General features: G+C 50.3%; 1 protein-coding gene across 8 annotated transcripts; it reads left to right on the top strand.

The window, feature by feature from the left end:
- The first annotated feature begins 28,574 nt into the window (after positions 1-28,574).
- Positions 28,575-125,478, top strand: GFRA2 (GDNF family receptor alpha 2). Of its 8 annotated transcripts, none has more exons than XM_047091384.1 (10): positions 28,575-29,156; positions 34,383-34,697; positions 40,287-40,370; positions 59,958-60,312; positions 98,430-98,539; positions 99,284-99,424; positions 101,770-101,942; positions 104,872-105,015; positions 111,435-111,488; positions 112,469-113,838. In XM_047091384.1, exons 1-10 carry the CDS (start codon positions 29,117-29,119, stop codon positions 112,589-112,591), a joined length of 1,539 nt encoding a protein of 512 aa, XP_046947340.1. In that variant the 5' UTR covers positions 28,575-29,116; the 3' UTR covers positions 112,592-113,838. The 8 variants fall into 8 exon arrangements, with proteins under 8 accessions (XP_046947340.1, XP_046947344.1, XP_046947339.1 ...); XM_047091383.1 differs by having other exon boundaries at positions 29,067-32,476; XM_047091389.1 differs by having other exon boundaries at positions 29,073-29,156; positions 34,424-34,697.
- The last annotated feature ends 16,457 nt before the right edge of the window (positions 125,479-141,935 follow it).

Below are 141,935 nucleotides of genomic sequence, written 5' to 3'. Positions count from 1 at the left end.
CAGTCAGCCACCGTCCCCAGGATCACTGCAAAAAGTGAGACCAATTTCTCCACTTTCCTTGTGTAGATGAGGATGCTGAGACCCGGAGAAGGAAGTGAAGTCATTGGCTGGATTAGTGGCAGACCCAGAAACACAACTGAAACCTTTCTGAACAGTTTTAGCAGTTGTTTGAAGCAGTGTATGTCCCACGGAAATAATTAGGTAACTTCCTTTCAATTCAGTTCAACAAGTATGACATGGTGACTATATAAGAGACTGTAGGGAACCCAAAATTGTACTGGACACTACTCATAGGAGACATCTATGTCTTTAAGGGGGTGGTAGTTCTTCCTTTATATGATCGATGCAGTTATTCTCCAACACAACTATATTACTTTCTTGTTTGAAGCTCTGTACACTTCTCCTTTGAACTCCTTTGCATGGTGAAGTGGGCCTTTTACTTTCCCTCCTAACCTTCCTCTGCAGCCTCTTTCCTGCCAATCTATGCTGCACACTCCATCCTCCAGTCAGACCAAATTCTCACCAGTCCCAGGCATGACTTACTGCACAAAGCTTCCTCTGCTGAATCTCCACTTGGTTTGGTTAGGATGGTGTTGAGCTGCAAGTATAGGATACTGGCATGAACTTAAGTCTGTAAGACCTTATATTTCTCACATGCCAAGAAGACAGGCAGTTGCCATATGTTTGGCTATTATTCAGTTATGCTGTCAGAATTCCAGGTACTTTCTCCCTTTCCACTCTGCCATCCTTAGCTCGTTGGCATTTTGTTGTCCTGCTCAACAGCTGATGGTCGCAAGATGGCTCTAGTGGCTTTAAGCATCACGTTTGCATTCAGGGCAAGAGGAAAGAAAGGGACAGGAGCAAATCCATTTGTTCTTTTGCTCAGGAAAGCAAATGCTGCTCCAGAACCTTCCCCAACAGATCTCCTTTCACTTCTTATTGGGCAGACTGGGTTACATGACCATTGCTGGATACCAGAGAGCCTGGAAAGCCAAGAATCTGGCAAGGGCAATAAGGAAATCATGACTGGCTTATGGGAATGGGTTGATGTCTCCACTCCCTCAACCCTCAAGTGGGGATGATTTTGAGGTGTGATTTACACTATTTCCCAGAGCTTCTCTGTGGGCTTGAGCTTCAGACTCAAGTAGTGGGGTAGCGGGCTTAGCAAAACATATCTTCTGGACCATTCCTCTTTACCTTGCTGGTGTTCTCCTGCACCTCTCAAGTTAGCCACATTGGTCCTTGACCCAGGGTCTGCTACCAGGATGATCCAAACTAAGACACGGTCTTAGTCATCTAGGGGTTTCCAGAGGTCAGCATAGTGCTGACTTTAGAGTAGACCCCCAGAAGTTCCGTGGAGTGAGTAACTGGATAGCCAGGGAGGAAAGCTTAAGCATAGTTAAGTCACAAGGCAAAATGTCTCATGCAGTGTTGTGGCAGACATTTAGTGTTCATCTATGTGCTTCTCTGTGTTTCCCGTCCTCTGTGCAGTTAGGTGGGAACTAGTTAACAAGGCCTGGCCGATGGCTGGGAGGGGGGATGATACATGTCGCTGTGTACAGCAGTCTAATTCTCTCTTTCCTGCTATGGTTACATGGAATTTGTGCATAGACAAAGCAGGCAGTGCACCATGATGTGAGCAGCCTAGATTTCTGAGTTCCCCCTTGACTCCTGACCCAGGTGGGCTTTGTATGAGTAGGAAGCAAACCATGTCAAGCCATGGAGATTTTTTGTTGTTGTTGTTATCACCGAGTAATCTAGCCTAACCTGCATGATTCATTCACCAACACTTACTTTTGAACTCCTATTTGGTTCCTGGTGCTGGGGAGAGAGGTAAGTGGAGAGGCCGAGTCCCTGTTCCCATGAGCTTGTTGTCTCGGTACTTAAGAGGTGGACAGTTCTGACAGTGTTTTGCCAGTTCATGCCTTCTCTCCTGGGGGTGGGGAGTGGCTGTATCTTGGCCCCCTACCCTCTCTTTACCACTTTACTCCAGACATCTTTGGTGGAGAAATTAGGCAGATTATAGGTTTGTGGTGCTACTGAGGCCAGAAGACACTAATATCTAATGCTTTCAAAAAAGTTTTGATTGCAACTCACAATGGAAAATATAGTTTACATTTCATTAGTATGCAATGCATGCATATGCATATGTACATGATATGCCAGGATCAATATCACTGGCAATATATTCTGATATTTTGTATTCTATTCAATTTTGTTAAAGAATACTCATTGTGGCCCACTGATTTCCATGACCCTCTATTGTGTCTGCAGTTTGAAAACAAAATGAGTCTATACAATAGAGACTTTAGGAAGCTAGAAGGTGGTGGCGGTAAACACTGTGGCCTTGGGATGGTCTGGGATGGTCTCCTGTAGGAAAAGGCCCTTGGGCAGGTCCTGGAGGATGGGCAGGAGCTGGATCAGTAAGGGAAAGTCATTGTGGAGAGAAGACTGAGCAAGACCTTGGAGGATAAACCTAGCTGTTTGGGGAATAGTGGTTAGCCCACCTGTAGGGGAGCGGGCATATGGGGGTAATGGGAACATGGAAAACAGGCAACAGTGGTACTCAAAATCACTGATACCTGGAATATCTCTGATACCTGGAGGAACATGGGCTTTGACCAATCAGAACATACACCAGCTGTACTCTTTCCTGCCCTGAGCAATAGTACAAAGGTAAGCCTGACCATCTTTCTGGAAGGTCTTCAGGACACGCAAAGAAAGGAGTTAGTTGTGAACAGGGGTGGAGGATGGTGGTGGATCTGGAAATGGCAGGTTTGGGTACCAGAGACCCTTATGGGATAGAAAAACATATCTGTATTATTTTTTTAATGGTTTTTTTTTTTTGAGAGAGAGAGAGAGAGAGAGAGACAGACAGAGCAGGAGTGGGGGAGGGGCAGAGAGAGAAGGAGACACAGATTCTGAAGTAGGCTCCAGGATCTGAGCTGTCAGCACAGGCCCTGACATCAGGCTCGAACTCAAGAACTGTGAGATCATGACTTAAGCTGAAGTCAGATGCTTAACTGACTGAGCCACCCAGGCACCCCAACATCTCTGTGTTATTATATTTTCAAATGTTTATTTATTCTTGAGAGTGAGAGCCAGTGGGGGAGGGGCAGAGAGGGAGGTAGAGACAGAAGATCCCAAGCAGGCTCCACTCTGACAGCAGAGAGCCTGATGTGGGACTCAAACTCATCAAACATGAGATCACAATCTGAGCCAAAGTCAGATGCTTAACTGACTGAGCCACCCAGGTGCCTGCAATCTTATTATCTCTTTATATGATTCCAAACCCCTCAGGATTCTGCACATCTCATTCCCCGGTGAGGATCCTGTCTGGCTGAAGCATGGGAGAGAACAGGACTCAGTGAAGGTCAGGGGCAGGTCACAAACAGGAACACCTGTGTATGCTGGGGCAGCCAAGGAGGCAGCCTGCTAAGATCCCTGTGCTCAGTGTTGCTGGTCTGAGGACTGAGGGATGCATTGGGGATCTGACTTTAGGTCCAGCCAACAAACTTCCTTTGCCATGAGTTTCAGGATCTAATAAAGGAAGTATAACAATGTCTTCCCTGCTGACCTCAGAATTATACCATGAGCACATGATGATGAGCAGTTAGAAATCACCTTGGAATGAAAAAGTGGTTTATGAGCATAAGCACTGCCTTGGGGGGTAGGGGGAGCACTTTCCTCCCAACTTGCCTAAGGAGGAAAATTTTTGTTTCAATAACACAAATGTAATAGAACTGTCCAAAGTACATGATTTCAGCAATGAAATTTGTGGGACTTAACTCGTGGTTCTCTTAGTTTTATAACAGTGTGAAATAATACATTTTTCATCAAGATTAGAAATAAAAACAATAATAAAAATCTAACATTTATTGTGTGTTGATTATGTGCCAGCCACTATACCAGGTACTTTGCATCTCACTTAATTCCCACAGCCAACCTGTACAATGCATACTATTATCATCTTCATTTTGCAAAGAAAAACGATGCAAAAGCTGGTATAACTCAATTGATGATGACATGGCAATTGTTCCCACCTCCCGGGGAGAGCCCAGAAAGATGCAGCACCCCTCCACCCGTAAGTGATCCATCATGCTAGGCCTAAGTCCACAAATGCAAGGTGTGCTCCTCTGCCCCAGCCCCAAGCTGTATGGGGCTGTCTTCCCCACAAACACAGCCACATTCTGCTCCCACCCCACACCCCTCTCCTCTGATTTCTCCTTGCCAAGCCTCTTAACTTCCCAAGAACTTGGGTAGGTGTATGGAGCAAGTGCTCTAGCAGCAGAATAATCCTGTCACTTTCTCTGAGGTCTGAGCGATCCTCCAGTTATTCCAGGACAGGGCCTGGAGAATGGGGAGGGGAGGGCAGCCATCTGGGAACTAGACTGGGAGTCTGTGTTCCTTCTCTCTCCCATACATATAGCTACCAAAACCCAAGGGAGGCTTACCGTTTCTACTAGGTCTTCCCTGAGATTCCATCAATTCCAGGGGCCTCCCCATTTTCATCTGCTTTTCCAGCTCTCTCCCACCCCAAGTGCCCTTGGGCAAGCTCCAGGCATACCTCCTCCATGAACCTTTCCTTTGTCTTTTGTACTCAGGTGCATCTTTCCTTCTTGGTAACCTGTTTGTTGACATTTGGCCACATGTGGTCTTTAGTGTTCATATTGTGAAGAACGTGTTGAGTTGAATACCATCAGTGGGGACCCATGGCTGGGACATTCCAGGAGGTATTTTTTAGGACTTCTCGCATTGGGAGAATGTGTTTACAAACTCACTTAGGCTTGATTCTGTCTGCCCTTGATAGATATTTATGAGAAAGGATGGTTTAATGACCTTGAATTCCTCATTTATTACTTTTTAACTGTGTGCCATTGGGCAAATCAGTCCATTTTCTCACCCCCAAAATTAGGATCATGTACCTCAAAAAGTGGTGGTGAAAATTAGAAATAATTTATGTAAAGCATATAGCACAGTGCCTGGTTTCAATAAATGGTCCTGGGGTAGTAGAATAAACCAGGAATTGGGAGAACTGAGTTTTCATCCTGGATCTATGACTATTCAACTGAACTTGAACAAGATATTTCTCTCTTTGGAGCCTTGGTTTCCTCATTTGTGGAACTGGCATATCTGGATGATGTTTGAGATCTCTTTCAGTTTTTTTCCTTTTGAAGTTTTTATTTAAATTCCAGGGAACATAGAGTGTCATATTAGTTTCAGTTGTACAATGTAATGCTTCAACACTTCCATATAGCACCTGGTGTTCATCACAAGTGCAGTCCTTACTCCCCATCACCTATTTCACTCATTCCTCCACCAACCTTCCCTCTGGTAACTGTCACTTTCTTCTCTAGAGTTAAGAGTCTATTTCTTGGTTTCTCTCTCCCTGTCCCTGTCCCTTTATTCATTTGTTTTGTTTCTTAAATTCCACATATGAGTGAAATCATATAGTATTTGTCTTTCTATGGCTAACTTATTTCATTCAGTCAGCAAAATACTCTTTAGCTCCATCTATATCATTGCAAATGGTGAGATTTCATACTTCTTATGGCTAAGTAATATTCCATTATATATATCACACATCATCCTTTTTTCCCCTCAGATCTAGAGTTAGGGTTTAGGTTAGGGCCAGTGTTGGGTTAGGGCCAGGGTGAGGCTATGTGTCTGGTAACCTGTAGTTCAAGGACCTCTCCAGAGCGTTAGGGTTAGGGTTAGGGTTAAGGTACTGGTTAGGATTAGGAGTTGGTGGTTAGGGTATGTGCAGGATTGCAGTTCACAATTGCTGTTCTTTCCTTTTTTTCTCCTCCAAGTTTTCACTTAAATTTCAGTTAGTTAACATACAGTACAATATTAGTTTCAAGAGTAGAATTTAGTGATTCATCACTTCCATACAACACCTGGTGCTCATCACAGTAAGTGCCCTCCTTAGTGCCCATCACCTATTTGACCCAGCCCTCTGCTTTCCTCTAGTAACTACCAATTTGTTGTCTAAAGAGTCTCTTTCTTGGTATGCCTCTCTTCCAGTTCTGATATTGTCTCTGACCCAGCATCTCCCCCCCTGCCCCCACCAACACCTAGATGAATGAGCCCAGGAAGACACAACTGGCTCCCAAGAGCTGCATTTTGAAGGAGCCTACTTTTCCAGAGGACCTGGTTGATCTCTCATTTGTGACTGGGGAAGCTTGGGCTCTTCACTGGGTGAGGCATGGCTTGGAGAAGAGAGAATGGGCAGGAAGGAAAGAGGGAGGGTGTCTGAGAGGAGGATGGTGTGACCTTGAAGTTGAAGTCCTGTCATCAGCCCAGAAATGACAGGTTAAGGAGGGGCTCTGGTGTGCTGCTCTTCTCAACGTTAATTACTATAATTATGAGAAGACTTGAGTCTAAGCCTTAGATTTCCTCCACGTAAAACTGTGTCTTTGTGGCATCCGCAGACAAGGACGTTAGCGAACTGGCAGTCAACGCTCCATCAACTCTCCACGCAGGGAGGGCCACCGCTGACAGATGGAGGTGTGTATGTGGCATGGGTCAGAGCCTGCTGAGCACCTTCCCGCGTGCCTGGCTCCCCTTTCCCTGTGATCACATGGCTACTCAGCTGGTCACAATTACAGAGATATGAAGACATCTATTACTTCCTGGGGAGGGGCCAGGTGGTGGAGAGAGGGGACAGAGCAATTCTGAATGAGGAAAAAGAAGAAAAGGAAAAAGAAGATGGCACGTCCTTGTTAGAGGGGATACAGGGTCCTCTCAGTGCAATCCTGGGGGGAATGCCGTGTGTGTGTGTGTGTGTGTGTGTGTGTGTGATGGGGAGTGAGAGGCAAGGAACATCTGGTGGGGCTTGGAGAAGCCTGGCTTCCACTTAAGGATCTTACTCATTCATCAGGCCCCGATAGCCTGGAACCTTTCCTGATTTTGGAAATGATTATTCAGTAATTTCAATGTTGATTCTTGGCAAAATTCCAAAACAGAGGACTGAAACTGATGATTTGTGAGTTCTTGGAAAAGGAAGGTGATTGCTAGAAGCCAGCATGAGTTCACTTAGAACACAGCAGATCAACCCACCTCCTTTCCCTCTTTTTGACAGCCGTTAGACTGACAATCAGTGTGGCAGGGTGCTTCTGCTCAGCACAGGGTGGAGGGTGGTAGGTGAGGGTTACCCTTTGCCCAAAGTTGTTCATGTGCACATGGGACTTAGGTACTGTGGGGTGGGTGGCCATGTAAGCTATCCCTCTCTTAAGTCTCTAATTTTATCCTGAACATACACAGGAGTGGAGGGGGGGGTCCCAACAGAGATGAGGGAAGGGGACCCCATGCCCACACTGCCACATTGGATGATTGCATCTAAGGCAAGCAGGCAGGCAAGAGCAGCAAGGGTCTCTGGGAGGACCTCACCAGTAGATAAGGGGAGTCAGGCCTGGGCCCAGGCCCCCAGGACAATCGGCACAAGGCAGGGGGATGTATGTGGGGTGGGGTGTGAGGGGAGGTGGCTCTGGATTCCATGGTGGCTCAGGGCTAACTTAGAACCCTGGGGGCCTGGGAATAGCTTTAGACCCAGGGCAAAACTTGGGTCCTAAGTAGATTTGGTGTCCTCTCTCTCACCTCAGAGAGCCATCATAGTCCCCGCAAGTCAGACAGATATCTATGGGAAGGCCAGGGAGCAGACCTAGCCTCTGAGTTTCTGCTTTCTTTGCAGGTAGCAGGTAGCCTCAAGGAGGGCTGAGTTTTAGACAAGTGTATACAACCTTGGGAATTCTTGGGAATCTTTGGGAATCAGATCCTTAGTTAAGTGGGTGGGGACTCAAAGCCATAGTAACTTAGGCATGAAAGGAAATGTGACCCCATTTTATACTTAGAGGCTGCTGAGACCTAGCTACTTGGGTTGGTCTATCCTTGAACACACAGTGTAAAACCACTCATTGCAGCCTTGTGAAGAAATGACAAAGAGTGAACTTCATTTGATAGTACATTTTGGTGGACCCATAGCTGCTAGGTAACTGTCCTGAAAGGGGATTGCTAACATCTCAAATCTCAGTCTAGAAGGGAGACTCCTAGTATTGTGCCACAGAACTCAGTCCTAAACTCTCTTCAGTTAAATGATGTCATTGATGATGTGGGTGAAGACACAGAGAGCAGGATTATTAAATTTTTAGATGACAGAAGGGATAATTGAGGTTCAGAGAAAGAGCTAAGGGTTTGAAAACATCCTGATAAGTTGAAATGATGGCTGAAACAAACAAGATGAAATTTAACAGGGACAAGTATTAAGCCCTATATTTAAGTAATAAAAATGAATTATGTAGGTACAGTATGGGGAAGCAGGATTTCAAATTAAAATCCTTCAACTGGGACTCATTGAACAGCAAACTGCCTGATGGAGGCAGCAGAGAGAAGCTGCTTTATGGAGCTCACTAGGGGAGTGGACCAAGCAGGTAGGGATGCAGCACCATGGGACAGGCAGGCCCGAAATGGGCAGGGGAGGAGTGATTTGTAGCACCCAGTCACCAGATATGTGGGTTGTCTGAATCCAAGTGAGGCTAGGCTCCCTGTGCCTTGAGTCACTTTTGTCCTAGGCTTCCCTCTCCTGGTCAGTCCCCTCCTCAGCTGGGGTCTGCCCAGTCTCTAAAGTGGGGTTTTAAAAAAAATTTTTTAATACTTATTTATTTTTGAGAGACAGAGTGAGACAAAGTAAGAGTGGGGGAGGGGCAGAGAGAGAGGGAGATACAGGATCGGAAGCAGGCTCCAGGCTCTGAGCTGTCAGCACAGAGCCCAACGTGGGGCTCAAACCCACAGACCATGAGATCATGACCTGAGCTGAAGTCGGATGCTCAACTGACTGAGCCACCCAGGCGCCCCTAAAGTGGTTTTGCATGTCCACTAGCTCAGTGAGGGGCAAAGACTGGAAATGACACACTTATAGAGATGGAAAACAGATTAGTGACAGCCTAAGGTTAGGGGGGAAGACAGGGGCCAGGAGGTATTTGTGGGGGAGGAGGAGGAGGTGGTGAACTTTGTGGTGACGGAACAGTTCTGTATCTTGATTGCAGTGCTAGTGACATGAATCTGCACCTGGGAGAGAAAATGGCACAGAACTATATACACACAGTTGTACCATTGTATCATGTCAATTTCCTGGTTTTGATGATGTAGTATAGTTGTGTAAATTGTAACCATTCAGGAGACTACGGAAAGGTCTAGGAGGTGGATCTGTACTATTTTTTTGCTACTTCCTGTGAATCTATCATTATTTTTAAAAAAGTTAAAGAAGCCTAAAACAAAACAAAAACTAAGCCAGACTCTGCTCTGAGTGACCAAGCATTGGGGTAGAGGAGCAGATCTCCATTCAGTCCTGCAGAAATGCACTGTTAATACAGCCTGTGGGGAGGGCGGGGAGGCTTTGCCTGCAGGAGTCCCTCGGGGTCACTAGCATTTGAAGAGCCCTTGGCACAGCCTATAACTTTGGGAATATAACGTTTCTGCAAGATGGAGACAAGAACGGCTCCCCAAACCCACAGGTGCTCCTGGTGGATGGAGGACTGGGGACACTCCACATTCCTGGGCCCCTGACAATGAGTTTGGTTAGTGGTTGCTAGAGAGAGATGATCTGGGACTTAATCCTGAGAGGGGCACTCAATTGTTGGTATTATCCAGCCTGGGAAAACCTGCCACAAGTTCTCTAAGGGCTGGAAAAGTAGAAAGTAAAGGTTTCCTGGCTTGAGAACTTAGAAGGGGTGGGAGCCCTGGGGAGGCCCGCCCCCAGCAGTGCTGGCTGAGGTGAGGACGAGGCTACAGCTATGGGGCCACCTCGAGGAAGGCCAACTCTGCCTTCGGCTCTGGGGGAGGTGTGAAGCAGAGAGTACACTGTCCTAGAGGACACTGCCGGAAAGGCACTGCACCGGGGGCCCTAGCAACTTCCAAGGAGATGGCTGCAAGTGTGTCCTCTGTCCTGGTTCTGCTAAGAGTTTGGGACTGTATTTCTCTCTGCATGCTGCTCCACCTCTCTCTTGGGGTCAGAAGAGGCTCCCACATTCCTGTCCCCAAAGCCAGTGGGATTTGAAAATGGATTTTCTGGAGAGGACAGAAGTGTCAAGTATTTCTACAAGGCTATCAAGAGGCAGCCTCCTTCCCTGATGTCCTCTGGAGGGGGGCCAGGTGGCTTTCCAGGTCCCTCTTCTCCCTTGGGAGTTGCTTGCTTGCTGGGGTTCCTCCCAGTCCCCAAGACTGGCACGCAGAGCATGCGCTGCACCTCAGGAGGTGTGCCTCACTAGGTGGGATATCTCAACTCATTCCCAGGGCTCCTTTCCAGGAACTGGGCCTTGGTCCTGTACCACCTCCTGTTTTTGCCAGAGTCCCTGAGAATCAGGCCTCTGTAGCCGATATTTCCATTGTCACTGTCCACTCTGTTGAGGCCTGTAGCCCACTCTGGGGATGGCATTCTTGGCACTGCTCCAGTTGTGCTGAGATTGGGTCTCTGAGTGACAGCTTCTTTGACGTCTCTATTTCCCCCAGTCCCGCTGGGATGTCCTGCTCCTGCTCCCTTGGGGCCCATTCCTTTTGCACCCTCAGCTTGTCAAAGAGCTGGCACCAAGTGGTTGTACATTTTGATCTGTATTCTGGCAGCAAATGCCCAGGAAGGACTCTGTCTGGGGAGGGGAGGGACTTGAAGAGACTAGGGACATTGGTATGGGTCAAAGGAGCAACTATAATTCTCCAGACCAATCATGGGAGCTGGAGAGAAGGGGAGGCTGTCTGTACCCACGCTAGAGACAGACACACCCAGTAAGGAAGCATGGAGAAGACTGCATGTTGAGGCTCATTTCCACTCTCTGAATCCAGAGTTATGGATGGCAACAGGGGTCTGTTTGGATATGGGGAGCTATGCTCATTGGCAAAGGGGGTTGTGTCATCTGCTATGTGCCTTTTGTATTTGGCTTTCGAGGGACATTGTAGGGCTTACAAATTCTCCTTTTTGAGCTGAGCTGGTGAGAGCCCATGGATTGCTAATTCTGTGCCGATTTCATACTACATATTAGATAGAGGATGATCATGGAGGATAAAAAATGTGGGATCCACTTATGCCCAGGACTTTAGGAGAAGAAGCATCTGTGGCTTAAGGCACCAGTCCCTATCACCTGGTGCAGGGTCTGCCCGACCCTGGCAGAATTATGTTGCTGGATGAGGAGGGGCATGCAGTTTGCATTTGCTGTTCCCCCACTACCCTTCCTGAGCCCTGAATCACACCTGAAGTTCTCTCCCATCCCTCACACCCAGAAGGCTGCCCAAGGGAGCCCATCTCAAGGATGCTGTTCATAGACCAAACAGGGATTGCAAATTCAAAAGCCATTAAACATCCTGATAGCAATAGAGACTCTGATGGCAGGGATTGATGCATTAGGGCATGGGGCAGGGCAGTCTGTGGGGGACTAGGGAATCTGCACCTCAATTGAAATCATTCCCATACAAATTGTTTAAAAATGGTGTCTGCCAAAGAAGATACATCTGCACATAGAATCTGGCAACTGCAGATCTTTCCCTTTTCCTGCTGCCCTCAGAAGGGGTCTCTCCTGGTCTAGTTCCTCGGGGTTCCTCCCACACCAATTGGGTGACTCCAAGGAAATGGCATGGAGTGTGAGTTAAGGTCCAGTTTATTAATCTGCTCCCTAAATGACTTTGGGCAAATACTTGACCTCTCTCTGTCTTGCTTTATTCATCTGTGCAATGGGTATAACAATATCCTTCTAGTCCACTTTGAAACATTGTTCTGAAAATGAAATGAAATAGTGTGTTTTTAAAATTCATACCTTATTTCATTCCACAGTGGATTTGAGGCAGCTTCTAAAAATACCTGTGATATAAAGGATAAAAATAAATAATATGTGAAATCATTTTGCGATTGTACTGTAAACACGTTCTCCTTATCGTTCCTGGGAGCAGTGCAAAAGTGATAATGGATATATTATTTCCCAGACTCATTTTCAATTTAACCTTGGCCTTCAGGGCCTTAACTGAAAAGCACGGCTGTGGAGTGGGGGGTAAGGGGTGGGAAATCTCAGAAGCCAGCCATCTGCTGGGCCCCAAGGTTGGTTTTGCTTGGGGATGCTTGGGGGTTGGTCAGTTCTGACTTTTTGGCCTCCTGCTGCTCTACATGGAGGCTTTCCTGGCAGCTCCATTATCATTAATGCCAAACTCCCTTGAGCATCCCCTCCGTGCCTGGCCCTGGCCTGAGTGTGCAGACACAGAGAAGAAAATGACTAAGTCCTGTCCTACAGGGGCTTGAAAGGAAGACCTGGGAGTGAAAGTCACACTGGGTTTAGCTTGATTGGGAAAGTTATTGATTCCTTCTTATTTCAATTCTTTGTCTGGACAAGGGACCCCATACCCCCCTCTTCCTCCTTCACAGCAATGCTGGAAGGATGGAATGGGAACGTGCTCTGATAGAAAAAAAAAATTTGCTATGCAAATGTAAAAAGTCATCATCTCTGTTCAGTGCTGCTTTGAAGTGATTTAGGAAACAATGGAGCTGTTAGGATGTTGGAGTGGACATGACCAGGAGGGTTTGCCTTGAACACTCCACCATAGAGTCTTTCAGGGACCTGTGCAGGACTGGGGGCCTAGACCACAGAGATGAGCCCTTCCCCACAGAAAATGGAATGCCTATCAGCTTTGGAGCATGTATCGAATATTTAGTATGTGCCCAGCACGGAGACAGGCATTATGAGTGAGAGTTGTTATGGGCTGAATTGTGTCATCTCTGGCCCCCTTGCCAAATTCCTATGTGAAGTTCTAACACCCAGGGTCTCAGAATGTGAGTATATTTGGAAATAAAGTCTTAAAGAGGTAATTAAGTTAAAATGAGGCCAGTAGGGTAGGCCCTAATCCAATTTTATAAGGGTATCTCACTAAAAAAAGGATATTTGGTCACACAAAAAGATACCAGAGACACTCACATGCAGACGGAAGACCATGTGAGGACACAGTGAGAAGACAGCTACCTGCAAACCAGGGAGGAGATCATGGCCAGAGCCAACCTTGCCAACGCCTTGCCCTTAGACTTCCTGCATCCAGACCTGTGAGACCATAGATTTCTGTTGTTTAAGCCACGGAGTCCATGGCATTTTGTTCTGGCAGCCTGAGCAGACTAATATAGATTTGCAAAGAAAAGTACAAAGTAGTCACTTCTTTAATGACTACTCATTGAGTCGAGCACTATGTGGGCAGCAGATGCGAGGATGAACAAGAAAGATGTGGGCTGCACTCTCAGGAAGCTTAAAGTCCAATAGGATATTGTAGCTGCCTTCAAGACGGGGAGAGAAGACCAGCACTCAGAGAAAATAGAATTGCATCTAATTATATGTGTGTATGTGAAGTTTAGTGGTGCTGACTTCCAGTGGTGGAATTGCAGAGAAAATAAAACTAAAAGGACATCATTAGGAAGGTTTTGTGGGGTGGGGGCTAAAAACGGTTCAGGGGATGAAAATCTGGGCTGCTCCTGACACTTGTGGGGAACTTCCAGCTCTAGCAAGTGGTGCCCTGCCAATGCTGCTTACCTGGAAGGCCACCCACCTTGGGGACTTCTCAGTGCTGAGGGCGCTGGCCAAGACAGGCTTGTCTCCTGGGCGCCACTGCTGCCACCCTCAGGCTGCAAGCTTCTGCTCTCGGGTGGCTGGGGCTTGGCTGGCCCTTGTGTGCTTGTTTGCTGCCATTTCTCCAGGCAGATGGGGACTGCTGGCTGTTTGTCAAGTTAGCAATTAACAAGTAATTCATTAGGCGCCTAATGAACAAATTATTAACCTGGCAAGCCATGTCCAGCTGCTGACTGGGAGTGGGGGAGAAATGACTATTAATAAGGTCTTGGAGTGGCAGTTGTGGTTTAGTGGTTAAGGCATGGGCTGGGCGACAGGAGATGTGGGTTCTGGACTTTTGGACCAATTGCTTTACCTCTCTAGGCCTTAGTTTGGCTGCTCACATGGTAGGAGTAATAAAGCCCTATTAGTGGGCAAATGAAATGTCAGAAACAGTCTGTATAAGTGCAGGGTATTCAGTTATATAAATTCTAAGGCCCTTCATTCTAACTTCCTCTGATTCCACCTCCCCAAGCCAGTGTAAGGATACCAGGACCATCCCTATAACCCCTGTAATTGCTAAGTGTCACTCACAACTTACTGTGTGCCTGGAGACCTAGTATATGCAAGGACAATACAGGGCAGGGAGCATGTGTATAATGTGTCCCTGCTCTCGTGCACTTGCCATTTGTGGACCTATCAGACATTCACACACAGCAACTAACTAGAGTATGAAGCAATTTGTGATAGGGCCAAGAGCCACAGAATTTCAGAGGGAAAAAAAAGAAGTGTAACCCCAGGTGAGCAGGAGCCTTGCAGGAGGGCAGGGACTTGAAGAACAACTTCATTGTGTTTTTCTGATTATAAAAATAACATGCGCTCATTCCCCCAAATCTCCAAATAGAGAAAATTGGAAAGAAGAAGATAAAGATAATCCGTAATCTCATCAGCCAGAGATAACTGCTGTTGACATTTTTGTGTGTATCTGGGAAGGATTTTGACAGGCAGAGATGGGGAAAGGATATCCTAGATGGACGCAATGTCTTGAGTGAAAGCTCTGGGCTGGAGGAGGGTAAGACCTGTGGTGGGGGCTTTGGGAGATGAATGTGCAGACCGGGCAGGCTGGAGCAGGGGTCCTGGAGCAGAATGGAATTGGTAGCCGGTGGCGGTGAGGGGAGTGGGGAGGGCTGAAGAGGGCAGGAGGGGCCAGACTGTCACGGCAGAGGGTGTGTGTGAGAGATAGCGCCTTGTGCATCGGACCAGAAGCCCCAGCCAGCAGGCCAGCCCTCTGCTCTTCAATCACACTCCTGATGCAATGGAACTTATCGATGTAGCTGTCCCACTTAGGAGAAATACTGCAAAAACCCCGGCAGGAAAAATAAACAAATATGAAGCTGTGGCGGAGCTGCCAGAGGGAGTGTGGGCCTAGAGGAAGAGGCAAAGAAGGCCTGTATTTAGTGTGACCGGCTGAGGCTGTTTCAGCTGTGTGGGCAAGTCTGCACAGGGGATAAGGGACCTGTTCTGCTTTGTCCCCCATCCAGCAAGGGTGACGTCCCTTCAGAGCCTTGTCTTATCCCTAGGAGACATCTAATCCACAGATACTTTTTGTCTCATAGCAGCAGAAAAGTTTATAGTTGGCAAAACTCTTTTCTATGAGATACTTAAAAGGGTTTTGTAGGAGGCAGAGTTTTTCTTTGGTTCACCATGACAAAGACATTGATGGCACCACACAGTCCATCTCTTTATCCACATCCCATGTGTCAGATGGGACCATGTAATTGGTTCTGGCCAATGGGCCATGGGTGAAAGTGACACGGATCACTCTGGCCAGCTGTCTCCACTCCAGCTCTCTCTGCTTCTGCCTTAGTGACTCAGGAGGGGTTTTGTTCCAGGAGGAGCAGCCACAAAATGATAGCGTGTCAGTCTGGATCCCTGAGTGACTGTGTGGAGCAGAACTCCCTGCAAACTTAAGCTGAGATTGTCGTATGAAGAAGAAAGAAACATTTATAACACACCCCATGGAGACTTCACAGTTTGTTTTTTGCTGTAGCATAGCCTAGCTTAACAACCCATTTTGGTTGACTGAGGCTTGACATCTTACATTAACAGTAAAATGAATACCTTGCTCTGGACAGCTTTCCACAGTTTATTGTAGGGCAAATTCACATCTATCATTTCGATCCTAGGAGCAATTACATATTCGGGAATTGCCCCTGGCAAGAGCTCAGGAAGCATTCATTCTTAATGTGATGACTTCCTTAAATCTCCACTGCTACACACATCCAATGTTTAATCAATCCCTCTCCCCACTATGCTCTAATTCTACCACTGGTTAGCTTCTAAGTGTGTTACACTTATTTGAATTTTTTAAAATGTTTTATTTATTTTTAAGACAGAGAGAGACAGAGGGTGAGCAAGGGAGGGTCAGAGAGAGAGCGAAACACAGAACCTGAGACAGGCTCCAGGCTCTGAGCTGCCGGCACAGAGCCCGATGCGGGGCTCCAACTCACAAACCGTGAGATCATGACCTGAGCCGACGTCTGACGCTTAACCGACTGAGCCACCCAGACGCCCCGTGTTACACTTATTTGTTCTTCCATCTGCCTCCCCACAACCAGGTTGGAAGCTCCTCGACACTGTCTTATTGAAGACAGTGTTTGTGGATATTGCACATCAGTGTCTACTGCAGCAGTCACTTCAGTGATGGCAGAACGAGCCACCAGTTGTGTATGGGCAGAGTAGGCCTACCATCACTGTTTTCTTAAGGGGCAGCTAAGTTAGGGGGCTGGCTCAAGGTCACACAACTAGTAAGTAGCACAGCCAGGAATGGGCCCCATCTTTATGACTAACAATCACAGCCTGTCGACTGTGCAGGCAGTTTTGAGGACCAGAGGAGATACTGCCAGGGTGCTTTGTGAGGCATTCCCATGATGCTTGCATTTCCTGTTTCTAAAGGCCAGTAAGGAGTCCAGTGTGGTGGTGTTAGAAGCTGGAGAGGGGCCTGGTTGGACTAAGGAGGGAGGTTGAGAGGACTGGGGCAGGGGCTCCCTGGGGGAGGAGGCCTTGTCTGCCATACCCTCAGCAGCAGGATGGTGCCTGCAGTTTCGTGGATGCTCAATCCAGTGCCCCCTTGAACAAATGGGAAGGAATGAGCAGGCAAAGGGCGGCAGGAAAGGAAGCTGCAACCTGAATTTTGAAGGTACAGATCTGTAAGGGGGTGTGTAGGATGGGGAACAGGCACGGGCTCCCTTCCTACCCTCCTGCTATCTGCGTGCATCCCCTGGGGTCCACGTGGTGTCTGTCTCCTGCCCCTGTGGAAATGCTGGGGTTGGGTTGGCAAGCAGGTGATATTACGTGTGGCGGGCTCATTGTTGCACCTGTACAGTCCATTTAAGCACTCCCAGAACACTCATTAGCAAACACAACATCGGTCATGGGGCCTCCCCTATTCCTAGCTCCTCATGGGGCTGGGGGTGTAGAGGCAAGGCCTTTCTCATGCTCTGGTGGCCTGAATCTCATCCAAAGAGTAGATGGATGGAGCACACTGGAGTGGTGGTCCAGCAGGGGCTGCGAGCAGCACCTCGGGAAGAAATGCCTGCTCCCTCAGGGCTGATGGCAGGTGGAAGCTCTTGTGTAGCAGGGATTGGTTCTAATTAGTCATCAGATTCCAACAGGGGCTGGGTGTTTTTCTTGGCATAGTAGGTCTCTTCCAACAGACCTGTTCCTGTTCTCCTTTGGGGAGTGGAAAGGTCTTTGTCTTTTGAAAAGCTCTTTCACACCCTCATTGGACACTCCTGGTGTGGCTGGGTACCTCAGGGTCAGCCATAGTGTGATTTGAAGGGTGAAGGGAGTGGCTTCCCAGACACCTCCCAGAACTCCAGATCTTAGGACCAGAGGGCATTCAGAATTCATCAAGCAGCACTTGCAAATGGATTAGATGAACTTGCATGCCCACTGCAAGTGACTGGTTCCGGCTGCCTGGAGCGCTGCATTGAGAAGTCTTAGCTGGGATCAATTAACAGTATCTACCTTGGTTAGCAGAGGGGAGGGGTGCATGAAGGCAGATTTGCCTTCTCAGATCTCATTTGAATGAATCCCTTTCCCCTGGTGCCTGATTTCCGCTATTAGAGAACCATTACATCCCGTTGAGACTTTGTCTCTCTGTTCATATTTCTTTAAAATGCATGTGTGTCAAAGAGGAATACCTAGAAGGTATTGAAGAATTCAATGATTGATTGATTGATCAGAATTGATTGCAAAAAAAAAAAAAAAGACCATTCTCAGTTTTGCTAGTTCTGGAAAATGCAATGCACTGACAACCTTAAAATACATGGATTACCACTTGGCTTAGGATCTGTTTATCAGACTGCCTCTGAAGTGGCAGTTGCCTGAAAGAAAATGGGAGAGCAGGTCAGTTTGGTGGAAGGCAAGGCTGGAAACTGGAGGACCCCCTCTCCCACAGGGTATGCCTTGCAGTGGGGACACCAGGGGTCAGAGGTATTGAAGTGTTGACCACCTGGGGGAGGGTGCAGATCAGCTCTACTCTTTTCAGTTCAGAAACCCTTTCTTGGGAGAGACCGGTGTTCCTGGCACTCTTGCCTATTCTCTGTGGGCTATGTCTTCATCACCCACTCTGGTGGGGGAGTCAGGTTTGGGGAGAACTGAGGTTGTAGCTGCCCCATTTCTTTAGAGTAAAAATTATTGGGGTTGCTGGGCTGAAGAGCAGGGGGTGGGGGATTACATGCTAACAAGAGCCAGGCAGTTCATTGTGTCGATCGGGAATTCTAATGAACTGTTAATGTACCAAGTCATTATAGACTTAGACTTTAAAGTGAAGAGTATAAACCAATCTAGCTTGAATTAAAAGAACTTAAGTGGCAAAAAAAAATCCTTCGGTCAGATTTATCAGTTTTTCCTAAGGAAAACCGAATGGGAGGAAAGAGAAGCATTATAAATGGGTCAGATAGATCCTAGTGAGTCCCGTAACAGTCCAGTAAAAGAAGTGTTTTGACCCAGGTTGGTGATCCTGTGCCTGAGCCTCTGTGCTGAGCTTAGGTCAGGAAAGAGGCATCATTCATTCATTCATTCATTGATTCCAGAAGCACACACTGGGCACTGATTATGTGCCAGCCTCTGGGAATATGGGGATAAAGAAGATGTAGGTCCTGTCTGCATAGAGGTTTGAGTGGGGTGAGGAGTATAGACAAGAAATCAACAGGCATTTTTGATAGAGCATGAGTGCTCAGCTTTGGAGATCTTGGTTTTCATGTCTGAGGAAAGGGGATGTTCCTCTTTACCATGGAGCTCCAAGTCACTGGAGCAGCCAGAGCTATGCCAAACAGTTCACTGGGTGTGGGCTGCTCACTCCTGAAGCAGATGGGGAGGCCCCAAAGCTCTCCATGGGGTAGGGGCTGCCCCCCAAAATACTGACTGCTTCTTACACCAGCAGAGTGTCTCAGACATTTCAGAGTCACTGTCACATGCAGCGTCTCACTGGATCTTCCTTCTCTTCTGAGAGGTCTCTTCCCTGAGGATGTTAAGGTCACAAGCATAGCTGGAGTAGAGCTGGGGCTGGAAACCAAGTACACTTGGCTGGCTCATTCCATGGGGTGAAAGGGGTGGAAGATGAACTGGGGAGTTGGGATGGAGCAGAGACAAGGAGAGGACAGAGATTCTAACACAGACTTCTCAACTTATGTACAACTAAATGATGGTACAACTTACAAATACTCGACTTTATAATGGTGTGAAAATGATATGCATTCAGTGGAACCCATACTTTGAATTTGGATCTTTACCTGGTCTAGCGACATATGGTACAATCTTCTCTCATGATGCTGGCCAGTGACAGTGAGTGCAGGTCCCAGTCTGCCATGGGATCATGAGGGTCAACAACTGATGCACTGACAACCATTCTGTTTTCATCTACAGCACAGTGTTTAACCAGTTACATGAACTATTCAACACTTTATTACAAAATAGAATGGTTTTGCCCAAATGAAAATGTTCTGAGCACGTTTAAGGTAGGCAGGGACAAGCTAGGACATTCAGTAGGTTAAGGTGCATTAAATGCATTTTCTACTTATGGTATGTTCATCTTACGATGGGTTTATTGGATGTAATCCTATCGTAAGACAAGTAAGGGTTGTAGTACAAAGTCTGTCCTTCCTTCCTTCCTCTTGTTCTTTCAACTAGGAAACCCAACTATGTGCACTGTGCTATGTCCAAATGGTACTGGACTCTTTTTCTTTTTTTAAGTTTATTTATATATTTTGAGAGGGAGAGAGAGAGAGAGAGGCAAAGAGAGAGGTAGAGAATCTCAAGCAGGCTCCACGCTGTCAATGCAGAGCTCAACTTGGGGCTCCATCCCAGGAGTAAATGTGAGGAATCGATATCCAGAGTCTGACACTTAACCGACTGAGCCACCCAGGCACCCCCAAATAATACTGGACTCTTAAAGGTGGACCTCTAAGCCTAGTCTGGGCCTCCTTCCACAGTGCCACACTTCCCAGTTGGGGTGTTGCCCCAGGAGCCAGGTTGCAAGAATATGGAGAAATGGGACCACCCCAGGCCTGGGAAGATAGAAGAATCCTGAAGCTCCCCCTCCTGTCAGCAATGCAGACTCCCTAGTGTGGGGCCAGTGGATCTGGGGAGGCCCAGGCAGTGAAAGAACTCAGCCAAGGCAGAACAAAGGAGATAGAAGTTTATTGAATACACTGCAAGACAGCAGCAGGCAGGATGGTAAAGGAGAGACTCTGCCAGGAGGCAGTGGTGGGAGGCTGCAGTTAAGCAGGGAGTGAGGAGGTATGGGAACGTATGGAATGTTCCTTTTTTGGTACCTATGCCTGGTTGTTAAGTAGCCCATTGTTCAGCTAGGGCCTTTGGCTATTTTGAGATGGGTCACCTAAGGAGTCTGTTTGCACTCAGTCCTGGGGGTCACTGTGGGCCCCTTCTACCTTACTCAAGTTTCCACTGCTCAAGCCTACTGCTTAAAGGTGGCCTCCAAACCTGGTACAGTCAGTCCCTCCCCATCCAGGGAGCAGGGACCCACCCATTTTTGGAGTAGGGAGGCAGCAGGTGCCTGGACCCCTGGGAATGGCCTGCTTTGCAGATGTGATGACTTCCTCCATGTGATGACTTGGGCTGGGGAGCAAGAGGTGGGAACGGTACCCGATGGCTCTGCTCCCTTCTGCGGAAAGCAGACAGCACCAAGAACCCTGCTGTCAGGGAGGTTGATGGGCAGCTGGCTGTCCACGGGTGTGGGCAACCTGAGGGACTCTTGGGGGACTCCCATACAGGTTCCATCCTTGCGGACACGGGAGCTCTGGGGAGACAGATTCCACTTTGGCGTAAGGAAGAACGTCTCAACGATCCAAGCAGTTTGGGACTGTGGAATGGAAGGAGAAATGAGCACCCTGTCAAGGGAAATGTTTCTGTGAAACTGTCTTAGTTTTTACAGTTAAAAAGCATTTTATTTTTGTTTTATTTTACGGAAGTGTTTGAGGAAAGGTTACCTCATAAATAGGAAATTTGGAATCAGTTATATCTGGGTTCAAATCCTACGTTGGCAACTCACTAGTGACCGTGGATAAGTGACTTGGTACCTTGACTTTTAAATTTTTTTTTTTTTTTTATCTGAGAAATGCTCACCTCAGAGACTGTTTGGGGCCGAAGGGAAATGAATTTACAGAAAAAAGCTTTGTAAGCTGTTGAATGCTAGGCATCTGTTGGCTCTCTATTCTTGTTGTCCTGCAAATTTCCTTCAACCCTGACAGCCTGAGGGCTCAGGATGATTGAAATTCTACCATTAGCAATTCATTCTTTTGGGTTAAACATTACCCCTCCCCCTGGTTGCTGCTGGGGCTAGAGAGGATATCTGGAAAGTATAGTGCACGGGGACAGTGGAGTGAGGAGGAACGTTTTGGATGATGAGAAAGTTCCCAGGGTGAAGAGGGTCAGGGTGAGGAAGGGGGGCCATGAAGGTAAATGTGCCCATCTGTCCAAACTCTACATTAGGCCTAGGGGAGGCATGTCTGCTCAAAGAGGGACATTCTGGTCCCTGTTTTCTGTCCAGAGCCCCTTCTGAGCTGCCTTCCAGCCCCCTGGAGACTGCCCTGGGCCCTTCGAGTGACAGTCCATTTCAGACCTAGCTCCGGTGCTCCACCCACTTTGCCAGGCTTGGCTAAATAAAGACATAGTCCCTGTGGGGAGCTGCTGGGTCTGAGAGTTCTCCTGGGGGGCAGCAGGCAGCAGGAGCAGGCTCCCCACAGCTTAGCAGAAGCAATCACTGCCCCCTCCCTGGATTCTGCCTCTGACCTTGGGTAACCTGGCAGATCGCCAGTGCCTGAGAGCTGGGGTGGGTGTGCACGCTCAGACAGGCAGCTGGGATCTGCCAAGCACAGTGCTGGCATGGGGACAATGCTGGGGTGTGGCCTGGATGGTGCCAACATAGGCAGAGCAGTGCATTCAGGGCCAGCGGGGAGGAGGCTTGACAGTGAGCTGGGATATTTTAAGCTGATGGTAGCTCACCAGAAGGACCACTTACCAGCTCAGCTCTGGTCTCCATTGGGAAGTTGTGAAGCGGGCAGAGGAGAAGTGGGGTTTTGCAGTTTTATCAGGACATCTGTGACTTCTAGTGAAAGAGTTTAGAGAAACAGTCCTTCCCAGACCTGTTCTGGATGAATGAAAGACACTGCCAAAAACTGTTGGGTCCCTTCTCCCTCTCCTCCATGACCTCCTATGTAGGAGAAAGCAGCAGAGAGGCCCGGCACCCTGGCAGGATGAATGCTTGGTTTCTGTGTTAGAAGGGGAAAGCTCATTAGACCAGAGTGTGGGAGGACCTGCTTTCAAGTCCTGGCTCTGCCACTTGCTGGCTGCGTTGTGACCTTGGCCACATCATGGGACATGTTCAAGCTTGAGTTGGTTCACTTGGAAGAGAAGTTAATTCTGCCACGCCTTCCTCTCAGGGATGCTTATAAGAGCTTCAGGATCTTGGAGGAGAAAGCCTTGAAACTCAGAAGTGCTATATCCACATAAGGTGGTTCTGATAGCTCCCTGCCCAGTAACCATCTGCATTCCTGCATTCCTGCTTCAGCAGCAGCTTCCTCTCCCTCTGATGGGCTACCCCAGGGCCTGGGGACTCCTTGGCATGGGTGGGGCTGCAGAGATGTCTCTGAGGCCCTGGGGAGAGGCTAAGTAAAGCCAGATTCCCACCTCCTGCCAGTGCCTACCTCAAAAGAGAATGATGAAGCATGGAGAACATTGACCGAAATCAATTAGAGAAATCAATGCCCCGTAGTGCAGTATGCTTTTCTTCCCTCCTAATATGGTCCCACCCACCCTGCCTCAGCAGCCCTGTTCACTCTTTGGGATCAGATAGTTTAGTTAAATCCCTGCTGGTCTTCATTCCCAAACTAGTTCTCTCCTGTCAGGCTGGGCATCAAGGATCTGGAGTGGTCCTATGGGGATGCAATGCTGGTGAGGGGGTCAGCCTGCCATTAGGAGGGAGACAGGGGGCTGGAACAGGGCTAGGAAAGGCCCCGGATGAGCTGGGCACCATGCAGCTATGCCATGTTGGACAGGATGCTTTCTAGGCTCTTGACTTGAACTCCAAGGATGAGGTCAAACAAAGCCCGCAGCAAAGAAAAAAAAAGAAATTTCAGTTTTTAGTGTTTTCACACTGTTGCTGGTCAGGGCAGGGAGAAAGGGAGTATTTAAGATGCTCTGAATTGGGACATGAAAACTTACAGGCTGGAGAGCCATCACTTTGCTTATTTATTTAGGGCACATGGGTTACCAGAGAGAAACCCTAGATCCCAACTGCCAGAGTTCAAATCATGATTCTGCCACTTAAAATATGACCCTGGCCAGGTTAAATCACTTTTCTTGCCTCAGTTTTCTTATTTATAAATGGTGCTGTTAAGAGTACTTGCCCCACAGAGTTATTACAAGAATTAAAGAAATATCAACATGTACCTTGCCATAAAGTTTTAATTATTTTTTTCATGACAGAGACTGAGAAGTCAGGGCTGGTCACCTTGTCTGTCTTGACCGCTGAGTAGAAGGCAAATTCCCTCCTCCTGGGACTCCATGACGAATCTGTCACCAACAGCTTAAAACTTTACCTTTACGGTGCCTCTGACACCTTTTCCTGTCCCCGCCCACCTCCTCCAGTCCTTGCCTACCACTTCCTGTCCACGCCCACCACCACCTCCTGTTCCCCCCACCCCTCACTTCCTCCAGTTCTTGCCTACCACTTCCTGTCCATGCCCACCACCACCTCCCTTCCACGCCCACCTCCAGTCCTTGCCCATCACTACTTCCAGTTCACGCCCTCACCTCCTGGTCCACACCTGCCACTACTTCCAGTCCCTGGGTCTTCCCCTCCTGCCACACCCACCACCACCTCCTGTCCTTGCCAACCGCCTGCCTGCTTGGGTTTTGGGCCCTCATTACCTTAGGCGAGACTGTTAACAATTGCCTCCTAACTTCTCTTATCTCCATCTTTCACAGAATTGTCAGATCAATCTTCTGAAAATACCATTTTCATCACGTCACACACCCTCTAAGAGACCTTCAGTAGCTTGTAGGGGAGCAAGTCCAAAGCCTTCCCAGCTTGGTCCTCCACTATGCATCCCAATGGGACCTTCCAGATTTTCTCCCATCAGCTCCTCCCAACCTTTTCCCCTTGGTTCCTCCCCACTCTTGGCCAGCTCAAACCTTTACCACTGTGATTTTACCTTGGCTGCTCCTTCCCAGAATGCTGTCCCCTGTGTTCAGTCAAATTCTACCCATCCTCCAGGTCCAGCTTGAGTCCTACTTTCCCAGCAAGTCCTGAAATCCAGTGGCACTAACTCTTCTTTTCTCTTACTTGGCCCCAGTCAGTGTTCCCTTGGGTTGCTTACTCTTCATGGGTACATGACCTAACTCTATGTGTAAATGCTTCCATGGCAGGAACAGTCCAACACTGTGTTGGGGATAGAAAAGGGGTCCAATAAGTTGGTGCTGCTTGATTGATTGCAGGAGACTGGTGGGCTGCTGTTCCATGTTTGTTCCTGACATGTCTTAGCTGACATTTTTTTTTTATCCCTGGTTGGCTTTTATTTCTGGGGCAAGGGAACACCCAGCCTTCTTCCCTCCACTGAAGGAAAGTAAGGGATGAGATTCTGTGGGGGCAGTACAGGTCTGGTCAGCTGAGCTCTGTGGCTACTGCATGTGCACATGCCTGTGTGTGTAAGCGTGTGTGTGTACTGTGGTGGGGCTGCAAGCTCCTGCCCCAGTCCTTCTTCCCTCTCTGCTTCTATTGCTCTTGTCCTCCAGAGAATCCACTCCACAAGATGAGTAGGTCAAGAGAGATGAGGCAAAGGAAGAAACAAAAGGCCTAAGTGTTCTCCTTCCTTCCCCTCTGCACATTATAACTTCTGGATCTTTGATGGTGGAGGGGCAGGCAAGGTGGGTGGATGGGCATGAGAGTTACCTGCTGGTTAGCTCAGGGCAGCTGGGGTGGGCTCTGGAAAGCAGTCTGAAGGATACAGTACCTGGGGGTGTGAGGAAGTACATCAGTGAAGCCCAGGTGCTTTTGTTCACACATGCTCACTCTCCTTTCTCCCATGACTCCCTCTTGCAAGATCTCCTATCCATCATCCTCTACAAAGTAGTCTCTATTTCCCTTGAATAACTATAGCTTTTTATCTTCCCTTCTTATTCTGCACTAAGTTTTATGCCTTGTCATAGGTACCCAATTCTTTTTTCTGGATCCCAGAGGAAAGGGGTGACATTTTATGAACAACTGCCTATGAACCAGGCATCTGACTAGCTACTCTGTGTACAGTATCTCATCAAATTTCCTTAAGATTTTTTTTATCCTCATTTTATAAAGATTTTATAGATTAAATTGCCTATGGCAATTTGTGTTTCCTCTGCAGATCCTGGTGGGGTGGGAGGCTTACATATAGCATGTGCTCAGGAAATAATGGTGTGGCACCTGGACTCCGCCATATCTAAGGGCAACGTAGGTTGAGGGCTGGGGTCAGCAGAGGGTGGGCTGTATTGGGAGAGGCTTGTATAGACAGGGAGGAAGAGAGGGCCCAACGCCAGAGGGCCCCACAGCCACAACAAGCTCAATGTTGGTCTGGCTGGTATTGTCTAGTGTCCTTGTTAAGGCCAGTGATGCCTAGTCCCTGAAGGGCCTCAGCCACTCACCTCTTGCTACCAGATTCCCCTCCTGCCAAGAAGGCAAGTCAATGGGAGCCATGCCTGGTGTCCATTGCTGCTTTCTCAGCTCCCTTCACCAGAAAGGGGGTCAGGCAAAGCTCCCACATGTGTTTCAGAAAGTTGTCCTTCCATATATGTTTATTTATTTTTGAGAGAGAGAGAGAGAGAGAGAGAGAGAGAGAGAGAAAACGAATGGTGGAAGGGAGGAGAGAGAGGGAGACACAGAATAAGAAGGCTTCAGGCTCTGAGCTGTCAGCACAGCTGTCACAACCCAGGAGTTGTGAGATCATGACCTGAGCTGAAGTCCTAAGCATAACTGCCTGAGCCTCCCAGGCACCCCCAGGGAGCTGTCCTTATGTCTAGCCAGGGTTAAAAGACAGTTAAAGTTTTAGAGGAGAAAGAGCGATGTGTTGATTTGGGAGCCGGGAGTAGAGTTAGCCCTTGGAAGAGGGAAAAGCTGCATGGGATACCAGAGCGTGTGGGGATGGTGGAGGGAATTTGGGCTACCAGAAGTCCCTGAAGTGGGGGAGGGGAGGGAGAAAGTTTATTTGCGGGAGCCTCCTAACCTCTGGCCTCCAGTCTCCCCAGACTCCCCAGCAGCTTAAGCCCTATGGGCTTGTTACCCTTTCATCTATACTTTTCCGAAGCTGCTTCCTTAAGTCCCCGAATTCTGGAAACGAGGCAGGGAGGTCTTGTCAGTTGTGGTCTTTTCCTAGAACAGAGAGGCCCAGAGGAAGGGCAGGGAGGTCTGCCCTGAGGAGGCTTTCCCCAGCTCTTACCCTAAGCATTCTTGGACCCCGTCTCCCACTCCTTGTGTTCGGCCGCACCTCCATAGGGCATCATTCAGTGGAGGGCAGGGGGAGGGGCTAGGGCTCCGGCCGACGCCCCAATATCAGCAAAAGGAGAGAGGTATTCGAAGAAGACCCGCGCGCTGTGCTTCCAAGGCTGGGGGATCCGTGTTCCCGCCTAAATCCGCAAGATGGAAGTTGCTCCCTCTAGCTCTTCCACTAGCGAAGGCTGATGGTTTTGTGAGTGACCCTTCCTTTCGAGCCCAGGTCGATTTCTAGCGTTTACTCTTTTCTACAGACTTGTTCATTTAAACATGCATGGTAAAAGACACCACCAAATACACCTTAGATCCGGTTTTGAGTAGCGCCGAAAGTTTAAGGCACTGGGTGTACCCCACCCCAGTACCCGGGGTGCGCGCCGAATGTAGGAATGTGTGCACCAAAGCCGAGGGACGCAGGCAGCTCGAACGTAGCTGAGGATGTGTCAGGAGGAAGAGTGAAACTGGGGTGCCTGGCGTGCGTGGGCGTGTCCCCCGCCCCGCCGCCTCGCCCCCTCTTGCCGGAACGTGCCAGCAACCTCACCTCTCCTTCAGCCCTTTCCCAGCCAGACGCTTCCTTTTTGGTGCCTCTGGGCGTTTACTGTAAATTCCGTGACTAAAACACGCCGGTGAGCCCGGCCCATCGACAGATGGATCAATCGCCCCCTTCTCGGCTGGGGGAGGGGACCCCTCCCGGTGCCTCCGAAGCGAGGAGCTGCGGGTTGCCTCAGGAGAGCTCTCGGAGCCCAGCCCGTCGCCGAGCGCGGGCCGCCAAGCTTGGCACGGAGCCCTGGGCCGGGTCGGTCTCCGGAGCGCCCCCCGGGGTGGGGTTCCAGCCCCGGACCCATCCCTCTCGTGCGGTTCGGGCAAGTCCGCTGTTCTAGGAGGCGGTCAGGGCGCTCAGGCACCACGGCCTTCCTCCCGCACCAGGGGAGGAGAGACCATTGGGGAAGGGGAGTCTCGAAGGGCTGCAACGCCGGGGCATGCGGGGCGCCGGGGGTGTGTAGGGAAAGTTCTCGAGCCCCGCGTGGAGAGCACAGGTGTATGCGTGTTCGGGGCTGGACCTGGGCAGGCAGGCTGCGCGGGGACGCTGGGGGCTGGCGCTTGAGGGGGTCTTTCTTTTCTCTAGCACCTTCGGGGAGACACTCTGCTTGGACTCCCGGGTCCAAGGACGCTTCCGCTTAAGGAGGGTGGAGCCCCTCCCCAGACCCTGTCCACCAGGCCTGGGGGGGTTTTCGAGCGCCCCTCCCCCACACCCCGGGATGGCTGGGATGTCCGGGACTCCCCACGCCCTCCGGCCTCAGCTGAGCCTCCCCAGGCCTCCAGGACCCGTGGACCGAGGCGGCGGGGGCACGGGCAGTGGGGGTTGGAGGGCGCAACCCGCCCGCCGCAGGGGGAGGTCTGGTGGGGCGGCGGGGGAGGGGGGAGGGTGCGGAGCCTTTGGTGGGCTTGAGCCGTAGCCCCGCAAGCGGGTCAGTTTCCGGCCAAGGCATCAGGTCAGTCCCGAGAAGGGCGGGCGCCAGAGCAGAGGGAGTCAGCGGCGGAGCTCTCCTCTCGTCCAGCGTTCCCCGGCGCCACCGCCACCGCCGTGTCGCCACCGCCGCTGCAGAGTGTCGCTTCTCCGCCGCGCTCCCGCTCCCCGCGCCGCCAGCCGCCTGGGAGCCCGAGCGCCGAGCCCCGGGCGGAGAAGAGGGGCGCGGGCGCGAGAGCCGCGGCGAGGGAGCCGCGAAGGGGGAAGGGGGGGCGGGCGGAGGGAGGAGCAGGGAGAGAGGGAGAAGGGGGAGGGAGGGAGGAGAGCGAGGGAGAGCTGGAGAGAGCGAGAGCAAAGAGCGAGAGCCAGGGAGAGGAGAGGGAGGGAGACGAGAGAAAGACACATGCACGCAGATACACACGGTCACTGGAATTCCATTAGAAAAAAGTGAGATGAGCAAGGGTTAGCGGGAGAAGATTTTTTTTTGTTTGAATCTTTTCTTCGTCTTGGTGCGAAAGAAGCGACTCCGGGCTCTCGTCCTCGAAGCTCCCACCGGATTGTTCCTTGGCGCTAACACCCGTCGGTGGATTTCTCTATTTGCATTTTATTCTGACCCCCACCCTTGCTGCTTCCTTCCAGCCCTTCACTCTCAAATCGCCTCTCCCCCACCTCCCCAGTCCGCTCCTGGGAAGCGCAGGGGAATTGGACCCGCGGAGACTCGCGCCTTCCCGGAGCAGCGGAGGGGAGGACAGAGCGACGACCGGGCTCTCGGCTTGTAAAGCAGATATATCCTCACATACGTGTATATTTCATTTTAGTGGGCAAGAAGGGCGTCGAGAGGCAGCCCACCGCCCTCCTTACCCCCCACCCCAGAGGCGAGAATCGCAGGACTCGGGATCTTCATCGGGTGGACTAGCTTGGGATCTCCGCATTGGATTTGGGGCTGATTATCACTGCTTGGCTATTATTATTGTTGTTGTTATTATTTTTTTTTTACCCAAGGGAGAAAGAAAAAAAAAACACAAAAAACTGTGGGATTTATTTAACATGATCTTGGCAAACGTCTTCTGCCTCCTCTTCTTTTTAGGTGAGTACCTGCGGGCGGGGACGGAGGAGGGCAGCTTGTCCGCGGGAGCCTGGGGGGCCGCGCGGGGCCGCGCGTTCGGGCGCCGGCAAGAAGCCGGGAACGCGGCGGGCGAGCGGGGCGCGGGCTGGAGACCGGCGGGGAGAGCGCGCCGCGGAGCGAGCCGGGCCCCAGCGCGGCCGAACCGAGCGGGGCCGGGCGGCGAGGATGCGGGCGGAGGGACGCGAACCGCTGCTGGCTGGTTACGAAGGGGCTTGGGAAGGAGACGTGGAACACACTAACCATCCCCGCACATACGCACGCACACACAGGCACACTCGCTTACTCGCACACAATGCTACTAGCATTCATTTCTCCCAAAATAATGGATTCAAATTGCGGCAACTTGAGAAAAAAAGAATTGCAACTCTTGATTTGGAAGAGAGGAGGGTGGGTGGGGAGAGGCACAGTGTCGCGGAGAGAAAAATCATGCCAGTTCCATCTTTCTTGTCGGCTCCGGGATCGACTCGGGCGGACAGCATGGGTTTCTCCAGGAGCTCCTGCTTGGACGTGTGTGGGGGCAGCGATGGCAGCCATCCCCTCACCTGCCAATCAACCTCTGGAAAGTGCATCCCGCTTCCCGCACCCGGAAATCCTTTCCAGTGGCCCCGCTCCCTGGAACACTTTTCAAGTTTCTCCCCACCCTTTGCCCTTCCTGTAGCCCAGACCCAAGCCAGATACCTGGGCCGGAGTGGAGGGTTTGGAGCATCCATTCACTGCCTATCCTTCACCACCTCTGGCCGCGGGGGCACCCTGTAGTTTGTAGGAAGAGGAGGGAGGTCAAAGTTTGCTTCCTTGGATGAAGAAAGAGAGGGATGTTGGAAGAAAGAGATCTGAACAAAGACCAGTGCCCATTCTGTAAGCCCCCTCCTCCAAGGGCAGGGAGGAGGGGCTGCCTGGTGCCCCCGAACCTTGGGCAGTCTCTTTCCCACCCAGAATTCCCAACCTCTCACCCCCTTTTGTGCTATGTGAAATCTCAGTTGCTTGGGAAATAGGTTCAGAGAGAGCATTCTGGGAGTGGAGGTGAGGGAGAAGGCGTTTCTGAGGCCCTGGGCAGACCTGGAGTCCCAGGCAAGGCTGCTGCTCTGGAGAAGGTGCTCCAGAGAGGGAGCTGGGGAATGCATGTGTTGAGGGAGCACACATCTGCTTCAGTGTGGATGCTCTTCCCACCACCCTGGCCTGCGATTAGCCAGTGGTGAGCCAGGCTGCCAGGCTGGGTCCAGAGTGTACCCTTTGCCTCCTGGTGGAGGGGAGAGGGGAAGGCCTGAGGAGGTAGGTGCCTATCCTGGAAAGATTTGGATGGTCTAATAAGTGCTCTCTTGACTTGAACAGGGGATTTGAGTCAATATTGGTTGGGCGCTGGACCCTTTGTCCACCCCCATCCTTTGACCCTTCCCAGAAACTTCCTAGGGGGCTTGGCCCTGCTCTAGGGTATGGCCTTGGAGGTCCTGCCTTCCTAAGTCTGAGGCAGCTCCTCTCTTGGGTAGGAGAGGGTGTGGGAGGGAGCTGGAGAGGTACTCCAGGCCCATTGTGATCCTGCAGCCCTTCCTGGCTACCCACTGCAAGTGGACTCTCATTCCAGAGGGGTTTTTATAAAACCTGACCTTTTCTCCCACTGCTGGTCTGAAAATCCAGCTTTTTGGGATCAAGAATGAGCAGGGCCAAGAAGAAAAGAAAATTATATTTCAGGAAAAGCAATCAGATTGTGCGCTGCTGAGCTGTGTACACCCCAGAGGGGGCTTCTAATGTCCTGGGATAGAAAACAGCAATATGGGCCCCTTAGTCCTGTCTCAGCACAGAACACCATGTTGCAGGCAGGCTTTTTTCAGCTGAGAGGGCTAGAGGAGTTGACTTTGTTCTCATGATATAGGTGTGTGAGAGCATGCATGTGTGTGTGTGTGTGTGTGTGTGTGTGTGCGTTTGCGTGTGTCAGAGATGCACCCTGGACTCTGAGACCCTGGAGGCTGAGTGGTGAGAGGAGGAGTAAGAGCAGGAGGTAAGCAGCCCTTTTGGTCAAAGCCGTTGAGATGCCCCTTTCCAAAGCCAGGGCAGGGGAGGGGTTAACTGAGTGACCACAGGATATCGGAAGGCTGTGGGTTAGGCCCACCAAGGAGGAAGGGATACGTTGTTATTAAGGAAACTTCAGCCTCAGGGCCACTTTCCTGGCAAGGATCCTACTGTTGGGAGTTGGTTGGAAATTCCACTTGGGGGAGAGGTTTTGTGGAGCCTGAGACTGGGTAGGCAGTTTCAGGGTGTGAGAGGCATGGTGAAGCATGTTCCCAGGAGCACAGGTCTTCAGTGAGCACCCCCTAAGGTTCTGAGTGAGGTCTTGGGGTAGAGAGGCCTTTCTGGCCAGTCATCCTGACCTCCAGTGTTGACATGCCCAGGAGGGAGAATGAGCATTCTGGCTGTTGCCAAGATGTGCAGTACAGCTCCACGTAGTCTCTCGGTCCCCCTTGTCTCTAGAAGCTGTTCCACATGTCTTTTCTTGATGGATCTGAGTTTTTTCCCTGACCTAGAACTTGGAAGCATCTCCAGGGTACCCTCTGACCTTTACTCTTTTGGAATTCCTGGCCCAAGACTCTCAGTTGCTATTTCTTTCTCTTGCTGGGCTTGATTGGTTTTGGGGGTCGTGACGCCAACTAGAAGAGCCAGGGATAGGTGCAGTCAGAGTTTGGTGAGAGGATTCACTGGCTCTCTGCAGAGCATCTTCCTGCCCCAGTCACATGTGCCCGCTGGCAGGATGGGGGAAGCCCTTGCTTTTGGCACAGGAGCCCAGGATTCTGTAAGGATTGTTCCGTGGGGCTCCGGACCCCACCTGCCGGGCATGCAGGGTAAGTGCCTTTATTGCCCCAGTCCCCTAGGCCAATGTCCTGACCTTTAAACCTGCCCACAATGCTCCTTTCTCAGTCTGTCTCCGACAGTGCATCCTCAGGCTCAGTCAAGATAGGAAGGGAGAAAGCTGCTGGGATGTTGGGGTGAAGTCAGTGGAAGTCCCAGGGCTGGGTTATTCTTGAGCAGGCAGGCTGGCTGGCTAGGTGGGGGCAGCAGGTGCAAGTGAGGCTGGGTCAGCTCAGCTGGTTGTGGGTGGCCCACATGCACTGAGTCTTGCTCAGGGACCTAGGAATTTGCTGAAGCCAGGAAATAAAGCTGCTGCCTCTGCTTGGGTGGAGGACACCTCCCCAGCCAGTGCCTGGGCAGATGCCCCCACTCCATGCTGGCTTCTTCTCCGGTCTTGTCTCAGCCTGGCCACAGCCTTCAGCTCTTCCTGTCCTGGGGCAGAGGTATGGTCAATGGGAGAGGTATTATCTTTTGCTCTGGCCTACCCCTTTCTCCTTTACTTCCTTTTCTTGTGGGTGAGTGTCCTCCCTTCCAGCAGCGGTTTCCTTTTCCCTCTGCAGCTGTAGGGAGTGACAGGCTCCTGGTGCAGTGCTCTGCCTCTAGGTGTCGCTCTCTCCCTGCGGTAGCACCCCCCCCCCCCCCCCCCCCCCCACTGTGAGCAGGGCCTTCTGGGGGAAGGAATGAGAAGTGGCTGTTCTGGATAGGGAATGGGGTAGGGTGTGTGTGGGGGATTCTGAGGAGGGGACTTCTGGCCTAGGATCTTACAGTGTTTTGGGCTGGATGGAATGGAGGAGGCCTCCCAGATCACTCCTGGGTCTTGGAAAAGGCAGTCTTGGCTCTGGTGCACAGAAGAGCTTTTTCTGGGGCAGAATCTGGAGTGAGGGGCTTGGAGAGGACAGGGAGACCAGGGAAATATCTGTGTCTAGAGGAAACCATTTTGGGAGCTTGATTTTGACAGGACCAAGTGAGCCCCTCCCTACCCTTCACTTCTGAATCTTTTTCCCTGAGCCCCTTCCTTCAGAGGCCTGTGGGTTTAGATGCTCTGAGGGTGATGGGTAAGAAAGGTGGCTGAATTCTGCTTGTTCACTTTTGGAGAGGTGAGGCTCCATGTGCAAGGCCAGGGTCTGAGGAGGGAAGCTCTTTCTCTTTTGTAATTGGCTTATTATTTGGCTTTTGGAATGAAAAAAAAAAAAAAAGGAGACACAGAGGGGGACAGGGTTTCAGGGGAGGGTGGAAAGAGAGGGAAGAAAGAGAAGAAAATAGTAGATGCTATAGAGAGAGAGCGAGCAAGAGCACAGAGCTATTCAAAGAGCAAAGGTGATGGAGAAATAGACCTTAGGAGGAAGTCAGAGAGAGAAGTGTGTGAGAGAGAGACATGGAAAAGGCCCGTCCGGACACACACACACACACACACACACACACACACACACACACAAAGAGGAAATCGAGTTGCTTGTCAGGCTTGCCTGCAGCACTTTCTGTCAGTGGGGCTGGGGTAAAGCTTGTCTACAGAAATCCTGTTTTCAGCTCTCTAGCCAGTGTGCAGTTGGACTGGAAGGTGTGGAGGGTTGGGCCAGGGAGGGGTAGCTGCTCCCTTCCAGGCATGCCTTGCCTCAGGCCACAGGCTCAGGCTCGTCTCTTGGGGTCTTCTCTTAGGGTCTGGGAACTTAGAATGGACAGGTTAGGAGTCTGAGGGATCTTTTCGGCCTGTGTGTGACCTTGAGTTGTTAGCTCCCTTCTTTAGGTCTCAGTCCCCCCACCCCCCAACCCCATGGTAAAATGTGGGGGCTGGACACTGTGTCTCTAAAGTCCTAACAGACTAGGAAGGTTAAATAATATTCTGCTGCTTTCCCGGCTTAGTCCAGCATGTTGGCTGGACCTCTGGCTGGAACTGAGGTTGATGGAGGTTTGGGCAGCAGGAAAGTGAGGGTCCCCCTCCGCATGCTCAAGCAGGTCCTGCAGCCCCCAGCTCTCTGCTGAGGCTGTGACCTTCTTCTCTGGCCTCCTGGTCTTTTACAGGGTCTGTGGTCTCTCCGAAGGATCTTCTGGCTTTCCCGTGCTCTGCTCCTGGGCCCAGGGCTGTGGGGTGACAGGGTGGAATCGGAAGGGAATCTGGTAGAACCAGGGCAGAATGACAGCTCGAATTCTCCTTCTGGTTTGAGGAGGGGTGTTGGTGTCTTGGAGTCCTATCACAGCTCTTCCTCTGACCGGCTCTGTGGTGGCCTTGGTGTGCTTTGGAGTAAAATGGGTGTGGAGTTTCCCAGAAGGGCGCAAGCCCCCAGGCCTGCATCTTGGGTCAGAGATTATGGCGGCCCTCATTCATGCTTGTCTTCCCTCCCCACCACCCAGACGAGACCCTCCGCTCTTTGGCCAGCCCTTCCTCCCTGCAGGGCCCCGAGCTCCACGGCTGGCGCCCCCCAGTGGACTGCGTCCGGGCCAATGAGCTGTGCGCCGCGGAATCCAACTGCAGCTCCCGCTACCGCACGCTGCGGCAGTGCCTGGCGGGCCGGGACCGCAACACCATGCTGGCCAACAAGGAGTGCCAGGCGGCCCTGGAGGTCCTGCAGGAGAGCCCTCTCTACGACTGCCGCTGCAAGCGGGGCATGAAGAGGGAGCTGCAGTGCTTGCAGATCTACTGGAGTATCCACCTGGGGCTGACCGAGGGTAAGCCCAGCCGGGCCTGGCGGGGGGGGGGGGTGGGGGGGGGTGGAGGGATGCGGTGGGATGGGGGTGGTGGGGAGGGCTGCGCAGGGCGGAGGGCGGGGAGGTGGGGCAGGTTCAGGGTAGGACTTGGTAGTGGAGGGAACTGGCGAGCTCTCTGTCGCCCCCTGCCACGGGGGCCTAGAACGCAGAGGAAGTAGGGGTTGTCAGAGTCAGCCTGGAGACATGGAGGAGGAGGGAGAGTGACAGCTGGGAAGGAGACAGGGCCAGGTGGTGGGAGAAGAACGAGGCTGGAGAAAGGAGAGAGTAGGGGTCGGGAGAGGATGGATGGACTGATGGACGAGGGAAGTGGTAACAGAGAAGGGGAGGCTGGGGTACCCAGGCAGATGGAGAAGGGAGGGTGGGTCCTATGCATGCAGAGCTGTGCTTCCAAGCAAACCAGTCCCTGGGACTCCCCGAAGCCCTGGGCGCTCAGCGAAGGGCAGTCCCATTTCTGTTCTTCCTGCTGCCAGAACACCTGCTCTTCAGGTGGCTTCCTGACTGCAGGGCTGGCCTAGGCACCTTCTATAGGGCTTGGGGCAGTGTGTGGGCAGCAGGCCGCTTCAGGTCCCAAGGTGGCACCTTACCAGCTCCCTCCCCTAACAACCCACTCCACACACCCCCATCCTCCCCTCCGGACTACAGTGTGGGGGATTTGTGTACAGTGCAGGGGGATTGGCCACCTTGGTTAGACGTTCATTTCTTGATTCAACAGCTGTTTATTGAGAGGTTCTCATCTGCCAGGCCTGTGCAACAGTGGAGAACAAGCTGGGGTAGCCTCTGGCTTCTTGGAGCTCAGAGTTTGTGGGGGGATGTAGATAAGTGAGGGGCTTTCTGTCACTTGGTGGTGTGAGTGCTGTCAGAAAGCACTGGTGCTGTGGTAGCCCAAGGCAGCCTCTTATGAAATCTACAGAGTCTTCCTGGAAGAGGCAGCCTTTGATCTGAGACTAAGGAGTGAGCTGCAGTTACACAGTGGGGGGGAGGGAGGAATGTGGGGAGAGTGTGGGAAGTGGAGGGGAGCTTGGGCAAAGACTCCCAGAAGGGAGTTGCCGGTCTGCAAGTGACTCAGTGTAGTAAGGTGGGGGGTTGGAAGTGGGGATGGGGTGAGGAGAGGGGAGGGATGTGGGACCTGGAGGGCAGCAGCTTGGCCAGCTGGCCAAGGACAGTGGCAGGAAAGAGGGAGGAGGGTTCAAGAGCTATTTAGGAGGTGGAATCAACAGGTCTTGGTGAAGAGAGAGGACTCGAGGAGGGCAGTTTTCTCTTTTGGGCAACTGGGTTGGTTTATAAGAAGCAGCCAAGGGGGGAGAGCAGGGAGATGATTCCTTTATTTTGGGGCACATGGCTCTCACTGGCCATGCCCTGCACACTGCTGGAGTCCAGGTGGGGAAGTGGCACTGGACATGGAGATTGAGGAGCCACCATTAGCCTGTAGGTGTGACTGGGGCCATGGGAGTGGGTGTGCACACACTGAGAGGAGGGCAGGGACAGAGCCCTCAGGACCCCAGCATTTAAAGATGTGCCAGCAGGGGAGGGAGAGGGATCTGCAGAGGTTGGGGGGAGGTGTTGGGAGAGAGGTGGGAGGTACATCAAGAAACCTGGGGAGGAGAGAGGGTCCACAGTCTCTAGGACATGTCCCTCATGCCTTTGGGGTGAGCATTGTAGGTGGTCACTGGGAGCAGAAGCCTGGTTAGGGAGTGAACGGGAGCTGGGGGCTGGGAGTGGTGACTGTGGATGTCTTCTAGAACTTTGGTGTGAAGAGGAGAGGAGAACAAAGGATGACTTCTTTTGTAAGAGGTGAGAGGGTGGAGCAGCTTGAATTCTAAGGTAGACTGGGAGTGATAGGGATGTCGAGGTGAAGAGAGAGGGCTGCACTGTGGAACAGTGCCCTTGATTAGCCTCGGATGGAGGAGCAGGGTGCTGGAGGGAAGGGGGAAACTGGGATTGGGTGTGAGGCTGGAGAATGAGGGATTCCTGACCAGCGGCCAAAATGGTTCCAATCCGCCTTGAATTTGGAAGTAAACCGGGCATGTAATTATGAATAGTGTTACCACCATTAATAGCAAAGTAATTCCTCATGTGTAGGTCTCCTGTTCCTAGTAGCTTCAAGTCCTAGAACTAGAAGTGAGCAGAGAGGGAAACACCGCCACAAAGCGCGTGATGTTTATTCTCTGCAAGGCAAGGAGCGGTCTTCACCCGGAGGATGCCTCTGTAGTGCGTGAAAACTGAGGTTCCTAATTCAACAGCTGGCTTGTTTAGTTTCTTGTTTTCTTTCCCATGGCCTTCAGTCTCAACCCAAGGGAGGCTGGGTGGCACTTGGGGGTGGGCTTGTTGAGGGCTTGCAGGATGGGCTTGTTGAGGGCTTGCAGGACGGATGCACTGGGGAGGGGACAGAAGAACTGCCAGCTGGAAGAGCCAGGTGGGCCACCTGAGGGCCACCGGAATGGCTCCCTCTGGCATCACTGTGTCAGAACATCAAGAACCTTCCTGATCGCAGCCAGGCAGTGAGGCATTTGGATGATAGCAGTGTGCGTTCTGTGCATTTATGCTGCATCCTGCCATGTGGTCTTCAAGGCCCTTTCAACCCAGGAATGTCAGCCTGGAGAGGCGTGAGCTGGCTTGTTGGTTCCCTTACCAGGCAAACGTCTGTGTAGCCCCGACTGTGTGCTCCAGAAGGTGAGAACACAGATTCAGCCATGGTCTCTGTGCTGTCAAGCATACAGGCTAGGAGACCTCTCCCCTGGCCAACTCTGGAAAAGTAGACTCCCTGCTTTTCTCCTTCCTCAAAACCTACCCTGCCCCCATTCCTGGCTCTTAGGAGTCAGAGGTATTTTCTGCCCAGGGTTGGCCAGGGAAAGCTGAGAGGCCTTTTAACAGCAGGTAATGTTCCTGTGAGTGACAGGATCCACCTGAGGGTTAATTATTCATGGTGTGGGATGAGTGGTCTCCCTGGGGGAGGCTGTAAGCACTTCCTCCCTATTCTTTAATAACACTTAATAACCTGGCTTGGGCCTGGGGCGGGGTGGGGGATTGTGGAGTGGAGAGATCTGTGCGGGTTTGGACTTTGATTGTGGCTTCTCCTTGGCCCTGGCTGGTGGGTGCGATTCCTCTCTTCTCCCTCCACCTGAGGCTGAGCTGTGCCTAGTCTGAGGTCCTTAGCAGTGGACAGAGCTGGCGGTGGCAGGACTGTGGCCTCTGCTCAGGTTCTAGATGGTCCCAACTGCAAAGACCTAGAGATCATTCCATCCCACTCCCACTTTGGTGGGGAAGCTGAGGTGCAGGGAGGGGGGCTGGTGGGACCAGGGCCCCCCAGGACTCCTTATCCAGGCCCCTTTCCAGCTGCCCTGGAGAGATCCTGTGGTCTCGGGCTCATCTTCCCTTTCTGTCACACCACCACAACCACCAGTATCTTACATGGTGGCACTGTCACTGTTGGTTGGCTGCATGGGGGACTTGAGACCACTTCTTGACTTCTCCAAAAGTGGCACTAAAGTTTGAGGTCATTCTGCTCTTTCAGATGTGAAGAGCAAAGGCCTCTCCCAGGTCATGGCCCAGGAATGTGACATCCTAGATCTAGTTTAATCTGGTTGCCAGGATGCCCGTGTGGCCAGGTCTCTGATTTCCCACTGGTGAATTCTGCCACAGGAACAGGCAGCATGGGTTGACTTAAATAGGATGGACCTTTTCCAGCCAGTCCTGGAAGAGGCTGTTTTCCCCAAGAGATTCCACCCCCGCCCATCCCGCCCCCAGTCAGTCATACTAGCTGATCCATACCCGCGGGCCTAGCTTTGCCAGATATGGGAGGGAAGGACCTGGTCTGGGGGAGCAGTCTGGCTGGCATAAGACTGACTCTAGAAAGTTAAACAGCAGCGCTACTTGTGTAAGAACAGTTTGGTTCAATAACACTTTTACTTCTGGAGACAGTATTCATAATGTTTAAGTACTTGGACTCTGGAGTCAGCTGCCTGGGTTTGAAACTTGGCACTTACCAGCTGTGTGACCTTGGGCCAGTTTCTTAACGTCTCTGTACCCCAGTTCTTTATCAATAAAACAAAGGGTAGTGCCTATCTCACAGACAAGAGAATTAAATGAGTTAGTAAACCTAAAGCACTTTCAATGGTGCTGGTACATAGAAGGCTTAGTGTAACATCATTTTTATTACAAAAAGCTCTTGTATTATTTGGCCCTAACAAATAGCAATGGCTGGTAACCCCACCACTGGGAGTTTCTCTAGTGTCTGTGGGTAGAGTGGAGTTTGCTGAGATGGTACAGCCCTGTGACAGTCCAGGGGGAAGGTGGGATTGGGACTGGCCTGAAAGAATAACCTTTGGATAGTAAGATACCACTTGGGCACCCATTGTGTGTAACGCATTTGCTGGGTGTTGCAGGGCATGAGGGTATAGGGTAAAGTGAAGGGTGGAGGACATTTCTCCAGGGAGAGAATGAACATCTGGGGAATCTGTACCATTTTTGGGGGGTCTGCCAGATATAGCAGACAGATGCCTTTCTCTGTGAACCAGTAGAGGGCTGGACAAGCCTGGAGTGCTAGCCTCTGGGTGACCTCATGGGCCTGGCTGAATGCGCCCTTTACAGGCAGATTCCAAGCCCCCTCTTCTGGATGGCTGGCACCTTCCTGCAGGTGGCCCCCATGGATACCACCCCACATGTACTCTTCTTTAGGTGCTGGGCCCTGGGTGGATAGGAAATCAATGTGTGAAGCTGTGGGTCATCACCTGTCTCCCCCACCCCTTCAACACAAACACGCAGTCTGAGTGATTACCCATTGATTTCTCCTCACAGTAAAGTCTCAAGAGGATATTTCCTCTCCTGCCGAGGTTTTGGCAAAGGGCGGGAGTCCCCATGAGGAGGCGGTGGGTCTCCAGGGCATCCCTGTGCCATTTATCTCCTGTCACTCGCTTGCTTTTCCATTCACTGAATCTCTGATGCACCCAGAAGCCTCGAGGAGAAGTCTGAGAAGCCATCAGGTGGCAGGGAGTCAGTCAGACAAGCTGGGGATCAGGATTCCACTGAGAAGACCTTCAGCCCTATCATGGTGACATGATGGGAAGCAAAGAGGAAGTTCTCTGCCCTTACGTGGCCCGGGCAGAGCCAGCCTAGTGTGACGAGAGACAATGCTGGTGTGAGGGTCAGGGGACCAGAGTCTAGTCTAGCTCTGTCGTGAGTAGCTGTGTGATCTCAGTCAGGTTGCTTCACCTCCCTGGCCCACCTCAGGGTCCTCGCTTGTGAAATGAGGAAGTTGCACTGAATAACTTTGGAGGGCCTTTGGCTTCAAATCCTGTGATTTATACCTGGCCTTCCATGGGCACCTCCCCAGTGCCTTCTTTCAAGAAGCATTTGGAAGGCCTTAGAAAGGGCTGGACATGCAGGGAAGTCAGTAGAGGAGAGTATTGGCAGTACTGACCTGCTGTGGGGACTTCTCTAATTGGTGAGAAAGAACTTACCTGTGTGAAATGCTCACCGTTTCATTCATAACTTGCTCTCGTCTAGTCCTGTAGGAAGGGTGGGCCTGTGCCTGACACTGGTTCTCTCTTCCAGGTGAAGAGTTCTATGAAGCCTCACCCTATGAGCCGGTGACCTCCCGCCTCTCGGATATCTTCAGGCTTGCTTCAATCTTCTCAGGTAAGTGGGCTCTTGCTGGGGCCTCCCAGTCCTCCTAGGTGCCCTGGCCTTCAGTTGGCTTTGCCTTCCACTGGCAAGCCCCTTACTGCTTTGGGTCCTCATCTGTAAAAGAGGAAACCATAACAGCCACCCCCAAGGTTGTGTGTGGAGTGGTGGAACGAGCCCACCATGCAGTAGGTCTTGAATCTGAAACCTGGTGTCACTCTCCTAGTTTGTTATTGGTCTTGCCCTCCTGGGTCCTTCTTTCTAATTCCCAACTCTTCCACTTTGGAATAATTCTACTTTGGTCAAGTTGCTCAACTTTTCTGTGCCTCAGTTTCCTCAGTTGTGCAGTGCAACAATACCTACCTTGGATTGTCATGATGTTCAAATGAGTCGATGGTTGTAAAATGCTCAGCGAGCTGCTGGGCAGCACAGCACGGGTCCCAGATAAGAATTATTAACTGTGGTTGGTGGCGGTAGTATCACTATTATTGGTTCTGCTCTGGGATTCTCCTTCCTCGAGGGGTCTTCTTCTTGAACTCCACCGTGAAGCCTCTGGTTCTCTGGTGCTTGGCTTCCCCCAGGAAGTGAGGACTGTGTTAAGCTCTAGCTTTGCTTGCTATGGTCCTTGGGTAGGAGTCCGATGAGTTTGTTGGTTCTTTCTTCCTGGCCTGTTCCTTCTGGCCTCTGGGAGACCTGTGGGCCCAGGGCAGCTGCCCCTGCTCAGGCACTGGTAGGTGGGGGCCTTCCAGTCTTGGGAACTGCTCTGTGGGGGCTGGGGGTGAGCTCCTCCTGGAGCCACCACTGGTGCTTAAAGGTGGCCAGGCAGGCTGTTACAGGACAAGGCTGCAGGCCTCAGGTTTCTAGGAAGTTTTGTGGCAAAATGTGAAGGCTCCTGAAGTTTCTTTTGCTCTAAACCATTCTCAATGGCAGCACCACTGACATTTTGACCTGGATAATTCTCTCCTGTGGGAAGGGCTGTCTTGTGCACTGTAGGATATTTAGCAGTGTCCCTGCCTCTACCCTTTGGATGCCAGTAGCAGCCCACTGAGTCGTGACAACCAAAAATGTCTCCAGACATTGCCAAATGCCTCTTGGGGGCACAACTTTAGTGTTGTAAAGAAGCAGTACTCTAAACTGTGAAATGAAAGACTTTCCAGTAAGACCCTAAACCCTTTCAAATGAAGAATTCTCTAGGAGAGTGTTTCTCAAACTTTCTTTTTCCATTATGGCTCCGCTAAGGAGAAAAGCAATTCTCTGTAGAGAAATACTGTCTTAGTCTGCTTTGGCTGCCATAACAAAATACCATAGACTGGGGAGCTTAAACAACGGAAATTTATTATCTCATAGTTCTGGAGGCTGGAAGTTTAAGATCAAGGGCTGGCAGGGTTTGGTTTCTGGTGAGAGCTCCTTTCCTGGCTTGCAGATGGCCACCTTCTCACTGTGTCCTCACAGGGTGGGGTGGCGGTAGGGTAAGAAAGAGGGAGCGGGGTAGAGAGAGAGAGAGAGAGAGAGAGAGAGAGAAAGCTCTTCTTTTTCTTATGATGACACCAGTTCTATTATGGCTCTACCACCTCACCTTTATGACCTCATTTAACCTTAATTACCTCCTAAAAGCTCTGTTTGCAAGTATAGTCACATTGGAGGTTAGGACTTCAGCATATGAATTTGGTGGGCACAATTTGGTCCATAGCAAGTGCCAAGGAATACCTGCTTTTTTTTTTTTTTTTTTTGCCTGCCCAAGAACCGATTTTTGCTCGGTTGGGGGTGATACTCTCCGCTCCCATTGAGAATACATGCTCTAAGGGATTGAGATGGGAAGATACCTATATACCTGGTGGGAGAAATCCTGGAACTCCATCAGAAAGGAGGCACTGGCCAAAGGGTGACCGTCTAGATATACCCTTGAGCCCTGGTGGTGGTTGGGGGTGGTGGTGAATGAATTGGAGACTTCAGAGCCGATCCTGGTTAGTTTTGGATAGAAATCCACCTTTGGCCACTCCTTTTGAGACAGTTTTGGGGCTCAGGTGCAGGTTGAGAATATCATCAGCAGGTGATGATGGAGTAGGGATGCCTTGCAGCCCTGATGTAACCATTCCCCACCCTGCCAGCTGAGCACTACTACATGGGTGGGAGTCATTGGGTTTATCTCCAACAAAGAAATAGTTTTGACTTGTGCCCTGAAGGATGAAGGTCAGAGGTCTGCTTCCCAGACTCACACTAAACATCTTTCTAGCAGAAAATCTTTATGCGATGGGCGTGATACTCTGCAGGACAAGGACATTGACAAGACAAATGAGGAAATTATTGGGTTTCAGCTCACTGAATCAGCTTTCTTTATCTACTTCCCAGGTGAAACTGGGTCCCACATGACCCTGGATCCCTGGGCTCTGGAGCCCACTCCCCATAGAGTGGAGGGGTGCCTTCGGGGTCTTGGCAGCTCCCCCCTCATTGCTCCTGTTGACCCCTCTCCACCCAGAGTAGCTTCAGAGATGGTGCATGGATGGCCCTGTTGGAGAAACTTGGGCACATAACTGGGTGGAGGGCCCTGGCCAGGCCATTGAGAAACTAAGTGGGCCAGGGTGGGGCACACAGCAGAAGGAAGGCTGGATGGGGGGCTGGGAGGCCCGGGTACCACTACATTCTCTGACCCAAATTAACTGAGGGGCTTTGGGCAGGTCACTTCCCTGCTGCAGACCTTATGTTTCATTTTGGAAGAAGGAAGACCTAACCTTAGAGCAGGGCTCCCTAATTTTTTCCCACCAAGGCACACAGACAGTGGCATTATTGCCTGGCATACTAGGGTGAGCAGAGCATCTTGGAGCTCAGGGGAACATGGGCCCCTGTCTGGCTGCCCCGTAGGGTCAGTATCTGGGCACATATGTCACCTGCCTGTGGCTTGCTAGCTGGGAAGGCCTGGCCTGTGGGACCCAAGATCTGTACTGGCACTTTAGGATGATAAGGCTGCCACCCTGTAGGACTGTATGGAGCCCTTCTCCACTTCTACACACCCATATTTGACTGTGCATTGCCTCTTCCATCATCTGTGTGGAAAGGCTGTGAGTGGGGAGCATGGGGTCTTTGTGGCCCTTCTCTACACCATGATACCCCCAATCAGGGCCCTAGGAACTCAGAAAAGGGTGCTCCTGTATCTTTGGGGCTGAGTTGCCACTATATCCTTAACATCTACTGCCTAAGAATTTGGGCCCCTGTCATTGGGTCCTCCTGGAACATGTGTTCTTTATCTCTGGCCTCCTCTGTCTGTTTGGTTTTTAGAAAGTCCTGCTGGGATTCTCTTGGCAAAAAAGCTGCCAGGATTCCTCTAGCACTCTCTGATGCCAGAGGCCCTGGGGTAAAGGCAAACCTCCCCTCTGATCTGCCTAGTTCAAAGACTAGGCTTAGGGTTAGGGTCAGTGACTGGGAGTAGGATTACTGGTGTCCCGATAGCCCTGAGTCTAAGGCCAGGAGGAGAGCAGTCTGGCTGTGCCCTGAACCGTGGCCACAGTGATGTTTGAGGCATCCAGGTGGGAAGGGAGTGCTCATGGAGAACTGAGGTTTTTCCTGTTTCTAGCAATTCAGCTGCCCTTGCAAGCATAAAATGGAGTGTTTAGGGAGTTAGTCCAGTGCACAAAAAGTGTGGGCCTTGAAATGGTAGTCCAGGGTTTGAATCTTGACCTGAACACTTTTAATTTTTTTATTTTGAGAGGGGAAGGGGTGGGGAGAGGGACAGATAGGGAGAGAGAGACAATCTTAAGCAGGCCCCATCCTGAGCATGGAGCCAGACGCAGGGCTTGGTCCCATGACCCTGGGATTCTGACCTGAGCCAAAATCAAGAGTCAGATGCTCAACGGACTGAGTCACCCAGGTGCCCCACCAACCTAGCCACTTAGGGGAGTGTGATCTTGGGCCTCATTGGGCCTTCTTGAGCTGTAGTGCCTATGTTTGTAAAATGGGAACGTGATACCTACCGACAGGGTTGATACAGAGGATTCACCAAGAATGGATGTAGGGTAACAGAATTAGTCATCCTCTCTTTGCTGAGGATGTTTAGTAGGGGACAGGGTGTTTGGGGAGCTGAAGTTGAGAGTCCCTCCATTCCTGGGTGCGACCCTGTGAATACTGAATACCAGCTGGTCGCATCTGGGGTTGCAGGAGAGGATGGAACAGGTGAAGAGAAGAGCTTCTTAAGGGAAGGAGAGATCATTCAGGCAGAGAGAGGTTGTGGAAGGGTTCCACGGAGAGTGAGGGAAGTGGTACCTCTCTGTCCACATGGAGGGAGGCCCTCACTGTGAGGGGCAAGGGTCTGGGAGGCCCAGGCAGTGGTTTCCCTCGCAGTCACGGGCCTTGCCTCAGGGACAGGCTGTGCACTCCTGGTGAGGGACGGGGCCTCCAGGGCCTCCATCCCATGCAGGCCTTAGCAGATGCATGCGTGTGGAGCATATTTATGCAAACCTGTCTTTTCTGTAGCTATAAAGGAACTCAGAGATCACCTAGGCCCACCTCTTCCCCTGACAGAAAAGGAAGCTGAGACCATGAGAACTGGGACAGACTGGATTGGGATTCAAGTCCTTGCTCCCACCCCTGTGCAGCGTCTGCCTCAGGCAGGTGCCTCTAAGCCCTGGTTTCTTCTTACACAGCAAGGGGCTGATGGAAACACCTACCTTCTAATTTTTGTTGGGACTAAATGAGATACTGCAGGTAAATCCTTACCCAGAGCTGGGGCATATTGCACTACAATATTTAAAACTTATTATGGAGTGATTTCTCTAAGGGCAATATGGCAGGCTATGGCAGGGCTGGCCTGGAAGCTTGCATTTGGGAAATGGTTGCAAGCCTTTTGGTGACATGAGGCTGCCTCCCACCCACGATAGTGCTTGGTGGGGGCTGGAGTGGGAGGTGACTGGGCAATTTTCAGGGCAAGTAGGACCTGGGGGCTCCTGCTGAGCCACCCTGGCCTTGTTGAGCTACACTGTGGAGGGATGGGGATACGTGGAGGCTGGCAAGACATCTGGGTCTGGGACCTTTTGTGGGTTGGAGGAAGAAGCTGTGGGCGGCGTCTGCCTCAGTTGGCCAGTAAGCCTCTGGGGTGGGTAGTCTTGCTTGGGTGGGGGCAGGAAAGGCCTAAGGATGTTCTTGTTTTAGGCTCCAGTGGCCCTTTTTTGGGGGCTCAGGAGTGGAGGGAACCCTGTCCCTGCCCAGAACCTGGCGGGTGGCCCCTGACAGATGAACGCCACCACACTCTGACATGTTGTGATTGTGGGTGTTGGTCTCTGTGTCTACGCATCCATGCCTGTCTGGGGGTGCCTAGCACTGTGCTGTGCTCCTACTACATATCCATAGAGGATAGACTAGTGGGTGGGCCTAGACTAGTGGGTAGGCCTGCTAGACCTAATTTGAATCTTGGCCTTGCCCTACCAGCTGGGAGACCACAGGGCGGGTCACTTGACCTTTCTGGACCTCATTTACTGACCTGTAAGATGGAGTGGCTGGGCCTGCCTGGCGAGGATTGGTGGGGACACATGCACGGTTCCTCATGTGGTACTGGGGCACCTTAGATGGTGGCCAAGGGCAGCACTGTTGAGGGCTGGAGGGAACTAATGGCTTAGTGTGGGGTGTTAGACCGGACAAGGAAAGGTGATGAAGAGGGCCAAGCAAGTCTGAGGGGGCCTGTGTGTGCCGCATCTTAGGAGTATCTGAGGTTTACAGAAGGGCGGGTTGCTCATAAGTGCTTCATGGGAGAGATGGGGCGGGGACCAACATGTTTTGTTCAGTAAACATTGAGCTCTCTGTGTTCCTGATACTGCGTCAGACACTGCTTTAGAGTGACTCAGACTCATGTCCTCACTGTCTACTGGGGTAGGCAGACACCCACTTAGACACCCATGAGGAGGCTTATTGTTGGTGGCAGTGTGGACCAAGTGCTGCCGTGAGAGTTCAAGTATCCTGGGGAAATCAGGAAAGTCTTGGAAGAGGAGACATGGGGGCCTGGGAATGCCATTCTTGGTAGTGTCATGGCCTAGAGGGGGGCCTGGCTCACCTGGGATGATGAAGGAGCCACACATCTTCTGGGCCTGGTGGGCTCTGAGAACAGTGAATACAGACCCTTGTGGCAGATGGGAGATTGGCCTCTCTGGGGTCTCTTCCCTTGGGACTCCTGCCCCAGACTTCTCCTGGATGGAGCTGTGCATGACTGCTTGGCAAGGGAGCCTGGGTCCCTGGGGAGGGGCTGAGCTGCCCTTGGATGAGGGAGAGGCTTAGTACTGGGCTCCAGAGCCAGTCCCCTGTGAAGGTTGCCTCAGTGGCCATAGTGGGGCCTGACCCAGCTCTGCTGGGTGCCTAGGGAGGCCTGTTCCCTTCCCTCGCTCCTCTGAGGGGGGGCCTGAGCCTTCGTGTCACCAGTCCCTCCTCCCTTCGTGTTGCTTAGCAGGGATGGGTGAGCCAGGGTGTTACTGGCTCAGCCTCAGCCTGTGGGCTGGTGCCTCTCAGAAACCCCCTTCTGAGGCAGCCCCTGGGAGGTTGTAGTAGGGGAGGTTTGGGGATAGCAGGGGAGGAACTGAAGGAATAGGCAGCCTCTCTCCCTGCCCCTCTGCATGGTGGCTTAGGTGATAAACTGCTTATCCTCAGGTTGTCTCCCTGAGCCGAATGCAGAAGTGTGTTATTTAAATTTCAAAATCACATTTTTCTTCTAACAGCTGTCAGAGTCTCTGAGTGTCAACGAAAATTGGGCTTTAGCCGCAGCTCTGTCACCTCTTACACCTTCCCTTTCGGGAAGAATTCATCTGGTGGCCAGGGAGAGCTGGTGTGGGGTGGGGCAGACGGGGACTGTGGGGACAGGGAGAGGGGAGGTGACTAGGTGGATGGGGTCGGGTGAGCAGTGACTCCGGCCATGCTGAGCAGCAGGTGGGAACACCTGGGAGGAGGCCAGCCTCCCCATCAAGGGGTGCCAAGGTGTTTCCCCCTTGTGTTTCATTTCTTCCCCTCTCCTATCAGTGCTGGTGACTTGGGCTCCTGTCAGTGGGTGGGAGGATTTGCTTGTACTAAGGTGTGAGCAGGGTGTTGGTGACTTCATGTTTCATTGCCTTTGTGTCCAAAGAAGAAGGCGAGAAGGAAAGAAAGAATGAGTAGAACAGGAGAGAACAAAGTTTAACCCCAAGGAAAGGCTTTGTAATGGTAAAATTTGACATGTCATGGTTGGGACGAGGTTTTTGGGGTGAAGACATTTTCTGGTACTTCTAAAACAATATCTCCCAGGGGGACCTACTTGCTTCCCCTTGGGTATATAAGCCAGGCTCTGCCAGCAGTGGGGATGTGGGGTGGTTCTGGGCCGGGTCTCTGCTCTTTAGAGGCTCTCAGATGGCTCTGCAAGGTTCTGTCTCCCTCTCCACCCCCTGAGCATGCTCCTGGCTTAGCCATGAACTATACTCACCTGATTTATCCTGGTGGAAGGCAGGTTTTGGGTAACTGCCCTGGGAATGCCTCTTCCAACCATATCTGTTGATGCACTCCTTTAACCCCTAGGCTATTGAAAGAAAGGAACAGGTCTGACTGGGGTCAGAGTGTGTGGAGGGAGGTGTGTGTGTGTGTGTGTGCGCGTGTGCGCATGTGCACTGTGAGCATGTTATGTCTTTGTGGAGTGGAATGTGTGTATGAATTGGTATGTGTATGTATATGTGGGGTGGTATGTGTGTGTGAGGTGGTGTGTGTGTGTGTGTGTGTGTGTGTGTGTGTTGTGCCTGAGTGGGAATCAAAAAGTGGAGGGGGTGATGTGGCCCTTCTGTCAGGGGAACAATCACTGCCCTCAGCCCTCTTTTCTACCTCCTAGGGAAGCCCTGAGAACACTGGTACTGGGGTGAATACAGAGGGACATTAGAGGATGGGAAGGCTATCTTCACGTGATTAACAAAAATAATTAGTGGACTAAACCTCTGTATGTGTATTTTGGGGCTTCCTACAGTGTGGAGGTTATGTCATCTTCTGGATGCTTCTGTCCCCTCCTGCAGAAGCAATGTGTATGTGAATTCATTCTTTAGACTCCAGGAAAATCCCTTGGGTGCTGTGCCCTGTTCTAGGTGCTGGGGAAATGTCAGTGAACAAACAAGGCAAGGGAGACTGTTGCTCTTATGGAGCTTATTTCGATTAGCCTGAGACAGAGAAAAACAGAAAACAAGCCAACAAACAACAGCAACAACAGAAAGATAGGGCTGAATGGCATGCAAGGATTAAATAGGAGGACAGGACAGAGGTGGCTGGTGGGTCATCCAGATTGGGAATGCCAAAATCTGACTCCCTGGAAGGATCCAGCCATGGGAAGTCTGTGGAATGGCAGAGAGCACATCTAGGGAAAGGTCCCAGGGCAGGACACTGTGAGGGAGGGTGGGGCCTGGGACCCAGCGAGTGAGGTGGAGGTGGTGGTTTGGGAGGTTGGGCACCTAGGCAGGCAGGGGCCAGATCACTGGGATGCTGCAGGTAAGTTAAGGACTGTGGATTTCATTTTAAGAGTGATGAGAAACCTCAGTATGAGTTATGCTCTTTTTTTTTTTATTTTTTTTAACGTTTATTTATTTTTGAGACAGAGAGAGACAGAGCATGAACGGGGGAGGGGCAGAGAGAGAGGGAGACACAGAATCGGAAGCAGGCTCCAGGCTCTGAGCCATCAGCCCAGAGCCCGACGCGGGGCTCGAACTCACGGACCGCGAGATAGTGACCTGAGCTGAAGTCGGACGCTTAACCGACTGAGCCACCCAGGCGCCCCGAGTTATGCTTTTGAAAAGCTTACTCTTGCGCTGTGACAGAGTGGATCATGGGGCAGGGAGGGGCATGGGCAGCGGTGGGAGCCAGAGAGCAGTTAGAGGCTGTTGCACTGGCCAGAGTCCTAAGACAGTAGGGTGTACGATCTGGGATCTGTGGTGGCACAGAGTTAAGGACAACTGTGGTAATTTAGGCTTGAACAACAATGGGACTGCCATATATCAGGATGGGGAAGGGGGAGGAGAGTTCTCTGTCTGCCACAGTAGGCTGGAGATACTAGTCAGACCTTTAGACCTCTGTCTGGAAATGCCAAGTAGGCAGTTGGATGTAAGCCTGGAGTTCTGAGGAGAGGTTAGGGTTGATATATAGATTGAGAGTCGTTAGCATATAGATGGTGTTTAAAGCTCTGGACCCATGAGGTCACCTAGTGAGAGTGTGTGGACCGTGGGGGAGGTAGGTGGGGGCTCTCCAATGCAGAGGACGAAGAGCTAGCAGAGGAGGCTGAGATGAAGGCCAGTGCGAAGGGTACCAGGGGGAGCCAAGAAAAGCACGGGTCTCAGGAGAGAGGAAGGGGTAAGACATGCTAAATGTAGCCAAAAGGTCAAGTTAGAGATGTTTAGAGACATGACCATGGCATTCGGCAGCATGGGGGTCACTAATGACCTTGACCGGAGTGTCCTTAGTGGGGCCGTGGGTTGGAAGCTTGATTTGGGGAGGATGGAAAAGAGGATGTGAGGTAGCAAGGTAAAAACAGCAACTGTAGGTGGCTTTTTGGAATTTCTTTGTGAAGAAGGACTTCTTATGGTGAGAAAAGTTTATTTCATAATCAGTAAAAAAATTTAGCTTATGGTTGGTGCTTCCAATCCTGTGTCCATTCACCACAAATAAAAAATGCTGATGAAGGTACAGGTGAATCACATCAATATGAAATGCCTCAATTTTGGCTTTTAATTGTTATAAATACAAAATTAAAGCTGATATGCTGTTGTGGGAACTGGTGTGAGCATGGTAAAAATCCTAATTAAACAAACAAACAAACCCACCCAAACTACATTTAAAAAGACATAGAACCCTCAAAAGTGGCTGAAAAAGTCCCTTAAAGTGTGAGATAATGAAATTTTAATTTTTAATTGCTTAAAACACAAAATTAAGCCTAATATGCCTTTTGAAGAATTGGAGAAAGCATACCAACAGTGGTTAAGATTTGACAAAATATAAAATGATATTCAAAAAGCAATCGATTTTTGGAATCGATTTTCAGTGAATTTGCCATTCATCAAATTGACTTTTGGTGTGTTGGTCTGCTTCCAAAAATACAGCTGACCCTGGAGGATGCTGCGGTAGCTGCGTGTTGTGTGGGGATGGAGGTGAGGGGAGAGTCCCAGAGAAGGTTGAGGATATAAGGTGGGGAGCCTGGACTAGCACTGCCACTTGGTGGGGGGCGGGGGGAGGCACCCTGAGCGGTGGGGGGAATGAAGGTTGCGGTCCCACTGGGTCCCTGGGCCTTGAGTGAGGACAGAGGACTGGCAGGCGACGCATGCTGGGAGTGCAAGGTCATCTCTTGGGGAAGCTGACGGTATGCAGATGCATTCATGCAGATGGTATGGGGCTCCTGGCCACCGCTCCCAGCTGAGAGGAAGATCCTGGAGGTGCTGCTCTCTTAGGCTTCTGGATGAGCAGAGGGCGCTCTGAAGTCTGCCTCTTGCTCACCAGTGAGTGACTGGGGACCCTTCTATCTTTCGGGTGTCGTGTGTGAGGCTGGGGCAAGAGGTGCATGGGTTGGACTTCTTTTAGCAGGGTTATATGAAAGCAGAGATGTGGGGGAAGATCTTTCCAGCCGGGGAACACATTCTTAAACAAGCATTTATGGTGCATGTGCCATGGACCGGAAACTGTGTGAGGCATTTTTACCTACATTATCCAGTCTAATCTTTAGCATAGTCCTGTGTGTAGGCAGCCTGGGTGTTTTATCCTCATTTTGCAGGTGAGGAAAATGAGGCTCAAAGAGGTCACATAACCTGTCTGCACATGCTTGCTCTGCTAGTTGATGGCCCTGCTAGGTCCTCTGCCTCCCAGTTGGGCCAGAGTTCCTGCTCATAATCACTAGCCTGGCCCCCAGCAGGGACACTGTGAAGCCTGTGGAGCGAGCCTCAGGCCAAGGGTAATTTTCCATTTGTTACTTGATTATAATCTCTTCATTTCCACTAGAATGTAAGCTCCAGGAGGGCAGGAGCATTGCCGGTTTGGTTCATTTCTCTTAGCAGTGCTTTACATGTAGTGAGTGCTCCGTGTTGGGAATCTTGGGATTCCCTGGGAACCACTCCGTCAGGGAATCTTGAGTGGTGCCTGGGTGTGGATGGCCTCATGAGGCTGAGGGGTGTGGAGGTGATGGTGCAGATGGCTATAGCCCAACAGGGAAGATGGGCTCCCCTTAGCTCCCCACCTTTCCTGCCTTCCATCCATCCCTATTTAGTTTGTTTTGTTGACATCTCATTGTTGATGGCCTCTCTGCTCACCCTTATGTCCCTAATTATTTGGACTCAGTTGACTGTCCTTTTCTTTGAAGTTCTTGTCTTGGCTTCCATGACCCCAGTGTCTCCTGACTTTCCACCACCTCCCAATGTCCACTACATGATGATGTCCAAGGCTTTGTCCTGACCCCTTTCCTCTTCTTTATTGTCACCCTCAAACTAGGCAACCTCATTTAGTCTTATGACACTAAATAGCTTCCATGTCAGTCATGGTGTTTTATGCCTCTTGCTCAGATGTCCCTTCTGCAATCCAGACTCATTGATTCTTCTGCCTTTTCAGTATCTCCACTTGGACATTTAGTAGGCACCTCAAACTTCAGTGAAAACAGAATTATGTGTTCAGTTCTGCCCTCCTTCTCCCCTTTAGGTCTTTCCTGTTTCACAAAGTGATTCCACCATCTACCTGGTGCTCCGGCCCAAAACTTCAGAGTTTTCCAGGATTTCTTTTTCTTCCTATTCAGCATCTGACCCATCCTGTTGGTTTTCTAAGTTATTTGCCGAATGGGCTCAGTTTTTGACATCTTTGTAGTTACCACTCTACCTAGACCACCACCTGTGGCTTCTTCTTTTACTTTTGCTTCATTAAGGAAGCTCCAGCCACTTTATGGTTCCTTTTGCCTATGAACACACCAAGGTCATGCTTGTCTCAGGACCTTTGCACCTGCTTTTCCTTTTGCTTGGGATTCTCTTACTTTGGATTTTTTGCACATTTTACTCCTGCCCATCATTCTATCTCAACTTGGATGTTACCTCCTAGGACAGCCCCTTCCAGACCCCAGTCATTCTCTTCTGAATTTCCTTATGTATTTTCTTCATGGCACTTATCAGCACTTTATTTTTGTTTTTAATTTTTTTAATGTTTATTTATTTGTGTGAGAGAGAGACACACACACAGTGCAAGTGGGGGAGGGACAGAGAGAGGGAGACACAGAATCTGAAGCAAGCTCCAGGCTCTGAGCTGTCAGCACAGAGCCCGATGCGAGGCTTAAACCCACAAACTGTGAGATCATGACCTGAGCCAAAGTCGGATGCCCAACCAACTGAGCCACCCAGGTGCCCCATCAGCACTTTAAATTACCTTACTATTTATATGTTTATTACTGGTCTTTCACTAGACTGAAAGCCTCTGGAGAGAAGGGACTCTGTCTTTCCAGTTCACAGCTGGATTTCTAGAGCATGTGGTCAGTATCTGAAAATATTTGTTGACTGACAGCTGTGTGACTGACTGGCAGTTGATAGGAAATTGGGGGCTGTGCATGAAGGCAGCCGGTGTGGCTGTGACCCCTGTATATATGGGCGTGTTTCTGTGTGTATACATGCTGTGTTTGCATGGGGCCAGGGTAGACTCCTTTTAGCCTGTTTCTAAACGAGGTGGGATGGGAGCTTTCTCACTCCCTGTAGCCGTCAGAGTCTTATACTTGTGTGGGTGCCCAGGGGCTCAGTGTGGACTTGGGGCTGGACATTGCAGCTGGAAAAGGGGTTAGGGGCAAGCAACCAGGCTGGCAGACTCCTGGAAGGCCAGAAAGGGAGCAGAAACACCCGAGGACCCATTAGCCTGCAAGTATCATAGAATGGTGAGCATCTTATTTCTGTTCCCATGGGGAGAGGCCTGTTGGTTGTTAGAAAGTCTACCTTGATGAGCTTCTTGTTTGGGTAGTGGGGGGGGGGGGGTGAAGCCCCAGAAGGCATGCTCTACAAATTGCCTTCTGCTGAGGGTGGGCTTGGTAAATGGTGTGCTGGGTGGGATGTGTGCATATTTGAGGAATGGGCATTGGCAACTCAGCCTGTGCTCCAAGTCAGTGGTTCTGCAACTTTGGAAGGCAGCCTCAGAGTCACAGGGCAGCTTGTGAAATCCAGTTTCTTAGGGACCAGCCATAGAGCTCTTGACAGAAAGGCATGGGGCCTGTGCATTTGTGTGTAACAGGCACTTCAAGTAACTCAACCAATGCAATGAAATTTAAGAACCTTGACTGTAAATCAGTTACTTCCCTCCCACTGACCAGACCAACCAGACTGACCAGGCACACTGCTGAGGGAATGGGAGATGGGCATAAGAATAAATACTTTGATTTTATTTTGTTTAATTAATTATTTTTATTTTAGAGAAAGACAGAGTGTGTGAGTGGGGGTGGGGCAGGGAGAGAAGGAGAGGGAGAGAATCCCAAGCAGACTCCATGCTGTCAGCACAAAGCCCGATGCGGGGCTCAATCCCATGACTTGAGCCCAAATCAAGAGTCAGATGCTCAACCAACTGAGCCACCCAGTGTTGTTATTTTAATAGCAGTGCATTTTAACACATAGTAGAAAAATGCAGAACTAACATAGATGTTATCATTTAGGACAAATCCGGGTAGGTATTTAAAAATTTAAAAAAGTGAGTCAATTGAGAAATTTAAAGATTTCATTTGAGAATTAAGAGATTTGAAAGAGAAATTTGACTGCTGTGTGGTGAGCCCATCTCCATATGGTGTCACACGGATATTTTAAAGATACCAGTTTGACGATCCAGGGACACATGGTCTTTGGCTCAGGGGAGCCCCCCTGGAGGGAAGAGGGGAGGTGGGTGAGGCTTCGCTGGGGTGAGGGAGCCCTTCTGCAGTTGTTTCCTGGCCCTGCTGTCACGGAGGGACAGGAAGGGAAGGGCGTGAAGGGCGTGAAAAAGCCAAGCCGTGTCCCCAGGGGCTGGAGCTGGGAGGCTGAGTTCACTGCGGTTTTGGAAAAGTACCAGGCATGGTTCAATCCCCACTCACACACCCTGAGGCAGCTGTTTCTCATCTACTCCTTGGCCCAGCTGGGCTCCTCTCCGCAGGCGTGGGAGACCCGCGTGGGTAGGAGCAGAGTGAGTGTGGAGAGCTGGCTGGCCCAGGCCTACAATGAACTTCTAGTTCCTGGGTCCTTCTCAGCTCCTGTGTGGTCTCTGCGGGGGATGGAGGGGTGGGGTAGCAGGGGCCTCCCTCCCTGCCCTTTGCACATTTTAGTTCAGGGGCTCAGGCCCACACTGGGTGAGGCTGTTGTTTGCAATCCAGCATTTCTCCTTCCTCCCCCAGTAGGGGTTCCTGAAGAGAAAACAAAGCCTTCTGAACCCATGGGAGAGGCGCTTAGTGGTGAAAGAGAGATAGTGGATGTGGGAAGGGGCTGTCTGGTGGGCTTGCCTTCCCCCGGCACATATTTCCTCACTGGTAGGGAAAGCCGTGCTTGGGCCAGCTTCTGGGTCCGTTCTCCACAGGGCCGGTACCTGCTCAGGGAGGATCAGAAGGGGCATCTTCCCTGTAACTAGGCAATTGCTGTTACTGTTGCCACATTTATTGTTTTTTTTTTTTTTTTTTCTAGGAAATTTACCAAGTTTTGGCCCAGGGGTTTACATTTCCCACCCCCCTAGCACAAGCTTTCACTATTCAGACTACAAATGGAAGGCACTGAGGCTGTAATTACAGCGGCATTAGCTCAGGAACACGCTGAGAGGAGCAGGAACAGGGCACCTGGGGAACCTAAAAGCAGCCGCGGGCCTAAATTAGCTGCTGCTCCGCGTGCGATGTCGCCCTGCTCTTCTTTGGGGGCCCCCTCCATCCTCACTCTCTGCTCTCCTCCACCTCCGCCCCAGGCTGCTTTGCTTGCTCTTCCCCTCTGCCTGCCAGCATCCTGACAGGTGCAAGAAACACAGAAGAACAACCTGGCTGGTGTAGAGGTGGTGCCCCCAGAATAGCCTTTGTGTGGACGTGTGTCCTTGGATCTCGATGTGGGCAGGCTGGTTTGGCTGCAGCTTAGGGGACAGCTTGGGAGGCCGCACCCCACCGGGGACAAGCCCTCGCTGTGCTCTCCTGGGCCTCACTTTCGGTCTCTGTGTCCAGGCATCCTGAATTGCTGTCAGGTCCTCCCAGCTTTTGCCCCAGCTCTTTGTTCCCTTGGCCTGGGACCCCGTTCCTACTCTTTTTGCTTCCTCTGACTCATCCTGTAGGTTCAGCCGAGATGTCACTGCTTCTGTGACCCCTGGTCTGGGCAGGATGCTTTCCTCTCTGCTGCTACAGCACCCTGACTTCCCTGATGCACAGCTTAGCACTGCCATGGGCCACTCCCCTGTCTCCAGCTGGGTCTCTGGGGAAGTGCTTGCACCTAGTAGGCCTTTAGTAAAGAGTTGAAAACCAACCTTGATTCCTTTTTGGCCTTAATCCCCCTTTTGCTTTCACAACAAGAAGAGAGGGAACTTTTTCTGCCATTCTAGGGCTGTTGTTGGCAGGGTGTCGAGGTGAGGTCCAGTCTTCATCCATTGTCTCCTGACTTTCACATCTGAGTCCTTCTGGACTGGGCCCTTACATTGATACTTGATTAGACATGGCCTTGTATTGACCACTATTGCTGGCTCCACATCAGTTTGGCTTCTTTAATAGTATTAGCCAACAACTTCTAAGTACTTGTTACGTATTAGATATTGTTCTAAGTACATTTATTCTTTCACTCGTCAAATTTGCATTCAACACCTACCATGTACCAGGCATTGGGAAGTATGGATATGGCAGTAAGTACAACCAATAAAGCCCCTGCTTTCAAATGGAGTTTATATGTAACACAAACAAACAAATGACTAAGGAAGTGTATACTCTGGCAGATGGTGATGAGTTGTGGGAAAAAGAGATCAGAGAAAGGGTAAAGGGAGTGACTTCTTGTTACGTATATGGTCGGAAAGGATTCACAGATAAGGTAACATTTGAGCAGAGACCTGAAAGAAGTGAGGAAAGGTCATGGAGGAGAGCTTTCCAGGAAGCGGAAGCAGAAAGTGCGAAGGCCCTGAGGTCAGGGCACATTCCAGGAAAAGCAAGGAGGCCAGTGTGGCTGGAATGGAGGAAGTGACCAGGAGGAGGAGGTGAGGTCACATACAGCAGTGCTGGCTAACAGAAATATGAGTCATCTATGTAATTCTAAGTGTTCTAATAGCCACATTAAAAAAGTAAAAAGAAGGGGCGCCTGGGTGGCGCAGTCGGTTAAGCGTCCGACTTCAGCCAGGTCACGATCTTGCGGTCCGTGAGTTCGAGCCCCGCGTCAGGCTCTGGGCTGATGGCTCGGGCGGAGCCTGGAGCCTGTTTCCGATTCTGTGTCTCCCTCTCTCTCTGCCCCTCCCCCGTTCATGCTCTGTCTCTCTGTCCCAAAAATAAATAAAAAACGTTGAAAAAAAAAATTTAAAAAAAAAAAAAAGTAAAAAGAAGCAAGTAAAATTAATTTTAACCATACATTTGCTTAATATATTTTCAGAATATTATTGATTCAATATATAGTTAAACTAAAAAATTATTAATGAAATGCTTTATTATTTTTTTTCTTAGTGAATCTTCAAAATCTGGAGTGTATTTTCAAAATCTGGTGTGGACATCTCATTTTGGGCTTAGCAACGTTTCAGGTTCAATGGCCACATGTGGCTAGTGGCTACCATATTGGACAGCACAGATATAGGGCCTTGAAGACCAGGCCCAAGCCTCTGAATGAGGGGAAGCCATAGGAAGCTTTGAGGCCTAGGAGCATTATCTCCCTGCCTTATGTTCTAGAAGGTTCACTCCAGCTGCGATGAGAGGATTGTTTTGAGGCAGGGGGTGGGGTGGGTGCGAGGATAGAGCAGGGAGCCTAGGAAGGAGGCTCTTGCCAGGATGTGGTGATGATGGCTTGGACCACACTGGGAGCAGCAGTGGCGGTGAGAAGTGGTTGGATCCCGGATGTATTCTGGAGGTGGAACTGGTTGGTTTTTCTGACGTGGTGTGTGAATGAGAGAGGAGTCAAGGGAGTACCTAGAATTTTAGCCTGAGCTAGTGGGAGGGTGAGTTGTTTTCATACAGATGAGGGGAACTGGGGTGGGGGAGCAGCATTGGGGGGAATGTGTGGGTTTGGTTTGGGGCCTGTTAAGGTTGAGATGCAGTGTCAGCCTTTCAGGTAGAGTGGGCAAGTAAACAGGCAGCTGGACATGTGAATCTTGTACTCACAGGGAGGCTTGGCTGGGGACAAGCCATGAGTGCCCTGGGAAGTGGGTGCACATAGAGAAGAGGGGCTGAGCCCTGGAGGAAAAGGTGGATAGTTGTGAAGGTGAATGCAGGGTGGAAGCAGGAAGCCCAGTGGAGAGGGCAAGACTGTGAGGAAAGAGGGCCAGATGGGGTAACCTGCTGTGTCTAGTGTCCAGATGGGCTGAGGAGGAGGAAGCCCCAGGATCCCTGACCACTGGCAAGAGGGGGAAGCAGACGCTAGGCTGCAGTGGGTCCAGGTGCGACCAGAAGGGGAGAAAGAGATCGCTGGTATGGATGACTCCTTTGAGAGCTTTTGCTCTAAAGGAGAGCAGAAAAATAGGATTTCCTTAATGGTGGCTATATGGTCACAAGGAGGCTTTTTTCCCTTAAAGATGGGTGATATAGTAGCTGATGGGGATGATCTAGTAGACAGAGCAAAATTATCATGCAGGAGAGAGGAAAAAATGAGCTATCTCATTCACACTCACAACCATGCTATGTGGTAGGTACTATTTTGCAGATGGGGAAACTGAGGCAAAGGAAGATTCAGTCATTTGTCCAAAGCTGTACAGCTAGTAAGTAGCAGGGCCAGGAGTTGAATACAGATGGCTCAGTTCTATAACACCCAGTCTTAACTGCTATGCTACTACTTCTTGGTTTCCTAGCTACATTTGTGAGCTCTTTGAGAATGGGGCCTCCTCTTACACATTTCTGTCTGACACAGCACCTAGCCAAGAGAGGGCTGTGCAGAGGTGGGGTTTGCTAGATCTTTAATGACCAAGAGACCTGAACACCAGGAATGGTGCTGGGAATGCTGGGACACCTGGGCTGGCCACGGAAGGCGGGTGTGGGGCATGGTGTTAGCTTGCCTCAGTTTGCGTCCTTCCCACCACCTCCTAGGACCTTGCATGAAGTGGATGGTGCTCAGGAAATACTGGCTAGATGAAGAATGAGTGAAAAGGCTAAGGCTCATCCATCTTAAAACCTAAGCTGATGATTCTTCTGGTGTACACAATGTTGGCATGACCTGGTTCCTGCTCTGGTTTACCACCAGTGTGCTGGGTGGCCTTGCCCACTCACTGTGTCTGTTTCCTTAGCTGTAAAATCAAGAGGTAGGGCTAGGTGGCCTCCCATCTGGCTCTCCCCAGAATGTCTCAGGTGGGCATGTATGGGCTGGATTGCTGCCTCCCTCCAGTCTGTCATCAGGATGGACAAGAGGCACTGTGGGTGGGGTCAGCTGGCAGTGGAGGATCAGTGGTCCTTAGAAGAGCCGAGACTTGTGGGATGGGGTAGCCAGCACAAAGGGAACTTTACAGATTGTGGGAATCCTGCTTCGTGTCCAAGACATCTCACTCCAATGGCAGAGCTCAAAGCCATGGTGCTAACGGCCGAGTCCCAACATCTAGCACATGCGCCCTTTAGTTGGTTATGCGCTTAGCCTCATTAGAGTCTGAGGCTGGACTTCAGCCTCTTACCTCTACTTCCGGGGCTCCCACCTGGACCTTCCTTTTTAGGGGTTCTCCATGCTAACTAGCTGCTGTAGCACCCCTGCCATGTGGCATTTTGAAATGTGTAGGGACAGTTTTCAGTGGTCCTGTGGTGGGGGTGAGGGTGGTGGTAGTGGTGGCTGCTGAAGATGCCATGATGAGAATTGTCCCTCCCTAAATGCCAGCAGTACCCAGAGCAGAAGCCTGTTCAAGTGTGCCATTGCAGGGTGCTCAGGGGCCTGGGAGCCCATCTTGCCTCAACTGCCACTCAGTTGTGTGATCGTGAACCAGTCATTTTATTTCCCATTATCCACTTTTGTGAACAGGGCATGAACACCTACCTAGTTGCTTGCCTTTAAAAAAAAAATGTTTATTTTTTTTATTTTGAGAGAGAGAGAGAGAGAGAGCAGGCACCCGAGTCGGGGAGGGACAGAGAGAGAGGAAGAGAGAGAATCCCAAGCAGGCTCCACAGTGTCAGCAAAGAGCTGGGTGGCTTTATCTCACAAACCGTGACATCATGACTTGTGCTGGAATCAAGAGTCAGACACTTAACCCACTGAGCAACCCACTCCCCGCTAGTTGCTTGCCTTTTGGGTTGTGGTAAGTTTTAAATGAGCCTGGATTAACATTCCTCATCATCTTGACTCACCACAGGTAAGGCTGGCTATGCACCAGGTGCTGTCCTAAGCTGTGTATTCCCCCATTTTAACCCTTACTGCCTGTTGGGTGACCCGTTTCACGGAGGAGGAAACTGAGGTAGAGGGCATCTTGAACCCTGGGAGGTGTGCCCAGTGGGCCTATGGCGGTGGTCTTCCCGTGCCCCAGCAGGCCCGTGACCTCCCTTTCCTTCACCCCCAGGGACAGGGGCAGACCCGGTGGCCAGTGCCAAGAGCAACCACTGCCTGGATGCCGCCAAGGCCTGCAACCTGAACGACAACTGCAAGAAGCTGCGCTCCTCCTACATCTCCATCTGCAACCGCGAGATCTCTCCCGCGGAGCGCTGCAACCGCCGCAAGTGCCACAAGGCCCTGCGCCAGTTCTTCGACCGCGTGCCGGGCGAGTACACCTACCGCATGCTCTTCTGCTCCTGCCGAGACCGGGCGTGCGCCGAGCGCCGCCGGCAGACCATCCTGCCCAGCTGCTCCTACGAGGACAAGGAGAAGCCCAACTGTCTGGATCTCCGCGGCGTGTGCCGCACCGACCACCTGTGCCGGTATGCCCGCCCGCAGCCCCCGCTCCGCGCTCCCGGGCCCCGGCGTGCGCGCGCAGACACCTGCCGTCCGCTTGCTCGTTCTGACCCGCGTTTACGGTTTGTCTGCCTTCTCTGTGTTCACTCGTGCTTAGCACTGTGGGAATCCACGGTGAACAACCCAGCGAGCATAGAATTTCATAGACCCTAGAGCCTGCTGGGCTGAGAAGGGACCTTCAGTGAATTTGGCCCCACTCCTGAAGGAAACCGCCACCTCATGTCCCATTGAGGTCATGTGGCGGGCAGGATGGGGCTCTCCTAAATCGCAGAGGCAGCTTCTTACACACGGAGAGCAGAGCCATTCTGGTGCTGGGGCAGGGTGTGGGTTCGAGTCTGACTGCCCAGGTTTGACTTTTCTACTTACTAGCTGTGTGACTCGGAGCAAGTTGTAAAAATTTCCCGAGTCGCTGCCATTCCTTCACCTGTAAACAGGAGTAAAAATGTCCACATTTGGTTATTGTGAGGATTAGGTGACATGATGTGTGTCAGAAGCTTAGCACAGAGCCTGGTGTATACTCCATTTTGATAAGCATAGCCTGATTATTAGCAAGGTTTTTTTCGGTTGTCATTACTGTGAGTTGAAATTTGCTTCTGTATAGTTCTTATGTCTTCCCTGTTTGTTGTTAAGCATTTGTTGAGTCCCTGTTGCACCCAGTGCTCAGTTCTAAGACCTGGGTGTGAGAGGTGAACATTGTGCTCTCTGAGGAGCAGCCTGTCCAGAAGGGGACACAGACAAAGCAGGGATCCCAGTGCAGTGGCTCTCAGATGAGGCAGCATGGGGTAGGGACATCTGCTTTAGTCTGGGGCTCTAGAGGAGGGGGCCTTGAGCTAAACCTTGAAAAATGAGAAGGTGAAAGCCAGGGAATGTGTCAGCTGGAAAAGCATATGCAAAAGGCTGGAGGGTAGGAGAGAACCTGGCCTCATGGGGAACTGCAGATGGTGGGTGCACATGGAGTGTGGGTTGTGAGGTGGGGAGGCCACAGGTGGGGCTGCTGCAGAAATAGAGGCCATGGTGGTGCAGAGATATTCAGAGATTGCTTACTGTGTCCTGGATGCTGGTTTATTATATGGTTTGTCTAATTTAATTCTCACAACAAAACTACCGGGTAGATAACTATTATCGTCTTTATCTGTCAAAAGAGGAAATAGAGACATAGAAGGTATCTTGCCTAAGGTCACACAGCTCATACATTTCAGAGCTGGGATCCATCCATCCACACTGCTTTTTCCAGTGTAGCATCCTGGACTGGACTCAGATAGTGGCTGTAGGGATGAACAGAAGTGTATCATTTCAGATATGATTGGTAAGTAGACTTGACAGGACTGGGTGATTGGTTGAAAGTTCCCTGGAGGCAGAAGTCATTTCTGTTTTGTTTACTCCATACCTCGTCCTACACGTAAAGCCTGGCACATGGTGAGCACTCCACAGACATTTCTTGAATGGATTAAATGAACGGTGACCACTATGTTTCCTAGTTAAGTAATTATGGGATGAAGGAGCCATTCAGTGTATGGGGGGGGGGGTTTGGGTGTGTAGCATTTGAGGTGCCTGGAGGACCATTGCCATGCCCCAGGCAATGTCTGGGGCATGCTCAGTAAAGAGGCTGGAGTGGAGAAGTGGGTTTGGGAGTTGCTGGGCACCTCATTGGTGATTAAAGCCCCAGCAGTGAGTGAAATGGTGCAGGGTGGATTGGTGGAGCCCAAGAGGGAGTCTAGGCTGGAGAGGCCTACAGATTTGGGCATCCTCAGTGTTTAGGTGATGAGAGAAGCCTTTGGTATGGATAGTGAGGCAGAACTCTTCTGGAAATACCATTTATTCAGGGAGGGGCAAAGGAAGTGGGGCTTGTGGCAGGGAGGCTTGGAGGGTGGAAGGATAGCCAGGAGGAAGTGGGCCAGAATCCAGGAGAGAGGGGTTCCTGAGGGAGGGGGTGACTGAGACATGGTGCCTCATGGTGTGTACATGTGTGTACAAGAGAGTGTGTGAGTGTGCCTGTGAGGAAGTGTGAGAGTGTTCGTGGGGGGGGGCGTATGGATGTGTGTGAGTTTGAGAGTGCATGAGTGTGAGAGGGAGTGTGAGTGAGTGAGTGACGGGTGGAAACCAGCTGTAGTTGGTTCAGGCATGGCAGGAGGCAGAAGTGGAGGCAAACCCTCATGTTGAGGACATGCACGCACAGGAGAGAGAGAGAGACACACACACACCCCGTGATAGAGGCTGCAGGGGGAAGAGAGGCCTCTTTCTACCATGGGAGTGCCGGTGGGGGGGGGAGCGTGTTCAATGAAGGGGAAGTGCTGTTTTGGTTTGGAAAACAAGCACTGCCTGAGTTCAGAGACAGGCCTGATCCCAAGAGCTCGCTGCAGGGCTTGGGAAAGCTGTGAAGATGGTAGGCTTTTCTCTTTTGCTTACTTAAAAAAAATAGGCCTTGTCACTTACAGACACTGATTGAGGTGATTTAAAACAAACCACACATACAACAAGAGGATGGTTAGAGGCAGAAACCCAGGGCCCTGCAAAGGAAGTCGGGAGCCAGTGCCTCAAGTGTGTGATCTAGCAGTCACTGAGCTGGAGCTCTGTGCCTCGTGGTGGCTGGGGTAAAGTGGGACCATGATGGCCCACACGAGTTCCAGAGCACACTGGAAGGGAGCGTGGTAGTTCTTGAATGGACATAACATCCTCTCCTTCTTCTAAGTGCTGACATGACCCACCAGGCTGTTACACATAGTGTATGTGGAATGACAGATGGATTAGGAGCTGGGCCTGGGAGGGAACTGGAGGGCCAACCTGAGTCCAAGTCCAGTGACGACAGGCTGGAACATGCAGGAGCCTGTGCGCACTTGTGGGCCAGGTGCACCAAGGCCAGCGGACAAGCCGGCCTCAGCCGTCTCCATGAGGAGCGGTAGCAGACAAGCCACAAGAGCACCAGCATCCCCTTCATGAGTCCTGTGTTAAGGGAGGACAGTGTGTGTGGTTCCTCAATGTGGGGGTGGGGGAGGTCCATGGTCCTGAGTGAGAGGGGGGGAGTTGAGAGCAGGATAATTTCAGGCTTCTAGAACATCTGTGTGTGTTTAAAGAGCCGGAGGGGTTTTTTTGTTTCTTATTCCAGGGGTGGGGGAAGCCAGAAACGGGAGATGGGGATTAAGCCTCATATTGTAGAACCAGAAGGTGTGTTTCAATGAGATTAAGGGTTGAGAGAGTCTGGAATGAGGCGTCCCTGGAGCTAAGGGCTGACAGCCTCTGAGAGGCACTAAGCCAACTGGAGGAGGCTCCATGCAACAGGACATAAATTTAGACAGCGATTGCAGGACCTGCCAACAGTGCAGTCTCTAGATGTTTGAATTCGGTCAAGTGTTGAAGTTCTAGGTGCTCCAGGATGAGGTGACAGGGTGAGCTCTTGGTCTAGAACCGGGCATTCCTCTAACCCTCCCTGCCCAGCTCCCATTCCTGAACAGATTTAAAGTGTGGTCCTGAAAGTGGTAGGACAGGGCTGAAGGAGGATCTGCATCCAGGATGGGGCTGGCAGGGCCTGGGGGTTATAAAAGCCTGGCCAGGTGTTCTCTGGGGAGCTTTGCCTATGACTCAGAGCTGAGGCTTGAGGTACACTGGGGCGAAACAGATTGATAGGCGGTGGGTAGAAGTGGTCACCGTGGTCACCCTAGAGCTGGCAGACCTGCCCCTGGTCTCCTGAGTGGTCCCGGGTGGGCCATTTCACTCCTCATGCCCTTGGTTTCTTCACTGATCACATAGGGATGCTCACCAGTCTGCAAGGACCCTTCCCAGGTCTGTGAGTCTGGGTTTGGGGGCAGCTTTCTCCTCCTGCGCCTCCACTTGAGGTATATTTCTGGGAAGATGAGCTCTTGGCACAAGAGAATACAACAGAGACCCCTTGTTGGGGTAGAAGGCATGGGAGGGCAGATTTGAAGGACCTAGGGACAGGCCTGGAAGGGGAGGAGTTGATGTTTTTCCATGTTCTTGCAAGCCTGACTTACGGACCCATGGACCCTTTCCCCATGTCACGGAGGAGCCCAGGAGGTGATGGGTGGCTGGAGGGGGGCATGAAGAGAAGAGGTAGCCCAGACTTTGTTCTCCATATGCCTAGGGAGAAGCACCCTCCCTTTCTTGCCTAGCATTGGATCCTTCCAGGTTTCTGCCCTCCAAGATAGGCACCACAGGTGGAAATCTTTACTGTGAAATGGGTGAGCTCAGTGCCATGTCGTTTGGATCAGGAAACGGAGACCCCAAGCCTTCCTTTCCTGGTCACTTTAATGGACAAAACTGGCTTTGATGGGGATCATGGGAAAGCTTCTTTGGGCTGACTCTTGGAGAATGAGGCTCTTGCTGGCAGGCATCTCTTGGGACATGCCTGGTGCTCCAGTGCTATAGCACCCAGTCCTCACTTTGCTAAGCCTGCCTGGCCCCCTTCGCTTTCCTGCTGGGGGAGTTGGGGCCTGGCTATGCTTCTCTCCGAGTGAATCTTGGCCCAGGATTCCTGGGGGACAGCTCTGCCAGAGCCCACCTCAACTGGCACTGCATTAAAGCAAGTCTGTTGATCTGCTTTGTGGCATACCCAGGGGCAGGCCTTGTACATCCCCAGTGTGATATTTAACAGACTCCACTGTGCTGTCTTATGAAATGTCACTAAACACAAGGTGTTGGGGTTTGAAGAAGCCTTTGGTTAAACAAGGACATCTCTGTGCTGGGGCCAGGGTTTATGGGAAGCACTTCTGAATCCTCCCCTGACTCTTTGGACCAGGATCAGCGTGGAAGCTTCCTGCTCCCTGGCTCCAACTGGCCCTGAATTTGAATGCTCTGTCTCTGGCTTTTGTCTGGTTTGTATCCCATGAGCCTTTAGAGCTGTAAACTTAAGTCCAGGAGAGGCTTTTCCTTTAAAAGTCTTCTGATACAGAGTCTGGAAAGCCCAGAGAATCTCTTGGAGTGAATCCATGGAATTTGGCTGAATTCTCTCACCCTAGCCCCCCAATGGGCCATGACCTACTTTTTTTTTTTAACACAATCTTCTGATGTCTACTCTCCGCTTATACTTATTGCAAGGACAGTCTGGATTGTGTGTGTGTGTGTGTGTGTGTGTGTGTGTGTGTGTGTGTGTGTATGTGCTGTATGTGCCTGGGAAGCTGTGGGGAGGATGGTTATGTTGTCCTGTAAACTGTGTCCCTTTCAGGCCTCATTTAGAAGAGGCCCTCTGAAATGCCCTGTTCCTCTTGGTCTGCCAAGAGGATATAAATAACTCGGTGCTGGCCCTGTGCCATGTCCTGGGCTGTAATTTAACCTCTGGGTGCTGAGGATGTGTATAAATAGATTCCAGCCTGGGGCTGCCCTGGCTGCCTGGGCCCCCTGTGCAGTGGACACTGTCCTTGTCCAGGAGGACTGCCGGGAAGGCAGAGGGGCTGGGGACCCCGTCCCTCCCCCCCTCCCCCCCCCCCCCAATCAAGGTTGTCCACAGGGAGCGGGGAGGAGTCTCTTCAGCAAGCTCAGCCTCTTGCCTCACTGGGGCATGTCTGGGGATGTAGGCAGTGTATATGGACAGGTTTGCATTTGATTCGTGGCTCCTTGGGGTGGTCCCTCAGCTTCCTTTGGACTCTGTAGAATCTGTTGACTGATGCTTTCAGCGAGTTATCTCCATAAACAGCAGCAGGTGATTATTTGCATGGGGTGAATGAGCTCTGGGGCTTCTAAGCCTTCACTTCTTTTAAAAGAGGGTCTGGAATATCTTGAAATCATATACAAAGTTTTGTGTGTATGTTCCAGAGAGAAATGCGTTGCTTTCATTAGATTCTTAAAGGGTTCCTTCATCTCTCAAAACTTAAGAACCTCTGCCTTGTCTAGATGGCCAGCTTGGATTGGCTGCCTGGAGGACTGTGAATGACTGATCAGCAATACCTGCTACAGGCACAGGAGGGGCACAATGGCTGCCCTGCTGGAATCCAGCCAGTGTTCCTGGGCCCAGTGGGTCACCTGGAGCAGGAGGAATGCAGGTCTTAGGGCCATTGCTTTATTCATCTGACAACTATTTTTTTTTTTTTGACAACTATTTATTGATCATCCACTGTGGACCAGGTCTCGTACTCAGATCAGAGAGTTCTTGAAGTAGGTGGAGGTCCTTGTCCTCAGTTTGCTTATAGTCTAGCGTCAGCACTCTGTTTGTTGCCTCTGCAGTGAGAATAGAGCCACACAATAAACTAGATGATAGCATTTCCACTCAGGTTCTCTTGACATCACAGTTCTGCTCTGCTACCTACCAGGTCTCCCCTGGGTCACTTTGGTAACAGTGAGAGCAGCCATACACATGAACCTGGCTTAGGGGTCTGCCCGGTCTTGAGCAGAGCTCAGAACCCCACATCCCAGTCTACCTCCAGAGCAAAGCTGTGCCCAGGAGTGCCATGGGGTAGAGACATCATCCTCTTCCTGAAGCAAACCTAACCAGCAAGGTTGCCAGTGGAGGGAGACGCTTCGTGTGGCAGCATCCTGGGATCTTTAACCTTACCAGAGACACTGGGGATCCCATGCTGGCTCCTGCTGCTGGCCTTAGCAAGGGTCCTGCCCAAATGACTCCTCTTGGAATTTCCTGTGATACATTGAGACAAGCTGGAATTTTGAACATTATTTTACTAAGGCTCTGGGAAAATAAACACAGTGAGAAGCTGCTGCCTAGACATCTAGTTTACATCTTCCGGCTTTGCCTGCTGCAGGGGTATTAGCATGGCTGGGCAGAGAGTGCCTTTAACCTTTCCCATCCAGGCTAACTCTCTGGGCATCTGGGCTGCATAAAGCTTACGCCCCACAGAGATGTGGTGGTGCACCCCTTGTCTAGCTAAGGTCCCCTTTTGCAGAGTTCTGCACAAGAACCCCTCCAGTACTGGATGATTGGCAGGAGGAATGACCCATCTGGGAGAGATGCCATTATGCAGAGAGGATCAGAATATAAACCAGTAAGGTCTGTTCCTACCATAGGCATTACCTACGCTTGTGTGTGTGTTTGCTTAGATGGGACCAGGGCACACTTTCAGCTGCCATCATCTTGGTTGTGCCCTAGGATCCTTGATTATTTCCACTTCCACTCATTGATATGAGCTGTCTACTGGCTTGCTACTTAATATCTTAGGGTTCTAGGCTCTAACAAAATTCCATAGAAGGGGATGGGGTGCTGAAACAGCAAACATCTTCTCACAGTTCTGGAGGCTGGAAGTCTGAGATCAGGGTAGCAGCATAGTTGAGCTCTTGGTGAGGGTCATGTCCTCAAGTGGCCTTCCTTGGAATGTGCACGCAGAGAGAGATCTGGTGTCTCTTCCTTTTTATATAAAGGCACAAATTCCATCATGGGGGTTCTACCCTCATGATCTAATTACCTCTTGGAAACTCTACCTCCAAATACCATCACACTGAGGATCAGGGTTTGAACATATCAGTTTGGAGGGACATGAACATTCAGTCTATAGCATGAAGACTTACCCTTCATTCAAAGCCTGTTTGGTCCCCATCTCCTAGCTATGTCTTCTACTGATGCTTTCTAGAACTTTGCTGTATACTTCATGTGGCACTGATCACATGACTTTCCTTTAGCACTGTGTCTCCCTAGTTAGGTCTCTGGTTTTGTTGTATTTTTATGTTACTACTCTGTTGACTTATTTAACAAATATTTATTGTATGTCAGGCACTGTGCTAGGCATGAGAACATGATAGAGATGGTCCCTGCACCCCTGGAGCTTATATAGTCTGATGGAGGAAATAGGAGTAAACAGATAAATATATAATTAACATTTGCAAAATGAGCAGGATGTAGAAATAGAGGATAATGGGGAAGGAGGGGAGAGCTACTTGGACAGGGGGCCGGGACAAATTTATCTGAGGAGGCGACATGTAACGGAGACATGACAAACGAGAAGCCATAGGTAAGACAAATGGGGGAGAACATTTCACGCAGAAGAAATAGCATGTGCAGAGGTTTGGAGGAGTGGGGGGTTTGCATTGCTGGGGAAATGAAAGAAAGCTGGCATGGCTGGAGCAGAAGGGACTCCGGGGGAGAAGAGCAGGAGGAAGTGGAGGGGGCAGGCAGTGCCAGGTCACACAGGGCCTTGCAGGCCACGGCAAGGAGTTTGGGTTTTGTTGTAGATTGAAATGTAGTTGACATACAACATTACATGAGTTTCAGGTACATGACATAATGATTTGACAGTTCCATACGTTATGCAGTGTTCATTATGGTAAGTGTAGTCATCCTGTGTCACCACACAAAGTTACTACAATATTATTGACCATATTCCCCATGCTGTACATTACACCCCCATGACATATTTGTTTTATAACAAGGAATTTGGATTTTTTTCTGAGTGCAATTAAAGGAAGCTTTGAATCCAGCTAGTGACATTATTTAAATTGGGATATGAAAAGATGACTCTGGCTACTGTGTGGAGACCCAAGGGAGGGGGCAAGAATGGTCTCAAGCAGCCTGGGAGGTGGTTATCCTAGTATCACCAGACCAGAGGTGATGGCAGCTCAGGCCAGGGGGTGTCTGTGTGTAGAGAGATAAGTGGGCTGATGTGTGATGTTTGGAGATAGAAATGATATACCTTGATGTTGGAGTGAGGAGATGAAGGAATTCCAGGGTAACCTGCTGGCTTATGGCTTGAGCAGCTTGGTGTGTGACTGTGCCATTTTCTGAGATGGTGAAGGCTTGGATGGGAGATAAATCAGGAATTCCATTTTAGGCATGTTAATTTTGAGATGCCTTGGAGACATTCCTATCTGGAGCTTGACTGGGGTTATAAATTCTGAGGGTCATTAGCATATTTCTGGTATTCAAGGCTAGGGCAATGGACAGGGCCCCCCAGGGAGAGGCTGGCCTGGGCGGAGGCACTGAGAATGTGCCTGGCACCTGTAAGTGTCTGGTAAGGGGTTGGTGGTGTTATTATGATGTCCCAGGAGTCAGAAGGAGGTTTTTGAGAAAGAGGGAGTGGACGGCTGTGCCAGATGCTATTGAGAAGTCCAGAAAGATGAGGACACACAGCTGACCATTGGATTTGGGAAAGTGGAAGGCACTGGTGACTTCTTCCACAGCAGTTTGGGTGAAGAGGTGATTACAGAAGCTTGATCAGAGCCATAGAAATGTTTGTCAGTTGGTTGGTCAGAGCTTCCTGGGAAAGATCCTCAAGGAAAGGGAGTGCGTGCAGTGTAGAGAGTTGCTCATCTGCCTGTTCAGTGAAGAAAGGGCCAAGGAGAACCCAATGCTGGTATGGCTTTGACAAGTGTAGGGTGGGGGTAATTGCCACCGTGAGCACTCTCAGGCACCCTGCCATAACACCCTGTAGGTCCTAGGGCCACACCCTTGGCCAGGGTCAGTCTGTGATCCTGAGGCTGCCCAGCCTTGAAGATACAGTGTATGGTGTGGGCCCCATGTGCCTGATGGTCTTTGATGTGGACACATACACTGCAATGTGATTAGGACTCCAAACATCCCACCTTCCATGTCCTCCCTGGGCTCTGAGGGGCAATGATATGGTTGCCACTGACTCAGCTTTTCTAGTTGTGGCCAAAAGGGCCCTTAAATGTGGGAAGAGACTTTTTCTAAACCCCATGGTCTTCTGAATGACCTAGATGACCCACCCTCCTGGAGAAGATGGCCTGAGGCTGCCTGAGGAACCTTGCTTTTTCAGCCTTCTTCAGCCAGGAGGCATGCACTACAATACCAAGGAGTATTTGAGAGGTGCTCCTGGGGCTACCTGCATGGGCATTCCTCTCTGGCATTCAGGGGGCAGGATGTGGCTTTTTCCATGGTTAGCCAGGACATGTTCTTTGTCCTCCCGGGGTGGTATCCACAGGGATGAGGCAGTTCCCCTTCTTCCTAAGTAGCACTAGCCTGGTATCCTCGAGCTGGCTATCTGCCTCAGGGCCCTTTTGGAGCTTCTTAGTGGAAGACTCATAGCTCTCATACAGGTGATTCTATTATCCCAGGGTCTCGAAGGCAAGTAAGCGTATCACACCGCTGTTGGTGCCCTTATGCAGAGTAGAACCAGGATATTGGGCTATGTATGAAGGAGTCGTAAGATACTCACTCTTCATTATGGAGCAGTAGGGAAATTTTGGGATAGCTGCTCACAGCCTGCCTTGCCCATGGTGTACTGCTTTAGTCTGGCAGGGGTCCTTCCGGGTGTGTGACTTCTCTTCCACCTGGCCCATGGCGGGTGCTCTCTGAGCACTGTGACATGCTCAAGAGAAGACTCCTCAGATGTATTCTTCACAGGGCAGCATGAAGCAGCTGGAGTCACAGTCCTAGCTTCAGATCCTCACCTAGGCAGTTGTGTGAGCTTGGGCAGGTTCGGAGCCTCACCTAGACAGCTGTGTGAGCTTGGGCAGCTTTAACATCACAGAGCCTCTGCGTTCCTCATCAAAATAAGGACAGCAACGTGATGATGCCACATTGAAGCTTGGTAACCCATTCAACAGGGCTGCTCTGGGTGCTCAGCACCCAGGATGCTCAGGTAAACCACAGGCCTGCCTTGGTACTGGCTGAGAGGTGGAGGGCTGGCCCCACTGAAGTTGGTGGGGGCCCTTGCGGAAGGAAGCTTTGGGGGATATCTGGGCTGAGTTAGAGGGGGGAATAGGTCTGTACAAGGAAGCAGGCCTCTGGTCCTTCCAGAGGGAATGCATGTGTTATAAAGTGGGGACCCTATGGAAGCACAGGGAAAGCAGTGTGATATTCTCCAGAAGAAAACAGGACATCATGAAGTCTTTTAAGGAAGAGAGTGACATGATCCTGCCAGTGTTTTGGAAAGATTTCTTTTGCTGCTGTGTACACAATGGTCTGAGAAGAGTGAAGCTGGAGACTGGGAGTCCCACTGGGACCACATTGTGATGGGGCCTGGGGTCAGGCCAAGGCACAGGGTGAGTATGGAGGGTCTGGGTCACAGACACACTTCAGAGACCTTTAGAGGTCAGTTCCAGGGGACTTTAGGATAGGGAACCAAGGGAGTGAGGAGTCCATGGTCTCTGGCTTGGTGGTCTGCTGACTGATGAAGCCATCACCCGAGAGAAGAGAGGATGAGGAAGAGGAGAAGGTCTAGGCACAGAGGGAAGAGGTCTGTTTCAAGCCTATCATCGGAAACAAGTGGAAATCCCAGTGAAGTGTTGTGTATGTGGGAATTCAGGAGAAAGACCGGGGCTTGGGATGGAGATTATGGGATTAAGTGAGGTAATGCAGAAAGAGCAGTGAGCGTGGGGCCTGGCACACAGGCACAAGGTAAACATTACTTCCTTCAAAGAGCATATAAGCTCATTTGGGGAGACAAGGCTCACACGTCTGAAAACATTAAATACGAAGAGGAGGCCCCAGTTAATTAAGTGTTGTAAGGATTAGGCTGCTTGCTGTAGGCATTCAGAGAAAGGGAGCCGTGTGGCTGGAAGAGCCACGGAGGGTGGTGTGGAGTCCCGGGTCCTGTGGCTGGGGTGGGAAGGAGGACAGGGCGCCCTAGGGGCAGAGGCTTCCAGGGGAGGGGGACAGGAGGGAGAAGCAGGACTGGGCGTGTTTGTTCCAGGCAGGAAGAAATGTGCTGCTCAGAGCAGAAGGTGCCACAGGTGAAAGAGAGTGTGTGTGCATGTATGTGCATGTGTATGCATGAGGTTGGAGCTTTTGAGATGCCCTGGGGAGACACAGAGCACATAGGGTCTCCCCCTGTCCCTCCCAGGCCTCCCACTGTGTGTTGCAATTTCAGCAGACCCAGGATTTTTCCAAATGTGTTGCTTATGAAGAGGAAGAAATAGAGTCTGGTGAAAAGGGTCCTGGATTAGGAGTTATACTAAATCCCAATACTGCTGCCGTCCTGGTACTACCTTTGTTAGTATCTGACTCTGATCTTACTGGAAACTGGGATGGGTAGTGAGTTCAGAGGTATGGACCAAGCAGAGGCTGGAGGCCCCTTGGCAAGCCTCGGATGAGTGTCTGGTTGGATGGGCTTTGTAGGTTCTTTCTGAACAGATGTGGCATGTATCTCCTGTCTCTTGGGGTCATGTGAAGAGAATGGATGAATGGATTACATGATCTAGGAGGTTCCCTCCCCTCCCCTTTCTCTTTCCTTTTTTCTCTAATTTTTATTTACTTTTAATTTATTTTTTAAAGTTTCATTTATTTTGAGAGAGAGACAGAGCATGCATGTACACACACAAAGAGCGGGGGAGGGGCAGAGAGAGAGAGAAAGAGAGGGAGGGAGAGAGAATCTTAAGTAGGCTGCATGCTGTTAGCACAGAACCTGATGTGGGGCTCACACCCGTGAACTGTGAGACGATGACCTGAGCCGAAATCAAAAGTCGGGACGCCCAACTGACTGAGCCACCAGGCACCTCTTTCCCTAATTTTTAAAGCGAAATTCACTTTACCATTTTTGCTGATTATAAAAGTGATATGCACTCACTATAACACATCATTCAAGCAAGCGTACTAAAGAAAGTAGAAATCATCGTCTTCTCTAACACCCTGAAATAAGCCATGGTAAACATTTTGGAGAAAATATACTTCCAGACTTTGTAAATCTGCATACACGTATTTTGACAAAAATGATGTCATGCAGTATGTGCTGTTTTGTGAGCTATTTTTTTTCTCTAAATATATTGTTAACATTCAGTCTTTGTTAGCATCTCCATACATACAAGCTTACCGGGTTTTAAAGGAGGTCTAGTTTTCCCTACGGGTTTGTGTCCCCAGGGATGACATACCCCACACATGTGCATTCACTCTTATGGGAAAAACTTGTATCTGGATCTGAGCCTGCCAGAAGGTAGGGGCCACTGCTTCCTAGGCCCTCAGAGGGGAGTCGGTACCAGGCAGCAAGACCCTCAGAGAGCTCTTGGGTCCCGACCTGGGACTTCCTCAGAGTCCGGGGGAGACAGGGGACTGGAATGAAGCAGTGTCTCCATGGTGGGTGTGAGTGCTTGTGGCTAGCTTCTCTTGGGTTTCGGTTGCTCTCAGTTGGAGCAGGTCATTAAGGAGAGTGCGGTCTGTTTCCTCTAACTTGTCACAGGCAGTGTGCAGGGTGAGGGCTGTAATGGAGCCAATGAGGTTTAGAATGAAACATGCCAAGGCCTCTTTAGCCACTATCCAAAGGCAAGGAAAGATGATGCCCAAAGTGGAAAATGTTAGGAATCGGTATGGGTGTTGACACCATTAAAAAACAAGCTGGCTGGTGAGGTTGAGGACAGGGGTTCGTGGGGCACTTTGGAGAGGCCTGGCAGGCTGAGCCTGGAAGGAAGGTCTGGGGCGGTGGCATATTTTCTCCACTTGGTTTTCCTAAGTGCTTTGCTTCTCTTGGGGAGTTGTAAGTAAACTAAGCAAGGATCATTGCCTGCTGCTTGCTAATCCTCCCCTAGTTCCAGCAGGGATGGGAAATCCCTGAGAAATCAACTAGTAGTTACGAAGTGGTAACCAGTGAGCTCAGAAGACCTGGGGGCCACAGCAGCAAAGGCAGTTAAGCTGCCAGCTCTCCCTGTCGAGCTGTGCTTGGAGCAGAGGTGGGCTCTCATCCCCCAGAAGGTACGCAGGGTGGGAAGAAAGCTGGGCAGGTGAACAGGTCTGGGGGACCCCTGCCTCCTCCTTCCCCCTGCTGGGAACATGTCCATAGAAGCCTGGGGAGGAGGAGACACTTTGGCCACCTCTTCTGCCTGTTTCTCCCTTTGTATTCTAGTTTCTTCAATTAAGGCCTGTGTCTCTGAGGAGGTTGGGCTGAGAGAGGGGTCCTCAGAGAGAGAACCAACCCTTAACTGGCTCAAGGGTGGGAAAGGGAGAGTCCTGGAGGTCTCCACCCACTGGTCTGAGCACCCCTCCTCTCTTCCAACTGCTTGAAGGAGGGGTGGCTTGGAGGGACCCTGGTGTGATTGTGTATAATAAGGGGAGCTGGCAGGGGTAGGGCCTTGGTTCCTATGTCTTTAGTGTTTCATAGCCTTTTTCACTATGAGAGAAAGGTGTGTTGTCTGGAAAGGTGGCAGCTATGGGCAGAGCAAGGTACTGTGCCTCCAAATGTGTCTGGGTGGAGCCCCTAAGGATCTATGAGTTCACCTGGAAACAGAGCTGCAGGAGATCGTGCAGCTCATCCCAACAAAATTTCATTTATTTATTTTTTGAGTCTACTTATTTTGAGAGAGAAAACACGAGTGGGGGAGGGGCAGAGAGAGAGAGAATCCCAAGCAGGCTCTGTGGGGCTTGAACTCAAGAACTGCGAGATCATGACCTGAGCCTAAATCAAGGTTTGGCTGTTCAACTGCCTGAGCCACCCAGGCACCCCTAACAACAAAATTTCATTTTTAGGTGCAGAAGCTGAGGTCCAGGGACATGAAATTAGCTGCCCAAAGTCACATAGCTAGGGAGTGGCAGAACCCAGGCAAAAGGTCAGGTCTTACCTCCCTGGGCAGTGCAAGGCATCTTGGCCAGGCAGTGGGTGGACTGGACAGGGAGTCAAAAACCGGGGTCCCAGACTTGGGATATGGAACATTTCTGAGTCTCAGTTTCCTTATTTAAAAGAGCATACAGAATCAAGTCTGTTGTGTCTACCTTACAAGGCTTTTGTAGAAAATGAGAGATCAGAGAAGATACTTGTAATGCTGCCAAGAACCCACCCCTGATATCCCCTCCCTGCATTCATTCATTCATTTAAATGTTTTATTTATTTTTGAGAGAGAGAGCGAGTGAGCATGAGCAGGGGAGAGGCAGAGAGAGAGGGGGACAGAGGATCCGAAGCAGGTCTGTGCCGACAGCAGAGAGCCTGATGTAGGGCTTGAACTCATGAACCGTGAGATCATGACCTGAGCCTAAGTCAGGCGCTCAGCCAACTGAGCCACGCAGGTGCCCATCCCGCATATTTAGAAGTGTGATGTGTTCGCACCCAACCCCCAGAATCCTGACCTGTAACCTGAGGAGGAAGGTGGGCAGCGATGGGGTACCGGGGAAGGAGCCGAATGTCAGGGAAAACTTTGTACTTGAGTACTTGCAAAGCCCTGGAATGGTTTTTGGCTTCTGGCCATGGGCAGAAGGTCGAAGACCACTTGGATCACAGGCTAGATCAGACCTCTGCTTCCTTCCCTCTCTTCCCAGTTCTTTCCCAGGGAGTATGTCAGACAGTCCAGAGCCCATGTAGTCCTGCCAGAAGCCCAGCCAGTCCACCGTGGACTACAGGCTGGGCAGGAAGGGGTGGGGGAGCATGGGGGTGTCCTACCAGTCAGTGCCCCCCCTTTCTTCATAAGGGCTCACACCTGCATTGCTCCTGTCCCCTGCTCCTCTCTCCCCTTTGGACCAACCTCCCGGAGGTCAATGGCAGAGAGGAGCGGGGGAGAAACAGAAATGATGATGACTTTGATTTTTTTCTCCTGTCGGAGCCTGGGGAGGGTGGTTGTTTTGCTTCCTGGACCTCAGCGGAGAATTCTCTGCCAGACAATCATCTTGGCGCTTTCATTGCTTTCTGATGCTCCTCTAACTGCACAGGGTCGGCTATTAAATGGTCATCAAACCTCAGCCTCTATCCCATCAATAGTCATAAAGTTGGGGAGATAAAAGCCATCAGTTTTCCATTATAGCTGAAAGCAATACTGTAGATAGCTATTTTCTGAATGCTGCAGATAGATGTATTTTAACTAGAGCAGGGTTTCTAGTGGCCCCCAGCTCAGCTGTGGGCCCTGCTGGGCCTGGGATAACCTGCCAGGTGGTTACAATGGGGTGGGGTGGGTAGCCGGGGCATTCTCTCTCCTGTCTCTTTTCTCCTTGGAGAATTGAAAGGGCACATCTTCAGGTGTGGGGTGCTGGGCAGAGGCCACGGTGGTGGGACTGTGGGCCTCAACCCTTCATTCTAACCACATACTATGGATAAATGCAGGGGTTGTAATCTACTCATTCTGATGAGAAATGACCCTCCTGAGCTCGGGCTGTGGGCAGGCCAGGGGCCGGGCCCAGGGCAGGAACCTGGTGATTTGTGGGGCTTCTGGGGAGAGTGAGGGGGTTGGGGCCAGCTGGGTCTCTGTGGAACAGGAGCGGCCACAGCCTGAGGAAGCCAGGAGACAGCTTGGGATGTGGGACCTTGGGAGGATGGCTGCTTCTGATATACAGCCCCGATAGCTTCTCACAGACCAGCAGCCATTTGGCAATGGATTTTGCAATCAAACACCTTGGCAGTGAGCAGCCATCAGATAAGTCCTCAGAATGAACTTTTCAAAGCCCTCAAACCTGGGGGCCATCCTGCCTCAGGTTCCTGAAGAATGTGGAGTTTGAGGCCCCTGACTCTGACCCATCTGCACCCCGTTGTAGGCACTCCTTCCAGGTGTCTCTGGTTGAGCCTCCCTTATCTCTGGGATGTTGCAGGGACAAGTCTCCCTTTGGGGGACTTTTTCTCATGAAACAGAAAGTGCCCCTTCATCCTAGAAGACCCCTTGGAGGTCGTCACCTCTTTGAAGCTTCTGTGTCTTCCAGGAAGGTGTGTTCTGTGGCCTGTGCTCCAACACTACTTTGTCCCAACCAGTCAGAGCTATTCTTAGGATGCATTGCACTTGTAAAGTGTGTGGATTTTACTCCACAACACTCTGGGGTCAGATCACATTTCCTGATCTTTTTAAACTAGCTCCAGCTGCCCGCTACCCACCTGGGCCAGCAGGAAATGCAATCCCAGGTAATTGAGCTTCCCCTGTCTGTGGCATGAGGGAGCCCAGCCCGGGTTTAGGTGAGGAAGCCTGAAGGGGTGGGGGATGCTGGTCTTCACCCTGTGGTGGTGTTCCTCCTGCCAGTTGCACAGTGGGCCTGGGTCTTCTAGCATCTTCTGGGCACCCCTACCCCCACAGCTATAAGCTCGACTGACTCCAGACTTGCCCGGAGAGGCCCCGCAGACACTTCCCTCAATGCCATGGGCCTCCCTGTTCAGCTGCTCCCAGTGGTCCTTCGTCTGGGCCTTAGGACGGTGTGGCCCAGGTTCCCTCCAGCCTGGGGAAGCAGCCTTCCCTCCCGCCCTGATCACCAAGCTCTGGGCATCTCCAGCTCTCAACCTGCTTTCATGAGGCATCTGAAAATAAGGCCTTTCAGCGGCAGGGACACCCGGGCCTCCCAGCTCACTTTCTAGAAGGGGCACATGTATGCAGGGAGGAAAGGAAAACATTTTTCATCATTTTAGTTCATACGCAGCTGCCCCTTTAGGCACATGAGACACAGCTGCCTTCTCCAAGTTTCCTGCATGTGGTGCACTATGCACATCTCTCGAGCTCACATGGTGGCTTGTTCACTTACCCCTGCGTCTAGCCCAGAGCCTGGCACAGTGCAAGGTGCAAGAAATACTTGAGTTCTTGAATGCTCTTTGTCTCCTTGAACAGAGATTGTGGAAGGTAGCTTAACCTTTTCTTGATGACACAGTGCTCTCCTTGACTACCCGTTCCGTTGTACAGATGGCGTGCGGCTATGCCTTCAGGTGCTCCTGACTTATATAGAACTGTTTGCCCCTGTGCTAATTAGCCCCAGATACTGTGAATTTTGAGTTTCTGTGTTTTGCTTTTCTGGTAGTTCTGTCTCCTTCTTCGTGTTTGCTGTCATTTCCTGCTGAAGGCTCTGTCTGCCCCTGGGAGTTTCCTTCTGTCCCCTTTCTTTTTCTCAGGTTTTCTGTGGAACAGGAAACCAGAGCACCTATGTATTAGAATTATGTATGCACTAGGAGCCATTAGACTCTAAGTGAAATGATAAAGGATTTTCTTAGGACTAAAATATCTGTTTCAGTGTGCAAACTTTATACTCCACGCAGGCAGCTTGTTCCTTGTTCCTGGCAGGCTGCCAGATGAGTGACCTACAGAAGTGCTGTTATGGTGGAACTCTTTCAGATTAAAAAATATATATTGTAAGATGACTTTGGAAAAGGGACAACAGAGCATATTGAGACCTTTTGGAATTAGAGTTGGCTATTGAGATGGGTAAAGATAGGCAAACTCTCTGTTTTCACCAGAGAAGAATGTGACCAAATCCTCATTGTCGTGTTTTCCCTGATGACCTTGGATAAGAGCACAGTTTTATGCTGTTGTTTTGTCGCTGACTGCAGGCCCAGGGATTGGGATGAGGGCGGCTTTGGTCTCCGGTGGGGTTGTGGCAGCCACACAGGACACTGTGGGCCTGGCGCTGTTGCGTCCCCACCCTGTGATGGTGAGCACCACGCCGGTGATAGTGATAGTAATGCCTATCCTAAGCAGGGGTGCCATGAGGACCAGATAGAAATAAGGCATGCTGAGGGCTTCTTTACAAATGTGAGGTAAGTGTGAGTTAACTTGGTGTCAGCAGCTTAGTGGAAGGGACCAGGCCTTGGCTGGAACTCCTGAGTCCTGCCCCTAAATCAGCCCATCTTGCTGGGAAACCTCAGGGATGCTGCGTAACCCGTTGGGGTTTGTTCCTTTATCTGAAAACAAAAGGGCTGAATGAAATGACACTTATCCCAGCTTATATGTTTCACAAATTGATTTGCTTTATTTCTAGAATATGGGGCAGGGCTGGAGGGTGTATGTGATCTGAAGAGGACCACAGGCTCAGGGCATTCATAAAATTTCTGCCATACAGTGAGGTAAAAGACCGAGGCCTTTGCATTGACATCTGTTGTATGATTCCATAAATTTGCAGGAGAAGATGCGGGGGTGAGTGTTTAGGGGTGCTGTGCGTGTGTGGATGTGTGAGGTGTGGGGCACAGAGAAATCCCAAGGGCACGTGAGTCTGTGCTTGAACTGCTGAGCTATCAGGAGAGGGCCTTATGCTGTGCATTGCTCTGCAAGCCTCAAACTTTCCCCACTCTGGCACACACACAGGAGCCGTAAAAGAGGCCTTGGGTTAACCCCTTGCCCCTCTGGGCAACAACTTCATTTCTGGGGTGAGGGGAGTGGGCTCACTGGTCTCTACAGCCCCTCCTGTGTTACAACACTGAGAACCTGAGAAAATGCCTTTACAGTCCCTTCTCCTCCCACCCAGGGAGGTCCTGCCTGTGGGCCCAACCCCCCTTGAGTCCTCTGAGTGGTGTGGCACATGACCGCTCATCTCTCCAGGGCATCACAGGTGCTGCATCTGTGATTCTAGGTTTTCCAGGTATGGAAGCAGGTCAGTGGGGCTGTGGGCTGTTCTTTGTAGCATTTGGGCTTCCCAGACTCAGAAACATGGGTGCCAGGCAGGGCAGGGTGGGGGAGGTGGTCTAATAATTCTCAGAAGAGCAAAAAGGAGAGTCATCCCCTGGTGACTCTCCCTGGGTCATGGTGCCCTTCAGGGCTGGCAGTGGAAGGAGGGAGACTCAGTGTGTGTTCTTTGAAGGATGAGTGTATAGTCACATGAGGGGCACAAGGGAATGAATGTGTGTGTACACAGTCAAGAAGGATTCCTTCCATGAGCGGGTCTGTGTGTTGTCTATGGATTTTGTCAGCATGCTCCGCCAAAATGTTTCTGAACTGCAGGGGCCTCTTCTGTACAGAACTGCCTTCTTCTTTAATAGTAATGCAACCCACGCTCTCCACAGTTGTAAAGTGGGGAAAGCTGTAACTCGGGAAGGAAAGGCAGGTGGGCCTCCAGGCCCCCCCCCCCCCCTTGTCTCCTGGGGCTCTTTCCCTGGGACCTTCCATGGATGGTTCCCACTCCTCTGTCTGTGTGAAGGGGCTGGGCAGCACTCAGGCTCTGGTGGGAGTGCCTCTCCACGTTCTGATACCCCCCAGTCAGAACTGGGATCAGCTGAGATGTTCATGGACACTGAATAAAGCCTCAGGGAGGCAAAGGAAGATCTACATGGGGAGTTATGTGCTTTTTGGGCCTAGCATGCTCTGTGGGGCTAGCTAGTGCCCATCCTGCTCTGGTCTTGGTTTGTCCCATGTTGGGGGCACCACTTGGGATCTACTACCCAGGCACAGGCCTGTGTTGTCCAACTCTGCTGTCCAGACCCCAGAGAGCAAGTAAGGCTGCCAGAGGGGACCTGTCCCTTCTGCTTGTAGTTGATACTGGATTGCCACCCCTTTTGGGGAGGCCAGCCTTTCCCAAAAGAACGTGGTCTTCCAAGGCAGGTAACATTGATGGAGCTCTTGTATGTTAGGCACCATGTTACTGTGTTGGGAATTTTCACGCCTGGCCTCACGTATTCTTTATGACCCTTTGAGGCAGGCACTTTTACTATGTCTCTATGCTCAGGTAAGGGCACCAAGACCAGAGATTTTAAGTAACTTGCCCAAGACCACACAGCTAAGAAGGTGAGCAGAAGCCTAAAGTAGGCTGGCTCCAAAGGCTGTGTTTTCACTGTTATTCTTCATCATGTCTCCAGATGTGGCCCATGGGCCCCCATCTCAATTACCTGCAATGTTTACTAAAACACTGATACCTAGGTCCCTCCTAAAACCTATTGAAAGAGAATCCCTGGGTTTGGGGCCCAGAAATCCAATTTCCCTGTGTCCCTGGGTGATTGTCTTCATAGTGAGGGTGGAAAACTGATGCATGTGGGCACACCCTGCCCAGGACCAGTGATGTACGGGACCTGTAGATAAGGTCCTGGAACATGCAGCATGATGAATCTACTTCCTAGATCCACGTGCGAGGGGTAGCTTGTTTGCTGATGTCTCCACCTTCTCTGCATTCTCTAGAGCTCTTCCAAGGGTAGATGGAGTACGCCTGGGTGGGAGAGTGGCCCAGCTGTATCTGCCGTTTACTTGTGTGGAGCATCCAAAAACTTTTGTTTTATTTTTTATTTAAAAAAATTTTTGTTTAACGTTTATTTATTTTTGAGATAGAGACAGAGCATGAATGGGGGAGGGTCAGAGATAGAGGGAGACACAGAATCTGAAACAGGCTCCAGGCTCTGAGCTGTCAGCACAGAGCCCGACGCGGGGCTTGAACTCACGGACCGTGAGATCATGACCTGAGCCGAAGTCGGACGCTTAACCGACTGAGCCACCCAGGTGCCCCCAAAAACTTATGTTTTAATATCCAGCTGGCATTTTTACTATTAAAATGACCTCTGCTTGTTTATCCTTTGGAAAACAATCGAAGTGTTTGCTGTGAGCCTAGATAGTCATTGGAAATGGGATGTCAGTGCAGAGAAACACTGTGGTATGTATGGAACAGGCAGATGGGCCTGAGCCTCAAAGACCGAGTTAGGTCCTGTGTGGAGACTAGTGCTCATGGTCAGAGGGTGGTGGTGCTCCCGCATGGATCTGGCTGACCCCTGTTACAGTGAGTTGGTGGCCAAAAGGCATCCTGCACAGCCAACTGTTATGCTGGGGCACGCTTGGCCCTGAGTCTGAGGACCCGAGGGCCTGAGTCTGAGGACCTCCGAGTCTGAGGACCTGAGGAAGTAAGTCCTGTGGCTGTCTTTCTCTGGCAGGACACAGGGAATGGAGAGAGCACAGTGAGAATTCCTCCCCCAGGGTGTCGCTGCAGCATGCAGGTCCTAGGGACCTGGTCCTGGTAGGGCTCTGACCCTCTCCTCCACAACAGCTCCTGAGGGCCTACCCAGAGAAGGCCCTCGGCAGGGGCCGGGGAGCTGGCCATCCTTGGGTGGGCAGCAGAGTCTCAGATCCTGGACAGTCAAAGCTGCCCTTGGAGGAGTGAGTGGTCACCCAGGCTAGGCACACAGAGGGTCTCAGCCTGCCTCTGGACCAACCTGGGGGCGTGGCGGGAAGTGGGACCAAGTGCCTGCTGTCAGGGGAAGGTGATTGATGAATATAAGTGGGTTGAATAGCATCTCTCCAAAAATTCATGTCCACCTAGAACCTAGGATGTGGGCTTATTTGATGTAATTAGTTGAGGCCACACTGGATTAGGGTGTCCTTATAACAAGGGGAGAGCAAGCATAAGGGCATGCTGGGAAGAAGCCATGTGAAGACAGGCAGAGGCTGGAGAGATGCAGCTATGAGCCAAGGGACACAAGGACTGCTGGGAGCCGCCGGCAGCCAGAAGAGCTGAGGAAGGCCCTCTTCTGGCACCTTCAGAGTGAAGCACAGTGCTGACCTTTGACCTCAGACATCTAGCTTCCAGAACTGAGAGAATAAGCCATTGGTGATGTGTTTGGGCAGCCCTAGGACACTAATACGCTGAGGCAGGGTCTCCCATACTTCTCCAGGGAAAGGCTGTGTTGCTGCTGTCACTGTGACCCCCAAGCTGGTGGGCCCTGGCCAAGGTCATGACAGTTCATGTCCCATGAGAGGCAAGTGGCTCAAATGGGCAGGGGCTATTCAAAGAAATCTGGGAAATTCTGAGGGGGGCTTTCTGAGGAAAGGAAGTAGGAGTGAGATGGTGGGTGCCAGGACACTTGGCTGGGGAGCATGGGCCAGGGACTGCGTTCACACAAGGGGAAAAGGGGACAAGGTATGTTCAAGGCCAAGCAGCACTGGCTCTGCCCTTGTGACTGTCCCGTTCCTTGAGGCCTCTCTCTTGGTTTCTACTGCCGCTATCATACCCACCCCCCCAAGGGCAATGTCTGTTTCATGCGGGAGCAGGAACCCAAACCCTGAGAGGACCAGCAGCCTTGGGCTTGCCTGGGTTCAAGTCCCAGCCCCAGCTCTTCCCAGCTGTGTCTCCAGTCATTTCATGTCTCCAAGGCTGGGTTTCCTTCTCTGTAAAGTGGAGGATTTTGTGGTACCTGTCTTAGGTTTGTGAGGGAGAAACAAGGTAATGCTTTTAGAGGTGCTTAGCAGACATGTAGTAAACATGTCAAATTGTTAGCTATTATTATTTAGTATTAGTTTGGTAGGTATTGGTGAATGCAAAGGCGAGACTGAAAAGAAGTAATTATAGAAAACATAAACAGCATAAAAATATAGGTTTCCAAGGTACAGATTTCAGATCCTGAGTGCCTGGGCTGGCTCAGCACCCTGGTGGCTCTGCCTCTCCATGGGCTGGGTACGGAGCTTCTATGAAGCAGTCTTCTGCTCTGGCCCCCTGACCTGGAGGCCTCTCAGCCTCTTCGGTCTCCTGTTGGTGGTGGCAGCAGACTGTATCCAGGTAGTGGGAGCAGGGCTGCTGCAGGTCTTGGTCCTTGTCAGGAACTGGATTGGGAGGACCCAGCTCTGAGGTCTCAATTTTGGGAGAAACCCAGAAATCTCCTTTGGAATAACTAACTGGTATTAACCCTTGACTCTTCAACTTCTCCAGGCTGGCTGGCTCTGCTCCCTTTCAGAGCAGGAGGGGTCAGAAGGGATGGATTTTGAGAAGGTCTGCTGTATGAAGGTGAACATGAGCAACTCCTGGCCTAGGAGGCTGGTGTCTAGAGCTTGTGTGTGGGCCATGACTCCATTGCACCTGGCCATTGCAGCCTTGTCGAGACGTTGAATGTATCCCACAGTGACTTCTACCAGGAGTGATGCTCTGTGCGATGCCATTACATATGCTACCTGTATTTGGGCCTAGAGGTGGGTTAGGGGGCTAAGGAGACTATGAACTCTTGAATGTTTCCTGGGGTATGATTATTTTTTATTTCGTTTATGTTCAGTTCTGTGCACGTGAACCTACTATTGTCTTGGGGTCCTTCATTAAAATACCAGCTTTGTAGATACTTTGCCTACAGATCATCAGCCACCTGATCTCAAGTTACTGTTCCCAGTTTGCCTCCTGGTTTGGGAAGGCTCTGTTTAAGGCCTTCAATAGCATGGGTATCTACTCACTAGTTGTAGACCTACTACTACAGAAGAACATATCAATTGGGTATTCAAAGAATAGCTCTCTTGTCAGCTATACAACTGGTCTACCTTCCTCATTACTGTAGATTCACATGTATCAAAACTCATTGTACCCCATGCCAGTGCAACAGTAGATTCTACTCTCTCTTTCCTTTGAACACCAACATCACCAGCAATATCCAGATGAACTACAAGTTGCCTATACAGACATCCAGTGGGCCAAGAGACAGCAAGAAGGAACACCATGAAACACCATGCCCCTGCAGAAGACAATCTATGGCTGGGCACCATCAGAATTTCCTGCTGGTACATGTTACCTTCCTGTGCAGGAAGCTAGAGGACTGCTTCTTGGGGTCTGGGGTTGCCTGATTGGCTTTTGTCCCTGTGGTGTAGTTCTCTTAGGGTGTAGTTCTCTTGTAACTCTCTTTAAACAGAACCTGACTGCCCCTGGCCCCACTTGTTTCCTGGTGGGTCTGGGCTGTAGTTTGTGATTTTCCACCCACTGTGCCCAGCTGTCCTAACACAGTCATACTGGGGATTAAGTTTCAACATATAAATTTTGTCATGACACCAGCACTCAGTCTGTATCAGACCCCTTAGGGGTTTCCTTCTGCTCAGGCTGGAGCACAGGTGCTCTGCAAAGCCCTCTGTTCACTGCATCCAGATTCTGGGGCATTGTTCTAGATTCTGCCCCCAAAACTCATTCATACTCCTTGCTGGATCCAATTCCTACTCTCCATCCCACATTGGCCCTGATAGCCTTCCCTCCCTTCCTGGGTCTGCCCTTACTTGTGTCTCATTTTCAACTCAGGATTTTCTTTCCTCTGTACTTTGTACTCCTGTATCCCATCCCCTATCTTGTGAACCTCAGCCTTGGCAGAGCCCTGTAGGTTAAGTGTGAAAGACTCAGAAGTGGTGAGGAACTTGCCTGGGACCCAGAGTCTGCTTATTCTAATATAAATTCACTTAAATGCTTGACGAGCTAACAAAGAGTCTTCTTACTCCTCGCCTGGCATTACATCTTCACATAGGAGTCACCATTTTTTTCCTGCCACATGGGAATGTCTGTCTGCACACTTCATCTTCTTCTCTGATGAAGCCAGAGGCTTCAGTTCAAATTCTCAGAAGCTCTAGGGTCTTGATGTTTCATTGACTTATAGTAGAGGCTTTCCAAGGGGCTAGTGACTAGTCCTTTGGGCCCCAGTAGCCATCTGCATCCCTGAGTGGTTTGCTGTGGCCCCTCTGATTTCCTTCCTGTCCATTCTCCATGGGAGGCGCTGAGAGAAGCAAGATTGCAGCGCCATGTGATCAGTGTTGGTGTACGTCCCGCCCACGCAGGATGGGCGTGGCTCCCTGCTCTCTGATGTCAATGGGATACTTGAAGTTGTTATTTCCTTTGGAACTGGAGGGTAGAATGGGGGAGACTCATGCAAGTCAGGGCGTAGCGGAAGGGCCTGGAGTTGGGGGACTGAAGACTTTCCACCTGAGGGGTGTGTGGCAGGGCCTTCATGTGGGCATGTGTGTGGGTGAGTGTCCTGCTTACGTGAAACAAACCGCCTGTGTTCTCGCCTCCCTGGATGCTACATTCTGTGTGCTTGACCTTAAGCTGACAGGTTGGAACCCCCTAGTTTATAGATTTTATTTTTTTAAAGCCCTTTTTGTAAAACACTAACCTCAGCGAAGGAGAAAGAAGGAAGAAAAAGAAAAAAAAGCTGAGTTCAGCAGCTGCAGTTTGCTGTATTTTTCATCTTACATCAGCAAGTTGGGACCACAAATAATCTGGTCTTCTATGCTTCAGTGATGCTGCTGCTTAAGACTTCGCTTTCCTCCTAAGGCAGTATATTCCTGGGAGCCAACATTGCTCTCCTTCCCCAACCTGCTGGCTCAGGTGGTCCGGAGGTGTGTGGCCAGGGCAGGGGATCCAGATGAGAGGTGGAGCACAGAGGGAGCATTGATCAGCCGGAGGCGGAGGGGTGGGGGGATGTCATTAATTCGGCATGATTTCTGGAATCAGCTAAACATTTCCTTTTAACCAGTTTCCCCAGCCTCACATTCTTTGTTAGTTCAGGAAAAATGTCATTTATAATGAATGTTGCCTTGATAAATTGCTCCCGAGAAGCATAGCGTTCTCATTAGTCTATATAATGAGAAAGACTCTTAGTGGTGACATAGCTGCCCAAATACTTGCCTGATATGAAAAATATTTGTCTATGCAGTCTGCTCTAGAAGGCCTGGAATGGAGGGCAAGGGGGAAGGGGCTGAGGGCTCAAGGCTTCCTGCAGGCTCTGTGACTCTGAGGATGTGATCTTCCAGCACTCTCTGAGGATGGACCCCAACCACTCCTTCCTGCTTCCTGGCAGGCACAGGCTGTGGTATGCAGGCTTCTTACCCATGCTGCCACACCAGCCCTCTCCTGTCCCCACTCTGGCTGCCTGTGCTGGGAGCTGGTCTGTTGAGTCAGCTGGAGAAGAGAATTTTGGTGCCTTGTTATTCCTTGTTATTATTTTTATTCCAAAGAAGGAAAGAGTAAACGTGTTTATAGTGAATTCTGTTTTTGTGAAGTGCTTTTGCCTATGTGGTTTCATTCCAAGTACTCTTCTGTGTAGGTATCAGAGCCACTTAGGTACTGAGAGATGCAGTGGTATTTCTAGGGTTTATGGCTTGGAAGCAGCAGCATTTTGACCCAAATACTCAGTCCCATCACTAATTCCTTTTGCCCTTCTGCTTGTTTGAAAATGGACAATTTACCCAGCCTTCCTCCACAGGGACCCATTGGGTTTTTATCTCCAGGTCCCCAAGGCACTTCTTCATGTTAGGAGTGGTGCTTAAGGATGTGTGTTAATTCTTGCAGGCCACTGGGGCCTCCTTTAGCAGATGGCTATTACCAGAGATAGTGAACATACTTTTCCAAATTCCTAACAACCACCAGGCAGGATTAGAGGAGGAGGAAGACAGACCCACCATAGGGCATTTTGAGGAGCTGAGTTAGCTATCTTGGGGCTGAAGTTAATGCAATGTTGATGCATTTTGCTGTGCTGCCAGCTAGAAATCTGCTAGTAATTTTATTTTTCAAAGGGAGGTATTAGGAGAGTTCTTGGTTGTCCTCCTGCTTTGACGAAAGTCTTCCAGGCCTCTATAGGCTAGTCCCCAACCATCCATCCATCCATCCACCCACCCACCCATTTATACATCCACCTATCTAACCATCCATCCATCCTTTCATCCATCCTTTCCTTCTTCCTTCCATCCAGTGGCTGTTGAGTCCCTATTTGGTGTCAAGTATGACTCTAGGAATTGGAGATTCAAACGTGAATAAGATAGTTTCTGTTCTGAAAGGTCTCCTAATTTAATGGGAGAGACAGATATGAAAAATACAAATTATGATATGGTTGGTGGTGCAAGCTCAGTAATTGGAGTTTGTGAAACATGTTCAGAGTTGGGGCAGGGCATTCACAGAAAGTGCTCCAGAAGAGCTGGCACCTGAACTGGGTCTGGAAGGGTGAACTGGAAGAGGTTTAAGGAGGGCATGGTTGGGGGATGGCATTCCTGGCAGAAGGAGTGCCGTGGGATAAGGGTCCATGAAACATCATGGTTGGGGAATGTGTGCTCTTTGATATTGCTGCAAGGGTTGGGGCTGGAGAGAGGAACATGAGGAGAGATGAAATGGTAGACATCAGTGGAATCCGGATTATGGGTGGGGATCAGGGTGGTACATGATGGGCTGAAGGAGCCCAGGGTGTCAGTGGGGCTTTGTCACCAGGTCAGAATGGACCCTTCATAAAAGCCAAGGCTGGCAAGTGGGGCTCAGCCCTAGGTATTATATGGGAATCTCGGTTACCTTCTCAGAAACTACTAGACATTTTTTTTTTTTTATGGATGAGGATGCTCACAGAGAAGTGAATACTTGCTCAACATTATACCCCTTGTAAGTTGTAGAGCTGGGGTTGGAAGGTGATTTGGTGCCTGGGATGTTGCTCTTAGCCATTATGCTATTCTCTCTCTTCAGTTGGTCGGCAGTTTCGGCTAAGCATCCACCTTTGGATTTTTCTCTGTATGTTATGTTTCAGGAAATGTTATTTAATGTAAGAAACTATCTGAATCTCTGTAACAATATACCATGGGTGTGGATGGACTGCGAAGGCTGAGAAGCACATTGTGTGGAGGTTGAAGGGAGGGGAAATGCTGAGGAAAATAAAGGTAGGGAGAGGTCTGGGTCTTTGTGTAGGAGGTTCTCAACATCAGGAAGGGGAAGAATGAAGGACAGAATGGCTAGAACTGAGAGGAAATAAGCTAATGGGACTTCAAGTGTCACTGCCTCTGGACTAACTCCTAGGGTTAGGAAGACCATGTGAGCGGCTGGCCACTAAGGTCTGGGACGTTGCCTGCTCCCTGGCACTGCAGGATTGCTTCCTACCCCCAACTGGTGGGAGGTGGACCTGGAAGAGGGGGGTGGTGGGGAGAGAGAGAGGGAAGAAACCCAACCTCATACCACCAGCAAGAACCATATCAGCATTCAGAGAAAGTTGAAAGAAATCTTTCAGCTGGCTGGCTACCTAGCTCAAGGCTAACCACACTCTTAACACAATAATAAGTCAATCCTCACTGAATAATTAAATAGAGAGCCTTCATAAGTATTGACTTAATGTGACAGCAAGTCTATAGTGACTCGGGGTTTGCTTATGTAAACACAATCTCTTGTTCAGCTTACTTAGCAGTTCAATGAAATAGAACAGTCCTTCAATTAAAATCAAATGATGCATGTGTTTAATTCTTTTCTCTTCTTACTGTGTAATAATAGGTTTGGAACATAGGTGAAGATCAGATTGGGGAAAAGTGGAGAAAAGGGTATCTGCCCATCTGCTTGTGTTTTCAGAGGACATGAAGGGACTTAACCAATGGTCTCTAGAAGAAGGATACGGTCTTGGCTCTTATCTCTGGTCCCTGGGTGGGAGATCCATCCAGACCCTACTGATCGATCCTCTCCCAAAGCAGGCTTAGGTTGGCCACCGTGGTTGGTATATCTGTCTCTTGATGGTGGCCTACGTCTAATTGATTGCTTTTGGTCAGTTGGGGGTGCAGTGGCTCCAACCACAGTACTCTCCAGGCCATTTCTCCATGGCTCACCTGGAGGGGAGAAGGGGGATGCTGTGGGATCTCCAGGCTGGATGACAAGGAGGGGCCAAGGAGCAAGGTAGCACCCCACTTATTCCCTTGGGGATGCCAGAGAGAAATAAACCTCCCTCGTTCTGTGGCTTCAGAATGCTGGGAGAAGGGACGGGGGTGGTGTGCTGGGAAAAGGGATGGAAGGGGAGGGTGTAGGCCTTATGGTAAAAGGGAAAACCCAATGGCTTCATAAGATTTGAAGCTAAGTCTTCTGGCCTTGCTGCTGAGATAGTAACTGAGTTAATTAACCTAAGTCTTTGTTTCCTTATCTTTAAAGCAGAGGTAATAATGCCAACTTCAGAGAATTGTTGTCAGAGTAAAATGTGAGGATGTTAGTAGAAGTACTTTGTGTGACACTGTACAAATGCAGAGGGTGCTTGTTAATAGATCAGAGATGTTATGTCCCTTGGCCTGAAGGGAAAGGGCTCATGCCTTCTAACACTGTGTTCTGTGCTCAGGAGTGGTTAGCAGGGTCTTCTGATCTCATCAAGAGCGGCAGCAAGTGCTGCCAGGGCATCCACTACATGCCAGGCATTGTCCAAGCACTTACATACATTTGCTCATTGGACATCTCATTCAGACCTTGCCATGACCGTATGAGGTAAATACTATTGTTACCTCCATTTTCCAGCTGAAGAAATGGAGGCCTGGAGAGATTTAATGACCTATTTAAGGTCACACAGCTAGTGAGTAGCTAAGCCAAAGCTCAAACCCAGTCAGTATGGCATAATGTTGGAAATTGGACCTTCTGGCTGAGTGCGCTTCTGGCTGGGTGGAGGGGAGAGGGGTTCTCGTGAATTCAGGACCTCCTGTGGGAGGAGAGCAAACATTTCTATGTGTGGCAGCCTGCCCTGGGGTCGTGGTCATGTCCAGAAGGGTTTGGTGTGCATTTCCCAGTTTGGCACCAGGTTCTGTCTCCAACCTGCAAGTGTCTAGGTATCGGAGCTGCCCGGAGGGAGGAGCCAGTTCTCTGAGATGGTAGCTTTTCTCTCTCAGCCTCTTTGTTCTTGGGACAGAGGGTCAGTAAAATTTGCTGATGTTCCTGGAACTAATAACCCTTCCTCTAAATGAAGCTTAGAAAAATCATTGTTTATAATAACTCAGGAATCCTGAGGCCTTGTTCAATTAAACTTGAAGAAATAATTACAATCTTAAAGCAACTTTATTAAAAGAGAGCATAACAAACAGTGTATTCTATTAGCATCTTTTGAAATTTACTTCTGGATCTTGTTAGTTTATACGCTTACCATTTTCCCCTGTTTGCAACCAGGGTATGCAAACTGTATTGTCTCCTGATTTTTAATCCCTTCACGTGATTTCATGTTTGACTTTTCATATATTGGCACAATCTACGTCCTTGTCGTTTTTAATAGCAGCGTTGCTTTCTGTGGCTCATTCATCTGAGCCATTCCCCTCTAGTTAAGCTGGGGAAAGAATCTAAGGCTAGGTCCATCTTCCTTCATGAGTTTTATTAGCATCTGTTTTCCAAGTTGCTCTCACTGAGGTACTCCTGCAATCTTGGCTCTTTCACATGGGCTAGTCAGACCCTTTGTGGGTTTGGTTTTTGATCTGTGTCCTTTTCAGTGTATGCCTTTTTTTGGTTCCTTTGAACGTGGGCAGAGAAGATCATATAAAATCGGAGAGTGAAGCTAGACATTAGTCAAGAATTTTTCTGTTTTAAGTGACAGAGACCCCCTTAAGAAAATTAAAAAGGAGTTTATTGGCTTCCAATAAAATTTAGAAAGGGCAGGAGTAGATTCTAGGACTCAAATACAAATAGGCCTTTCTCTCTCCTTGTCTCTTGTTTCTGCTTCTCTCTGCGGGTTAGCTGCATGTTTATTCTTCTTGTGACCGTGAGGCTAGAGTATGGCCCTGATTCATCTGGGCTCATGTCTGTGGTGTCTCATAACCAGAGAGAAAAGAATAGTCTTCCTTGCTTGCTCCATTAGGAAAACCCCAGGGAAACACCCTGTTTAGCCTAGCTTGTGTTACTTCCTTATCCCTAAACTAGTCTGTGTGGCTGGGGACAGAGTTGTATGGTTGGCCCAGCCTGGGTCATGTGTCCACCTTTGGCCCAGGTAGTAGAGTGCCATGGTTGACAGCCTTTATCAGAACTACCTGGCTGGAGGTGGGAGTCCCTCCCCTCAGCCCACTCCCAGGGGAGCTGCTATTCTGAGCAGGTAGAATAAATGTTTACTGCACACCTGAAGAATAAACAGAAAGGAAAGAAGCCGGGTTGGTACTTGATTTCATGAAACAAGTGGTGGCAGTCTCCTGGAGGAGCAGGAAAGGACGGAGGACCAGGCTGTCCACAGTGAGCCCTGGAGGTGTCAGAAAGCAGCCACATGGGTGAAATCCATTTTCCCCTTTCTCAGTGTCACATAACATTGAACGCACTTAACCAAGCCCTGCACTGCTGGAGAGAACCTCAGAAAGCCATTCCAGAGGCACTTGGGTCTATTAAAGCCATTTTCTCTGCATTCCCATAAGTTGTCTATGAGGCCTATCATGAGTAATTTGCACTTCTTGGGAAACCCTTTTCCCTTCCATGAAATATTCAAGTACCCTGTTCATTTGCATGAGGACAGTGCTGGTGGCTGCCTTTGGAATCACCATTAGCAGTGGAGGATCGTGACAGCACAGCCAGAGAAAAGACCCTACCCTTGTTAGCAGGTGCCTGGTCGTGGTATTGTGGCTGTAGGGTACGTGTGGCCTACCTCTCAGAGCTGCTGTGTTCTTGCTGTGGGATATGTCTACTTTGTGGAATTGTTCAGAAAATTCAATGAGGTAACTGCATCTGGTACGTAATAGGACCTCAATAAATATTAGCTCCCTTTTCTCCTTCTTCACTTTAAAAAAAAATTTTTTTTTAACGTTTATTTATTTTTGAGACAGAGAGAGACAGAGCATGAGTGGGGATGGGGCAGAGAGAGAGGGAGACACGGAATCTGAAACAGGCTCCAGGCTCTGAGCGGTCAGCACAGAGCCCGACGCAGGGCTCAAACTCACGGGCCGTGAGATCATGACCTGAGCCGAAGTCGGACGCCCAACTGACCAAGCCACCCAGGCGCCCCTCCTTCTTCACTTTTAAGACTATCAATAGTGGGGCGCCTGGGTGGCTCGGTCGGTTGGGCGTCCGACTTCAGCACAGGTCACGATCTTGTGGTCCATGAGTTTGAGCCCCGCGTTGGGCTCTGGGCTGATGGCTCAGAGCCTGGAACCTGCTTCTGATTCTGTGTCTCCCTCTCTCTCTGCCCCTCCCCCGTTCATGCTCTGTCTCTCTCTGTCCCAAAAATAAATAAACGTTAAAAAAAAAAATTTAAGACTATCAATAGAAAACCATTGGTTTCCATGGCAACAGTGTAAAAGGTATAATCTGATAAATGGGAACTTTGGGAAGCTGACAAGAACACACCAAAAAGCCATGTACTGTTTGGCATTGGAATGCTTTGGGATTCTGTGGAGTAATTCACCTTGTATTATATTTTAGTATTCCCAAACTATATGTGTTTGGGAAGATATTTAGAATTTGGATCAAGGATGGTCTCATTGATTACAGGTGCCTGTACTTTCTCTTGGCTAAGACCAAAGCATAGAACTGAGAAGTGTGTATCCAAGTGTAAGTGTATGTCTGTGTAGGGATTGTTGTGTGTGTGTGTGTGTGTGTGTGTGTGTGTATGTACACAAATATGAGCATTCTTTGCCATGTAACCAGGAGCCTTCTCGGGCTCTGGCATGAAGCATTATTTTCTTCCATGGCTAGGTCATAAAGTGGGGATGTTTAAAGCTGAGACCAGGGGGTGGGGTCTGAAGGCCCCCCCCCCCCCGAAGCCCAGCTCTGCAGTCTGTGTAGATTGCCATATTCCCAAACTTTAGCCTGCCTCAGAATCACCTGGAGGGCTTGTTAAAGCACAGATTGTTGGACCCTGCCCTTAGAATTTCAGATCTTGTATGTCTGGGGTGGGCCTGGAGAATTTGCTTTTCTAACAAGTTCCCAGTTGATGCCAGTGCTGTTGCTCTGTGGACCACACTTAGAGAACCACTAACCTACAGGGAGTCTGCTTGTATGGCTGATCTTTGCACATCGAGCCTTGCCTCTTTTTCCCTCTGTAGAAGCACATCTGCCTAATCAAATAGGATTGCCAGATCCAACAAATGAAAATTCAGGGTACCCAGTTAAATTTGAATTCCAGATGAATGATGAAAAACTGCTTAGTATTAGTATTAGTTATGTTTAGTTTAATATTAGTATGTCCCAGATACTGCATGGGATATACTTACACTAAAAAATTCATTGTTTATCTGATATTCAAGTTAAATGGACATCCTATATTTAATCTGGCAACCGTTTAATCAAATTGGGGGTCAAGTGTCTCTCTGTGCCTCTCCTGCTGCTTCTGTGTGATTGAATAGGCTACAGCTGCTAATGAAACCAGCCCAGAGAGGGTTTGTGTTTTTCGGACAGAGCCACCTGCCGCCCTGAGCTCATTTGGCAGTCTTCACTTGATCTCACTGGGATGGACTTGGCTTTGTTCATATTTGCTCTTTTGCTGGCTCTCTGTGCCTTTCTTTGTCTGTCTGTCTCTCTTTTTCTCATGCTTTCTTTTATGCCCTCTTTCCTATGGGGGTTCTTAAAGGTGGAAATTTGCAAAGTGATGGGGATGGGCCAAGGAGAAGTCTTCTTAGCAGTGTGAGAATGGAGTCCAGAGGCACCTCACGGGGTCTGCAGGGAGGAGCAGCATCAGGCCCGGAGAGGGCACAGAGAGCCCCAGCTGGCTGGCCACCGTGCACTATGAAAAGGATAACATTTGCCTTGGAGAATGCGCCTTCCAGGGCTGGGTAGGGAGCGCTTATGTGGCTGTTTCACATAGTGGCTGGAGTCTAGCGTGTCGCCAGCTTGAAGGAAATTGATGTCACTTGGTCTTTGATGCTGACTGAGGGAGCTGGCTGCCGTGGACATCAGCCTGTCTTGAGGGGCAGAGAGAATCTGAGCAATCAAAGGCCTTCTGGAGACTTGGACACAGCATCCCCCTAACTGGCCCCATTTGGCCTTCTCTCTTGCCAAGATCACTTTGACGCTAAGAATGGAGAGATGGAGGAACAGAAGGCTGAGCTGTGGCCCTTCCCTTCACCTGCCCCTCTGATGGCTGCTGCGCCCGGGCCTACCTCCTCTCCTCCCTGTGCTCTGAATGGAGCTGGAGGGCCTGCTTAAAGGAAGTAGGCCATGGCATTAGATGGGTCTGGCAAAGGAGACTTGTGTATGCTTTGGGGGCTGGTGTTCCTCTTCCTGTGTCCTCAGAGTGGCATGGAGAGTGATGGTGGGGTAGGGAAGCCATCGTTTACCTGGGACCAGCCGGGTGACCCTGGAGCCTTGTGGTAAGGGAGAGGGCATGGGGGTCTTTTCTTCCTGATATGCCCACATTGCCTTGTGTGGGAACCAGACCTACCTTGGCAGGTTGAACAGGTAGTTTTCCTTCTATCCCAGACCCAGGAAAACCTGTTCCCTGTTTGCACTTGCCAGTGTTTGGCAGGCACAGTACTGGGGACAAGATGTCTGGATAGAGAAGAAAGATAAGGTGATGCCTCCTCTGAGTTCCCCAGCTGTCTTACATAGCCCCGTGGGGGGGGGGGAGATTGGCAGGCATGACTCACCCTATTTGATAACTGGGAACACTGAGCTCAGAGACATGACAGACCTGCCCAAAGTCACAGCCAGTGAGTGATAGAGCCTCGCCGTGAGACAGAACCTCCCAGTTCCCAGCTTCCTTTTCTCTCATCTCTTCTCCAGTGGCCTATCTTTGTGGACAGTCACATTCTCCTTGCTCATGCTTTGCACCTTCTCCAGCCTGTGGGGCCCAGTGACATTTTGACAGGCTTTGTGGATGGTGGGGCCAGGCAAGATCCTCAAGGTTCCCAGTGTCAATGAGTGGAGAACTAACCTTGCAGAAGGGAAGTGGGCAGCGTGCTCCCACCGGAGGGCGAGCCGACCGTGACCTTTCATCAAGCTCTGGGCCATGGCTGGTGGGTACTCTGCCCTGACCCCATTAGCTGGGATTTCCTTTCTGACATTGCCCTTCCCAGCCTTGTCTGTCAGTCACATAACAGGGGCTCAATACATGTTTGGAGGAAGAATGAAGAAATCAGTGAAGTCTGACACTCTAGGAAAATAGGTACCAGTTGGAGAGACCAAATAGGACAGTATTGGTGTCTTTATACAATTGAGTATGAAATTGCCTGGTCCAGACCATGTGTGTAGATAGAATACAGAGGTGGGAGAAATCCACACAGCTGGGGTGGTCAGCAAGGGCTTTGTGGGGGAGGACTGCAGGTGGGCCTTGCGGGGGTACTAGGAGAGAGTCAGGCCCTAGTGGGATCACATAGCTTTGAAACGTACTCATGTACTTTGGTTAAGAGATGATTTCAATGCCTTTTGGTGGGGAGGAGATGACAATTGGTGGCTTTGCTTGTTGTCTAGCACCTTCCTTGCCCCACACCCTGCAGGAGCTTGGTTCTGGCTTCATGCTGCCCACCTGCAGCCCAGCCCTCCTTAGTGTTGGGGCCTGACCACATCCCCTTGGCTCCTTTTGGAGGGAGGCATCTGGCCAAAGCAGACAGTGAAGTCCCTGAAGGGCTGTACGAGTCTCCTGTGGCTGCCATAACAAAGTCCCACAAGCTGGGAGCTTAAAAGGGAAATGTATTCTCTCACAGTTCTGGAGGCCAGAAGTCCCATATCAAGGTGTCAGCTGGGTTGTGTTCCCCAAAGGCTTGAAGGAGGAATTTGCTCAGTGCCTTTCTCTCAGCTGCTGGTATTGCCTGCAGACCTTGCCCTTCCTGGCCTTGTAGGGGCATCGCTCAGTCTCTGCCTCCATCTTCACATGTATTCTTACTGTGTCTGTGTCTCTTCTCCCTTCTTAAGGACACTAGTCATTGGCTGGAGGGCTCACCCTAATCCACTGTGACCTCATCTTGGTCACGTCTGCAAAAAGCTCATTCCGACATAAGGTCCCATTACGGTACTGGGAGTCAGGATGCGATTCAGCCCACAGCAGGTGCCTAGAGCTTTTGTTTTGCTTGCCTCCAGGTCTCCTCTACCTATTAAAGTCTGTGTCTCTGGAGGCTAGGAGGTAGGCAGAGGCCACCACACTCACACTGTCAGAATGTCTTCACGCACATGTGGGGTGCGCGGTGGGACAGACGCTGCTCTTACCATTTAAGACTGAGTCTTACTCTGCAGGGACTGAAGTCTTGGTTAGAAATGCTGTTTCTCCCTGTTTCGGTGTTGGGTGGTGAGGAGATAGAGGGTAGGAAGGAGGGGGAAGACACCTGCAGGCTTCCTGTTTTCAGGGACGCAGAATGTTGGCTCTGGAAAGACCTTCAGGGGCTTTTGCCCCAGAAAGGGCATCCACCCTGTTGTTCATTCTGGGGTGGGGCCCTGGCTCCACTGCTCAGGAACTCTGTGATCTTGGGCAATTTATTTAGCTCCTCTGAGTTTCAGCGTCCTCCTCTGTAAAGTGGGATAGTAACAACAATCCTGGTCAGATCTCACAGAGTTCAGGTCTCAGTGTTTGTGAGGATTTAATGATAAATGGATGGATGTGTAAGTTTCTTTTCTTAAATCATTTTTATTGTGATAAGTTATACATTACACAAAATTTACCATTTTAACCATTTTTGACTGTATGGTTTTCAGTGACATTAAATACATCCACAATGTTGTGCAGCCATCACCACCTCCATCTCCGGAACTTTTTCATCTTCCCAGACTGTGAAAATATCTTTTACTGAGAGCACTTTGTATTTCATTTGGTAAACCAGGAAACCGAGTCCCTGAGAAGGAAGGACTTGCCTGAGTCATCCAGTGAATTAGGGGCACAGCTGAAGTGTGAACCCCAGTCCCCTGTCAGTTCGGTGCTCATCACCTTCTGTCTCCCACACTTCTGTGGGCTTCAGGGTCTGGGACACATAAGGCATCGTTGGGGTTGAATTCCTCCACAGAGCTTCCTCTCTCTCCCCCAAACCCTGTCCCCAGGACAAACCAGAATGTGTACCATGGTGGGACACACACAACTGCCTGCTCTGAGAGTGTTCCTGTCAGGCTGTCCTGGTCTCTCTCAACCTCTGGTCTCTCTCTGCCTGCTTCTTTCTCCGATGGGACAGAGTTCCGGTGGAGGACCAGGGGAGCTGAACTTGGGGCAACCTTTGGGATGACTTTGTGAGGTGCCTTATGGCGTGGAGAGAGTGGGGGCAGGGAGTCAAGGGCTGCATTTTGGTCCTTCCTATAGCTACCACAGTCTCCTCACTGAGCACCTATTTGTTGAGGCCCTACTGTGTGCCCATCATTGGGAAAATACCAGTGAATGAGACCATATTCCTCTCTACTTGGGGCTTCTGTGAGACACAAATGGTATGATACACGAAGACCCCATGGCAAAGGGCACTCACCTGTAGGAAGTGATGGCAGGTGGGGAGGTGAGATGGCCAGGCTGATGGTAGCCAGGGTGCCAGGGTGGGTTAGATTTGGGTGTTCTGGGCTCCATGTGACCTTCCACATCAGGTGCTGGAGACAGACCCTGGCCAGAGAGCATTTGTTTGCCTTCAGGTGACTCACAGTCAAGGAGGGATGTGCCCACATAGTTATGAAGCAGTATTATGGGGGCCAACAGAGAGGAAGGGGTGACAGCAGGTTATATCACCAGGGGAAGAAAGGGCTGATTCTGCCCAAGGGGCAGTTGGAAGGACAGCAGGGGAAGCTTTGCTCTGACTTGGTTCAGAAGAGGACTGTCAGGAAAGCCTATGGGTGTCTCACCCTAGACGGACTCTTTTTTTACCTGTCTGGGGGCTGGCTCCTTTGACCCTCAACTGGATCCTGGGAGTAGCTGGAGCAGGGATTATTGTATGCATTTTGCAGGCAGGAAGAGTGATGTGTTGAAGACCTTGGGCACCCAGGACTGTGGTCAAGCAGAAAGCAGAGCCTAGCTTTCCTTCCTTGGTCCCAGGCATTCTTGGCAAACCCACCCCAGGTTCTTTCTGTCTGTGTTCCTCTGACTGGAAGATCCATTCAGAGCCCACCGTTCCTAAACTGTGTACCTGGCTCTCCAGGAAGTCCTGCCCTCAAGGAGCTCCCAGCCTGAAGTCCCTCAAGGCTTGGTTTCCCCCATGTTCCTCTCCATCTTCCTGGCTTCCTCCTGCCCTGGGAACCTGCAGGCAGGAGCCACTCTGCTGGAGAAAAGGCGGGAAGGCAGCCAGACTAAACCGTTCTCTCTGTTGGGTCTTCTCCTGACACCAGGTCCCGGCTGGCAGACTTCCACGCCAATTGTCGTGCCTCCTACCAGACGCTCACCAGCTGCCCTGCCGACAATTACCAGGCGTGTCTGGGCTCCTACGCTGGCATGATTGGTAAGCCGCCCCCGCGCACCTGGGCTCTTGGTGGCTCCTGGCTGCCCGATCCCCATGGGCAGGGGCTCAGGGCCAGAGAGTGGACAGCCTGAGCTTGCTTTTCTCTGTGGTGGGAAACCAGAGGAGAAGGCAACCTTTTATCATGGGGGGAGGAGGGCCCCAAGGGCCTTATAAGGCTTTTGAAATGAGAAAGCAACATTTATTACATGGTTTGGACTTTCCAGGTACCGCGCTGAGCAGTTTACACCAACTGTTTTATTTTAATTCTCATAGCAGTACTTACTAGGGGGGAGTTGCTATCTCCATTCTACAAATGGTAAAACTGAGGCTTAGAGAGGTCAAGTCACTTGCACAAGTTCCCCTAGCTAGTAAATGTTGGCACTGGGATCCAAACCCAGGATGTGAACCTTAGTCTCCCTGGCTCTCGAACACAGGTTCTGCTTGCTGGTGAAGAAGGCAAAGGCCCAGGGAAGCAGGGGGCAGGGTGGTGACTCCGGGATAGCTCCTCTGCTATCTTGCTCTGTCCTCAGTGTCCATACCCCTCTGCTCCCTGTGGCCATGACTGCATGGTCGCTGGGATAGTAACGGTCTGTTTGTTTGAGTTGGGATGTATGTGTGTTTGAGGGGGCAGGTGGGAGGAAAGGAGAGTTCCCCAGCCTCTTCTCTGTTGTGTCTGGGACCTGGGGCCCAAAGAGAAGGCCTCACTATTCCTCTTTCCTTTGCTTTCCCTTTCTCCCTGCCCAGGGTTTGATATGACACCCAACTACGTGGACTCCAACCCCACTGGCATCGTGGTGTCCCCCTGGTGCAGTTGTCGTGGGAGTGGGAACATGGAGGAGGAGTGTGAGAAGTTCCTGAGGGACTTCACCGAGAACCCGTGCCTCCGTAAGTCCGAGCAGGCCCTCCCCATGCCTCTCAGTCCCAGAGGGGCCCTGGAGGCCTGCCTTTGCCATGCCCTTCTCTCTCCATTGGGATGGCCAGTGATAATCTACAGGGCTTCCCCAGTGACCCACGGAGAACTTGGGTTTTGTGCTCTTGGGGACTCATCCTACTGAATAGTTAGTAGGCCAGCCTGAATTTACCACCGGAGGATTTGAGCCTATGTCAGGCCAAGGTCGAAGATTTCTGGTCTGTTATCCTGAGAGCTTTAGCCAGGTTCCTTCAGGGACAGCCGTATGATGAGGATCTCAGCATCTGTCACTTGTCCCCTTAAGGATTTGTTTCCTGTTAGAATTGGTGACTTGCAAGTCCCAAACTGCTAATTAAAGGCTAGAGAGAGAGGTTAGCCACAGTCTGCCTGCCTCACTCTTTTCAGTCTGACACTCTTGCCACCCACCCACTTGAAAATCTCCCGCCTTCCTTCTGTCCTTTCTTCCTTCCATCCATCAGTCCATCCTCCCTTTTTGTATGGCACTGAGGATTCAGAGAGATGAGCCATGGTGCCTGCCATTGAGCAGTGTGGAGTCTGATGGAGGCACACTGTCAGGGGGGTCACTGTGACCACAGTACGGAGTGAGTGATACTAGGGTGGAGGTCAGTACAGGGCACTTTAGGAGCCCAGACTAGTGATACCAGTCAGCCTGGAGGAGGAGGCCCTGAAAGCTCCTCAGAGGCTGGCCCCTTGAGGGAGAGTGGGCATTTGTCAGCTGAGGAGGCAGAGAGGGCACACCGGTCCACCCTTGGCAGGGCGGCTTGCAGGAACTGTGGACTATGGAGTCTTGCTGTAGAGCATGAGGATGCTGAGCGTTATCTGGACAGGGAGAGGGAATCCTCCTCATGAAGGGCCTTGCAGTCCTAAAAGTGTTAGGATCTTATGGTGGTGGTGGGGGTGCAGGTCACTGAAGGGGAGTCAGCAGGTGGCATTGTGGGCAGACCAGCATGCAGATGGCCTGTTCTCTGGTTCTGGTGTGGAGGGTTGGGGCTGTGGTTCTGACAGGTGGTCCAACACAAGTGTACTCAGAAGTGGGGGAGCAGCTATTCCCAAAGAGGCCGGTGTGACTGAGCTGGAGCAGTGGTGGGCAGGAGAGAGGAGAGATGGAGTGCACAGATCTTTAGGCGATGGGCTCAACTGCCAGCAAGTGGGTGGTCATGGAAGCATGGTGGGGGGCTTGGGTGGGGAGAGATGACCTCTGCAAGACTGTAAACATGGGCAGAAAGCAGTGATGCAACGGGAGGGAGCGATGCCTTGTTGGGGCGTAGACGTGATGAACTTGAGGTGCATCTGGGACTTGGAGGTGGAGATTTCTGGAGGCACTTGGTTCCAGGGTCATGTCTTGGGAACAGTTTGGTCCAAGAAGTCCCATTGTTTAGTCTTCAGTGCACTGGTGTTGATGGTGTGGGAGTAGGTGAGGCCACCGTGGAGGATGGCTGAGTCTGGGGCTCTTGGAATGCCATTGGCAGGACCTGGAAGCATCTGAGGTGGCAGAGGAGCCAGGAGAACCTATGTGGGGGTTGGAGGGTGGGGCAGGGGTGGGGATGGGGGATTGGTGTGGGGGACGCTTTGAAGTGGAGGGTGGTCTGCAGCATAGGATGCTACAGAGAAGCCAGTGATCACCGCCCTGGGCCCGGCCTGCTGCCTCCTTCCGGGCTCCCCACCCCACTTCTCCTCTTCCCTTCCTCTTCTGCATTTCTTTTTCTTTTTCTTTTTTTTTTTTTTTTTATGTTTCAAGTTTTTATTTAAATTCCAGTTAGTTAACATATAATGTAATGTTGGTTTCAGGAGTAGAATTCAGTGAATCATCACTTACATACAACACCCAGTGGTCATCCCAACAAGTGCCCTCCTTAGTACCCATCACCCATTTCCCATACACTTCCCTCCATCAACCCATAGTTTGTTCTGTATCGTTAAGAGTCTCTTTTATGGTTTGCCTGTCTCTTTTTTTTCTTCTGTGTTCATCTGTTTTGTTTCTTAAATTTCACATGAGTGAAATCATATGGTATTTGTCTTTCTCTGACCAACTTAAGTCACTTAGCTTTCGATGGACATTTGGGCTCCACATTTCTTTCTTTTGTTTGTCTTTTGCAACCTCCCTCTTGCTATTTTCTTCTCTCCATGTGAGATGTCAGTAGTGTCTGAAAGGGGACTCCAGAGAAATTAAGTTTGGACAAGCCACACCCTGTCCCCGGCTCTGGGCTGTTACAGGGAAGGCAGCATTAGGATGTGAGGGGAAGAAATTATGGAGGCAGCCCCTGATTTCTCTGTGCCTACCTGCTCTCACCCCCCACAGGGAATGCCATCCAGGCCTTTGGCAACGGCACGGATGTGAACCTCTCCCCTAAAAGCCCCTCATTCCAGGCCACGCAGGCCCCTCGGGTGGAGAAAACACCTTCTTTGCCAGATGACCTCAGTGATAGCACCAGCCTGGGGACCAGCGTCATCACCACCTGCACATCTGTCCAGGTGAGGGGACACGGCTCTGCAACTGGGGAGGGCAGGCTGAAGGCATAGAGAAACACCAGGACATGAGAGGCGGGTGTGGGAAATTAGCTCACTGGGGATCAGGGATGGGACTGGCAAGTTCTTGCCCTTGGGTCAGGACCCAAGAGGCAGGGAACAGCTGTTGGGGGCTAGTTTTTTTGTGCCTACATTCCCTAGGCATTCACCTGACAAGTAGGAAGCACTGGATTGTGCTACAGAACACGGGGTGCCAGGGAAATGGAATGGTTAACACATACTAACCATCTGCTAATTACCAGGTGTTATGCTAGCAGATTCTCTGCCTACTTCACTGAATTTTCACAAAGTGAGGTATTGGTCTTCATGTATTATACACAGGAAACTGACCCAAGAAGAAGTTTAGGTAACATACCCAAGGTCATACAGCCGGTTAGTGGTAGAATAAGATTTCAAACCTACGTCAGACCCCAAAATCCATGATGTTCATTTGTTTGTCCGTCTGTCCATCCACCTAGTCATTGAACATGTATTATGTATGCGTTATGTGCCAGGACTTATGTGAGATGTGAGGGAGACTTTGGTGAATAAAACTGACAGTGTCCTGGGTTTTGTGGTCCTTACGGTCTTGTTCAGGGTCAAACAATTCAACAAGCATCAGGCATGGACTGGGTTCAGTGCCACAATAGGGACACATGTGGCACTATGGGGGCACGTCCTAGGGCTCCCCACTCAGCTTTTTTCTCTCTGTTTCCCTCCTGCCATCATGCCATTTGCTACAGTAGATTCTTTGCTTAGGCAGTTGGATCTAGTCAGAACACACACACACACACACACACACACATACATACACTCACACACATACACCCACTCACCCACATACATACACCCCCACACACCACACCCCCCCACACCTATACACTCTTACACTGACATACATACATACACTGATACATATACACACACAGTACAGCCACTCACACACATACGTACATACATATATACACACACCCACACTCACTCACAACACACCCACAACTCTCACATTCACATACTCTCACATAATACACTCACTCGTACACTCACACCCACATGCATACTCACATACACACTTTCTCATACTCATACACACACACCCCTAGAACAAAGAGTGTAAAAGAGGACTGACCCCATGCAGAGTATCGGCGCAGAGGAAGGAGGGAACAGCAAGGTTGAGGGTGTTGGGGTACAGTGAGGGAGTTGGGCCTAGAATTGCCAAGAAGGTTGGGGGCAGCAGGGGGCACAGCCTGAGTGGGTGAGGGGGCAGGGTTATCAAGGCCTGGCTATGTGCGAGGCAGTGAAGACGCCAGGCTAAGTTGGGTGTCATGCTCGAGGGATCAACAGTGCACATCTGCTACAAAGTTTTACTTGTGTACAACAAGGCAGTTCTGAGACCTGGCATACAGCGATGTGACTGTAGCTGACAGTATCGTATTATGAAATATGTTGATTGGCATGTGGTAAATATTTCACAGTGTGTGTGCCCATATATTGGGTCATCAGGTTGTACACTGTGAATACATGCAATGTTTGATGGTCAATTACAACCTCAGTAAAGCTGGAAAAAACCCCAGTGGGCATTCCTGGTGCCAGGATGAGGACTTGAGCAGGGACCCATTGTACACAGGAGCTGGGGTGGGTGCCTGTCCTGGTTGGGAAGCCTACCCCCCCTGCCCTCCCTGGTGGGCTTCTCTGTGGTGAACAGCTGACCTCCAGGTATCCTCCTGTTAGGCTCAGCATGAGCCCTTCCATGCCCTGCGCCCCTCCATCAGGCTGCTCCTCCAGATCGCAGCCGAGGAGTCCGTGTCACCCTCGGGCAGCTCCTAATTACACTAGCCACGCTTGAGTGGCTGCGGGCAGGGGCTTGGGGGCCCGCTGCACAGACAGTTGCCAGCTCAATTTCATGCTAGAGTGGCAGGCAGCTCGGCGGTCAGGGCTGGGCCACCTGTCAGGTGACCATGCTCTGGCATGGTCCACATGTCCCTTGGGGCACCACCAGCCTCCCTGAGCTCCTTGGGGCAGGCTTACAAAGGGAAGTGCTGATTCAGCAGGTGGCTGTGGATCTTTCCTGAGGCTCTTACTGTAGCTTGACTCACCGTGGGTGTGGAAGAGTTCAAGGGTGTGGTCTCTTGCCCTCACTGCAGCCCACTCAGCCACTCAGTGCCTGGTGGCTCGGACTCCTTTTTAAAAATTTTCCCTCTATTCCCTCGGCATTTTGCTAAAACTGTTGCCTGGTTTCTTTTAGCCCCAGCCTGGTTTTCTTCAGATTCACCACGTGAAAGTGCTTGCAGACAGAGGAGCACTCTGAATGCAGGGGCCCGAGCTGGGGAGGCTGACTAGCAGGGGGCTCCCCAGGCCTGGCCTCAGGGACTGCCCACTCACAGTGTACTGACTGTGTCACTCTGGGCGGGACAGCTGAGATTGGCCATTCCAGGAGAAAAAGAAGAGATGTAGACCCTCAGAGGGGGCCTGCCAACCATCTTCCTGGTTCCTTCTCACTGAAACTGAAGGGGAATGGCCTGATTCTGTTTTAATCACAACCTGTTTGGTGAGAACCTACTACTCTATGCCTGATGCTGGGAGTGCAAGGGGAATAAATCCTCATCCCTGCCCTCAGCCTGGCTAAAGGCTGGCATGGGTGGTTTGTCCCCACACCCTCTCCCTCAGCTCTGCTGGGCTGGAAGGGGCTCCATGGTGGCCTTTGTGGGGCCTTGGGAGTGACAGCAACCTACAACTACAGAAGGGAGTCTTTACTCCACTCAGGGGAGTGAGGGCAGAGACAGGAAGCTGAGGCCAGGGTGGGAGGGAGGGTAGAGGAGGCTGTGCACCCTACACACCCCCTGGAGAGAAAAGCAAGGTCTTTACTTATTACCTCTGTCCTCCTCCCCATTCATAGGCCCAAGCCCTTGGGAAAGCCTTAGAGACCCCCTTCACTGACCCAGAGATGGCAGCGAGTTGGGGATCCCACATAAGTGATTGGACATTAGGACAAGAGGGCCTTTTGACATCTCCTTCTCAAGCCCCAAAGTATGGAAGCTTGGTAAGGGTACTAATTTGTTCAGAGCCCCCAGCCCCCAGCTCCTGAACAGTTTCCTCTGGCTGTACTGCACTGGGTCCTCCCCTAGATCTGCTACCCCAGAGGGCTTTCCCATGGTGGGGTTTGGGGTCTTCAACCGGAACCCTTTTCCTCATCATAGAGCTGCTACACAAAAACCTGGGTGTCTCAGCCACCCAGGAGCCAGGAGCCAGCAGGCCCCTAAGTTGGCCTGCGTCTGGGCATCTTTGATGCTGTTTTGAGTCCTGCTCTCATGTTTCCATTTCTGACTGTGGTCACCACTTCAGGCAGCCTTACCTTCCTGGAACTGTTTGAAACTTGGAGAAAGCATGGCAATATCTGCAAAATCGTCTCTCCCCCTCCCTTCTGGCCTTGCCTGTATCTGTAGGTAAACACACCCCTGTGTGAATTCCCTCCCTGATCTGTAGGCGGCAGGTCAGGCTTGAACTCCCATCGCACGGCCAGGCTGTCCCATGGCGTAGGCTGCAGTGAGCAGGTTGCTGGCCTGTGCACTGGTCAGTCCTCGGAGTGAAGAGCCTGTCCCTCTCTCTGCTTGGCGAATCCTGTTTGGCTTCCCCTTTTGGCGTGTTCCCCTGACTCTGCTCCTGCTTTACCTCACTTGAGCCCCCATCACGATGTGCCCTGCTCCATCCCTGACGGACAGAGGCTGCCTCTCACCCTCCTTGTTGCCCTGTGGTCCCCAGTGCTCAGTGCATGGCATTGAGTAGGTGTTCTAGACAGGTTGAGGGAAGAACCCAGAGTTCCTGGTTCATCGGGTCTGTTGGAACTTCCTGCTCTCCATTCGAGAATGGGTTCTGAGTGCCTTATTGCTTGCAGCCAGCTTTGTGCAGCTTACCTCCTTCTCACAGATGCTGTCTGCATGCCATGAGGGTAGGCAGGTGGAGAGATCTTTCTATGGAGGATGCAGGAAGATTGGTTAGAAGGTTCTTTTGTCACATGACCAGCGGTGCAGTGAGGGGAGTGGTGGGGAGACTGGCAGTGGGCTCTTGCTTTCTCTGGTCATGGTTTGTTTCAGTGTCCTTGGCATTTCCTGTGGTTTGCCCTGAGCCACTTTGCAGGGACCCATCAGATCAACTGGGGTTTCACCTTTCCCAGGGCTGCAGAGCCCTGGCAACACAGCCTCCTTTGCTCTTTTGGTCTCTACCAGCCAGTTTTTGCTTTCCCCCTTCATCCTACCCATCACACCTGGTGGAATTAGAAATGAATTTGGAGGGGTTGATGCAGCCCCCCCCTCAACACACCTGCGGTAGGCTCAGCAGCCTGCAGACACTTTCATCTCTTCCTCATCCCAGTGCGCAGGCCTGTGGGCATCAGAGTGGGGGACTGAGAGGCCTGTCAGTGTGTTGTAGGTCTATCAGGCATATAGTTCTGATATACAAATATGGCAGGTTTCAAAGCTTTGAATTACTTGAATGCATTCCTTCTTTTCTTCCCTTCTTCTGGCTTCCCTTATAGTCATTCATTTATTTGCCCATCAGTGCATTCATTCATTACTCAGTGTAGATTCTTCCTGCATGTTCTCTGTTCCAGGTTCTGAGGCTGACAGCTCACCAGGGCCAGTACCTTGGTCCCATACTGGTAGGATGGACAGGATGCACACTCAGATAATTGGTGGGGAGGAAGCGATTGGCACCCTAGGAAGGTGGATAAAGTGACACGGGGCCCAGAGGACGGAGGGCTGCTCTGGACTGGGAGTGGGGACAGAGGACTCATGGGCAGAGTAAACCCTGCTGCTGGGCCTGGAAGAACAGGGATTGCTGAGTATGTGGAGACATGGAATTGGAGTAGAGTGGGCAGAGGGGCTCGTGGGAGTGAGGACATGGAGTCAGCATAGCACAGAACAGGTCCAGTAGGGGAATCTGTTGGCCATATCTGGCCTGCTGCCTGTTTGGATAAATCAGGTTTTATTGGAATACAGCCACACCCCCTTGTTTACATATTTTCCATGTGCTACAGGCAGAGTTGCCTAAAATACTAACTTTCCTGGCCCTTTGCAGAAAATGTTTGCCTGCCCTGGTCTAGAGGAAGAGCAGGCCCTGGGTTGGGTGAGAACAGGGATGGGAATGCAGTCTGGTGAGCAGACTGAAACACGGGCTTTGGAGGGGCCACCAAAGGCTTTGGACTGGGGAACGTGCCGATGGGAAGATGAGCACTGTGATCTGGGAAGATTGTGACAGCAGGTAGAGATTGATTGGCAAGGGAGACGTGCTTGCAGGTGTGTTTGATCTTTGCCATAATCGATAGTCATAGGAGGCAAGATGGAAGCGTTGGGCCAGGGGTGGCAGGTAGCGGAGGGGAAGAGGAATGAGTTACTGGGTGGGCCTGCCAGGAGGAAGGCTGCGGAGGACACTGAGATTTGGGGGTGGGGCCAGGACCAGAAGCAGGGGACACGGTTTTCCCATGGACGCAACACTGGGCTTCGTCCCTAGCAGCTGGGCTAAGTCAGCAAGGACCTGGGACTGCCAGACCTGGCTTAGGGAGTGGGAGACAGAGGTGGGCAAGGAAGAGAGGAAGACAATAATTCTTTCAACTTCCTTTTGCCAGAGGGCAAAAACCCCTCTGGGAGAAATTTCTAGAAGGATGAAGCTTACCTTTGCTGCCTTTCTTCCTCTGTGTCTGTGCCCCTTGCCTCATTCAAGTCTCCCAGTGCCGTCTGCTTCTTTCATACTTCTGGAGGCCCCCTGTAGTACAGCCAAGCACACAAAGCCCCTGTACCCACCTTTCTGTCACAGGGATTTGCTGTTAAAAGCCCTGCCTCCTGCCATCCTTGCAGTCCAGACCTGTGCCCTTTGGGACACTGTAACCCAACAGTGCCTGGGCTTGCCTTGAAGGGAGGAGAGTCTCAGAGTAGTGATGGAAGCAGGACAGGGGTGAGCAGCTCACCTCTATTCCCATAAACTTGTTCCATCGGAGTCCAAGAAAATTGGGTGAGATGGGCATTGTGGGTGGCCTTAGGGGGGCATGGCCTCAGAGGGCAGCCTGCAACCTGCGGGATTTGGGGAGGGAGCAGCCTCTTCTCCTGCTCCCGTTTACTTAACCGGTGCTGAGATGACTGTGTGAATGTTTATTTGTCTCATTAGGGTGTGAGCAGAGCTGTGACTCATTCATCTTTAGAACCCCTTGTGGGAGCAGTGGGGGAAAGTTAATGGTGAGGGAGGGAGGCAGTGAATCTGAGCCACTGGTGGTTTTGCCATTAAGTAGTGCAACCTTCTCTCTGCGCCTCGCCCATATGCTGCTTTCAGAAAAGGTCAGCCGATGGGCAAACCCCCGCACTGCTCTGTGTGGCCGGAGCTGTGTGGGGGTCTCAGGTTTACCACTGGGGAGATTACTGTAGCCTTCCTTCACTGTCTGCTCTGTGTCTGCTGGAAGTCAGGTGCTGAGGCAGAGACTGCTCCATGTGCCGTGGGGTAGGGCTGAGGTAGCCCCAGGCTAAGGCTGACCCTGGGTTTCACCTCACAGCCCCTTCCTGGGCCCTTCCTGCATTTCTCATAGGCTCTGCCTTTGAATGCAAAACTAAGCTTGGCTCAGCCTCGTGCCTTGTGGAATTGAGGAGCCCTTACAGGTGTGTGGAGCTTTGCTGTGCCATGTGCACTGTCTCATGTAATCATCACAGTGGGTCAGTGATGTGTGTTTGTCTATTCCCTATTTTATAGATGAGAGAATGGATGTTCCAGTAGATGAAGTGACTTTCCCGGGTCACTGGATAAAGAAGGCTTGAGCCCGGGTCTCTGGTCTCTCAGGCTCTTCTTCCTTGGATCTAGGGAATTGTCCTGTGGGGATGGATGCCAAAAATTAAGACCCTTTGATCTAAAAGGGAAAGGCTGCATGGGTCTGTGAGGATAAAAATCTGTAAGCTAGATTTCACAGCACTTGAAGGAAGTACTTTTGGACAGCGAGAAGAAGCTCAGGATGTCACCTGGGCATTCAGCACACATTCAGTGTGTGGCTGGTGGCCCTGGAGCCTGCTGGACTGACATGTCATCAGTGCAGAGGGACATAGGTGAATGCTGTGGATGCTGGATATACAGTGGGTCACATGGGGTACAGGGAGAGGCCCTATCCCTGATCTTCATGGAGGCCAGTCCTTTTCTCCCACCACAGTCGCTGTGGCACCTGTCAGAGACCAGCAAGCAAGGATTGGATTGCCTTGGGGCTGGCCCAGGGGTGTGTGTCACTTTCTCTTGTTGATATGGGTCAGATGAGAGGATGAAGGCTCCTCTTCTGCTTCTTCCTCTCCTCCTGTTACCCTCCTTCTCCTGTGGCCCCTCCCTTCCTCTCTGTCCCCTGCCCCCTTCTCCCCTCTGTCCTCCCTGCTCCCCCCAAAACCCCCAAACTCTCTGCATGTGCTCTCCTAGGGTGCTGCCTCTCCTTTTTCTCTCTGTTCCCTTCCTCTCTTGATCCTTTCCTCTGCTCCTCCCCCTCTCTTTTTTCCTTGAATATTTGCCAACAGCCCCCTCTCCTCTCTTCTTCTAAGAGGAGCCTGTCAAGTCTGCTCACTCTGAGAAGCAAGCCAGCTGCTCCAGGTGAGATCTGTATTCAGATCTCCCCTCCACCCCACTGCTTTAATTCTAAGTCCTGGTGCTCCTCTGCTTTGCTGGCTTCTCTCTGTGTGACTTGGCCTGGGGCTCAGCCTTCCAGAGCCAGCGGTGGCCAGGCCCGTGTCGAGGACCCATCACAGAAGGTTGTACTGCAAGGCCCTAGAGGTCACTTAGTTTAGTTCTTTTCTGAAACCTGACTTATTTTTAAGTAGTAGGCTGTTTTTTAAAATACTTCTTGTGTATAGCTCCAACATATAGAACAAATAAAATCAGAGTTGCTTTAGTTGAAGTGGGGGTGAGAACACTCATCCTGGCTGTTTGATGCAACACAGACACGTTCCATATTTAGTGGCACTGGGGGAGGGGAATACACAGGAAGAGGACATGGGCCTGGAGACAGAGACCTGCCACACCTGGAACCCATGATACCTGGAAAGAATGCCAGGAAAAGCGTGTGTTGGGTCTTGTGGCATAGGATATCAGAAGTGCTGTGAATTGCTCAGGGGGGTGACCGAGGGAGGATTGTGTAGATGAGGGCAGTTGAATGGAAGATAGTGGTGACAGTGCAGCCCCGGGATGGGGTGGGCAGGCTCTGTCCAGCAGTGACCTCCCACAGGTCTGGCTGGAGCTGCACTTCATCTGTGGCAGTAGAATCCAGTCCTTGGGTTCCAAAGGGCCCTTCTTCAGGGACAAAGGTGGGTAGCATGGTAGGCTTGGATCTTGGCACCTGAAGTCATGGGCACTGTGGTCTTGAACAAGATCTTCCTGGGTCAGGTCCCTGGTTCCATTCCCGTTGTGCTCATCATCACCGTGGTCATATCTCCATGATTGGGAGTGACTTGGATTTTGGCTGGCCTCTGTGTGACAGCTGGGGCCTTGTTTTGCTGACCAGATGCCCAGGGTGGTAGATTGCCTATGATGTTTAAGGGATTATTGATACTTCTGGCCAAGAGCAGTGATTTAGGAATAATTTCTTGGGCTTCCTGGTGCTTATGGTGGCCAGAGCTTCCCCACATGTGCATTGGGAACCAAGCCATTTGAAGCCAGGGTAGAAACACCATGTCCCCCAGCTGGTTCCCATGGATCATTATTATGATGATAACAAAGGACACTTCCTCTTGCTCACCCTCTGGTCCTGCATCCAAGTGGTTATGCCAGGAGTAGAGAATCCTAGAATCATCAGTAGGCCAGCCTTCCTTTCTCATTCATCACCTCGGACCACCAAGCTCCCAGGTGCCCACATCTGTTTAGGGTGGAATGGCCAATGCCTGGCACTATTGCCATATGTCTTCCTACCATGCACCAGTGACAGACATCACTAATCAATTACAGTTCTCTTCCCCACAAGCCCAGATAAGGCTTATGAGCTTTTTGGAGCTGGCACTTGCATGCTGGTTCTGATATATGGCATTCATTCATTGAGTCATGGTTTCATGCATCTAGTAAAGCATTTACTGAGCTGGTGTTAATGAGCCAGACACTGCTTAGTGCAAGGAAAATGAGCCATGGTCCCTGCCCTGTCAAGAGGAGTTTTGAGTATAGTAGACAAACATGCAAATGTCTTGTAATTATTCCATCATGGTCTAAGTTGAAAGCAGAGTTAGGAATCCCTTCTCCAGGAGCCTAAGGGGGACAGGACCTAAGTGCTGATGGTGTGAGAAAGGGACCAGGTCTTTTTGCTACATGGGATTGAGCCAGCACTCTTCATGTGAATCTTGTGCTTAATGATGGCAACGGTGGATGGTGGGGCCATGGACTCTTTGGTCTTATTCAAGTCATGGGACAAAGCTTGGCCAGAGACCCAGCTCTGGTAGCCCATCCTTACTAGCACCTTCTCTTCCACAGGAACAGGGGCTAAAACCCAATAACTCCAAAGAGTTAAGCATGTGCTTCACAGAGGTGAGTGAAGGGCAGAGTGGGAGATGGCTGCAGGGGACTGGGCTAGAAGGGGGTGTTTCCTAGGTGAGTCTCAGACTCTGAGCCCCCAGATCCCATCGCATGAGCTTCTGGCCCACTTAGACGTGGGTGGGTGCTCACTGCACTGGGGGTGCAGGTTCGGAGGCTGCAGCCAGGGGCCTTGGCTGTCTCCTTGGGTGAGACACAAACAGCTGCTCTGAGCAGAAGCCCTCTTAAGCCCTCCTGACTCTTTATGACAAGTGTCTTGAGTACCTACTCTGTGCTGGTTCTGTGATATTGAGGAGATTAGGAGATGGGAAAAGACATAGTCCCTTCCTAAAAGGAGCCCCAAAACAGGAGTGTATCTATGACTCCATATATAGTGTGTGTAGGTATTTATATGTATGTATGTGCGTGTGTGTGTGTGTGTGTGTGCATACACACACACTCTCACATATATATATATATATAGAGAGAGAGAGAGAGAGAGAGAGGAAAAGAAGTATAAGCTCCTAGAGGAGAGTGCTCAGACAGAGATGTGTAGGGAAGAAGCTTCATGGAGCAGGGAGATTCAAAGACATTTAGGAACAGGTAGAACAGAACTTCTCCCTCCTCTCCTCTCAGGAAGCAGGTGCCTGTGGACCCCGAGAGCTCCTTCTTGAGACCTTAGGTACCATGCTCCTCCTCTCTGGTCTGTGTCCACAGACCCTCTTCCTCACTTGGCAGTGTCAACCCTTTTCCCTGGGGACTGCTGCCCGGTCTCCTGGAGCCTGGGGCTCAGCTCAGCTCAGCTCTGTGGAAGCCTAGCTCCACCTGCGGGCGAGCACAGAGCAGGGTCCCCTGGGTGGATGGGGTGGGCAGGGGCTCAAGAACTCCACTTCTCGAGTCCTTTCCTTTGCCTGATCCCAGCCCTACTGACTCCTTTGTTTTTCTGTCTTTTGTTGTGTTCTTTGCTTCTGTCTCCCCTTGTGTCATGGCTGCAGCTCACGACCAATATCATCCCAGGGAGTAACAAGGTGATCAAACCTAACTCAGGCCCCCACAGAGCCAGACCGTCGGCTGCCTTGACCGCTGTCTCCTTCCTGATGCTGAAGCTGGCCTTGTAGGCTCTGGGACCCATGTCGGGGGATTTCCGGAAACTACGCAGATGAGAACACCCGCCTGGCAACATGGAAACACACACACACACACACACACACACACACACACACACACACACACATCTTGCAAAAAAAAATTTTTCCCCACCGTGTCTCTGAACCTGTCTCCTCCCAGATTTCTTCTCTGGAGAAGTTTTTCTAAACCAAACAGACAAGTAGGCGGGCAGCCTGAGAGCTGGCCCAGAGGTCCCTCGGCAAGGGAAACCCAGTGCTGAGGAGGGTGCAAGGGTCTAGAAATGCCCTTCGTTTTCTCCCGGTGTTTTCTTCTCTGGACCTCGCTGACATAAAAGACCAAGATGACACCCCTGTGGCCTGAGGGACTGGAACTGTGCTGATGTGAACTGGGGCCAGGGATCCCCACTGGTGGCTTGGCAGAGGGCATCGGGCAGCAAAGCAGCCAGGCTGGCTGCTGGGGGTCCAGCTGGGCACCTCAGCACCTCCACTCGGTTTCGAGCATGGAGTTTGTTTTGTGCTCTCTGTCTGCATCTGAACTGAGAACCCCCAGTGATGCCTGTGGAGGGTGTGGTACCAGGCCCTCCGACTGTGGCATGGAGGGAGTACTGGGGCCAGCTCCAGGGAGCTTGGGAGCTCAGCCCTCTGGGGACATCCCCTTGGGCAGAGGGAGCAAAGCTTGGGCACCAGCTCAAGGCTGCTGCTTCCTGCTTGGTGGCAGGAATTTTGAAATCAAAGAGAAATGATCCGTCATTGGCTCTTTTGGTTTCTTGTGGGTTCATTTGGTGGGTCTCCCACCAGGGAGAGGGGCAGAGAAGAACATGGCGGGACACCTGCTGGCACTGTGCTTCACTGGCCGCAGCTCTCTCCTCCTCTCGGCCCCCTGTTCCTCTTTTCCACATTCTCTCCTCATTTCCCAGACAAGCGCCAACTCTATGTACATAACACAACTCCTTTCTCAACATATATGTATATATAGATCCATATACATATATTGTGTGGTTTCCCCTTTTTTCCTTTTTTTAAGAAACAAAACTATCGAAATAATACCCCAACAGATGAGCGAAAATGTATTATTGTAAAGTTTATTTTTTTTAACAATGTTGTCTATAATGGGAAAAAAAGGAGATTGACTCCCTGTGTCTCTGCCTCTGTCAGGCTGACTGGGCTGTGGAAGGGGGTTCCTGATCCGTATTCATACTTAGCCAAGGCTCCAATAAACATACTAGGAAGCAATTTGCCTTCTGCCTCCCTCCGGTGTGCCTTCTTCTGCTATTTTTTTCCTTGGCACAGTGCTGCCTCTTGGCTGCTTACCTGGGGTCCTGGTGGGCCTTGGAGAATGTGTGTGTATGTGGGGGGGGGGACATGCACACATGTGCACATGTGTCTCCATCTGTTATGTGTCTTTGATGTGGGTGATGGAGCTCCTTTAGGAGGTGGTTTTACACTTGGTGGGTCTCTGCGTCCCGGCTATGCTCAGCCTTCTGGGCCGTTCTTCACCCATCCTCCTCTACCTTCCCTTACCTATCAGTGCCAGTGCCTGTTGGTCCCCACCTTGAAGAGAAAGAAAGTACCTTTGGGGACCTGGAGGGGCAGGAGACCAGTTGATCTTGACACCTCGGGTATATTTTTGTTTTAAGGTTGTCTGTGTGGTCCTATTAAGTGGCCCATTGGTCTTATGTGGCATGAGGTGATATCTTCTCACTGGGACTCCTGGTTTATTTAAGGTATGTGATTATGAAGGCAGGGATCTGGTCTTCTGGGTCCTACTAGAGAAGGAAGATGACCATGATCCATCCCTTCTTCTCTTTTTCTCCATTTACCACCCGGGCTCCACCTGGACCCTGGGCCTGCTGTATTCCCTGGGGAGATTCTCCCTGGAGAAGGCTAGGAGGATGGCTGCTGGCCGAGTGTGTGTACGTGCACCCACGTGCAGGCTTGTGAGTGTTCATATGCATGTATGAGTGTGTGCACATGGCAAGATGAAGGAGGAAGACTGTCATGTGAGGGGGTGCTCCCACTGTCAGGGCTGCACATGATCCCATCCTGTCGCCATTGGGAGATGAGATGCTGTTTTCTGCTCTCTCCAAATGGCTCTTGTTTCCAGTTGCTGAAATGTCGGCAACATTGGCCTATGGTGGTGAGTAGTGTGGTGTACAAGTTCCAGCCTGTGCATGGAGGGCCAGTGGGCCAGTGAACTGTCTTCCCTAGCCACCACTGGTGTTACTGTGTGTGGAGGTGGCTGTGGAGTTTACTTGGGAATTCATGTTCTTTGTGAACAGCAAAGACTGGCTAACTTAAAAGGCTTTGGGGGGAAAAGGCTCAGAATCAGTGGAAGGTGGGGGGACCAGGGGAGGGTACAGTGGGAACCAAAGGACATCTGAAGGGGCAGAAGGCATGATCTACAGGGTCAGCATGCTGCTGTCTCTGTGATGAATGACTACCAACTTGTCCAACCGGTTTACTGGGGCCTTGTGCCTACCTCCTGCCATACTTTTGTGAGAGAGGAGAATATCTCACATCTGGTATTCCTAATGTGATATAAACCCTTGGCTTGCATAATGAGGGAGAGAAGATTTCCTGAAAGGAACTGGAGGTGCCAGAATAGATGCAGGGCAGCTTTACTCTGCCTTAAAACCTCTCCCTGTCTAGGTATCACATAGCTGAAATTTTACCATGAAATATTCATTCCTTTGGTTGAGATGATTCCTGTTCCCTGTGATTCTCTCAAAATGTGTAAATAAAAGTGGGAAGAATAAAATGTTACTATCTTAATGCTAATTAGTTTAATAGTTTGAATGAATCTTAGTAACATTAAGACATTTGGACCTAAACACTGAGATTGGGCATGGGGGACAGATAAATGAAGAGGGGCAGGAATGGAATCAGGAGAAGATTGGTAAGGACTCCAGAGATAGAGCTAAAATTGTTTTAGTGTTCTTTTGGGGAGAGTCAGCTGCATCAAGTATAGGCTCACTGTGCCTTTACCCCAGTTAGCAGTCTATACAATGTGCTTTCTTTGCCATTAGTCCCTTGGGGATTCCTGACCTGAGGTATGCATCTGTCTGCAACTAGGCTCTAGTACCTTGATGAGACTGAGATCACATAGGAATGCTTTTCCTCTCCCTGGAGAGGCTTCCAGCCTGCGATGATTTTGCTCAGCCAAGAACCCAGACATCAGCTTCCCACCTGGCTCATGCCCTGCCACCCTCCTGTAACGTAGATAGGACCACTCAGAATGCACTGAAGGCCCAGTGGAGACCTATGATGGTGGCAGATCCAAGAAGGCTGATTCAGGAGCACAGAGGGCTCAGTATCAAGTGAGCCACGCCCTGGTCCTGAGCTGACCTTGGTGGAGAGCTGCACAGCTGGACCTCTGCCTTGTTCTGAGACCAGATGCAGGGTCATTACCTCAGTTTCCTGCATCTCACACCCTGCCTTCATAACCTACTTTACAGCATAGGTTTCCCAAGACTGAGCCCAACCTTGCTCTCTAGAGTCCTTCTAAGACACAAGGCCTGACTCGATCCTTAGGCCCTAGCTGGGCCCTGCTGTGTCCACCAGACCTTCTAGATGCCGAGCAGCTTTGGGGCTGACAGGGTGCCCAACTGTCATCTGCTTTCTGGATCCTGCCCATGGCTCACCTGCTTACTGAGATGTCCACCCAGGAACTCTGGTTTAGCCTCCCCTGTGCTGGTTAACTGCTGGTCCCTGGGCTCCCAGGGTCTGATGGTCCACCTGCAAGGACTTAATTTCATGCCAAAGGGCCTCATGGGGGTGGTGTGCATGTGCTTGTCTCTAGTTCCCAGATCTGTCTCAGGGACTGCCTGATGCCCATACAAAGACTTGCCTTTCCTTACATGAGAGCAAAGCTTCAGTGTTGCCTTCTGCTGGAGAAATTTTTTGCCAGTCTTTTCTAATCTGTGAAATGAGCTTAAGCTGAGTGTTCCCTCTCTTGTAGGCTGGGATACCAGGGGATAAAACTGGCCATACACTCTGTGTTAATACAAGTAAATGTATTCATAGCCTGTTGCCTATTCCTTTAAAGTCTCAGTGGGGAGTAGATATTTATCTTTTAGAAAGAGATTTAGCATGCCTGGGTGGCTCAGTTGGTTAAGCATCCAACTCTTGGTTTTGGCTCAGGTCATGATCTCACGGCTTCATGGGTTCGAGCCCCACATTGGACTCTGTGCTGGCAGCGCAGAACCTGCTTGTGATTCTCTCTCTCCCTCTCTAGCTGCCCTTCCCCCACTTGTGCTGTCTCTGTCTCTCTCAAAATAAAAATTTTAAAGAAAGATTTAATTTTTTAAGGAAAAGGCAGTCATTTGGAGCCAAAACTGGTAAAAAGTTGGTATTTAAAAAAATGTTTATTTTTGAGAGAGAAGGGGTGCAAGCATGCACATGAGTTAGGGAGGGGCAGAGAGAGAGGGGGACAGAGGGTTTGAAGCAGGCTCTGTGCTAACAGCAGACTCCAGTGCAGGGTTTGAACTCATGAACTGCGAGATCACAACCTGACCTGAAGTGGTAAAGTTGGATGCTCAGATGACTGAGCCACCCAGACACCCAAAAAGTTGGTACCATTCTTAGTGGTGGGTTTAAATGGTGGAAACACTGGTTTCTGTCTTCTTGTTCAACCTTGGTTACCTCATCTACAAAGTTCTGTTAGAGGATAGTTAAGGTCTTTCTCAACTCTGAATAAGCTCTAGAGGGGGAGAGAGATACAGAGACAGAGGTTTACACCAGAAGTGCTTTTCCTGCTCAGTGCCTCCAGTGTTCTGAGTAAGGGGGAGTCATCCCCGTCTGCTACATGACCATTTCAAATTCTAAGTTCAGATGTGTTTTCTAAAAGCCCAGACATACCACTTCATTGTTACATTCCTATCTCAAGACAAGTGAGCAAATGGAAAGGGCTTTGAAATCCTCACAAAGATGTGGTTTATAAAATCAGGGCTGTGCAGAGAAGCATTAGTTAATCAGAACATTATTTGCCACATTCCACTTCTGGAGTGAAGTGCTTTTTTGTGCTCTACCTTCCAGAGCAGAAAAAGGGAAGTGAACAATATAGAAGGATTTTAATAGCATTACTCAAAACTGAAACCAAATGTGGATATTTTAAAATATGTATATATAAGATTTAACCAACGCTTACATAGCCCTCACATGCACCAGACACTGTTCCAAAATTGCGTGAGTATCAACTCATTTCATTCCCATGGGGATACAATTAGTTTAGCTCTGCCTCCCCATACTACATACTGAGCAGACTGAAGCATAGACAAGTTGCGATCCTGCCCAAGATCATACAGAGGGTAGGTGGTGTGGCGGCACTCTGACACAAGCCCAGGTGGGCTGCCTTGTGGGTCTGGGCTCAAACTGCCCAGCTGCTGCCTGAGCCACACTGCCACACTTGTCCCTGGCTCTGTGCTGGCCCTAAGCTGGCCTGACCAAGGCAGCCACTTCCCTGGGGGCTCCAGTTAATCTGGGCTTCGTTGCTGTGCTTTCCCTTCCCTCTCGGCCTATAGGGCAATGGTGAGGGAGTTCTGTAAACCGGTTCATTAAATCCAATACATTGCAGACTCCAGAAGGGAGAGAGGCATGAGGAAGATGCAGCTCTAGACGTGGCCCATCCCAGGTCCTTCTGATGGGGAGAGTCCCACCTCGGTGTTTGCTAGGACGAGTGTGGACCTTGTGCGGAAACAGTTTGGTAGGAAGATGGCCTTTTGAGGAAGAAGACTGACCATCTGGGGACCTGCCCTTGACTCTGAACTGCTCTTGCTTTGGGGACACCATGGTGATGATGATGGAAGAGGACACATTTGGGGCTAGGCAGACCTGAGTTTGAATTACAGATCTGCCATTGACCAGCCAGGTGATCATGTCTAGTATGAGCTTCAGGTTTCTCATCTGTAAAATGGGGATGGCTGTCCCTGCCTCATAGGAACTCTTGTCAGGATTAAATGGGATTATACCCTGCCAAGGGACTGGCGCACAGTGGGCAGGCCATCAGCCATGCCACTCCCGCTTCCAGTGGGCCAGCCAGCCTGGACCTCCGCAGATTCTCTGCACCTGCCTGGCTCACCAGGTCTCATCCTCATGGCAGCCAGATGCCTTGTGGTAAACACAAGAACACAATGGTCATTAGGCCCCTGGACTGTGCTCTTTGAAGGATTGCTATGTGGTGTTGAGAGGGCAGGAGAGGTGGGGAGAGAAAAAAGGGAAACTTCCTTGTTATTTGTAAAGCACAGTTGACTTGATCTATGAGTCACTGGGGACAGTGGCTACAGAACAGCCAAATGTCATGCTCTCTCTGGAGTCCTTTTGATTGGCCACTTCCTCTCCATGCATGAAGGCAGGAGACGTGCTGCTGCAGTGACATCTCAGCTCAAGGGCACCAGGGCAAATGCATATCAGATCAGCAGCCCCAAATGAAGACCAGGAAGCACTCATCAGCCGTGAGGCCTGGGAACAATGTCAGCACCCGCGGGTGACAGGCTGGCATGGGGTCCTGGAGGGTCCAAGGCAAGCTTGGGAACTCCCTGTGAGGAGGGAGCCCCAGGCCCCAAACCCCTGTTTTGTGATGAATTCTGAATTACTTCCATGCTTTCTGAGCAGAACTTTCTCTCCTCTGTGATTTCCCTATAGAAAAAAAGGCTGGCAATGAGGTGTGAGTCTGATGACACGTTCAAGCTCATATGCTGTCCTCAAGAATTGTAGGGTATACTGGGGCGCCTGGGTGGCGCAGTCGGTTAAACGTCCGACTTCAGCCAGGTCACGATCTCGCGGTGCGTGAGTTCGAGCCCCGCGTCAGGCTCTGGGCTGATGGCTCAGAGCCTGGAGCCTGTTTCCGATTCTGTGTCTCCCTCTCTCTCTGCCCCTCCCCCGTTCATGCTCTGTCTCTCTCTGTCCCAAAAATAAATAAACGTTGAAAAAAAAATTTAAAAAAAAATAAAAAAAAAGAATTGTAGGGTATACTTGAAGGGGTGTCGTGGGACCTGGGCTCAAAGTCTGGCTGGCCATCTATCAGCTAAGTCACTGAATTTCTCTGAGCCTCAGAAAGATTGCTGTCCGAGATCAGCAAACTTTTTTCTGTAAAGGGCCAGATAATAAGTAGCATAGGCTTTGTGGGTCGTGGCATCTTGGCTGCCAACTATCAACTTGGTCTTTGTAGCTTGAAAACAGTCATAGGCATTGTGTAAATCATGGGGCTTGTCTGTATTCCAATAAATATGTATTTACAAAAGCAGATATGGGCTGAACTTGGACTAGGGGTTATAGTTTGCCACCATTTGCTTTAAATAATCTCTGAGACCAAGCTCTCAATCCTGGGCATTCTGACTACTGAGGTTTGGTGGCAGGAATGCTAATGGGTGGAAGGGCTGAAGTTATCCTGGGGTTGTAAGAAGAGAGAGGACAGTCCACCACTGTGACAGGGGAGGTGAAATTGGTGGGAGAGGACACCAGAAGGAAGGGTCCTGTGCTGGGCAGGAAGGAGGAGAGAACCACGTAGCCTATGGTCTGTGCTCACAGAAGTGTGGTCTGGAGTGTGGGGGGCTGCAGTTGTGTTCTGCACGGGGGCTTTGGGCCAGGAGGGCAAATAGGTTGGAAATTCAGCTGTGCTCAAGTCATCCATCCATGGGCCCACCCTGGGCTTGAGGAGGGGTCATCGCTTGCTGGTTTGCATGAGGGCTCCTGTATGTGCTGGAGCAGGGCCTGTGGCTAAGAGCAAGGGCAGTTGCCATTCTAGGGGCTGGGAGGGGAGAAGGCAGGGTGTGGCAGTGGAGCCCCTGAAAGCCCCTGTCGTCAAGTCACTTAACCTGGTTGACCCCCCGCCCTTTCCTCAGCTACAAAGGGAAGGGTCAGAGGCACTGTTCTCCAAGCTTCCTTTCCATAAATAGGATTCTCTGATTTTATGACTGCCAGCTATTTCTGAACTCACTAGCCCGGCACAGAATGACTTGGAAGGAGACGGAATTCATCTCTCTTTCAATAAACGCCGCCACCCGCTTGGTTGCTCCAATTTTTCACCAAGTGTCTTGTGCAGAGCTTCGGACTGCTGCCATGGGGCTCATTCTGGGTATGGCTGATGGTGGTGCTCTCTCAGGCTCTGCCTCATTTCTTTCCCTTGCAAGGTGGCATTTCCCAGAAAGTCAACACCTGCTGGGGCCACATGGAGGTATACCCACCATGTCCTGTCTGAGTCCCCATCTTGACCGGGATGCTGCTCAGGGGTCAGAAGTCATGGAGCTGTTTACACTTGGACCACCCAGGCGGGAGGTGACTAATCCTCATCAAATATGTCTGCAGGAGGAGTTTGCCCAGCCACCTTGGCCAGCATGATTTGGGGTGCTGAAGCTCATGCAGCCAGAAGAGAGGCATCTGAGAAAACCTCTGCCGTGATTTTTCCCGGGCCTGCACAGTGGACTCCCCTTCTTTCTTCCCTGCCCACCCACATGCAGGCGCTTGACAATTTAAAATAAAGGCTGCAGCTCTCTACTTCATTTAAACAGCAGAGTCTAGCTTAGTCGGCCAAACAAATCCTTGTGGGATGACACCTTTGGCCCAGCGCATCCTTCACTTTTATCCTCCATGGAAGATGAAAGGCCTTTTTTTCAGGGGTCTCTACAACCTGAAATCACTCTTAATTCTCATTGTGTGAGAAAGCTGGGTGGGTGTGAGGCCCCAGGACATGAAGGACTCTAAAATGCCTGCCTCCTGGAAGTTTGTAGCTGGGAGCTGCTGAAATAACCTTCTCTTCCAAATGAGGAAGCAACTTTATTGATGACTGGAAATGGTCCAGAGGGGCTATTGTCTGGGTGATGGGGAAGACCCCTCGGCAGCCCTCAACCCTGCCCAAGTCCATGCATCTCAACGTCTGGGTATCTGGGGCCTGGACAGCCATGGAGAGGACAGGTCTAGAAAGACCCCTGGGTAATCAGAGGAATGTTTGTGGGAGCAGCCACAAGTGTAGGTCCCTGTCATGGATGGGATGGGGCTGAGCTCACGCTGTGGCCCTCGTTCCTCTTTGGGCATTAGCTGGCAGGGCTTTCTCCATTCACCCTGGCACCTGCTCCTGAGTCTGACAGACAAAGGACCCCATGCATCTGGGTGACAATTCAGCCTGCTTGGTCCTCAGGTGGGCATCTGCATGTGGACTCAGGGAGTCACAGCTCTGGTGTGAAATCTGATTGTGTCAGGACAGTGGGAGGGCTGGGGATGGGTACTATCTCCTTCTGAAAAACTGTGATGGATGGAGTGATTGATTTCCATGGAAGGTGGTGGTCCTGAAAATCCCTCTGACTTCCACCCTGGGGGCTGCTGTCCCAGAATCCCTTCCCTTTTCACTCCACCTGCTGCTGTCCCTGGCCGGGGCCGTGGCCTTGGACACTTCCTTTTGCTGGAACCACTCCAGAGCCTACAATTTAGGCAGGCAAATGTGGGTTTTGACTATGGGTGTGGCTCAACAGATTAGGTGACTCCCATGTGCTGTGGGGCATCCAGAATTCAGACTATCCAGTCATTCTCTTCCTGGAATGCCATCTTTCCTTCTCCTTGTATGGGTGTCTGTTCAGCATCTGTAGACCTGGAGAAGTAAGGGCTTTCCTCCTTCTAGTTCTCTGCTTCATGTCAGGTTTGTTCTTCCTGTTAGCAGCTGAGCCCAAATGAGCAGCATTTTGGGGATGTGTCCCCTCAAAGTCCCTGAACTAGCTGTTCTCTGCTTCCATTTTGATCCTCCCATCCATGCTCCCCCCACCATCCAGTCCTGCCCTTGGTGGTGTCCTCACCATGGGTTATGGAGTTGAGGGCAGAAACCTATAGGGTTCCTGTCAGCTTGGCAGGCAGCCTCCCTTCACCTGCATGGTTTGCCCCAGGAGCTCCATCTTCCCCACTAGCAGCCTCTTCAAATTTTCCTGTGCGTTTTCTTGTATCCCTCCATCCACTGGGGACAAACTCTTCTCATCTGAATGAATTGGGAGGTCAAGGGAGACTCACCTAAATGAATAAAAAAATCTGAACTTTAGAATCTTGCTGAATGAGTAGTATGATGTCTTTGCAGTAGGCCAAAGCCTTTGTAATGGCCTTTAAGGCCCACGGGATCTGGCTGGCTGCCTTTCCCATCTCCTTCCCAATTGCTCTCCCCTGCCTACTCTGCCCCAGCCACATTGACCTCCTTGCTGTTCTTTGAACATGTGAGACTGGCTCCTACTTCAGGGTCTCTGTAGTGGCTGTTCCATCTGTCTAGGGTACTCTTCTAGTCATTCTAGCTACCTTCCCTGCTCCCTGCTTCAGGTCCCTACTCAAATGTCAACCAACTAATGATAACTTTCCTGTCCAGGATACCTCTTTCGGCACCCTCTTCAGGACTTTCCACTCCCTAATGTCTTACTTCCCCAAAGCACGTGTCACCTTCTGACTGACTATACATACACATATACGTTCATGTGTATTTGGTGTCTCTGTGTGTGTGTGTGTTGGGAGTTTATGACCTGCCTCACTCCACTATGATGTAATCTCCAAGAGTACAGGAGTTCCATCTGTTGTTTTTTCATTGTCATATCCTTAGCACCTAGAAGAGTGCCTGGCAGAGAGAGACCTCTGCAAATGTTTGTTGATTGGCTGAAAGTTGATAAGGAGTTTGAGCAGATCCTGGAGAATGAGCAGGTGGCACATTGAGAGAAAACAGGGTTGGGGAGGAACAGAGAGAATCTTGAATTAGCATATCAAAGCAGAAGCCCAGGGAGTGTTGGCTGGACACATTTTCCTTATTGTTGAAACAAGTCCAGAGTCTGTACTCTCTCCCAGGCCACACAGAGTGTACTTAACAGCAAGGCTGATACTAGAACTCAGGATTCCGTTTGTTAGTCTGATCCTCCTTCCACCTTGGACAATGGCTTCTTCTCTTAGGTGGTTGTATACATACTCTGTGATCTCATTTAAAATAATTAATTAGCTTAGCAAACTCTTCTGGTGGATAGGACAAAAGGAATGTTCAGTGGAGGTGGTAAGGCACAGGTTTACACCTGGTCAGATTTGATGAGGGTGTCTAAAGAAACCCCTTGGCTGAGGATGGTGGCTTGAACATCTGTTTAAACAACTTCGGTGGAGTTCCTTTGCAGGAAGCTTATTTTATAATCAAGCTCACAGGCATCAGGATTTCTCCATCCCATCCCTCCAAGGCACTGTATGTCCTCATTTACCCAGCCTCATTCTCCTAGTTAAAAAATTGGGAGGTTGGGGGCGCCTGGGTGGCGCAGTCGGTTAAGCGTCCGACTTCAGCCAGGTCACGATCTCACGGTCCGTGAGTTCGAGCCCCGCGTCAGGCTCTGGGCTGATGGCTCGGAGCCTGGAGCCTGTTTCCGATTCTGTGTCTCCTTCCCTCTCTGCCCCTCCCCCGTTCATGCTCTGTCTCTCTCTGTCCCCAAAAAAAAAAAAAAAAAAAAAAAAAAAGTTGAAAAAAAAAATTAAAAAAAAAAAAATTGGGAGGTTGGTAAGGACAATCTACCCAGTGTATGAGAGTGAGCTTGGAAGGGTTCCTCCACCTCCTGGATGGAGAGGTGGAGGAAGGGGGCAGGGGGTTTATTCACTCTGTGAAGCTGCTGATAATAAAAGGGGAAAATTAAGTCTTGCTTGTTCAGGTATGTGATTGAGAAAGGCCGTCAGCAGAGGGACGAGGAGCTTGTTAGAAATCACCAGGCCATTACAACCGAGATCAACAGCTGCCTCTTGAAATGGGGAGGAAATAGATACAATCTCAGGAAGGCGATAAAATTGAAAGGTTCCAGTGCGCCCTGGTGAACAAACATAACCTCATACAAAGTCTATTTGGGTGAGCAGCCTCCTTATCATAATTATCCCCCCAGCTACTGGTGTTGGAGAGTGAGGGGCATTGATCTGGGGGACTGGAGTCAGGGGTCACAGGCAAAGTTCCTTTGCCTCCTGTCAGGGGTCACAAAGCTGCTGACTTTTTTTTTTTTTTTTCTTCAACGTTTTTATTTATTTTTGGGACAGAGAGAGACAGAGCATGAATGGGGGAGGGGCAGAGAGAGAGGGAGACACAGAATCGGAAACAGGCTCCAGGCTCCGAGCCATCAGCCTAGAGCCTGACGCGGGGCTCGAACTCACGGACCGCGAGATCGTGACCTGGCTGAAGTCGGACGCTTAACCGACTGCGCCACCCAGGCGCCCCCAAAGCTGCTGACTTTTAAAGGCAAAGGAGAAGCCAGGGACCATGAACAGCAAACCCTGGATCTTAAGTTTTTGAAATGTACTGACAATCTTCTACTTAAGAAAATGCTTCATGTGCATGACACAGGGCTCTCCATGGAGGGCGAGTGGAGGAGGGCTGCGTGCGGCACTGCCTGCTGGAGCTCCACACCTGAGCAGCTGGCTGTGCAACTCAGGGGCCACGTTTCCTCTTCTGTGCTCCTGTTCTGCGGTGAGAGGTGATGGGTATGTGCATTCCAGTGAGCACATATATATGCACACACGTACACATTTCTTCTTGGCGGAATAATGAGGGTGGGTGGAATTGTTCACTCTGACAATTCTCTGAGCCAAATCTGAGTTCCTTTGTGGGAAGCTGACTGACAAATCAAAGGGCAGTGGGCTGAGAAATGGCGGGACTATGGGGACTGGTCTCTTTGGCCTCGCCCTGTGGCCACCCAGCTGCTTGTGTTCTCAGGTGACTAGGGGACGACGGTTGGGCCTGACAGTGGGCTGGGGGGAAGCCCCCACTGCAGGAGGGTCCTGCTGTCTGTCCATCTGCCTTCCTGTCTCAAATCTGACTGAGAGCCTGCCAGTCCAGGGCATTTCCTTTAATGGCCCCTGTGATGGCACTCTTCCTGTGATAATTTACAACTGGTGAAGAATTTGGCTAAGTCCTTTATTTGGCTTTTTTTTTTTTTAAATTTAAATGCTTTATTTATTTTTGAGAGAGAAAGACAGAGCACGAGCAGGGGCAGGGCAGAGAGAGAGAGAGACATAGAATCTGAAGCAGGCTCCAGGCTCCAAGCTGTCAGCACAGAGCTCGACTTGGGGCTCGAACCCATGAACTTGGAGGTCATGACCTGAGCTGAAGTTGGACACTTAACCAACTGAGCCATCCAGGTGCCCCTTCCTTCACTTGGCTTTTAAAAATGTCATTAACTGTTTGCATGTGAACTCAGAGAGAAATCCAAAGAAGAGTGGACGGGGAGAAAAGCAGCCACAGAGAAGGCTGTGGAGGGATTTTCCCTTTCACTTTAGTTGGCTTCCCTATGCATGGGGGAGATTGCCTCATAACAAAAGGTTGGTGGATTTCGACACTGCATCCCTTTGGATGGGATCTAGGATGTATTTGCCCTTTGGGGAATTCTGCTTATAGCCCTCAGGGCTGTAGTGAAGTGGCCAGTGCCCTTGAGATGGAGGACAGGCAAAGGTCAGGGGGGTTCTAACAAGCTCCTCATCACTGAGAAGTCGTCATTTGTGGGGGCCTTTGACTGGCTGCTCCACCAGGATGGGCAAGACCATTGGCTTGCCCTAGAGGAAAAGTTGTGAGGGAGGCGGTACCTGCTGGGGAATCAGGGAAGCAAGGCTGTGGTCCTTGTTCTGGTCTAGGTGGCTTCCTTCTGTCTGCCTCATTTTTCTCTTCTGTCAGTGAATGGTTTGGAGCAGATGGTCAGGCAATCTAGAGCGAGTGAATGGGTGAGACTGTAGGTGGCCAGCTGGAGAAGATGGGCTGTCTCTGTGTGGGCCAGTTGAATTTCCAGCTCCTTCAGCACTAAGCTCCTGCTAAATGACTGTGGGAAGCCCCTTAACCTCTATAGTCTCAATCTGTCACCTCAAAAGGGGGTTAAGCAAACGTATTTTGAAGATTTGGGAGTACTGAATGAGCTAATGTGAATGTAGTGCAGGGCCTGGCACACAGTAGGCTCTTTAACAAAATAGGTCCCACCAGGGTGCTTGGGTGGCTCAGTCGGGTGGCCATCCAACTTTGGCTCAGGTCACGATCTCATGGTTTGTGAGTTTGAGTCTCGTGTAAGGCTCTGTGCTGACAGCTTGGAGCCTGGACCCTGCTTCAGATTCTGTGTCTCCCTCTCTCTCTGACCCTCCCCACTCACACTCTGTCTCTCTCTGTCTCAAAAATAAATGAACATTAAAACAATTTTAAACAAAATAGGTTCCCTTCTCATTTTCTTTATTCCCTCATTGCCCACACCTCCATTTTTCTGGCTCACTTGCTGCACCAAGTTTGAGAATTGGAAAGCCATATAAGGCGACTGTGTTAGTTTGATTCCCTGTACAAATATGCACACTGGGGGACATTTTAGCATTCCACTCTCAGCTCCCTTGGGGGGATTGCTGTAAGTCCCAGCCACCTGATGAAGGTTTGCTTTGTCTGCAAACCCATTCTGGAAGACACTGCCCATTATAGGCAATAGCCCTGAAATACATGATCTTAGATTTTAGTACAGGAAAAATGAAGTCTTCCTTGATGTTAGACCACTGTAGAACAGTTCATATTTCCCCTTTTGGACTTTGTTGCCAGAAAACTCAATTAAATTTTGTATTTTGGAGCTATAATACCCGAAATACTTGTACAACCTAACCTCTCTCACACATCCTTCAAGGAAACCTTCTCTGACTCCCCATGTCTGAGAAAGAGGCTTACTTCAGTGCTTCTGGTATTCATGCTTTCCTCAAACAGAACCCTGTCCAGTTGACATTCCCACTCCCTTTCTCTCAACACACACACACGTACACACATGTATACATGTATATGCACACACACGCATGCACAACACACACATGCATGCACATCTGCGTGCACACACAACACACACATACACATTTATACACACATGCACGCATTCACCCCACCCCCAGATTTAGGTTCCTTGAGGACCAGCTCAGTTCACTGAGGACAGAACACCTGCTATCTGGAATGTATGGGTACTCAATAAAAGCTCATTGAATAAAGGTAAATGAACGAACAAGTGGTTATATAAACACTTTAGTTCAGGTATCAGATATAACCATCTTTTCTTTCCTATTCAGTGGGGTTTGACCTTTTACATTTCGATCTTTTACAATTACCACACACTTAAAAAATTTTTTTCAGCTTGTCGATACTACCCAAAGCAATCTACATATTCAATGCAATCCTTATCAAAATAACACCAGCATTCTTCACAGAGCTAGAACAAATAATCCTAAAATTTGTACAGAACCAGAAAAGACCCTGAATAGCCAAAGCAATCTTGAAAAAGAAAACCAAAGCAGGAGACATCACAATCCCAGACTTCAGGCTATACTACAAAGCTGTAATCATCAAGACAGTATGGTACTGGCACAAGAAAAGACACTCAGATTAATGGAACAGAATAGAGAACCCAGAAATGGATCCACAGATGTATGGCCAACTAATCTTTGACAAAGCAGGAAAGAATATCCAGTGGAATAAAGACAGTCTCTTCAGCAAGTGGTGCTGGGAAAACTGGACAGCGACATGCAGAAGAATGAACCTGGACCACTTTCTTACACCACACTCGAAATTAAACTCAAAATGGATGAAAGACCTCAATGTAAGACAGGAAGCCATCAAAATCCTCGAGGAGAAAGCAGGCAAAAACCTCTTTGATCTTGCCCGCAGCAACTTCTTACTGAACACATCTCTGGAGGCAAGGGAAACAAAAGCAAAAATGAACTACTGGGACTTCATTAAAATAAAAATCTTCTGCACAGTGAAGGAAACAATCAGCAAAACTAAAAGGCAACTGACAGAATGGGAGAAGATATTTGCAAATGACATATCAGATAAAGCGTTAGTATCCAAAAATCTACAAAGAATTTATCAAACTCAACACCCAAAAAAACAATCCAGTGAAGAAATGGTCAAAAGACATGAATAGACACTTCTCCAAGGAAGACATCCAGATGGCCAACTAACACATGAAAAAATGCTCAACATCACTCACCATCAGGGAAATACAAATCAAAAGATGCCACCTTACCCCAGTCAGAATGGCTAACATTAACAACTCAGGCAACAACAGATGTTGGCGAGGATGTGGAGAAAGAGTATCTCTTTTGCATTGTTGGTGGGAATGCAAGTTGGTGCAGCCACTCTGGAAAACAGTATGGAGGTTCCTCAAAAAACTAAAAATAGAACTACCCTATGACCCAGAAATTGCACTATTAGGCATTTATCCACGGGATACAGGTGTGCTGTTTCAAAGGGATACATGCACCCCCATGTTTATAGCAGCACTATCAACAATAGCCAAAGTATGGAAAGAGCCCGAATGTCCATTGATGCATTGATGGATGAATGGATAAAGAAGATGTGGTATATATATATATATATATATATATATACACACAATGGAGTATTACTCAGCAATCAAAAAGAATTGAAATCTTGCCGTTTGCAACTATGTGGATGGAACTGGAGGGTATTATGCCAAGTGAAATTAGTAGGAGAAAGACAAAAATCATATGACTTCACTCGTATGAGGACTTTAAGAGACAAAACAGATGAACATAAGGGAAGGGAAACAAAAATAATATAAAAACAGGGAGGGGGACAAAACAGAAGAGAATCATAAATATGGAGAAAAACTGAGGGTTGCTGGAGGGGTTGTGGGAGGGGGAATGGGCTAAATGGGTAAGGGGCATTAAGGAATCTACTCCTGAAATCATTGTTTCACTATATGCTAACTAATTTGGATATAAATTTTAAAAAATAAAATAAAGTTTTTTAGCTTTATTTATTTGAAAGAGAGAGAAAGCACAAGTGCAAGGGGCAGAGAGAGAGTGGGAGAGAGAGAATTTCAAGCAGGCTCTGCACTGTCAGTGGAGAGCCCGATGCAGGGCTCAAACTCATGAACCGTGAGATCATGACCTGAACCAAAGTCAGATGCCTAACCGACTGAGCCACTCAGGTGCCCCTGCACACTTTTTATTATAAACACAACTTTAGAATTACGTGGGGTTGAGGATGTAAATAAATGAAGAGATAAATAACTAAGTTTCTCTTCCACAGCACCTCCTTTGCCAGCTCCAGCGAGTGTCTTGTGCTCGAGAACATAGACTTTGGAGCAGAGCAAGACATGCATTTTCCTGGCTGTCACTTAACAGCTGTGTGTACTTGGGCAGATTTCTCTGCTTCTCTGTTTATAAAAATGGAGGTAAAGAAATTTCTCTCATAGGGCAGTGGGAGATGAAATAGAACATGTAAGTGAAGTGTGCAACAGAGTATTTAGCCATAATGAGTGCTCAGCAAACATTTATCATGAGTGAAAGAAAGTCTCCAGCTCAGTGATGTGATGCACCTCATGTGTCCTACTGTTCTGAGCTGACTTTAAGCTCCTTGAGGCCAGGTGCCTTACCTGATGCTCCTTTTGTGTAAGCCGGGCCACCCGACTGAACACATTGGCTCTGTACATCCATGAATAGACTTCTGAACACCGTTGGAGACACTGTCCAAATACCAGGCTGGCTCATGGACTTATAGCACATGGATCTGAAAGGGGCCTTTGTGGTCAGGGGTCTGTGTCTCATTTTATATGGGAGAAACTGGGGTATAGGCAGGTGCTGTGGTGTCCCCAGGCTACACTGCTGGGTGGACAGCCTGGCCCCAGACCCGGGCTCCTCATGTCAGGCAAGAACACCTTCCAATCTGTTGTGCCCCTGGCCAGGATAGACTGAATGTGGCCCAGGATATTGGCCCTCCCCGCACCTGGCCTCAGGGCACTGTTCTGAAGCTACGGTAATTACCTGTGGTGCAGGTGTGGAGCTTTATGTTTCTAAAGTACTATTTCACAGCCGTGATTTCATTTCGTCCTCGCAGGGATTATGTGAAACAGGCTGGCAGGCGTTTTCATCCGGATTCTCTGTGAGAAGCTTAAGGACCAGAGAGGTCAAGCGATGGGGTGGAGATCCCACAGCCAGCTAGCGGCCAAGCTAGAATAGAAACTGCAGCTAGGGCCCTGGTTCAGTGCTCTTTGTCCTGAGCCTTGGGGGAGTGCCTCCGGGGGCTGTGTCTAACAGTTGGCACAGTCTCTGAAGTTTGCTCTGAAGAAGGTCAGAGCCTGAATCCCAACCAGTCCAGCCTGCAGAAGCTACGAGAGCCTGTTTTTTTGGTGAGGCCGCCTTTGCCCACGACTTGCACGGGATGATGGCATCAGGGGAAGACAGAGGGCATAGCTTTGAAGGTCTTGATTTGTCTCTGGGGCCGGGTTCAAAGTCAAAAGCTCTGACAGGCAGAATTGCCAAAGACAGTATTAATGTGGTAGGGGTCGTGGAAAGGGCTGCATGTGGAGTAAAGGCTCTGAAGTTTGCCTCTGAAGCTGTATCATGTATACACACACGCCTCCATTCGGAGTGGCCTCCCAGACACACGCACGAGTTGGCATTTAGCAACTTTCCAAATTCGAATTGCAGTATAAAATTAAATCTACATTTAAGGGCTTTTAAAGCATAGCCTATTTATTCAGTGGCTCTTTATGAAGCCCTCACCGATTTGTAATCTATGCGGTAACTCACTCCACATTGCTGACAGCTGGGTGTTAACCCTTACCTAGAAGAATCATCTCTCTCCCCAGACATAGCTGGTCTCAGTAACCTGGGCCTGCAAGACAGTGGAGGCCCCGGGGATGCTGCTCACTCAAGGAGGCAGGTGGTCACCTGATAGGGGAGGTGATCTCTGTGCACACTTCCCCCTGCCCTGATCTTCTCCTAGTCCTCTGGAAATCTCTGCGAGCTTGGAGCCTGAGATGCAGACAAATTTATTCATTCAACACCATTTATCTAGAGCCTACTATGTACTGACTCTGGGGGGGCCCAAGGAGGAAATGCCTTAAAAAGTCCCCCATGGGCCAGCTGGCAGGGCGGGCTTCCCCTTCACATGCATGGGTGACTGGAGCCATGCGCTCTTGCCCCCCGGCCCCCTCCCCACACCTTCCCAGGAAGTGAAGAGGGACTTGGCAGCCCCCCCCAGGAAGACCCTGAGGCCTTGGCTTAGCTCTCTCCGGTGGGCAGGCTGTTCTCTGATGGTTTTCAATTAAGTCTGTCCTAGGGAGGAAAATCCTTCCCTGATACTTGGGCTAATGCAAGCAACTTTCTCCTTTCTCTGTGGTCTCCTTCTGGAGAATGGCTCAGGCCTTAGGGGGTGTTTCTTCCACTTCTGTTGGGGAGCATTTGTGCTAATAATTTGTCATCTCAGTTACATAACTGGGCTTTTGTCAGCGGTTTTCCGATGGGACCTTATGTGAAGTTGGGGTTTGCTGTTCAGTAAGCATTTCTGAGGAATGCTCCAGAAAGCCCAATGTGGTGTAATTGTGCCTCTGTCCTGCTGGGCTCCATGTGCCACTGGAGCGCTAACTCAGGCTTCCCAACCTTTGTGTTGTGCTGGGAGGTAGGTCTCTGTCATGGAGGCACCTGCTCCTGAGCACACTCAATCCGGGAAGCTCTCTGAGTCCATCTGCATTGGCAGGGCCCAGCACACCTAGTGGCCTCAGTGGGAGCAGGGACATTTAATGGAAGGGACAGAGCATGGTAGAAAGAGCTCTCCTACAGGAAATGTGAGCCCAAGCCCAGCCCTGCACCCTCTTGTTAAATGTAAAGCTCAAACTTCAAACCTCATTAACTAAAATCTCATTAATGGCAACGATAGTAACTAACATTAATTGAGTGCCTTTTAGGCATTTTACATGTGTTATCTTATTTAATCCTATTAGTATTCCTATGAGGAGTTATTGTTCTCTCCATTTTACAAGCATGAAAACTGAGGCTAACAGAGGCTTAATTCCTTGTCTAAGGTCATTTGGTTGTGGTGAATGGTGGTGGTGGATGATGGGGATTTGAACCTGGGGCCTCCTGCTTATTGCTTTGTTAGCTTGTACAAATGGACATCCAAACACATAGTGGGTGTTTTCTGTAAATCCAGCTCTGAAATGCAAATGAAGTCCTTGCCCCGGCGATGCTCAGAGTCTAATGTGGGAGGCCTCATTCGAAGCACAGCCTGTGGGCACAGCCTAGGAGAAAGTGCTCAGCAGAGGACGTGTAGAGCACCCAGCCCCGGAGGGCTCCACGAGGGTAGGCTAAGCATCAGCGACTGTTGGCATGCAGGAAAGGGTCAGCCTTCATGGCAGCAGTGTGGTGCTCAAGCTGAGTCTGGAAGAGTGGGCAAGAGAGGCCAGACAGCCAGGGGGAAAAGGGCACCCCAGCAGAAGGAGCAGCATGTGCAGATGCACAGAGAGATGAGAGCTACCGCTGGCAGTGAGCACCTCGGGTTGTTTGGTGTGGCTGGAATGTGACAAGCAGAGGACCAACAGGAGGCTCATATGTCTGAGGAAGTGTCATATGGATGGAAGGAAGGGCCTAAATGGAAAGACAAGGAAAAATTCATGGATCTCAATGTCTTGCCGATGCTCATCTCTGCCATCCAACAATGCCTTTCTCTTTCATCTTTAAAACTTAAAACCCATTTTGCATATGGTCCCCTTTGGTGTCAGTGTTGTAGGATTTCACCCCCTGCATTAAGCAGTTGCAAGCTGCTGAGCCCAGTTATGTGCTCTCGGGCATCTGGGAATGTCTCCGTCCTTTTAAAACCTCCTCCCCAGTCTTAGCACATAGAAAGCACCTACTAAACTTGTAACTTGTCTTCCACCTGCCCACCAACCACTATAGTGACACTGAGCGGTCCCAATCCTAAATTGGATGTTCAGAAGATTATGAAATTAGTGTGTCCTACTAAACTACTTCAGTGACTCTTATGTCCTCTCAGAAATCTCAAGTAAGAAGAGTTCGGATGGACGTTAGCCACAAACAGTATCATGGCAGGAATGGCAGGGGGAACACGGCCAATACAGGCTTCACACCCACCATGCTTATCACCCCATCCCACACAGGACTCGAGACCCTGAAGCCAGAACTCATTCTCCCATCCATCCCCACCCCTGTTGGGAAGATTGGAAAAGGCCAGTACTCTCTGGGCTAATGTATACATTTAACATAATTCCAATAACATACCAGTGGGTTTTGTTTCCCCCCTGGAACTAGACAAGTTATTTTAAAGTTTATATGGAAATTTAAACAAGCAAAAAAAAAAAAAAAAAAAACCCTGAGAAATAATTAAAAAAAAAAAAAAAAACCGATGAGTGGAGACTAGCCCTACCAGACAATACAAACATTATACAGCCTCAGTAATTACAATGGTGTGGCAGTGGCATAGAAAAATAGTCCAGAGGGACAGAATGCTCCCAAGATAGGTCCAGAACATTTATAAGAAATTAGTAAATGATACAAGTGGCCTCTCAAATCAATATGGTAAAGATGAATTTTAAATAAAGGACATTGGGACCACAAAATAACCATTTTTAGAAAAAAATACATTTGGCTCTGTGCTTCATGCCATGCACTGGGATACTCTCCAAGTGTTAAACACAAACATAAAAGTGCCATATAGGGGGGCCTGGGTGGCTCCGTCAGTTAAGCGTCCAACTTCGGCTCAGGTCATGATCTCACGGTTCGTGAGTTCGAGCCCCGCATCTGACTCTGTGCTGATAGCTCAGAGCTTGGAGCCTGCTTCAGATTCTGTGTCTCCCTCTCTCTCTGCCCCCCCCGCTCTCACTCTCTGAGTCTCTCAAAAATAAATAAAATGTTAAAAAAAAATTAAAAAAGGTGCCATACAGAAACATGAAGATCACCTTTGATGAGGACAGACCTTCTCACTATGATTCAAAATCTAGAAGCCAAGGAAAAGATGGGTAAATTTGATCATATAAAAATAAAAAAGTTTATGCATGCCCCGAACACCATGAGTAGAGTCAAAAGGCAAATGACAAACTGAGAAAAAAGTATTTGCAACAAATATATCCCAAAGAGCTAATCCTCCTAACATGAAAAGAAATAGAAATCAGGAAAAAGACCCATTATTCAATAGAAAAATGGACAAGGGAGGGGTGCCTGAGTGGCTCCGTTGGTCGAGTGTCCTACTCACGACTTTAGCTCAGATCATGATCTCACGGTTCGTGGGTTCGAGCCCTGTGGCAGGCTCTGCCACAGTGTGGAGCCTGCTTGTGCACTCACTCTTTCAAAATAAGTAAACTTAAAAAAAAGAAAAATGGACAAAGGATATGAACACTGAGTTCATAAAACAGAAATGCAAACAGTCCTTTCCCCTTCAAACACATGCGCAGTGAGAGGGATGCAAATGAGAACTACACTGAATTCTCACCTCTCAAGCTGGCAGAACTCCAAATCTTGATGAAACACAGTGCTGGCAAAGTTGTGGGGAAACATGTGTCCTCCGCCATTGCTGGTGGGGTGTAAAGTGGAGTACTTCTTCGGGTGACCCTGGGTCTCACCCATCTGTCTCCCAGCATCACAAATGCATCCCACCTTTCTGCCCAGTGATCCCACTTCTGGGGGTCTGTCCTTCAGACACAGCTGCACATGTGTGAAATCACACATGCACAAAGTCACACATGATGGCATTGCTGCCGATGGCCGAACACCGGGAACAACCCTGCGTCTGGCAAGGGGGAAGGGATGAATACATTATGGTACATCTCACCTAGTGGAGAACTACAGGGCTAAGAAAGGAAGAGGAAAATCTCCACTTAGGGACGTGTGGGGATCACCAGGATATTTTTGTTAAGTGAAAAAAGCTAGGTAGAGAACATATAAACAGTATCATATCTTTTGTGAAAAAATGGGAAGAAATAGGAATATGTATATTCCTTTGTGCTTGTATTTGCCTGAAGAAACATTGGGAAGATAACAAGGAATGGATCAAAGGGTTATCTGTGGTGGGGAACAGGGGAGGTACTGAGCAGGGCTTCCCTGGATTTATTTATTTATTTTTAGCTTGGGCTTAATACATTTTTTATCTGACTTGTCCTGGAAGTCTGTATGTTCTAATCCAGCTTGATCATAAGAATCACTTGCGTTACTTGTTAAAATCAATCCAGATCCCAGGCTGCTGTCTGTGATGGGCCCTGGGAAGTTACGTTTCCCCACAAGTTCCCAGTTACGGAGGGAAGGGCAGCTTGGGAGAGACAAGACCGACCCTGTGTCATGACCCAGGTCCTGAAAACCCAGGTTCGAATCAGATGGGTGTGAAAAACCTTGCTCCTTCCCCTGGGGATCCTGTCTGTGCCCTCCGGGGCTGATCCTCCCATCACACAGAGAATCACTGCAGTTAGGTGCTTGTCTCTAGCAATCAAAAGCATGTTGGATTTCATTTTCTATAGTTTGCATTATGAAAATGACATAAATTTTTTTGTTTTTAAATATGAAATATTGTACTCTTGAAGATACTTTTTCAAACTACCCCTGCCCTGCCCAGTTCCCCAGGGAGTTCTGAGAGCTCTGATGGATATCCCAATCCACCCACCCAGCAATGTCCCTCTCACACCCCCAAACCTTGCTCAGGGAAACTGATGGAAGATGCTTAAAGTGATCTCTCTGGTCCTTCCTTTCCCTCCAGGAAGCACTGCCTCCACTACTGTCAAGGGGATAATGCAGAGGAAGCCCCTAGTCCTGAGAGGTGGGCATTGGGCAGTGGCCCTGGGGGATCTCCTGGCACCAGGCCATCTCTTCTTTCTCTCCTTCTGGAACTCCCTTCCTTGTCCTATGGGCTATGTGTCCCATGGGCCATGTGTTGCTACAGGCTGTGTTCCTATGGGCTGTGTGTCCCACAGCCACCTCACCTCCTTGCTGACTCTGGAGCTAGGCACATAAGTGTGTGTGTGGTTTTTTTTTAAGGGTTCTGTTGCTAATCTTCATTGAGAGCAGCAAGGAGTAACCCAAATAAAGACCATGCGGGAGATACAGAGGCTGGGGAAACAACAAAACCATGATCTTGCTCCTCAGGCATCAACTCTGAGGCCCTCTCTGGGATGCACTCTGGAAATTAGGGAAATGTTTGTGGAGATTCCGTGCCAAGTGTCAGCCCTTTAAGCCCCTCAGCTGCCAAGAACATGCCAGGAGGACCCGGAGGGGCTCTGGCTGAGCGGCATTCAGCTAGGGTTCTCTGTGGGCCTCTAGTCAAAGAGGCAAGACACAGAAAGGAATGTGGGCATTGAGTGGTGGAGGCCAGCCTTCCCCAAGGACAGTGGTGGTTGTCTGCACCCTGGCCCTTTGTTCTACCCTCTCTTGGCTGTTGCAGCTTGATTGTTTTTGTGTTTTTATGTTTTTATGTGTTTGTGTATGTTTATTTGTTTGTTTGTTTTTGTATCAGGGGAAAAAGTCTGTTTCCTTCCTGTTTCTTCCCGAAATCCCCAAGGGCTGAGAGTGTCATGGAAAAACTTGGGTTTTCCCATATGCTGCTAACAATGAGGAATTGTGAGCTAGAGATTAAATTTGCCAAATCTGGCCTGTGGTAAGTATTGGGTGTGAGGTGTTGGCAAGAACAGCTCCCCTGTTTTGCCAGCACCCTATCCTGCCTGGATCGCATCTGTGACCCTTGTTTCTCGTTGGCAGAACATCTTCTCGGAGTAGGGAGAAGAAGTAAGTGTGCGACTGGGAGCATGCTCCTTCTCCTCTGCAGGCCTCAGTTCCTTCCCCAGTGAAATGAGGGAGATGCTCTAGGTCCCTCTCCAGAGCCCCTCACCCCAGCTGGCATTCCTGCCTGGCACCTCTCTGCAGCAAACATTTGGGGTAAAGGGAAGACCATTTGAGAGGCAGCATCTCTCAGCCCCTTGCCCCTTCCTACCATGGCCAGAGCAAAGCATGGATGGCAGGCAGGCTAAAAGAAGAAGTTCCCGGAGATGATGGGCCACTGTCCCCACTGCACCCAGGTTGACAGCAAATGCATGCGGGGAGCCCACCTCTCACTGCTCTGCGATTCTCAGCATGGCTTTGAACCTTTGGCACTGAGGAAGGATAAGCAATGTGTCAAACTTCACTCCCATCTGGAAACAGACACTCTCTTCCATTTTCTTTACATTTTGCAGGAGTTCAGGCTCCATTTCCTGCCACCCCCTCACTCTCTCTTGGCTGGATGCAGATCAGCTCATTCTCCCAGGTTCTGGAGTCAAAGCATTAGGGGAACATCCAGGCTGATAGCCCCAGCTTGGCCCTCTGGGGGCCAGGAAGGGAAGTCTGGAGAAGCTCCAGAGACTGGAGCTCTTAGGAACATTCTCATATTTACGGGGCCCAGAGGGCTCTGAGATAAACAAATGAGCTGGCATGTGTACAAGGTATCTGGCAGGAACTGCTCCTTGCAGGGACGATTTTGTGGTAGCTAAGGATGTCTTTGGAATCTTCCTACTTTCCTTTGCATCCCCCTCCCAATCCCTTAGGGTGTCCCCTCTTTTGCCGACCCTGTCTTTACCTCTCACACTGACTGATGTGCCCGCTGTTTCCTGAGGTCCCTGCTACAGAGCTCTGCTCCCTGTCTTGTGCTCATTTATTCTTTGAACAAACATTCGCGGGGGCCTATATGCATGTGCCAAGGCACACAGGGGACATGGCAGCCCTGCCTCTGAGGAAATCACGGTCAAGCGCAGCCATGAATGCTGCCTGATCTGCACTCAGGACATGGCGCTCAGCAAAGACAACTCATTCTTTCCCTTCGACCAAGTTCATCTTCCCGCAGCATCCTGATGTTTGCAGGAGAGCAAATAAATGGGAAAACTTCACGCTGAGATGTGAAGTCCCCATTAGTTCTCCCTGGGATTCTGTCCACCTCCCACCGGGGAGCTGAGAATTGCACATCCTGGAGGGAAGGACCCTTCCTCATGGCCCTCACTACTCTACTTTCGACCCTTCCCCTCTCCAAATCAACCTGCACCTTACTGCTGAAGAGTGGTCAAAATCTCATATAGATGAGCAACATATGATGTGCATGTGTGTGTATGTTTGAACACTATTTTTGGAAGGAGGTAGGCACTGGGAGTCCAGAAACCTGGATTCAGATTGCTATTAATTAGCTTTGTGACCCTGGGTGATTCATCACACCTCTCTGGACCTCACTTTCTTTATAAAAGAAGGTAATGCTATCTGCCCTGTTTACTTCACGAAAAGTAATCCTGGGAGAGGATTAGAGAGTGTCTGCAGATGTTTTATGAATGCTTGACAAGGTGCCCTCTGAATACTAGGGACCACCTGGCTTATCCTGCCGTGCTCAGTAGCGCAGTTCTGGCACTATCCAGCAGCTTGGAACTGACTAGGAGCTGGAACTCCCTCTGCTCACATTTCCTCAGACACCCATTCAGTGACTGCTTCTGTGAGTCCCTTCCTGGCTCCAGTGAGCTTCCAATGCCTGCCCCGATGAGGGTAGCCCAGGGGGTTTGAGAGCTGCTTCCCAAAGTGCCAGGGACCATACCTCCTCATGCGCTTGCTCTGGGCTCTTTGTCCATGACTGGGGAGAACAGGAGTGTAAGCCTTACTCCCTGGCCTCACCGTCAGGACATCTCAGATGTGTAATAGACCCTGAGGGATCTGCTGAGGTTGCCTTCCTGGGCCTGCCCTAAATCTGCACTCACCCCGGCTCCTTCTTCCTTACAGATTTCTCCAGGTAGAACACCATTGGGATGTCACTCCCATGTGAATCCTGGCTCGGAATGCTGGGGTCTATTTCTAGGGAGCTTGACCTTGGGGAAAGCTTTCTGGAGATAATGAGCTGTTATATTTTAGCGGGGAAGGAAGAGTGAAGAGGAGGGAGAAACAGTTGAATAGTTATTAAGCACGAGCTATATGCCAGGCACTGTGCTAAATGTCTAATATTTCACCTGATCCTTCAAAAAAAAATCTGTATGATTGCTATACTCACCTTCCACTTTATAGTTGAAGAAACTGAAGCTCAGAGAGTTTAATACTCACCCAGGTAATGAAGTTAGCAAGTGACACTTGAACTCGGGTTTCACGCCCTCTCTGTTTCATTCTGCCGCCTCTCTGGTCTGCTGTGGTTTTGGGGTGCCTGGGGCTGGCTTTGGGGGGGCACCTGTGAGCAAAGCATCTCTTTGGGCTAGACTGGATCTGAGTATAGCCCCCCACAGGCATATCCTTGAACATGGGACAAACTTGGGAGCCTTTTTTTTCTCCTCTAGAGAGCCGTGTGTGTGTGCGAGCGTGTACACGTGTGCCCCTGTGCGTGTGTGCAGAGGGTGGGCTGGTGGAGGGAGGGCATCCTTTTACCCTGTTAATGAGGTTTATCAGCTGCCTTTCAAGGGTTTTGCGGGTGACAAGCTAGGAGAGAAGCTGCTTTCTAATCTCATCTGTAATAACCACTCTAATGCCAATCAGATGCCTTTTGTCTCCCCATCTTCACTGTTCATGGTGAGTTCTCTCTCTCAACCAGGCACTGACACACTGCCACATCTCCTGCCAGTGGGAGGGAGTGGGGGACAGCTGTTACTTTTTCTCTTTGCCCTTTCACAAGAAAGAATACACAGATGTCCTCCTAGGGTGCAGAACAAACGCTGAACAGAAAGCTATGTGACCTTGAGCCATTCTCACCATCTGGTTTTGGGGCCTCTGCTTACTTACCTGTAAAATGGACATAATCACACTGCCTGGCCTGCTTCATGGAGTTGGTTGAGGGAAGAGTGAGAGGACAGGTGGAGAAGTGCTAGCAGGGAGACAGCCTATAGAAAGTCTGGTGCTCCCTCTGCACCTCCCCCTTCCTGAACCAGTGTGAGAGCAGCGGGCCCTCCCTGGAGTTGCCTATGGGGTGGAGATTAGACTCCACACTGCAGGGGTGGATCCTCCACAGAGTAGGGCACCACCAGCTGCTATGCAGTCTGGGCTGCAGCTTAAGTGAACCCTGCACGCCCCTCCCTGAGCAGCCCTGTAAATTGCCTGGGCTGAATTCTGCACACACCTCAGTGGAAGGGGAATTATTTGCTAGATATACAGTGTCTGCTAGAAGGGCCTCTTATGAGTCAGTGTTCAAATATGTTACCGGCTCAATAAACAGAGGTTTGCTGTAAATTAAGGGAAGGAAGCAAGGTGCCTGCAATAGCCCTTGTTCATCTACTGTTTTCTATTAGCGACACTTGCCCCTTAAGTAGTGCATAATTCCCTGGGAGCTGCGGGGCAGGCAGCTTGGAAGGGGGGATGTCATTACACTGCAGTTGTTAGCTAGTTAGACCTACACAATAAGGTTAAGAGAGGAACAGGAGCAGCCCCTGGGGGGCTTGGCTGGGCTCCCCAAACAGGAACATGGGTTGCCCGACATCCTTTGGGCAGAATTTGGACTGGGGTGGTGAGGGGCAGTACAGGCTGGGGAGGGATGGAGCAGCCTGGGCAGGGGCAGGGTGCCAATCTGGAACACGAGGCTCTGACTCTCATTGCTGGGACGAGGTGGGGTTGCTAAGGTCATGGCACCCGTAGGGGACCCGGTGCCAGTTGATTGGCAGGCTGCTGGCAAGGTGCAGCTGTTGCTGGCGGAGATAGCAAGTTGGCACCAGGGCTGCCAAGACACAGGGTTCAGCCTGGGTGAATGAGGCCTGCCGGTAGTGCAGAGGAGTCTAAGGAAAGGAATGCTGTGGGACAAGGGGGACCCGGGTGAAAATCCAGCCAGGCTGTGATGGCCTCCAAGGGAACTCTGCAGGGAGGTGGCTGGCTGGTGAGTCTCACCCCTGGGAGGCATTTTCTGGCATGTTCCACTCCCCAGCTCTTTCTGGGCAGGCCCTATATGGCCCCATCCCACCCACAGCCCCAGATTCTGAGCCAATCCCGCCTGAGGGCAGGAAGGACTCTGGTATCCCAGCTGTGCTCTCCCTCCCCTACTCCCCGGCCACATGGGATGCCTCGAGTTAGGATCCTGGGCTCCTGAAATGTTATGTCAAACTGTGGGATGTTGATGACTCCTCTGGTCCTGGACATAACTGCCCATGCAGGTGTACACTGGGATGTCACCATCCTGGCTGTCCCTAGGCAGTCATCCATAAGGTTGCTGCCCAGTCATCCCTGTTTCCTTTCCAATGTCAACCTCCTCTTCCCTGTCAGTTCTGAAGGAGTCTTGTTTAGGAAGAAGGGAGGGCATCCTTGAACCTTCAGTCATTTAGGCAAACGCCAGAGTGCTCTCAGTGATTTAGGGACACAAGTTTTTGACACTCTAGAGGCAGGAAGAAGCTCCAGGGAGGTTTGTTTGTCCTTGTCCTGGGGTGATGGTCAAGGAAAGACCTAGCTGCCTGAGTGGGGGTTATTCCACAGAATTTCTCCGCCATAATCGAGAATGTCAGAATTAACAGGGACCTTGGCCAGGCCCCTAGTTTATAGATGGAGGTCTGAGGTCCACAGTTAGAAAGCTTCTTAGTGGCAGAGGGTGACTTCTTCTGACAGAAGAATTTGCAGGTGACATACTAAAGTATGCTGGGCATGTAGTAGATGACTAATACATTTTAAT

The sequence above is a fragment of the Lynx rufus genome, unplaced genomic scaffold (genome assembly GCF_022079265.1).
Source record: "Lynx rufus isolate CCGP_SWC_20201006 ecotype Redwood Valley unplaced genomic scaffold, mLynRuf1.p SCAF_3, whole genome shotgun sequence".
NCBI classification, from domain to species: Eukaryota; Metazoa; Chordata; class Mammalia; order Carnivora; family Felidae; genus Lynx; species Lynx rufus.
Note: the sequence above shows the minus strand (reverse complement) of the source record. Positions and strands in the feature narration are given on the sequence as shown.

Bases quoted from the DNA above. Each gene is read 5' to 3' on its own strand.
- GFRA2 (XM_047091383.1), top strand. From the start codon at position 32,407: ATGCTGGCTTCTTCTCCGGTCTTGTCTCAGCCTGGCCACAGCCTTCAG. The intron at 99,425-101,769 runs GTAAGTCCGAGC...CACCCCCCACAG, and splicing joins CACCGAGAACCCGTGCCTCC to GGAATGCCATCCAGGCCTTT. The intron at 101,943-104,871 runs GTGAGGGGACAC...CCCCATTCATAG, and splicing joins CCACCTGCACATCTGTCCAG to GCCCAAGCCCTTGGGAAAGC.